Source organism: Corvus moneduloides, chromosome 5, assembly GCF_009650955.1.
Source record: "Corvus moneduloides isolate bCorMon1 chromosome 5, bCorMon1.pri, whole genome shotgun sequence".
NCBI classification, from domain to species: domain Eukaryota; kingdom Metazoa; phylum Chordata; class Aves; order Passeriformes; family Corvidae; genus Corvus; species Corvus moneduloides.
Window position 1 is genome coordinate 58743776 of NC_045480.1, and position 139276 is coordinate 58883051.

The 139276-nt window shown below is 41.7% G+C and overlaps 2 protein-coding genes across 7 annotated transcripts in view; one reads left to right on the plus strand and one right to left on the minus strand.

The window, feature by feature from the left end:
- MMAA (metabolism of cobalamin associated A) overlaps positions 1–2570 on the plus strand; it is a 9359-nt gene extending 6789 nt beyond the window's left edge. For both annotated transcript variants that reach the window (XM_032109776.1, XM_032109775.1), the window contains exon 7: positions 1–2570. This exon is cut by the window's left edge and continues 1007 nt beyond it. The gene's annotated coding sequence lies outside the window, so the exon portion shown is untranslated.
- A 17397-nt stretch (positions 2571–19967) lies between these two features.
- ZNF827 (zinc finger protein 827) lies at positions 19968–120699 on the minus strand. Of its 5 annotated transcripts, XR_004240135.1 has the most exons (15): positions 120448–120699; positions 95581–96591; positions 90788–90960; positions 80609–81080; positions 69619–69852; positions 58270–58518; positions 57515–57572; positions 52933–53036; positions 33587–33724; positions 31879–32050; positions 30235–30401; positions 27148–27339; positions 26876–27053; positions 25435–25580; positions 23997–24083 (listed from the first exon to the last, which is right to left on the minus strand). XR_004240135.1 is itself a non-coding variant. In XM_032108945.1 (14 exons), the coding sequence occupies exons 1-14, from the start codon at positions 120488–120490 to the stop codon at positions 23276–23278; spliced, it is 3993 nt and encodes a 1330-aa protein (XP_031964836.1). In that variant the 5' UTR covers positions 120491–120699; the 3' UTR covers positions 19968–23275. The 5 variants fall into 5 exon arrangements, 4 of the variants coding, with proteins under 4 accessions (XP_031964836.1, XP_031964835.1, XP_031964837.1 ...); XM_032108945.1 differs by lacking the exon at positions 25435–25580 and having other exon boundaries at positions 19968–24083; positions 90788–90954; XM_032108944.1 differs by lacking the exon at positions 25435–25580 and having other exon boundaries at positions 19968–24083.
- Between the last annotated feature and the right edge of the window lie 18577 nt (positions 120700–139276).

The following is a 139276-nucleotide window of genomic DNA, read 5'->3' on the forward strand; positions in this document are numbered from 1 at the left end:
GTCTTTATACTAGAATAATTTATCTCTAAAAATAATGTTTTATGGTTTTCTGATCTGACATGTTTTTTGGATTCAAACAAAACGGCCAGGTGTGTTTGGTATTTTTTCTTTATCTCTTGCAGAAGACAGGACTGCTTCCAACCAAAAGCACTTTTATTTTTTTATTTTCCCTTGAGAAAAATCTGGGCGAAACATTTTCCTGATCTGTGATCTAGAAAGCAGAGCTCATCTGGTACCCACTAAATGTGAAGGATAAAGTGGAAAAGTGCTGATTTTTGGAGACCTGACAGTAAAGCCAGTAACACAGGAGAATTTGGTGAGCCTGTTGGTGCTTAGATGAATTAATTTTTAAAGAAATATAATGGAAGTGATGAGTTTCTCAGTTTTGATTTTCCGGACATGTACATGAAAGGTATGGTGACTTTAGCTCAGTTTCACCTGTTTGGGCTCTGGCAACCCAATTCTAGTATAGCACTGAATTGGGTTACTTAAATCCTCTTTTTACCTTCAGGGTGTTTTCATTCGGACTTTTTTCCCAACAATATATTTTTTTCTCTTCTTTCCCCTTGTCCCAGTTATTATATTTTGTTCCCAACTTTTTCCTGCTAGACACTGTTTGCAGTGAAATACTACAGAAGGACATTGTGGTGTTTTGGGGCTGAGGCATTTCTTAGTTAAGACATTTTGCACTGGGGTAGCTGGTATTAATGGTTTCCACCACATAAATTGTCAGAACTTCTCTGACCACTTATTCTTGTTTCTTAATCAGTACTTTGGGATTGCTGCAATCAATCAACAAAGAAGCAGCTATAGGAATGTATGGAGTGGAATGTATGGAGAAGCACAGTGACTGTTATGACCATGCTGAGTTGTGAGAGAAATGCAGTGCTTACAGTTTCTTTTTTCTTTAAACAGCCTCTGTTGAATGTGACAGAGAGTGCCCCAAACCAAAAGCAATGTCTTGTGTCCTTGTGTCCTTTCATCTTTAAATATTGACTGTATTTTATGGTACCTTGTAGAAGAAATGACAGTCAGCTGGGAAATTAATTAATGAGAGCAGCAGCATTTTAACCAGTGAGTTCTCAACTTTTTGATAGTCCATTTGTTTCAGGTGGCAGTTTTTGAGGTGACCTCATTTGTGTTTATCTGTTAGATCAAACCCTTATTATGGTCATTACTTTGTCTTCTGTCAGGGACCACTGTTCTTGTCTGTTATACACAAGCTGCCAAGCAAGTAAAACTAAAACCTGCAGCTTTGTTTAAATGAGAACTGCTCAAGCAGATTATGTTTTACAGCTTCTTCAGTGTTTGTTTTCTGGGTGCAGATCTGCTGATCCACTCAAGCCATGGGCTATCATTATTTTCTCATTTTGTTGCTTCTTTTACAGTATTGTTAATTTACAAATGAACTCTTAGCAGAAGTGCAATGGCTTAAGCAGGTTCTTTGAACTGCATTTTCCTCTTAAAGCAGAGCATTAAATGAAAATCAGCTTTGCCTTCTTTATGTGTTCAGTTGTGCCTCATGCTTCAGTAGATGGAGAAATCCCTTCTATTCAAAAGGGTCTTTGGAAACGAAATGGTAAATGAGGGTCCCTGCTTAGTTTTTCAGTGATTCCCTACCAAACCGAAAGGCTGTACTGTGCAAACTGTGAACTGAGCCTTCCATGTGAGAATCAGATAGTTTTTTTTATAGCCTGTAAAATTTTGCTGTGATGTGTTTTGGAATCAACTGGTATTCAATTAATTGTGCAGTTTTGTTCATGCTCTCATGGGCTGGCAGATGCATTGTCCTCAGAAAGACTGCAGAGCTTCAGCTGGTAGGCTACAACTCAGTAAACAATCCAGTATGTCCCAAGATAGGGAAGAACATTTCCAGCTTGTCATTTTTAGCTCTGTGGGATTAAGTTGGCTAAAATGCATTAAAATATTGCTATACAAGTAAACAGGCTTCTGAAAAAAGATAGTAAACAAATCTGTTGAGTAGGATGTTGACATATTCTTAGTTTCTGGAGTTGTCAAGCTGCTCTCATGTTAACACAAACCCAGAACTATTGCAGAATAGTACGGGGAAATAATATAACTTCATGAGAATACAATAGCAAGATGAAGTTTGTAGCTGGAGGTATGATAAACTGTTAGACAAATGAGTATGGGAGGTAAAGAATAAACTCTTCAAATACACAAACTTGTTTCCTACAAAGTCTTGCAGTTGTCTGTAAGTGTGAAACTTTTCCCTAGGTCCCTGTGTAATGGATGTTGCTGGTGTTTCACAGCTGGAGAAAACAAGTGTGGTGAGATCAAGTGATTTATCCAGGACTCTGAAACAGGTCAGAGAGTGTAAGGGTTACAGTTCAGTAATCTTTACTCTGAGCCCCACGTATATTTACAGCCACGTTACTTAAGGTTGAAAAAATGCTCTTAGCAAGTTCATGCTCTTAGTGTGACTTATTCCCTTTATATCTAATCTCTCTGTTTTCAGTGACAGGACCCAGTGACCCCTTCTTGACTACTGCTCTGTTGTAATGTCCTGCTTTAAGTAATAAAAAACTTCTCTTTGATATCTAATCTGCCCTCGCCTTCTGTAAATGCATTACTTCCTGTTGTGCATGCTGCTTCAAGCCTTTATGTTCTCCTCACATATATTGCTTTTTTGTGAAATCTGCAATGTGTTGGCTATTTGAGATTTTTGGGAATGGGAGTTGAGTAAAGCTAAAGAATACCAAGGAACTTTTTTTTTTTTTAAACTGTATGCAGTTCCCTTCCTGAAGTTTTCTTTCTTAATATGGCAAGATTCAATTACTGACTTGCTCTGTATTGGTGTAAACACACTTATTTCCCCTTTATTTTCCTTTCTCAGAGCGCTCTATTGCTCCCCCTTGGATGCACAGTCAATAAGTAACATACTCCATGAGTTAAAATGAGAAAAACACTTTCAAGAGCTTAGTGCTTCTGTAACTATTCCTGCTGGACTATTCTAAAACATTTATAATTTGATGAATGATTAAACAGATGTTGATAAGGAGTGTATTTAAGGAAAAATTAGTATGTTCCCCTGAAACTTAAGATTTGGAGAGTCATCAGTGCACAGACTGACTAGCGACAGGATTCCTTTTCCAAAACCAGTTCAGCTACTCCACAGTCATTCTCCACACTCCACACATTCCTTACAGTTTATTTAAAAGTAACCCACCCACCCCATAATGGAACATTAACAGCATTTTAAAATTGAGAATAACAATTTCAAAAGTAAAAACTTATAAGCAATTAGAGTACATACTTAGAATGGAAGGATGACAGGCATACTCTCTTCTCTCCTGTCATACTAAAGCGTGGTTTAGATGGTGAACAAGGAAGGAAAAGAGGAGTTGACATTCATGACAGTATATGGAGAAGGTACTTTATGGAGCAGCAAGAAGAATGCCTATTTTTTTCCTATTCTTTCCTCCCATGGGAGCATAAGAGTTATCTTGGATAATTTACTGTGAAGCCACAGAAACTGTATGACCCACAGTGTTTGCCATGTGAGGCTTACAAAAATTGTAAATTCAATTCCCTTTCCTATCTTTTGGATTTGTATGTTGCATGGGACCATGTGACACTTGTCCTTTTGCACTAGGTAGGTTTGTTTGTAATTGTGCTCTAAATGGGGACTAGTTATAAGTTCTTGTAGTTTAAGTAAATGATTGTTTACTTGTAACAAGTTAAAAGCTTCACCTTTCAGAATGCATGGTAAGATTCCTGTATTTTTCCTTAAAATATTATGGCAAAGTGAGTTCCTGCTCTGTGTTGTTTATTATGTCTCCATTTCCTCTTCCAGCTCTTCCACTGGTGGAGTAGCCTATAAAAGCTTTAGTAATGCACCTTTTAACATGACTCAAATATTCATGAAGTTAATCAGGGACTGACAACACTTTTGCTTTGTTTCTTCAATTGAAAGTGACTAGTACAACCTAAAGATTACAACATATGAGAACCCAAAGGCTATTTTACAGCTTCAGAGGCCTGGGCTGACCTGCCCTGTGCAGGCTGCAATGGCTGGGGATGCGGAATGTATGTCTAATGAGAAGATGCTGCACGGGCTCTGTGGCTCGGAGCAGTACACACTCACACTGCTAAAGGTTTTCTCCTGGCCCTGAATCTGTGATCCTGTTTGTAGTTCTCTAATTGCAACCAGCAGAAGACAAGAGGAATGTTGGTTTTTATGACGTGTTGCTTAGCAGCGTTGATCAACAAAAGTACAGCCTTTTCTTTTCCTGTAACCTCGGTGAACCCGGGCTCAGACAGAGCTCACCAGCGGAGAACAAGGGTTTCTGAAGTCATGTCAAACTCCTGTGCTGTACCTTGTTAGCAGCGTCTGAGGGAAACCGTCTCTTCTTGACCTCTTGGTTACCTTTGCCCTTTACTCCTCTTTCTCTCTCTCATCAAATCTTAGAAGAAAGCAGGCACCATCCTAGGAAGATGTGGAGGATGGGAAATACAGGGACAAGTCAACTATGCTAAGATGTATCCTGCCTCTTTTCAGAAAAAGAGCTGAGCTGGTTCCCGGACTGTGATGTCAGATCCTTCTCTCATGGAAGGAGAAACAGACTTCAGCCATCACAGTAAGGTCTATTCTTATTTAGAGAAGCTTTCCTAGTATTTTGAAGTAGGCAAAATAATCCACAGAGGAAAGGGAAATTGGGGCGCTAAGAATTTCCTGGTTTACATCTTTTAGAAGGGATTTCACAAACTGAACTAGAAGGGGTATTGAATGTGTTTGAAAATGATTAAGGATCTGCACTGAATGTGTGCTTTTATCTGATCAAATCTGGCAAAGCCTGTAAAATAAGTGCAAGGAATAAGTTGATTGTTTCACCTTAACTCTAAACTGTAAATTGTTAGTCTGACTGGACAAAGGCTCTTTAGTGACACCAGAAGCTGCAGCAATTAATGTGCCTTATGACAGCCGAAGCTTAGACTAGGAGCTTTTACTGTTGCTCAGATGCTTGTCTTTTAGTCCTAGATCTGAGTAAGAAACAGCTGACTATTTGTATAGTTCTTCTGCCAGAAATGTTGTTATCCTGAGTCACCTGTACATTTGTGGACATTAGGTGGAAAATAATGCCTTGTCAGTGTGCTGGTTTTCTCCTTTCCCCCGTGTCACCTCCACCACTGACTCCTCCCCTCTATTCATTGGTAGCTTTTCAGAGCACTATAGGTCTCTGTATTGAAAGGTCAGCATGTGTTTCACAAGCCTGTTATGCTCTGGTGTCCCTTCTGTTTTGAAGTTTAAAGAGAAACTCTGCTGTTCAGCTATCCCAATCTTGTAAAATTCATGTAGAGGATTAATATTGCTGTAATTGCTTAATTGTCATCAGATAGATCAGATATTCATTCCAGAACAGGCAGCTGCATAGGAAACTGGCTTCTGCCCTACATGCCATGTCAAAAGCATGGCAAGTGCATGGCATCTGGCAGAGCTCAATCAAGTAAAATAATCAGCAAATGGGAATGTGAATTATTTTGCAAATATTGTTCTTTTTTTTTAGGTTGCATAAATCTTAACGAAATGATCTACCTCGAAATCCTGACTGCTATCTGAGGCTGAGAGGAATGACTTTTTGTGCCCTTGCTTGCTGAATAGAGCAAATTGTGTTCACCCAAACAGATTTCTTTATTTTGAGCTGTGAGTACAATTTGTCTGTCTTCACTGAACAGCAGCTGCTAATACTTGATACCTGTGGGACTCAAAACAAGTGGCTGAAGCCATGTTCTTAACTTGTGATTTACAGGAGAAGTTGAGAACTCGGAACAAGATCAATAAGCTTTCAAAAACAGTTTCAGTAAAAGTAAAAAAACCTTTTTTGTTGAGTGCTATGATACAGCACTTACAACCTGACTGGTTCTTTCTGCATGCAGTGGCAATAGAAACTGATTAGATTTGAAAATTAATGTCTCAGACTTCAATTCAAATATTGTTATCCTTTACTTTTCCTTTTCACTATGCATTGGAATGTGACATTCTTAGAAATGAAAAAGTCTTTAATGTGGGACTCTTTAGTACTGTCATTTCCACACCTGCAACAATGGAGCAGACCACGGCCACTGTACAGTGCCAGTACAACTAAAAGCCACTGAATGCTTTATTTCTGTACTGACATAAAACAGTTATTTTGAATTACGATGTGTTGAAAGTCCCAGTTTCATGTTTTGCATGATGCACATGGCTTTCAGTTTAGCTGGAGACACTGCTCCAGACACTCATTTTCACCACACACAATTCTTTCCATGTTAGAAATGCTGCTGATTCTCCACACCCTGAGGTCAGGAGAAGTCAGCATTGGAACATGTGCCTACACGTGATGGAATAAGGTCCTAGAATAAAGGCTGCCTGAGGTTTGTCCTGCTAGGAGGGTCAGTTTTCCATTTTTGGGGTGGTATACTTCATATGCAATGAGACAGGAAATTTCAGAGGGAAACTGGGATAATTAAAATAATCTTGTTTGGCCCACTGCCAATTCTTTCATCTCAGAAAACATTACTGTGGAGACAGGCACAGATCCTGTAAATTAGTCTAGTCTGAATAGCTCTTATCTAACATTTTTGAACATTGAACCTTAGTGAACATCTAAAATGCAAGGGCATTTCTGTGGGACAGTTCGAATACTTTTGGTTTCCTAATTCATTTTTTTTTCTTTATTGGCTGTTCCTTGAGATTAAGGCTGGACTAAGTGGATCTTCAGGTTAGTGTGGTATTTCCTCATGTAGATTGCATCACAAAACCACTCCAGAAGAAGATATTTTCATAAGCAAGACTTGTGTAAATTAAGAAGAGAAAAAAATGTGCCTGGAAAAGCTGAAATAGAGATTTAAATATTGCACAAGCTGGATCGAATTAAAGCTACTCTTGTTTCTCAGCTAAATCTAGAAGCCGTAAAATTTTCTTCTCCTGTGCTTAATCTAGAGTGTTTGTAATAAACCACCTTGTCTGCATGCCAAGAGATCACCACAGAGAGAAACAAATTGCTGCTGCTAACAGAAGTAGATACTGTTAGTCTGAAAATTATTCCTCAGGCAGCTTCTCGGTAACTTTGTTTTCCAGATGATTCCTGATGAATCAGTGGCATCGACTCCCAGAGGAAACAGTTGCTCAGGGAGTTCTGCTGCGGTGACACTGGTGTAAGGGCAGGGAGTGTGCCTGGGAGCCTGGCAGCTGGCTGGGAGCATCCACAGGCCAGTCCATAGGTCTCCTTCCATACATCCCCTCAGCAGTACTTATGGAGAGCCCTTAGATGGTGCTGTATGGCAGCGCTTGGCCCGTCGGCACCTCCGCTGCCTTAGGGATGCCTGTGCCCCACCTCAGGGCTAAAATTTGGCTATTATCAGTCTAAAGAAAAAGCAGGTTCTGGGCACTGTTAATTAGGATGAGTAAATGAAATCTGTCAGTAGATACATATTAAATATTAAATTCAAACGCAGATTTTAATAGCTGCCGTAATTTAATTCTTAAAAACTTGAATCATGTCATGCTTGAACATCCATGCCAAATGTATTGCTCTGTTTGAAACAAAGGGCTTTTAAATAATAGTTGAGGAGTTTTTGAGGGCATTTGACAATCATCCTGATGGAAGAATAGTGTTCACCCTGGAAAATTCCTCATGTAAATATGGGTGTGGCGGTGTCGCTTTCAGGTTAAGTCTTCCATGCTGTGAAACTCACTTCATTTGTGAAGAATTAGAGATGCAGATTTAGGAATTTGAGCTGTGCTGTCAATTACAAAGGAATTGAAATGGAATTTCCTCTAGCAGGATGAGTTTCAAGCCACAAAGTGAATTTTATTTGGAAACTGTTGGTTAAATTATTAAAGAGAGTTATTGGACAACTCTCAAATACTGATAGTATCTTTTGTAACAACACAGGAGAGAAGTGAGGTGTTGAAAATAAATTGATCGCGGCCCCTTGGAAAAGAGTTATGTGACTGGTTTTTCCCAAGTTGGGAATATAGCCTTCCTATAGTTTTACTGCGTGCTTATGCATGTTCCTGTATTTTTTAAGTGTTTTCCACCTGTTCCTGCAACTTGAGGGGGTTAAGCCTGGGAATATTCTGCCAAAGCAAATGAAATATGCACATGAAATAGTTCATGTTTTCAGAATGACTTCATTTAGTCATGACTTTTATTTATTTATTTAGAGAGAGAGAGAGAAAGAGCTGGTGTTTTTACAGTCTCTGCTTTCTCTGCTCTATTTTTTAATCTCTGAAACTTCCTATAACTCTTTTTTTTTTTTTTTTGACATTTGAAATGTCCCAGGCTGCATAAACTGAGTATCCTCTATGCCTTCCTCTTGTCCCAGTAGTTCTCATCCTGTGGTCCCTGCATGCTGTTATTTTAGGTGTACCCTTTACCATTATGTGTGTTGCTAACATTACCCTGAATTCTGCTGCCACGTAGGTGGGACCAAGAACTGAGATTTTCTTTCTTGTGAATTGAGAAAGAAACTAGCTTGAAAACACTGACAAGTTAAATGTTACTGGGTGGTGATTTGTAGCCTAAAGCTGGTGGCTATAAATTCTCACCTGTGAAAAGAGAATCTTGTAGCTCTGCACAATATGTTCTTCCAGCTGCAGCTGAATTTCTGCTCTGTTAATATCCTTAAGCAGCTGCAGCAATGTGTCACACTGATCTGGCATTTTGCATCCCCACAGCTCTGCTCAAATATTTGAACTTAGTAAGGCACTCCGCTGAGCCGAGAGGGAGGCGAATGTTGCTACGACTTTACAGAAAAAGAAACAGCACCTGGGAGGTTAAAGCAACTTTCCCTCACCATGCAGCAAGTCAATGGTGGAGCTGGAATTACAGCTCAGGAGGTTCCTGGCTCATGCTACACCACGCTGTGGAGAAAGGTCATTTCCCAAAATAGTGCAGAAGGTTTGTTATTGATAATAGGGCAACAAAGGGCTCTAGATGTATTAATAGGTCACTGTGTGCTGTCCTTAGTGATACATAATTCAGCAACCTTGCAAAACGGGCTACATCATATTTTTCTGCAGCAGTATCAATTTCACGGTTTTGTCTGCTATACTCTTGATAGGTATTTTTGTTTTGGCTTTTCTAACACAGTTTTATTTAAGGTAAGTAGGGACATTTACTAAGTAGGCATGAAAAGCCTCCTGGTTAGCGGCCACATTAAACTGCAATATCCAGCTCACCTTTCAGGTCAGCGCAGCTCCTCTGCCACTTGGAAGCCACTGAGCAGAGCTCTGCCTGCCTGAGGAGAACACAGAGGTGACAGAGGATTTTGGTGACAATCATGCCTGGCAGTGCACGAGCTGAGCTGCAAAGATGGGAGCCCACAGAGCTGCCAGGTTTGGTGATGGCCTAAGGCCCCCCAGGGAGGAAGGAAAACTTCATCCCCACCCAGTGGGACTGAGTAGAGGGTGCTGGTACTTGTGAAGGGGTTTTCATTGAGATTTGGTCCCAGCTGTTCCTCAAATCACCTTGGGCAAGGGGTATTTGGTAGCTATTGTTGGAGCTTGCAGATTTTTATTTCAATCTGCCTTTTATAAAATGCTGTTGATCCCCTTCGAACTTTTTTACTTTGGCAATGCACTTACTGAAGGATTTTGTTTCTTCTCAAAATGAATTATTTGACCTGCTAGGTTATTCAGCAAATTCAAAAGTACTGAGTACGAAATAAGTTAATTTTTTCACTAAGCACACAGATCTATGCATCTGCAATTGAAAGAACAAAATGGTGTTTTGCCTTCGCCAGGTCTGAAGAATTGCAGTGAATAATGGTGGGAAGAATGACATTCAAAAGCAAATTTATTCAGTCTCATTATGGTTTGAGTTTGGGTGAAGAGTCTCCAACAGGGAACACCTGGGGAGAAAATGTGGAAGCCAAAATGTGTAAGGAAAGTTACGCAGAGCACATACAGCATACAGAGATGGCAAGGGAGCTGTTCTCTCATCTTCATTTCTGTGCATATATGTATTTGAATTAATGAGGCAATGTGAGCTTTATGTGCTGCATTTGCTTTTTAATGCATGTTGGTTGAAGTAATTGGATCTATTGTTGTGGGCACTGGGAATGCCAGCTTGGCTCTTACGGTCACTGACTTGTGAACATGACCTTCTGGAGGTCAAAACACTGGAGAGCTTGCTCTGTTTCATTCTCAGAGTTACCAGTCGTAACAGTTAGTGCTTTGAAAAAGCAATGTAGATGTTCCCTGCCTTTATCTAGTTTGTTGTTTGTACTGAACTGTGGTGTGTTTTTCCTAGTGTTTTGTTTTGGGTTTGTTTTACTAATTCATCTCTTTAACTATCTTCTAGTGAATTCAGAGTTTTTGAAGTTTGGTTGCCTTTTTTTTCCCCCTTTGTGTGTGTTTTGGTTTGTTTTTTTCCAGCCACAGTTGAGTTTTCACAACTGAAACTGGTTGATAAGAGATTGAATTGTAAATGTTAGTGGTTTTTAGTGATGTTTGGTGATGTTTACTTGACTGGGCATCCTGCTTTCATTCTTCCTGATGATCAAGTCAACCAGATGTAGTCAAACAATCCCACATAGGAAAAACAGGGTACTTTCAGGCAGGGGCAAAAAACCCCTCTTGCGATTGATGCCAAATGATTCATGGCAAATGCTAATGGATACGTAATTTCAGCATTGACTACATCTGCCTTCCCTACTAGGGAACTCAAGAGAGACCTGAATAAAACATCCTATAAAAAAATAGACAAATGGTCTCTCTAAAGAGTGTTTCAGTTCATCCTCCTGGTCTGGGCAGTGCAAAGCTTGAGTCCTTGTGGCAGAAAGGGAGGTTTCAAGGTCTGTGTGGTTTGTATTTTCTGGCATCAGATGGCTTTGTGGTTCTTCATGGTATGAATCCTTTCCAGGAGCTCGGGGAGCTGCTGTCAGTCCTCAACTTTCCTCATACAAACCTGTCCAAATATACAGGATTAAAGCACCAAGCATGGCATGAACCAATAGATTTTGTGCCCATTACTGGATCTGCTGGACTTAGAGCAAAGCAATCATGGTACTGGTGATTAGATTGCCTACCATAAAATTCCTGGATGGCTCACATGGGGATAGTTGTGCTTCCTCAGAATCTCTTTATTTCTCTGTAAAAGCTCACCAGGATATAAATATCATGTTGCCCCTGTCAAAGATTCAGTTTTATCTGATTTGAATATGTTTTTTCCCAGTCTTTAGCCTTCTTGCACCACACTGCTCCTTAAAAATGCTCCCATTACCAGCTGCAATCTGCATCTGCTATAGGGATTCTGTTTGGGGTCTTGGGTAGGCTTACTCTGTCTAGGTAGTGGTATTGTTTTTCCTGGGAGTTAGGAGAGTTTAGACCTCCTTAAAACTGAACTCCTGCTTACAACAGATTTGAGTATTTTTATGTCTTGCTAGAGAGCCTTATTTTTTTTTGTGCTGCTCTGTGGCTTGATCGGGGCAAGCAGCATGTTATATATCTGCCTGCACTTGTTTGGAATTGATGGTGTGCCCTGGGTGTTGTGCTCAGATTTACAGCTGAGGTAAAAAGAACAACCACTTGTTGCCATCTTTTTTTCCCCCTCTTCAATGTGTCAAACTGCTCCATGGTCCTTTGGAAGCATATTGGGCTGCTTAGAACCTGGGAAAATGTGCTAAACAAAGTGGTGAGCAGAGTCCTAAATCAATTGTCTCAGGTCTCATTTCTTTCAGGGTTCTGCATTTCTGACTCTTTGGCAAGGGTTTTTTCACTGCTTTGCAACAGGCAAGAACTACTGAGGATATAAAATGTTTTGTAGCTGGAGAAGAAGCAGGGCTGGGAAAATCAGGAGTCCCAGCTGTTGCGTAAATAGCTTTAAGGGCACAACTTCTTTGAAAAGGCCTGTTTGTGGTTAAGTCATTCAAGGCATTGCTCTTAGTCAGGAAACCTGTTTTCTGTAGCCCAAACAGATTAAAATCCATTTGGATCATCCCCCACACACTTTTTTTTTTTGCCTTGATATCTTTTGTTTATGTGGTATGGCCTTGCTAAAACTAGCCATCCCTCAAAGATTCCTTCTGCTCATACTTTTAGATTCTCATGAAGGTGTATTGTATAATTCACACAGTGAATTGTATTGTGTATTGTTCTCCTTTTCCTTATTTGTAGATTGAAAGCTGCTAGGGCTGGGGTGAAATCCATGCTACCTTTAATTACTGAGGGCAAAGTTCCACTTTTGCAAAGCACGTTTCTTTCATTTCTTTCCAATCTGTGTCTTTGCATCTCTGTCTTCTGACTTGTTTGGCAAAGGCTGACAGACCCCTCTCTAGCCTGAGAGGGCAGTGCTGGCAGAGGCACCTCACAGGTGCAGCCCTCTTCACCAGTGTAAGATAAGGGAAAATGCATTTTTCAGCTGGAGTTAGAAAATTATCCACACTATAGTCCCTTGCCCAAAATCCTGGCTGTTTCTCTTCAAGAGATGCTGAGCTTATATCACGCATCTGACTGGCTGATGCCACAGTATGGAGCCTTTATTTATAGATGTGTATAAATAAAATCAATCTTCCTCTACAAACTTTCAAATTGTATTTCCCAGAAGCTGAGGAATCTGCAGTCCATTAAATCTGGAGGTAATGAATAAGCCCACTCTCTAGAAAGAGCACCTTTTGTTCAGAAAGACTGGTTTGTTTTAATCTGGCTGCTGAGTTGTCTGCAGTTTCTTCCTGCAGCAAAAAATGAAAATATTGGTTTGATGTGTTAAAAAAGTTGCTGCACTGTGGTATTTAGTGTAATTAGGTTAATTTACGTTTTGAGTTAAAGAGATCCTGAATAGTTAAGGGGGTATATTATATGAGCACAGACAAACCAAGATGTGCAGACAGGGGATGAGGAAGGATAATTACTTAAAGAAGGTGTTCTTATTCTGACATTATTTGTGCAGGGGAGAGGGTAGATCATTGGCAGCAGGTGCCCTGAGCACTTGGTATGGCTGGCTGCTGTTCACCTTTTCAGGATGTGGGTTTGAATTACAGTGTTCTGTTTGATCATCATCAGGAAAAAAGAACATTTTGAACTGAAGTAGCTTGAGGTTAACTTCCATGCCTTATAAATTAAGAAAAAAACAGTTGCTTGTCTTCGTGGCCAGCCTATGAGACATGAAGGATGCATTACCCATTTCCAAGTTAAGCTGCATTAGTCTGTTTTCTGACACCTCTCATATCCAAATAACCTCCTGGCTCTGTCAGGGCACAGCCATGTTGAGCTTGCTGATGAGAAAGGGTTGGTTTCAGGACCTTCCTACAGGTCTTTGATTAGAGTCTCAAACTCCTGCCTCTCCATTCCTGGAGAGTTTTTTTGCCAATCTCAGGTCCTTCCTGTAATGAGCCGAAGACTGGATTGGCTTTGTCACATTCTTGATGTTCCATTAGCAAGAGAAACTGTGCTAATTGCCAAGAACCCCACAAGATACATTGGGCTGTGCCCAATCGATGGATGGTGTGAGGACAGGCTGCTGTCTTCTCGTGCCTGTGCCCAGTGTCCCAGATTGCCTGCTGGAGTTGAAGAGGGTGAGACTTTTCCCCTGCACTTAACAGCAGTCTCAGTCTGTGGCTGGAAGGTTTCACTCTGTTCACTCACCTTCCTGGGAGATCTTTCAAAGACCTTTGAAAGAGGTGGGACAGTATCTCTCCTTGAGGGTAGCTTCTTCCTGGCTGTTCTCTTTATAGCCAGGAAGGAAAGGGTAAACAAGGACACCATCAGCATTCGAGTTGAATGGATCCTTGGGATGGTGTAAGATATCCGATTTCACTTGGCTTGACTGACAGTATTGATTGTGTTGGGTGTTGGAAGTGCTTTTTCCTTTTTTGTTTACAGGAAAGAAGTCTTCAGAAAGTCCCTTGCAGAAAGCTTGTGATGAGATGATGTGAGGGACTTGGCAGTCTTACATTGGAAGCAAGATAATTGGTCTGAGTTTTTTATGACCCTGCAACATGTTACTACGAGCAGTCCACCCTCTGCAAGAGTAGAGCAAGAGGAGATCAGGTATGTGCACTTCTGCTGGGGTGGAAGTTCTCTGGCTTTCAGCATTTGCACAGTAAATTCAGTGTCAACAAACCTACAGACAGCAGATCTCAGAGGAGTCAGAGGTAAATAGCCTGGCTTTTTTGAGGTTACTAGAAAGAGCTGCAGAGCTAAGGGATTTCTTCCGAGTTTTTGGCCTGTCATGAGTTGGCAGATGACTGGGGAGGAGGTAGTCCCTGGTCATTTGGCAGTGCCAAGAGCAAGCTTTGAACCATGCAAGCTTCTGGCAGGTTAGGAAACATTCCCACTAGACATTTCAGAGTCCTGGCCTCTTGGCTGCCAGTGACAGTTTTGGGTGATCTTTTTTATTTATATCTGGTCACTACCTCAGTTCCTCTCTTAGAGGAACTTAGACTAGCCCAGGAAACAAAAAAAGTTCAATGGGAAACAGATTTTTCTGAACAGTACAAAACCATACCCCATCCGTTTTCTTCTGGCTCTCTAAATGTGGAGGATTCTTGAAATCTCTACCACCAAATAAGAGCCTGGATCCTTAACAAGCTATTGATTAGGTGGCAGAAAATACTAATGACAACACTCATGTGACTTGGGCTGCCAGTGGCCAATACAAAAGTTGAGGAACTGGCTATTAAAATGACAATCAGAAATCCTGATGGAGAGTGTCTAGTTTCTAAAGAATGCCCAGGAAAAATGCTCTGTGTACAGGATTTTGGGAACCAGATCCAAAGGCAGTCAGTCAGAACATGGCCAGTAGCCAGTTTGTCAGGAACCACAAAATCTGCTCCAGAGCAAATTCCTAGGTCTTTTAAAACTTGTCTGACAGCAAAACATTCCGCTGGAAGAAACCTCTGAGCAATCCCAGTTTATGGACTTTAATTTTTTAATTCTGCTTTCTTCTGAAGTTTAGTCAGTAGCATTTACCTGGAGAGCAGGATACTGGCTGGAAATGAGAAATGGAAGGGCTGATCTAGCAAGGTCAAAACCCCTTTACCACCTGTGGAAGTGAACTGTGAGCAGAATGAGCTTTTCATGAAAGGCCTAGAGGAAGGTAACAGCAATGTTCACAAGTACGAAGTGGTTGTAAAGCAGAGCTGCTCAGCCAAGTAAAAGCAGGTGCTTGGGAGAGCTTTAGATGGTGGTACACACATGCAGATGTGCACAAGAACCTTTTGCAGTGCACATGGCATTGTTTTCCTGTTAAAATTAACTGTGAATAAATATTTAATATGCAGTTGTTACCTTTAATAGACTTGCCACGGAAAAGTAACAATGTGAAAATGGGGAAGAAGACTGGCCTGGCTGAATAGGGAGGTTTTGGTGAACTCAGGGAAGAAAAAGAATTTCTGACCTTTGGAAGAAGGGGCAGGCAACTCGGGAAAAGTACAAGGATGTCATTAGGTCATGAAGACAGAAAATTAGAAAGGTGAAAGCTCAGCTACATCTCAACCTGGTCACCTCTGTGAAAGATAATAAATAAGTGTCTTTACTAATTCATTAATAACAGGGGGGCCTTGGAGGTCTTGTCCAAACAATGATTCTATGATTCTGTAAAGTACATTTATCCATGAAATATGATAGCCCAACTTTTGTGAAGTGCTTAAATTCACCTTAATATTTTCCTGGTTTGAGTTGCTGGCTCTGTCTTAGAGAAATCTGTCACTTTGAGTAGGAATGAAACTTGACTGATGCAATCTTATCACAGTATCACCATATAAATGGATCTTATTTATTTTTAATTGAAATGTCAACTTAAAAGATGCAGTGCATATTTTTAAATCACACTGACATTATATTTAGATCTTTTCATTAAGTTCTGGGTATGCAGTCCCATTAAAAATAGGGAGCTAAGTATAAAAACATGAAGTCTTAATGCTTACTTACTAAATATTCTGAGTGCAAGTGGGCATTGCTCTGGTAACACCTGTGAATAGAGCTATTCTGGTACATTTTAAAAGTGTCATTGGCATGAGTGACAGCCACCAATGTATTAATATTATTTCAGAATCCTGCTGATGGAAGGAGCTTTCCTGCAACTATTTATCTTTACTTGCAATCCCATCCCATTTAAAATGTTTTTCCTGAGTTTCAGGAAAGAAAGAGCCAGTGATTTTTATTGCTAAAACAAGCACTGCTTGTAACTGTGCTGGAATGCAATTGCACACTACGTACTCGAAGTCTAGATACCAGGGAAGTGTTAATCCCTGCAGTCGAGGAATACCAGATGGGGATAGTTCATCTTAATGTATTTTGCTGGTTCTAGCCCTGAGCAGGGCCTAGCCCGGGCTCGTGTGGCAATTTGTGGCAACTCGAGGCAGTGAGAGCAAACTGGGAGAAACCTGCTCCTGTTCACTGATGCATACTTGCACCTATGGCTCCAAAGTCCTACTCACCCATGTGTGAGCACCTTAGTCACAGCTTTGACCCTCCCAACTGGCTTCCTGTTCAATCTCTTAAAAACAAATTCTTCAGCCTGGCATGTGAATGAACATTTCAGGCTTAAATAGCAGGGAAAGAATCAAGAAAGTATTTGTTGCTTTGTTGACCAGCCAGGAAGCAAGGCCTATTTTTGGTTTTGGTCACTTTAGGCAGTGCTGCGAACATTGGCATGAAGGTCTAGGGCTCAGCGAGAGAACATTTTTCTCTTCTTTATTTAAACAGGCACATTGCCAGAAGAGTAACAATCCAAAGTTTACACTTGCAGTGAAATGCTGTCTGAGAAGTGCTGGAAAAAGAAAGGTGTGTGATAGAAAGTAGAGGTCCTAAAAGTAAAGCAGAGCAGAACTAAATGCAAACAGAAGAGGAACTTCTGCTACAGAAACTTGAAGCATTTTTTAATTAACTATAGCCTAAATTGGAAAAAAAAAGGGGGACGGGGAGCAGGTTGACTTTTTTTTTTTTTACAGTTGTGCCATATGTTGGTTTTAATCATGGTTAAGGTGGAGGAAAATGAAATGATTAAAAAAACCCCAAATGAAAACAAAGCAAAACCAAGCATGGAAAGCCCTTCCCCATTTTAAACAGGGAAATAGGCTGCCAGAGGCTGCAAAAATAGTGCCATGCTATCACTTGATGCTCTGCTCTTCTCCTGTACAGTTGTTGGGTTTTTGGGGGGGTTGCTTTCTTTTTCTTTTTTCTTTTTAACTTAATAAAACATTTCCAATCAGTGCATTCCCCTACCCCTGCTACTGCTCAGCTCCAGCTCTAACTTTCCTTTCCTTGTCATATATGTAAATCAAGCCACTGCCAGGTTGGTCAAAGACAGGTGTGGAAGCCCAACAGCTGCATTTCCAGTGTAGTGCCTGGCATCCAGCAACTGGATGGCTTTCTATGGTATGTTCCCAAGAGCTCTGCAAAGAGCCCAGCAGCCAGGTACAATCCTGGTCTTTGGTTCAGATGGAACCTGTGATCTCAGCCAAGGTCTGCCCCCACCCTTTTCCCAAGGGCTCCGGCTGGACACTGAGGCATCGGCTGCCCCATGTTCAAGGTTAGCTGTCACTTCAGGCATTTTTTCATTGCTTCTCTGGGAGTTTCTAAAACTTTGGTGCAAGAGAAGATGCCTTTTTCTTTTGCAGACTCCTTGAGTGCCCTGTGCTGGGCAGATGAGGTACCATTTGCTGCAGCTCCACAGACATCATGGTGGCTGACAGACTCCAGGCAGGAGTGATTGCCCTGGTGTTTTATTAGCTCCCAGAAAATATACAGCAGGGAAAGAGGCCATGCAGGCTCCAGCACCGTCTGTCTGAGCTCTGACCCCTCGGGCAAGAGGCTACATTGCTTTTACAGCCAGCACTTAACCTTGCTGCTGAGACTTGTCAACAAGGAGGCCAATTAGCAGCAGATAAGATGGTGGATGATATAATGCAGATGTCTGTCTGTTAGGAGCATAACTGGTGTATTTTTAACACAACAAGGATCTGAAAACACGACTCTGCATAAATGATGCTGTCCCCTCCACTGTAGAGAAGCACTCGCTACAGTAAAGTGTTACAGAAAATTGTAGGTTTGTTGGTTTGGCTTTTTCCCCCCACCCCAAAATTCTCTCTTAAAGCCTTGTTCTGCTGGGCTCATGATGACTGTGGCATGTGTAGGATAGTAAGAAATAACTGCTTGAAAAAATGCCAATTTTATTTTTTAAAACATATATTAAAAATGTACATAGATTCAGAATGAAAACAGGGCACTTCTTGTTTTGCTGAAAGGGTCAGTACACAACTGGAGCTGTTTTCTATAATCACACATGGAAATTGGAATATTATCAGAAAACACAGACTAGGGAAGGTTGAGTTAATTGATTAAAATCATGCAGGTCTACAAGCATGTTATAGCCACCTGCTGCAAAGGACTGGGGCTCCTTATCACATCTCTCAGCATGTCACACTAATACCCCTAATTTGGATGCACACTGGGGTTTTCTGTCAGACTAAAGCTACAGAGGCTGATTGCAGGCAGTTTATGTTTTGGTTGAGACTGGGCCTGATCTTTTAAACAAAAGCTTATCACATATGGCTCAAGGGCTGAAGCTACTACAAGACTTGCACTTAACTGCTAGGTGACTACTTAGGCAGTCAGGATAATTCAGTAGGATAATTCATCCCCCTCCCAGCTTAGTTTAAGTAATTCTGCAGTCTGGTTTTGGTGATTTAGAACTTACTTAAACAATTAAGCCACTTCTGCAGAGAATCACAGAATGGTTTGCATTGGAAGGGACCTTAAAGTCATCCAGTTCCAACCCTCCAGCCACAAACAGGGACACCTTCCACTAGACCAGATTGCTCAGAGTCCCCTTCAGGCTGGCCTTGAACATTTACAGGGATGGGGCTGCTCTGAGCATGATTTGCATGATTGCCTTTTAATTGCTAGGATAACTATTTATGTCTAGTGCAAAAAACTCCACAGAGAATATCACTGTATATTTTCTATTACAGATACAGTGTGGGAGGGAAGAGAAAGAGAGACACCACCTCCTCTTGAGAGACACCATGACTTACCAACTCTGTCAAAGCTTTTCTTTCAGCTAAGGAGTCAGCAGCAGAAGAGGAGCAGTGAATTCCAACACCCAGCCTGTTAACATCAACATGTACAAGGTACTGTTAAAGACCCTGAAAATTAGTATCCACACCTCAGTAGAAGTAACTGTAAGAAGTTTTTTCAGTTGATTAGACCTTAACACTGCTCTGAGGGAAAAAGGCAGTCCACATGTATTTAATGTTAACATTCATATAGGTGAGGATAATTTTTACCTAATGAACACCCAGATCTTTTCTTTCCTTGGTTAGTGTGTAAGTAGTCTAATTCCTTTTAGGATGTTGAGCATCTTTCCTTGTTCAGTTGAGTCAATAGTACCTTTGCTTCCTGGAAATTTGTCTGCCCTTAGGGTTTCCTTCTTTAGTGCACTCTGTGCATTTTAATCATTCCAATAATTTCTGGTTAAAAACCCAGGTTTTTCAAAAATGCTGATAAAATGAGGACACAATATTTTTACAATTAAAAAAAAATTATTTTCATGACAATGTTTTAGTGCACTGTGTTCTTTTATTCACTGCTTAGCTCATCTTTAAGGAAGTTTCCCTGAGTTCCTTTGGGCTACTTCCAAGCAAGAGCAAGTCCACCAAACTACTGCTTAAGGAGCTGATTTTTTTGAAATGCATGACTGAGCAGAGTGCATGGAAGAGGAATTATCCCCATTGCAGAACTGACCTGGAAGGTTGCTACAAGCACAGAGCCCACCGAGTAAAGTCCTGCAGCTGTCTTAGGGACTATTTGCTGTATTTCTTCATCAGGAGTGAGAGCCAGAGCTTTCCTTTTCAATTTCTAATTGAATTGAAGATTGATTTTTATTAGTAAGAAGAAAAAAGGGAGGCTGTTATCTTCTTGTCTTGTAAGAGAACCCTTTCCCTTCCCCCTCCAAATCAACTCTAGCTATATTTAAGGTGAAAAAAAGAGAGGAAGGAAAACCAAAAAGAAACCAGAATATAGCCAACCTTTTTAATTAGAGTATATTGTACTTCCAAACTGGATACACTAGAAATTGGCAATGCAACATAAGATGCAAAGAAATATACCAGTTACTGTCAAAATGACCCTGTACAGCCTTATAATGCAAAAAGCTTTATACAATACAAATTTTTATTAATGTACACAAACCTTGACAGAATGATATTTGAACATAATACAACAAATAAAATAAAAAAAAAAAAGGAAAGAAAAAAGTGCTGAGAACTTCAACTGAATTACTGAATGGAAAAACACGCTAGTTTCATTAAAGAATGCATAGTGAAAACCAGTATGAAATTACCTTTATGGTGGGGGGGAATTTATCAGAACTGTTGGTCATTAATCAGTAGGGAGAACCTCTGAAGAACATTTCCTGTCTTTAGTCTTGAACTGCAAACCAATCATTTTAATATGCAAGAGCTCTGATAAATAGTGTATTTTTTTTTCTTAAAAAAATAAAAACCTCCTAACACACTTTTCCTTACAGAGAAAACTTCTGTAACTTGCCAGAAAGAATGAATTTATCCTTTCCAAAGTGCTAAACAAATTTCCCAGGTACACTAAACATTGCCAGGTCAGATACTGGTGCAGTGGAACATGGTTGAAACATGTGGCGGTCGCATGCGTGCAGTTCATTCTTGGAAGTTCCAGCCCTATTTAAATTGCCATTTGGTTTAGATACAGTGGCCTACAATAATATTCCTACTTCTTCTTCCTCCTGGACAGCTGTACTTTACCTGTAGTTGGTGTGAAAAATAAGCTTTTTGATTTGGGAGTGTTTGGTTTTCTGTGGTGTGGTCAGAGATGCGTGTGTGGAGTGTTTTACAGAACTGGCAGAGCTGCTGGATACAGATTACAGATTTCATGCTGTCGAGATAGTAACTATTTTATGCTCTGAGTACTTACCAACACAGTATTTTCTATTTTGTCTGTACTCCCAGGGAGGCGTGCCCAGGAGTTCTGATGGAGTAAAGCATGGTGAGCAGGGCCCTGAGTTAGGTAAGTTTACAAAGGTTTACACACAGTTTGGAGCAGATGGGTTTTCTTCACTGCAAAGACAGAACCGCCACGTGCTCGCTAGAACCAAAACTGTCTGCTGGAATGTAAACAAATGGTGACACTTTTCTGTCCTGTAATTAATAATGCCAAATGATAACCTGCTATGATTTTGGATATTTCCCCCTTGTAACTAGCTTCCAGTATGTTAACAGGAGTGCAGAGATTAGGATGTCCTCCCCGAACAGGAAGAATTTGGTCATGACAGTGGAGAATGTTTGGCCATCTCTGTACAAAACAAATGTAGGAATCTTGCAAATAGGTTAAAGTGATGCAAGTTTTGCATCCAAAAAGTCTTTCTACACAAGCTTCATTTAAGAACTAATGAAGACTGAGTTACATTTCTAGTTGTCCATATGGCTAAGAGCCCTTGTGGACAAGAAATGCCTTCCTGAACTCGGTCGTTGCTTTCCTGCTGTCACGAACAAGGGGTGGTTGGATGCCCCCATCCCACAACAACCTGCAGAGGAAGTTCCTTCAGGACAGCACGAGGGTGGGTGGGTAGATAGCATGAAAGATGTGACTCAGGGCACCTTCTACAGTGGCTTGGCCAAGGGACAGGGATGGGACTGTGGCAAAAGCTAGGTCAGACACTTCTAATAGCTGGTGAAAGACAGCCAGATCCAAATCCAAGAGACACCATGGAAAACAATAATTCAGTATGAAGGCATTCCTGTACATCACATGATCATTTGGAAATGCTTCACATTTTATACTTCCAATTGTAGAACAGTGTTTTTAATCCCAATCTTTCTTCCTGCATATTAAGTTGTCTAAGGAACAGAAATCAATTAACAGTCAGTTAGCTTCTCTTACATTAGGATCACTCTTGGCATTTTGAGATTAACAAAGGTTATACAACCAATCTGCATTTGCTTCTTCCTGCAATAAAGTGCTACATATAACATGTCATTTTAATGACCACGAGTAGGAGCATTAAATAAGTACAAAATTAGCTTCCTAGCAGGACACACTCTATCTGCCATCAACAGAAAGGAATAAAGTATTACTGATGACATGGAGGGGAGGGAGAGGACTGTCAAATTTGCAAGTACAGTTGAAATACTGAGGGTATAAAAGAGAACTGGATGGTTCCAAAAGCATTTTTTTATAGCTTTATATTTCAAAGAAGTTACTGGTACCTTTTCAAATAAACAGTCTTAATAACTTCAGCCCACAATTAGTTTTTTTCTTTTTTTTTTTTGCAAGTGAGAAACAAACTAGTGCAAGACTAAAGCACTGTGCAAAACTGCCTTTTTTTTTTTTAGTCTGAGTATTTATACCCAGAATTTATCCATACCCTTTTTTAAATCCCCTTGTTGGATTTTTTTTTCCACCATAGAATTCTAGTTATACAAGTTGTTCCTGCAAACTAAAAGGTAACCACTGCATAATACAGTATATATATAATATTTATATGCCCTTTTAAAACAAAAGATGTATGCTGTGGCCCAGAGGCAGGTGTTTGTCACACCTGTGTAAGAGCTGAGAATTGGGCCTGCTGTATGGGTGTGTGGGCTGCACACACTGCTTGTGTGTGTGGACTGACACACACTTTTCATTGTCATGCTCTCATCCTGCAGTGCTGAAAGCAACTTTTTTCCTCATCAGTTCTACCCCAAATTCTCAAACCTTGACAACTGAGTACAAGGCATCAAACAACTAAAGGAAGCTGCAAACAGCACTGAAATAATACACCAGTTCTCCCCCTGCCCTGCCCCAAACATGGCTCCTTCTACAGCTCCACAGTCCAGGGGGAGGCAGGGGGAAGGCAGGGAGCGAGTGTGTGAAAAGGGGAAAAGAAGAATGATTAAATAAGCCAGTCCAAGGGATGTGCAAAAGCAATGTCATGGCACACTACAGGCAGACTCTCTTCCACACACCCGCACGCACACAAAGCCCAAAAATAAAATGCATCAATATGTCATCTTACAAGTGCTGATTGCCAATAAGGACACTCTTCTTTTTTCAGCTTAACAAGACAAAATAGTTTCTTAGATAAGAGTACTGGGAACATGCCTCTGAAGGTAGAAGTATGCAGTAGATCACCTCTTGGAGATTTAATAAAGCAGCTTTCATGTCAATGCAATAAGTATACACACAGAGCCATTTGCTAAACCTTACTAATGATATAGTACAAGTGTTCGTTACCTCTTGGGGCTACGTTTTGCAGCAATGTGTAACCTGCTGGGTTTGTTGGGGGATTTTTGGTACAGAATGCAACTGCCCTCAGACAGTTTCTGCCCTTTCTGTTAGTCCAAGGTAGGCAAGGAAGGAGTGTTTAGGTGAAGAGGCACCTCCCGGAGCAGTCTGAGGTCTGGGTGGATGGAATGTGAGATCGTAGTGGTTTTTGGGGAAAAACATTGTTAAAGGAATAAGGTGGGCAAACTCTGAGTTCCAGTATTTATCAAAGCACAGGGAAGTGCCGTTGATGGCCAAGGCTTTCACTGCCAGGTTTGGCTCTGCCCCACTGCCGTGTGCGGCTGACATAGCTACTGTTTGCAGAGCCTGGGAGGCAGACATAACTGAGAGGGGTGACAGAAGGTTCCTGGAGCTGTTCACTGGTAGGAGTGGACTGGCTTCCTTGGAGGTTGAATACTGGCCCTTCTTCTCCTCTTCGGAGCAGTCCCCATTCTGGTGCTTCTTCACGTGGCGGCTGAAGACAAAAGGGTGGGTAGTCTTGAACAGGCACTCGTCGCAGCTGAAGGTCTGGCGTGGAGCGTGCTTCAGTTTCTTGTGCAAGTTGAGATTGTCTTTGCGTTTGCAGCTGTAGCTGCACTGGTCACAGTGAAAAGGGCGCTCGCCGGTGTGGACACGCACGTGCTCGATCAGCTTGTTGGCCGTCTTGGACAGGTAGCCACACTGGTCACACTTGTAATGGTTGCCAAGGCGGTGCTCACGGATGTGCATCTCCAGCTCCAGCTGGTTGGCTTTCACTGTCTGGCAGATCCGACACTTGTACTCCATCTTGTAGTGAGTCTTCAGGTGGCACTCCATGGCTGCGGGGCGGTTCGTGGAGTAGATGCAGAACGGGCACCTGGTAACACAGCAAGGAAGGGCAGGGACAAAGAAAAGAGGAGTCACTCAGCTGGCAGACCTGCATTCCTGCTTTAACCCTGTCACTCACCCCTTTCTGACCTACTAAGGAAGAGAAAAAGGCACTCAGTTCTCCCTGTGAAGCCTCTTTCCAATATTTGCTTCACCTTGACACATCTCTGTTTAGAGGAGGTTTGCCCATTTAATGGCATTCCTAGGGAAACACTGATTCACTCTGAAGAAACATCCCTTTAACCTTCTGGCTTACCTTGATGGGGTCTTCCCCCAAAGCAGGCTGGGGAGTGCAGGGTGGGTGACTGATGCACAGGTACCTTGTGTAACGATTCCTAGTGTTTGCATGAAGTCACTTTGGCCATTTTTTCCATTAAGAAGTGGTTTAAAGTGAGTGTTTACAAATGAGTATGAAAGCAGCTGTTTAAGTAAAGATGGAATAAACTTGTAATACCACATGTACAGTGAAGGCTTAGGAAATCCCTTTTATGTGACCTTGAACAACAAGCTCGCTGGGTATCCTGCTACAGGAACAGCTGAAAGCCAGGCTGTTAGGATGATTTGTAGGGACTCCCATTTCTGGGAGATGAGCTAGCCATGCTGAAAGGGACATGTGCTTGGCAGTGTTTGCCTACAGCCGCCTCTGCCATGGCAGGAATGGCTCCTGTGTAGGAACAGGATGTGGGTTCTGCTTACTCACAGCAGCAAGCATCCGGCCCAGGGTGGACATGGCAAAGGGCCTCACCCCAGTTCCTGAGTCAGGAGGGGCTGAGAAGGGTAGAGGAGGGAATCATGGAAGCTTGGAAAGAAGCCTGAGCTGCACGCTGAACAAGCCTGGACACACCCGCTGTTGCTTGGTGCAGCTGAGAGGAAGTTGGTGGGGACAGCTCCCTGCCAGGGATCTCTGCTGTACTGAAGCAAGCATACAGCCTTCCACGTGGAATTGGTGAGCTCAGAGAGCAGGGCTGGATAAAAACTTACAACTAAGGAACCTGGCTACTGTCTTCCAACATCCCAGCTGCCACGCATCTGCATTCACTGTTTAGCAGGTCTGCTAATTGTGTTCTGTCATTTTAGAAAATTTCTAAGCAGAGATCCACTCTATGTGTGTTTTCCTTGCTACATTTGGGTGCACATACAGGTTTAATATTAATCTACAAGCTAATCAAGAGATTTTTTAGGAAAGTGAGTAATAACAGGAGGACAAAGAGATACTAAAACACCTGGACAGTTCTCCTGATGCACATCAAGCACTCTGATCCAGAGAGGGAGCCTGTCACTGAGGTTTCTAATGTGATTATCTCTTGCACCAGAGGACTTGGCTGTCAATGCACACATACCTCTCCTGGGCTGGGTGCTCTCTGGATCAGAATCTCAGATTTTGACCTGGAGCTGGAAGAATCATGTTTTTTTTTCTCTTCCCCCACAGCAAACAGGAGACAGAAAAATACAATTTACTTAGATCTCTTCAGGCTCTTCTGGATGCCTTAAAAAAAAATAAATCAGAGCTTTTTCTTAGATGCAGCTTTCAAGGTACCTAATTATCACTTGAGTTGGGCAGGAATACAGACTGAGAAACCCATTCTGTCAGGAAGACTTGAGTCATAGGTCATGGTTTTTCCTTGGTAAATAGAAGAGATTTTATGCAGCTTAAACCAAATGTGCATTAGACAACTGGTCTGTATGTCCAAGGCAGACATCTCATCGTTCTGGCACACTATTTGTTTCTCAATCTGGTCTTCTTCCCAGATTCAGTCATCTCATCTCAAGTGACCACAGATCCCAGTCTGTGGAACTACTGAGCTGGAGACCAGAGGCTGCCTGGCAAACAGGACCAGTTTTCCAAAGCTGCAGGGCAAACCAAGGGAGCTGTGCGCGGTAACATTGAACGTGGCGCGCTCCTCATGTCCCAGCCGCAGTGCACTGAAAACATCAGCTGCTCAGCAAGAGCAACAGAAGCTGGGAGCCCTGTGCTGAACCCTAGCTGGGCTCCAAGTGGTTCCAGCTTTTTTTCCTGCAGCAGCTAGAACAAACAGAGACCAGGGCCGTGCCTCTTTCATAACGTCACACTGCCTGCCCAGAGAGCAAGCATATGGCCCCAGCAATCCCTCCTTCCCCTCAGGGGTCTGACTTTGACATGAGGGCATTCTCTAGAAACACTGCTCTGCACCAAAAGACCTTAAAGGACACCACCACAGCCAAAACCAAAGGGCTTTTTTTCTTAAAAGACTGTATTACTCATTACATGTTAATTTATACAGTAGTGATTATTGTGGGGCATGCAAACACAGCAGAAAGCATCCAAGTTCTTCATTCTTGGAGAGAAATGACTTTGCATTTGAGTACACAAAGGCTATAACCTTTAAGGTTGTAACTTCATACCTAGTTGCAGAGGCTGTACAGGATTTAGTTTCTTTGAGCCAGATGCAAAACAGAGCCTGTGCTGGGTGCTTCTTTTTGCTTCGATGCTTTGAAAAAAACCCCTTAGTCTGCCTAAAGCTCTTTGTAGTGCTGCCTCATTCTCTGTAGGACCCATCACACACTGTCTCCTCTTTGACTTGAAAACGGGAAGGACCATAGTTTGTTACAGCTCCTCTGCTGCTAGTTTACCAATCTGCTGTAATGATGCAAGCCTGACAGGCCTTGGGTCATCTAAATACAAGGAAACCCCAAATCTGGATTCTTAATTAACCAACCCTTTCTGACTGACTTCCTTTTGTCCTATCCCCACAGTATTAAGGTGCTTAACACAGTAAAAGTTTGTGTACTTGCTTTCCTTACTTGAGCCCACCGGTGGGGACAGTATGGCATTTCTTGTGCTCCAGTAATTGCTCAGGTGTCTTCATGAACTTGTGGCACACATCACACTCAAACATTCGTGTGATCAGGTGGATTTGCAGGTGACGTTCAAACATGTTTTTTGTTTTGCAGACAAAGTTACAGAAAACACATTCAAAGCCTGAAAAATAGAACAGGGAAACTCAGTCCTTACACTGTGGCCAGGTCAACTGCATAGAGAGTGAAAGCTTGTATTTGTTAAAGAGTGTTTTTACCTTTCTCTGACTTCTCTTCAGTGTTCACTGAGGTCTGACTACCAGGCACTACAGAAATGACCAGCAGGTTGTTTGACCCCTTGTTTTTTGGGGTTATATCTGCATCTTCTTTGCTGTTAGCAGAGTCGCTTAGTGTTGACAGCGAAGATGAAGATGGACTGTTAGATTCACTGGGTGTCTTCCTCTCTTCAGCTGTAAAACAAAGAGCAAATAACTAATTCAGCAGATTAGATGGAGTCTCCATGATTCTGTTTTAAATTTCAGGAAGACTTACCTTTGAAGTTAATTCAAAACAGGTCTGAAATTAATTGAAATGATTAAAAAAAACATTGTTGGGCCTCCTTCCTTTTTATTAGTGTTTAACCACAGTACATCTCTCAGTTTATCCTGCAATTGAGTGTTTCTGTGATGGTAGTGGGAAGGGATCATGCAATTCTACCTTATTACTGGACTGAGAAAAACGTCAAGAAAACACTTTGACTACTATAGTTCAAAAACTATGAAAACTTGTCACTTAGGAAACAGAATTTCTGTAGGTTTGGGGTGCAAAAACCTACCAATCCAAGCTAAACTTCCCCCACCTTTCCATTTATGTGGGTCCAGTGGGTAAATCTGGGATGAAGGGTGAAGGAGAATAATCTCAGTCATTGTACTGAAGAGCATCCTCAGTAATCATTGCAGAGGTTACAGCATGGTCTCAAGATTCATGTGTTTTTATTAGGATCTCCTTCTAAAGGTAATTGAAAAGCATGTTATTTAACTGGACCTAGAGATAAAGGTTCATTATGAAAGAAAGCATCAGAGCTTCCTTATGTGTGCAATAAACGTATGAAGTCTAAATCCCAAACCCTATCACACACTAAAACTGAGCAAGAGGGAGAGTTCCCATATGAGAACTGCCATGAGCCAAAGAGGCAATGATGGGCAAATTATTCCCTCCCACCCGTGTCCTGGTTCAATCAGAGCTGTGTTAAAAGGAGACTTCACTAAAACTTCAAATTCTCCATGTGATACAGATCGAGGCCTCTGCAAACACCAGCACCTGTGTACTTAACTTTAAACTGACGAGTGGCACCTTTAAGATAAAAACCTAGGAATGCACTAATGAAATCTGATGACCTGAGCTGCCAATAGGGAGGATGACTGGATATCATACAGAAAGATTCACTGACTTTGGGGACCAGAGTAATAGAAATGGAATGAAATTTAATAGCACAGAGGACAAGGTTATGACCTAAAGGACCAGTAACAAGAACTTTTGCTACAAATGAGAAGTGCTTAAGATGGAAACAGTCCAGGAAAACAAAAGCAGAATTTGAGCAGAACACGGGATGAACATGAACAATCAGTGTTGGGGAGCTTTCAAGGAAGGTAAATGTGATCACAGAAAGTTATTGTGTGACCTATTCTCAGTAGCTGCTGTTGGTTTGCACTGCCACCACTGCTTATTTCATTTCACCATGTACAGCTGTGATTGCATATGTCCAGAGCAGGCATTCCAACGAGAACATATGCAGTGAGGGATTGGTACAGCAGGAAAACTGTGTTCTGTATAGGAAAAGGCTCAGTGTACATTTAGAGGGGAGAGTGGTGCTCTCCAGAAATGTACTAAGGGAATAAATACAGTGGAAGGAAGGATGAAAGGTGGACTGCTGTTTCAGATAAAGGGCAGTTCTGGCGCAAGAACAACGTACGTGTATTCTGATTATCACTAAGACACACACTGGAAATTTTAAAAAGGTCCCTAATCTTTCATGCAAGAAAGTCTACAGCTGCCTGGCTCTAGTTTGTTTAAAACAATGATACTTCTTTGAAGGCATATGTCATATCCTCACAAACAGTCCCTTTATGACCTGGTAACATCACAGGGTAAGGAACTGGAGTCAAGTGACCCAGAAAACCCATTCTATTTTTTACTCTGTATTTGCCATATGTGTGAGCATTTGGCTGAATCACCAGCTGAGTGGCTCAGTTGGGCAGGGTGAAGGAAGAACAAGGGGGTTTTGCCTATCTTCAAAAGACAAGTAGCAGTTTCAATCTTTTTGCCACAACAGGAAAATACAGCAGAGCCCAGCTCACTTTTGAGCTCTGAGGCTTTTTGCATAGCTATGGGTGGTGTTTCTCATTCGCCTTGAACTCCTCTTTATGAAATGAAGTAGTGCTGAGAGCTATACTGGCATAAAATCCCTTGAGAGCTTTCCAGTAGTTCGTATGTCTGTAGTTACATTTAAATTATATATCTGTGAACACAACCAATTGTATTCTTCTTCCCCTTCTTCATCCCTCCTGTTTTCCCAATTTTATTCCTGGTAGGACAGGAAAAGCAATTTAGCGATGGAAAAGTTGTGCTGAATGCAATTCAGGTTCTGTATTGTAAACACAACAGTGAGTAGTTTGTGGCAGAAAAATGCTTCTACCTGGTCTTATAAGAGAAATTAATTAAAAGGATTCCCATTTTCTTCTCCTTTAATTATGCCAGACTTCATTAGTTGGACTAAGCATATGGACCTTGTTTGAAACATCCTTGGCTATTAAGTGAGCAGGACCAGGGAGCGAGCACGACCCGTTCTGCTGTTTAATATACAGTTACATTTATGGTATTGCTGAATCACAGTGTCAACTAAACATCAGCATGAAATTCCAAACTGATGGACTGTGGGGGCAAACACAGCGAAGAGCAACGCTCAAAATAATGTTTATTTCAGACTTACAGCCAGGTATGCACAATTAGGCCCTCAAAGTCACCTTACCATCGCTGAAGTCAAAGCAGGATTTTGATGAAATAGTAAACCAGTCAGAAAAACACATGAAATATGCTGACTCCAACAGGGGAGGAGATTTGGGGGATAAGAAGAATAGGAAGAAGAAGGGCTAAGTAGTCCTTCATTTATTTCACTCAGCTTGAAAATTGATCTGCACTACCAGATTATTTGCCTGGCTGGAGTCCAATTCACTTCAACTTTGAGAGATCAGGCCTTAATTAGCAAGCATTTCAGTGAAAGTAGAGTGGTAATGGGAAGTGTGAAGGTTGCACCTAAAAAGCAAGGAAGAGAGAGATCACTGCAGCTAGGAGAGAGGGATCATCACCTGTGTGCTTGTTGTTGACATGAGCCTTCATATCTGCCTCTTCCATAGTGACAAAATCGCATGCCGTGCAGCAAATGGAGAACATCCACTGCTCCTTATCCACGTGGAGGGACATATGACTGACAAACTGGACATTCATCTCCGTCTCAAACCCACACACATGGCAGCTACAGGCAGAAGAGAATTCAAGAGTCAGAAACATTAAAAAAGAAACCACAAACAGAAGCCTATTGCCTTTCCCCAAATTTGCAAGAGGAAACTCATGACACAGTTTTCTGCTCTTCCTCACTGCTCAATGTTCACTGCAAAATTCTTTTGTCTGCTGAACTGCCTTTGAACTGATAGCCATGCCAATGTGATTAAGGGCAGGCACAATGCAACAATCCTGTACGTGCTATAATGATGCTAAATAATCATAAAGTTAATTAAAAACTACAGATTCCAGATGCTGTGCATCACCTAACCGATTCCTTTGGGCAATAAGAGGCACTGCAGCTTTGCCAAGATGTTTAGTACAGCTGATACACTGACACACAGAGAGCTTGCTGCACACTCCAGGAATGATTTTTGAGCCCTGGAATGGTTCCCATGCCAAACTGGGATCTTGTGCAAAACTGCCTGGCAGTTCCAGTGTAAGCAAGTAAAAATGGGTTCAAACATTTCTTATGCTTGACTGGAAAACAGCAGTCTTCAGCTATGCGAATAATTAGCAGGGATACAGATTTTGCAGCCAGCACATAAACAGAGTGATACTGAGAGGCAGTGGAAAGGACCCTTTAATTTAACTTTCTTTGCAGCGTCCTCCTCTTGCTTTGATTAGGCCATTAACACTTAAAACAAGCCAGAAAGATTGGAAAAGGCATATACTCCAGGGCACTATTTTGCTTTCCCAAGGCGAAGGACTAGATAATCTAATCCAGCAGGTCTCATTTATTTCTTACTTCTATGATTTTGTAATTAAATCTGCTCTTGGCACTTTGACTAAAAGTGAGAGTGATTTGGTAATCTGCTTGGCCACTAGAGTGCACATCACAGTTTGCAGAGCGCACAACAGTGCATACAACAAGAAGAATGTCTGAATATCCATTTTATCTGGGCAGTTCCTTTCAATTTTTCAGGCAAGTTCTCATTAAGGTTTTCTTTCTTTGATCATGTTGTTCACAGAATGTATAAACCTCCAGCAAACAGAGGAAATGTGTAGACTGATTTAACAAGTCTTGATACAGTTTTGGACTATTTGATTTCACAGATTTGGCTGAAGACAAGGGAACTATTGGAGGCAACTGGAAGAACAGGGCTTTAGATTTGCTATGAATCCGTGTACATGACGGGATGTTTCCAAACACAAAACTTAAAGGAACACTGCTTAAAAAGTTAGAGAGGCTTCTAAGAGCACAGCTGCCTCACAAAGCCATTTAAAAAAACCAACCCCACAGCAAACCCCTGAGTCCTTCCCAATGGCCAGCCAAGTCAAACAGCACACGGCAGCCAGCCGGGGTTCACTGCTCAGCCTAAGCCAGATACGGGCAAGACAAATACTTCAATCAAGGCTCCAACCCCGCAGCACCAGAAGCGTGGCCCTGTCACGTCCTCAGCAGGCACATGAGACAGTATGTAGTGCACAGCCCTCGTCTGAGTGCTCACCTGTAGTAATAAGGGTGCTTCTTTCCATCGCTGCCCTCGGCCGTGACGGCGCTGACGATGTCCTCGGTGTCGGTGCTCACCAGCTTCACAGAGTGCACAGTCAGGTGCTGGTTCAGGTTAGCACGGCACTTAGCAGCATAGGGGCACAAGTGGCATTTGTATTTTCTCTCTTCTGAAAAAAGGAGCAGAGAGATGTGAGTGTGTACCTCAGTCTGAAGCCAGCTTCTTTGAAAGCTGCCAGTAACCAAGCGTGCATTCCTTTGGGTTTCTCCAAGCGGCTTTCAGGATGAGGTACTTGGGAAGCTCGACATTTTAGAAGTTTATAGGAGTTCACAGCAATTACTAAAAGAAAAAACCCAAATAAAAATAAAAACCCAAACTATTTGAAGATAGTTTAGGACAAGCTTTTTTAATTTGCTCTACCACTTATAGTCAGATAATATGAAGCCTTTATAAACTGGAAAACTGGGACAACTGCTGTTCTGGGAGCTGCAGCAAAGCCAGTGGAGAAACAGGTCAATAGTCTACAACTACCTCCTTTACCCAGCATCTTCTATTTGATTTTTGGGCTTGTTGAGGTTGCCCATATGACCACTTGCAGAGAGCTGGTAGTTGATGATTTTATATTAAAATCTGAGAGTAGAAGGAAGTGGAACATTGTATGTCGTTAGTCCAGTTCCAAAAATAAACTAATGAAAAAGCTCATTCAAAGAGCAGTTGAAAGAAATAAACTAATTCCTTGTGAGTTTCTGATGCTTTACAATTTTTAATATTCCTCCTTTTTATTTTAAATTAAACATTTTTAGATCCTGGCAGCACAGTTTTGTGTGCATGCCAGGCTGCATTTTGGGAAGGGTTGATTAAAATAACCAAACATTACATCAGCTTTTACAACCTTTTCTTTGAGGACCTGCTGCTCTAAAATTGAAATATAATGCTACAAGCATGAGGGGAAAGGCATTCCATAAAGCAGCTTAGGACTAAGGAAACCCCACTAGACCATGGAGCATCCTGAGCCTTTTCAGGATGGCTCTGCTGGATGGCTCAACATACAGTGGCATTATACCAACAGGATTTCTCAGCACTACATGGGAAATTCTTGCTTCCAAGTGTTATTTTGTGCAGTGCACCTCAGCAGGCTGACAGAGTGCATCTTCCATATAAAAACTCTGTCTCAGCTGATTTGAAGCTGATTTGCTTTAAGAAAGTTGATATGTTGTTGAACAACTCCTGTTCCTCTCAGCACTGTATGATGAGAGCAAAGATGAATGAGTTATTCAATCCTTTCAGTTTCACAAATCTGAAACACCAAGGCCAAATCTTCTGTTGTTCAGTGACATTTAAAAAGTTCATCAGGTGAACAATGTTTTTGTCCAAAAAACCCCTAAATCCATCCAAAAAAAAGGCTGTGCCTTCTCTTCAGAACTCCATTATCAAGCTTGGTTACCAGTTGGTGTCTGCAGTCTGGTGTGCTGGAACCCGGACAAACTTGAATTTGTAAGGAGAAATTTCACGTAGGCTGCGAAGAAATAAAACGTTACCTCCCTGATGCTGCTCTGACATTGTGTCCTGTTCCTGCGCTTGGCTCTGCTCCAGGTGAGCCAGGGATGGCTCACACATTCCTCTCCTTACCATCTTGTTCCTCCCTAAAACAAACCCCACGGAATTCCTGAGTGCTGTAACAACCACCCAGCAAGCCCTGCCTTACCTGTGTGCAGCGAGAGATGCCGGGACAGAGTCTGCTGGCGACCAAACACTTTTCCACACACATCACAGGGAAACAGCTGGTCGTTAAATTTCCAAGGTGGCAATCCATTTCCCACCTCCAGCCCCAGCTTTTCTGTTTCTATGCCAAAAAACACAAAGTCATCTTAAGAACTCGGAAGACTTGCAGATTTCATTCAGTAGAGCCCTGTAGGCGTCACATAAAATGCAGCACTTCGGGTGCACGCTGTGTGATCTGGCACATGAGTCCATTTAAAAAGGAAACTCCCAATGCTGGAAGGAAATGAATCTTTCATACAGCATCTCTCATACACACTCTAAAGCAGAACACTGAGCCAAAGTGTTCTGGACATAGGCACAGCCAAAGGCTTAAACCAGGTCATATACAGAGAGAAAGTCAAGAGTGAGCAGGGCAAGCATTAATCTCCAATTATGGTTTTGTGGAACAACAACTTCTTTGGCTTTTTCAGTCACCCACCTCTGTCTGGTGCATGAAGAAGCCTGGTCTGAGATGGTGGTCTGTCTAACACTGGATTATTATTCAGGGCTGAAGAAAGATTTCCAGATAGTTTCTTTTCTACCGAGGCAGGAATTTTTGTTACATAGAATCATTTAGGTTGGAAAAGACCTCTAAGATCCAGCGCACCCATTAACCTAACACTGCCAGGTCCATCACTAAAGCCATGTTCTAAAGTGCAAATCTACACACACATGAGTAGTCTGACTCTGAACACCAGAAGACTGCTCAGACAAACATTAAAACAAAAGGACACAGCACCCCAGAATGTGGCTGGCATCCAAGGTAAGCTCTACCCAGCACTACTGTCCTCTGGCATCAAAATCCCCAGCAGCTTAGAGGGCCATCCATTGAAAAACTGTGACCCAAAGTGAACTATTATCTTTTAATAAGTGGTTTGAATTGTTTCAGGAACAGAGAATACAGAAATACAGAAAAAAAGAAATCCCACAGAGCATAGAGCACAGATATGAAGGCACTTTGTAAGGAAGTTGAGAGAAAGGGACTGGGAATAAGGAAGAGGAAAAAATGTACACAATGCTTCAAGAAGTTGAAAGCATGGCCGGTTTTGATTTGGACAGAATGGAGCAAAAAGCAGGTACTTTGGGGAGAGCAGTGTACTACTTAAATCAGCAAGAGAAAGAGCATCAGCAAGTCTTGAGTAAAAAAATACTCTGTGCAAGGGTCCTGTTCCCTGAGAAGGGACTGCTTTTGTAAGAGGTGCACAGAACTACCAGGGTACTCTGCAGGTCTCTAAACACAGCAGCCAGCAGTGAGGGGGCTTGCTGTAATTCTTCTAGTTCCACTGGAATGAAAGATGCCACAGGCAGAGCACCCTTTCCCAAACCGCCACCGCCTCTGGGATTGCTGCCCAGAACAAGCTCCACCAGTGCATGTGAACATGCCCTGATGGAGGAAAACCACTTGGCTGGGATTTCCAGGTAAATGGGAGGGGAGGAGCTGGGGACAGGAGTTCAAAAACGTAGTGAGTGTAAGTTAACATTGTGGAGTTTGGCACAAACAGCAAAATCCTCATCCCATGAAGCACTGAGGAATAAACACCTCCCCCTCTTGTACTGGCAGCCCCTCACTGACAGTCACCTACCACTGCAGATGTGACTGCCATGGCTGAGAGAGTCTCTCCTTCAGAGAGAACTTTTCAGACAACTCTGCTGTGGTTTAGGCAAAGAGCTGTCAAATACTGTATTTAATTTAAGCAATAATAAAAACAATGCCTCATTTGAGGCAGAGAATCCACATAGAAATCTCAGCAAATTTAGGGCTGGCCATACTTGCCAGTCCCCTCTCCACTGTACATTCTCCTGTGACCCTGTAATATGTACAATATTCACACCAGAGGAATTCTGAGCCACCTCTGAGTGCTACCATCCAACAACACATTTTTCTTAAAAGAATTTCTAATTAGAAAACAAGGTCTGCCTATTCAAAATAGTCATTTTGTGAAATTAAAAAGGAAGACAACCCCCCCCACCCCCTAAGGGCTGTAAGTGACCCATAACCTCCAAGAACTTCAATAAAGAAGGATTCTTTTTATTGCTATCCTTGAGTTCCAAACAATAGAAAAATCTGACTCTGTGGAAGTGCTACAGATGTTTCAGCAGAGCTTTTTGAGTACATAACCAAAACAGTGCTTCAAATGAGGATAATAGTAATAATTATAAGAGAAGGTCACAAGGGTGTAGGTTGCTTCAGTATGGTCACAACAAAAATGAATTAATTGGGACACATACCAAACAAGCAGGCTCAATTAAGTAAATAAGTTTCTTAACAATTCACTTCAGCATTAGTCATCAGCCCTCTTTTATCTCTGAAGAAAAAGAAATATAGTATCATCTTTCCTATGAAGGACTGTCCTGGGAAGCTCACGGGAAGCTGGAAAAACAGCAGCTTTCTGATTATCTCAAGCTGGTGACAGCCAGTCCCTTGCAAAGGAGCTGCATATTTTCCATTGATGCAAAGGAGAATGCTGAGGTGTTTTGGAAGTATTTCTGTTTACTTTAAGGGTGTCTTTCTGGACTCCTTACTACAGTGCTTCTTTCTTCTCTTTTGACTGAATCTTCTCTCTGCAGCAAAGTGCTTTTTCTGTTCAGCAGCTTCTTAGCTTGCTCATGGCAAACCAGAACTGGTCTCTTGCAACAGAAGCCTCAACACTTTGTGAAAGATTTCTCAGCTCCAAGGAAAACCACCTACGTCCACCCATCTCACCCTCTGGGCAAGTTTTGACTGCATCCTGAAAACTGGAGCTCTGTGTCCATACAAGGGTCCAGAAATCTTCCCAGAACATGCCCAGCACCTGACCTCACCAGTGACCTGAAAAGTCATGTGAATCAACTTCCACACTCAATCCTTGGGCTCTGGCTCTAATTAATGCCAAAGAATGGTGTTTTCTGGGAAGTGAGTACAGGCCCAGCGACTCCAAGGCCAGAACACTGGGCTGCGTACAGCATTCTCTGTGCATCCCTAAGCTCTGATCCAAGGCAGTCAGAACTGTCAGCCTTTAAGAACACCTTACACGCTGGCCAGGAAGAAGATGAACTGAGACCAAGTAAATGTTAAATAATAAATCACTGTTGTGAAAAGTGTCTCACAGAAATCCATCTTTCACCATGACACCCCCTATACTAAAACGAAGAGGAAAACAAAAAGAGAAAAAAAAAATGAAGGACTTAATACAAGATTTCTACTTTAAATGAATAATCCATAGCAAATTCCTGAACTCCTATGTTAGGAAATCATAATGACAAAATTGAAATTATTAAGCAACAGACTGTATTTCTGTGTGGGTTTTGGAGTTTAAAACAAAATATGCTCAATAAAATGAAGGGCCTCCAAGTTCTCCAGTACAACATTAAAAAGAAACAGAAGGATTAAGACTCAGGATATTACAGGCTAGTGATAAAAATATTTTGAAATAATTTTGCATAGAATTCTTAAGTGCTAAGAATCTTATGTAAAGGTAAAACAATTAAATATAGTGAAATACATCTTTCTGGACACCTGTACATCTTTATGGACACCTTTCCTGCCCTCCTGCATAACCTGGTATCACTCCCCTTCTAGCCACAAGTCAACTCCATAATGAGTAGCTGTGTAAAGCTGATCATCTAAGAAGGGGTTAGGAACTGCCACCATCTGTATTTTCTCTGAGGTGAGGACAACTGCGGAAACATTGTTCTGTGCCTCCTCTTCTCGCTCCAAACAGATTTCATTTCTGGCAAACAAAGCACTGCAGCTTGGAAGAGCCACCATTTACCCCTTTCCTGAGGTGCTGGGCATAGTTCTGCACAAGTATGTATTTTCAGTTTTCGCATTTAGGGATTAATCTTTTCCTCTCCAACTGGTGATATCAATACAGAGAGTGTATTAACCTTCTGAAAAGTCTTTACCCTGCCTTTTGTCAGGATACGCTTCGAGAGAGGACACCGTATCTGGTGGAAGCTGTAACTGAAGAAGAGGATGAGGCGTGACCTGAATACATAAGTGACTGTCCAGAGTCACCCAATCAGCCTTGTGACTGCTGGTGTCTGTTGGGCACAGGAACTTCCCAGGGACTGGCTTTGGACTCTGATACTTTGATTACTTATTTTCTTTTACTTTGATGTATTTGTCAATTACTGCTTCACAGTGTTTTATGCTACATTATGTTTTAATATGCTGTCCAGTGCCATGCCCAACTTTAGATCTTTATACAAACAATGGAAAGAATGAAACCACTATTTAAGTGAAAAAGACAAACCTAAGGAAACAAACAAAGTGTGCTGAAGTGTCATTCAAAGAAGATAAATTCATGTTTATAACCTTTGCTGGTTTACTGTCTGCTCTCACATCCTGTAACTCATATCAGCAGCTGCTTCTCTTTTTTATCTTTGCAGCTCCATAGACCTCGGAAGCAAACAAATCCACAAGGGCAGATCCTCATGGTCAGATGGAATCCCATGGATATAAATTAAATAGATTGTTCTTTGCAATAAGTATTCCTTAATGAGATGGAAGTGAGAGGTGCTGGTAAGTCTTAACAAAGAAGGTCAAAATTCATTTTCTCTCCATTCTTCTGGAAGTGTGTGCCATAGTTAGTTATGTTTTGGGTTATTCAGACAGTTTGACACCACAAAAAATGGTCAAGGAGAAACCAGGTAAGTAATTTTGAAAATAAAATGAACAAAAATCCTGTGAAAATAGAGAATGGTGGTTACATTATTTTCAATAAATGCTGCTTGCAAGCTGAATGCCATGAAGGAAACAAGTCAGAGGTCCAGAAGGTCTGGAGACAGAAGAGCCACCCAGGGTGAGGCTGAGAGCTAAGAGGGACAGCCAACCAAACTCTGGACAGGAGGTGACATGGGAAAAGGTAGATGATACAGAAGAAAAGGAAAGAAAGCATGTGGTACCTCCCTCCTCCCACTCCAGGGGATAAAACCTGATGTAAAAAAGACAAGATGCAGAAGGAAGCTCCTATGGAAGAGTGCATCTAAAAAATTCCACCAAACCAGAAAATTAATAAACTGACTAAGAAGCAGTGCTGGACAAGGTAACTAGGGTTCTGTGAGCTCATGGCAAGAGGATGAACACTCCTGTGCAGATGTCCAACAGCAAGGCATCTCACTTTGCTGTGTAAGACTTGGGACATTAAACAGTCATCAGGTAACTTTTGGCTGCTCCCAGCCTGAGGTGAATTGCAGCTTTTTCCTTTGAGATCTGTCAAGTACCCCACCTTCACCCAAGAGGTAAATGCACTGCATGCAGCCCTACAGAAACGTCACAAAAGCTTGCTCCATTTGTAAGGTTATTTCTGTTTGGTTATGTCTAAATAACAAAAACTTCAAGAAATTATTTATTCAGAAACAAGGTATTAAGGTCAGGTAGTCATGCAAACATTGCTTTAAAAACATTTATTCGCTCAAAGAAATTTTCTTTCATTCTTCTGTCTGCATCTATCTTATTATACTGTCTTACTACTTTCTGCAGTGTTTCCATCATCAAAGATGCATTTTATTGCTTTGGAGTCTTCCCCTTAACATGTTCATCTATCACCTCTGGCAGGCACACTGTATTTAAAAATTGAGAACTCCTTTTATGAAATATGTAATTAAGGCTCTGTTGCAAGCTTGTTTGCCAAAAGCCTGTGAAAGGTTCCCAAGCTCAAAAATATATTGACTATACAAAATTGCAGTGCTCCAGACACTATATCTCTTACTCCCTTTCCAACTTGCTTCCACAAAGGTTTTATTTGTAGGACCAGAAATCTTATTTCTAGTAAGTCAGTTAAAATAAACAGTGGGATCCTTCCAGGTACTGTAGCTCCTGAGGAAGGTATGTCTCTCCACGTCGATAAGATATCAGCAATCCTGACTGGTCCTGCAATCTTCATTTGTCACCCCCTGCATCACAGGATCCTGTCTGGTCTTGATTCAGGGTTATCTTTTACTGTGAGCAGACTCATCCACTATTAACTGAGATAAGCAATTGCTTTCTACGCATAGAATTTTCCCATATTCCCCACAAAAATCCAAAGAAGATAGAAAATTCTAGTTCCACTTGTGAGGGGGTCATGTCCTTTTTGTTTCATAAGCCCCAAAAATCTGCACATAATCAATCTGAATGACAGAACAAATGCACAGAGGAAGCAGGAAAAGTCTCCTTTCCAAATAAAAAACTTTACCAATTAATGCTCTTATTTTTTTCCCCTCAAAGGCTTTGCAAATGTTTAACGTTACTATGGAGTGTGGTAAAAAGCAGTAATGTTATGATAATTTAAAATCCTTTAAAATTCCTTTAAAATATGGAAAAGGGTAGAACCCAAGTGGTTTTATGTATCAGTAGCACAGTACTTAAACTGCTCTTTCTGAAAACAACAACAATCAAAGTTGGGAATACTTCAATAAAGTGCTTGCACAGCCCACCAAAAGAAACATCAATATTGTGCACAAAAGTATTCCAAGTGCACAACAATCGACAGCAGCACTTGAAAAGGTCACTGAGAAACAATAAAGATGTCAGGGTTTGGGAAAGATTAAAAAATAGGTAAAAGATGAACTTTAAAGCTGACTCCATAGAAGAACATGGAAAAAAAAGTGAAGCCCCCTTCACTGCTAAGACCAAGCCCATTGCTCAAAAATGGACAAATCAGAAGCAGGGTGAGAAAGTCAGGGCAAAGACAAGGTTGGGACAACACTGACTTTAAAACACAAAGCCACTTCCACCTTTGCATCAAAACTCACACCTATTTTCACTTTGTGATAACCTTCAGCTGCATTATAAAGCTCTGGGATTTGCATTTATTCTCTGCATTAAGATCAAAACTTAAGAAACAACCAAGAAGAGAGAAAAAAATCCAGTAAATTCTGTGCAAGGTGGCTGAAGTCGCAGATTTTTAAGGTACTCTAAAGCTGCAATAATGTTGCAGTCATTTCTTGAAAACTATTTTTACAACATGTACATTATGACCTCAATTTGAGGATAGTGATGGACAACAGCCTCTATTTCCCCCAGCTTGTATTACCACTGTCTTGCTTGCTTTAGCATAAAGCATAAACAGGACTGTCTTGTGGTAACTGCATCCCTTACACAACAAGAAAGAAAAGAACAATGTAAAATTCACAACAGATGCAAAATCAGGCCCTCCCCAAGCTGTGAATTTGGTGGCCAAGAAGCAGCAGTTGTGGAAGAGTCCCTTTATCTCACTGCACCGGCATCAGTTACCACAGGGAAGACCAGCTGGATTTCATGGCTGCAGATGAAGCAATGCAATATGGCCCAGAGGGGAAATGACATACTTTTTCTTTCACTGAGGGTGCTGAGACATTTCAAGAAAGGCAAAGGAAGCACCAACAAATCCCAAAAAGTGTTTTTAAAAGCTTTACCATATCACTGTTGGCCAAGAACAGCTGATCCTTTCAGTAGCAAAGGGCTCTTATCACCATTACTACTTTTTTTTTTTTTCTTGTTTAGAAATAACAGCTAAAGTCTGCATCTATTGTCAGAGAAAAACCTGGTAATGTGCTCTCTCTTATCTTTGCATAATATATTTCACTTCATTTCCTCCTGAAAATATCCTCATGACAACAGTAAAATGTGCCACAATAAACTCACGTAAGTTTCTTCTAACTCACTCCCAAGCAGGTGGCCCTCACATCTACCTCATCTATATTTACACTGCTTGTAACATTTATTTTGGGTGCTACAACACTGAGTTCATATGAACTAGTGAAAGTATAATTTGCTCCTATTGCTATTTTTAAACCAAAATTAATTCATTTCCATAGTGCCAATAGGTTTCTACCTTTTAATTTCTTTCATACAATTCTGCTTAAGACACACTTCCAAGAAACCCTTTGAAAAAATCACTCAAACATTGTGCACATTAGGACCATTATGGGGCACACAAATTTTCCTTTTTCTCTTTGGTTTTTGTCAATGTGACAACTTCTGCTTGCAAGTCCACACGAAACAGGGGTTTTTCTTTCCTTAAGAGAAGGTAGTAAACACACCTAGGGTGCTTTGCAGAGGCTAACACTAGTAGTACCCATCCAGCATTCAGACACAAATAAAGAAATATTTGCCTTTGGATTATATTTTTCTTTTCAGCTTTCTGCCTCTTTTTGGGTGAAGCAAAATCTGTACTTGGAAGAAGCTGGTGACCAGAAACCTCAATGGGGGAATGCAAAACCCAAATGCAGGTTGGGTTCCTGAGCTGACTGAACTAAAACAAAATAATCAACACTGGATGAACAAGTAACTACAAACATTTGGCCAGAGCCACCTTTCCCAAGGTGCTTGTGATTGCTGCTGTACAAGAAAATGTTCTTGCTGCTTTTATTGCAGATTCCCCAAGTGATAAGCACTGAATCTGCCATTTCCTTGAGGCCTTTAACTCGCTCTTTTTAAGATATTCACATCTCTCCCTGCTCTCTCTTCTATCACCAGCACAGGCATCTGCCTGTAAACCATCCCCTCCTTCTGCATAATTCTCCCATCTGCCTTCTGCTCGGACTGCAGTGAGCACCACGACAGCCCCAAACTCAACTAAAACACCCTGCAACAAATTAGGGCAAATTTGTACTCGGATTGAAATCATGCTGTAGAAGTAAAAACCCCAAACTTGTCCTCAGCTTTGCTTAGATTATTTTTAAACAATAGTCTTTATGTCTATCTAGCCATCTGTCCAAACAGCTGATGAATTCTAAATTTAATTTACTCTTAGGCAGACAAATGTTGTAGAAGACAAACTTGTATAAGGTAAGATAGGTGAGGACTGGAGAGTCCCAAGGTAACTAAAAAGAAATGTCAGAAATGATGTGTTCCAATTCCTTTTGCAGAGCTAGAAAACTAATTTTAAAACCTGTCTTTCTATTTCATGTTGAGCTTGTATTTGGAAAAGTTTCATCTTCAGGAAACATTCTGACTCAGTGCTGATGCTTACATTTACAGGAGGTTCTGATATTAGGAAAGACAAAAGAAGATATGAAACTAGAGATAGGTTTGAATGAGATGCAGATTCTAAACTACAGCATGCTGAGTATCTGTAAGACAAATGCCTCATCTATCAAATCTCTTTCAGGAGGTTGTTCAGTCACCACCATGGCTTTGTTACTGAATTTATATCCCAGAATTAGAGCTGGAAGGGGCCCCAGGAGCCAGCTTGTCTCTCCCTCACCCAGAGGCACATCAGCCACTCACCAAACTTATCCATCAGTCCCAACAGATGCTTTTCTTACTTATTTTTTTAAAAAACCCTCCTGTGACAGAGGCTCCAGAGGCTCCTCTGACAGTTGTGCCAGTGCAAAAACACCCCACTGCTAGAAAGTTTTACTTCAGTCTTGGAGTTTAGCTTCAATCTCCTCCGCTGTCATTTAAGCCTGTTATTTCTTATTCTGCTCACATGAACATGGGCAAGGTTTATTATTTTACTCTCAAAGCTGTCATTCTACATATCTGAATGCCATTATCATATCTCCCCTCTTTTCTTCTCCAGACTAAATAAATAGGTAAAATTCTTCAATCTTCATGCACAGCTCATGTGTTCTAAACCTCTGACCACCTCTGTCTCCTCCACATTGTTCTTGGATTACAGAGCTCAAAATTGAATTCAGGGCTCCAGCTGCAGAGCAGAATTACTACATGTGCCTTACAGACAACATTCCCAACACCTCAGCCAGATATTTGTCCTTTCTGCAATGCCAGCTCTACACATAGTGTCTGACCAACCTTAATCCAGATCCCCGCCTTAAGCTGCACTGCCTGGATGTTCATGCCTCCTCTTTCTTCGTGGCACTCACCATTCCCCCAGGCACAGAACTTTGATCTCACTGCACTGGTTGCTAGTTTTCACACAGTTTCTTCAATTCCTCAAGGTAAGACTGAACTCTGTTGTTCTGTCCTCCCAAGTGCTTATGGCACCTCCTTGCAAGGTGTGCCCCAGACATTTAATAAACATCCTTTCTCCTCCATCATTCACAATGTTAATAAAAGGACTGATGAATACCAGAGCAAGCACAGCCTCTTGCAGACCCCACGTGGTCCCTGGGGTTTGACAGCTGCACCTCACCACTTAATTAGAGCTGTACCTACCCTGGGTTTCCCTTCTTACTATGGGTATATTGTGGGAGGACAAATCAGAAGCTTCACTCAAGCCCAGAGGTCATTAACTGTTGTTAGGCTTCTTTCCATATGCATCTCCAAGTTGGTTCCAGTTATCCTTCCTGAAGCCAACAGGGGTTATTTTGCTGTTTTCCCTTCTTCCTTTCCCAAACCCAACATTCTACAACTTTGTGGTCATTCTCCCCCAAGCTGTCTTCTATTACCTGCATCAAAAGCTCCCAGGAACTTGCTGGGCAGCCCTGTGTTGTCCCAAATTCACTTCCCAGAATAATACATGGTAGTATTAGCAAGTAAAAGTCCCACATTTCTCACTAAGTACTTCCAATGATTGTAGCTGCTCAGAAAACCCTTCTCAAATTTGACCTCCACTTGCGTTACCTAGTTAAGAATATTTATGGCAACAGTGATTTTACTTTTTCAAAAATCACTTGCTATTGAGTAACTATTACTCAGCAAACTTATTATGATAAGTTAAATGATAAGAGTTGCCAAAATAATATGAGATGTCAAAACCTGCCCTGCTTGAAAGGGTAAAAAAATCCAAATGCTAAGTTTTATTTTTCCATGCAGGATAAAACTGTTCAATTTGGCCATTTTTGCTCTGGATTTGAAGCTGTTGATATTTCTTAACAGTTTTTGGTTTGCTGGGTTTAATGATTGTGATCTAGTTTGGGTTTATTCTAAATGAAACCAGAAGGTATTTGTTCCGAGTGAAATTACTTTGCTTTTCTGTCCTTTATCATAAGTTGGTTATGCTCTAGAAGGAGCAAACATAAAAGAGAAATGAAATTTAAAAAGTGAATATTTTTGCCTGCAAGAGAACACTGCACTGTATGAGAGGGAAATAAAATTTACCCTGTATAAAGGCAGCCCATAGTAAAACAAGAAACACAAGTTTTCAGATAGATGTCAAATGCCTTCCAAGACAGTCATTAGACATGGACCTGAACTCTTTCTGCTTGTTTTAGTTAACACCTTTCATCTTGAAGGTCCTGTAAACAATTGGCAAAATTATCAGTGCGGTGACTTCACAGGGAAAAGAAGCTAACTCTATGTGCCCACAGCAATTTGTGCCAAGTCCTGCTATTTAGCCTGTAGTGAAAGATTCACCAGGAGTTTCATGGGATGCTCAGAAAGACATGATCACATTTCCTGCCCAATAAATACTGACAGTTAAGAAAAACTAAGTCATGTACAATGATGCACGTGCTGCACATCTCACTTGTCCTGCTTCAGCCAGAGAACACACCGTACCTGCTTGAGCAAGAGGCCAATTTGCTGTTTTGAAATGGTTTGTTCTGCATAATAATGAAATTTTCAGCTCTGAAAGGGACTCTGCTATTTATGAAAACTGTGTGGCTGCTCAGGACACAGCCTCTATTGCTGCACTACAGATCTGCACCACATGTGCAGGAGATGCAAACCTGCTTGGCAGCAGACCCAGAAGATGCTGCAATGAGTTGAAGCCGCCTTGGTTAAGATCCCATGGAATGAACCAGAAATGTGGCAGTCTCTGCTTAATGGCTGTGGTGCAAAGTGGTTGTCAAGGCAGCTGGGTGCACAGGGAGAGAAGGCTGCACGCAGGCAGACGGTCATGGGAATCTGAAGACAGGATGCGATAGATGGAAAACGTGCCAGAGCCACTATCAGGCAGTTTAGCACTGAATTATGTTGAACAAATTCTGCAAAATCTGTCTTGCTTTGGATAACTATGCCAAGCACAGCCCACTTCTACAGCAGTTCAACTATCTCACCTTCCTAGAATCCCTTGCCACAAGTCGCCAGCTATCTGCCTCCTGCTATCAGACTGCAGAGAGCCACCTCGGTGGCTGACAGTCCCTGGCCTTCCAGAGAGCTCATACCAGTCACTTGTACCCACAAGACATTCTTTTTGTGGGAAGAATTAGCATGTTGGAGATAAGGAACTAAAATCAGTTACTAAAAATCAATCTGCCACTCTGTCAAAAAGAAAACTTTCCTACCATCTATGAAGCTGTCACACAGGCTGGATTTGTCAGAGCGACACCACTCCAGTATACTTATTCATGCACCTGTGTTGATTTTTACACAACCATACACATGCACACCCCATGTGTACACACACAAAGAAGAGTATCTGGCTGAATCTTACTCCCAGACAGGTACCAGAAGAAAAAGAAAATTAAAAGGGTGCTTTTGAGGACTGAGAGAAGCAGACTTTGCACAGCTTAGGGAGTACCTACAATTGTGCCCTGCAGGTGGCAATGACTGTGTGGCATCTGCTTCCACTTTTCCCAAGCACATTTCACAGGAATCCTACGACAGAAATGAACAGCAGGACCAAATGCCTGATGGAACATGCCTTGGTAGTGAATTAAGTGCCACTCTCACTTTTCTGCCCTGACAGGAAGCCAATAGGGGTCAGGGACTCTCATCACCAGGAAACTGAAGGGGGTTAGCCAATGTCTTGGATGTGCAGAGCTCATAACTCAGACCAAAACTGAAAGCAGATAAAATGATCATAAGCACTAATAATGGGATAAAGCAAGGGGGGAAAGAAGCACTACATAAGTCAATTCACATGCATGTGCATTCCCCCTCTGCAATTACATTGGCAATAAAAATTGCTGTTCCATCACAGGGACAGAAACAGCTGCCAGGATCTTGAAATATTCTTTTAGACTGTCAAAAAAAGTCTGAAGTCCGGCAAACATGATTAAGGGAATGGAGTATCTGTCACAGAAGGGGAGCCTGAGAGAGCAAGGACTATTCAGCCTGGAAAAAAGGTGACTTGGTGGGATCTTTCCAACCTGGAAAAATACCTGATAGGGGGAAGTAAGAAGATGAAGTCAGGCTCTTCTTAGTGATGCCAGTGGAGAGGAGGTAAGGGCACAAATTAAAACACAGGAAATTCCATTTAAGCATAAGAAAACAGTTTTTCTTATGGTGAGCAAGGTCAAACACTGGCACCTGTTGCTCAGAGATTGCCCAGAGTCTCCATTCCTGGAGATATTCAGAACCTGACTGGACATAGCCTTGAGCAACAAGATGACTCTGCTCTGGGTAAGGGTGTGGAATTAGACTTCATACCTCAACCATCCTGTGATTCTCTTAAAAATAATAATCCACAGGTTCTGCTGTCTTGAATGAATTAAAAATCAATTGCTTGTAATCACACTCTTAAGCCCTGGCTTTCATTTACAAATTCTAACATTTAAACATTTGAAGAAAGCCTTCCTACAGTAAATAGGATTGCCCACAATGTGGAGTTAGAGGCTTTTTGGCAGATGTAAGCAAACAACTGTAAGAAGGTGTGAATCATTCTAATTAACTCCATGGGTACATAGCTGGGAAGCTACACAAGGGCAATTTAAATGCCAACATTTCACTGCTGGTCACTTCAGTGGAAATCCTCAGGGTTTCACAGTCCCCTAAGGCCTAAAGACATTTTCCAGGGTGACACAAGCAGCAATGGTCCCCTACACAGAAATCGAACCCTCAAGGTGTCCCTTCATTTCTGCAGTGTGCTTATAGTGGTCTCAGGAACAATGCAGGGTAAGTTAAAAGGAGAAAGTCTGGCAGCATAAAAGAGACCAAGAAGGGAAACTGTCACCAGCAGCTCTTGAGGAAATGAAAGCCATAGCCAGATTCACTCTAATCTCATATTCAACCTAATAAAGTCATAACTTTCTTAACTAACCTAGTGATGACCCAAAATTCAGAGCTGGTTGCTGTAGATGGTTGCAGAAGTTTAGTTTGCTGCAGAGCACAGGAAACCAGAATGAAGCACAAATACTGCCAGAAAGTAGTGGATATGAATTAGCACCTCTGCAGGTTGGACCAAAAGAGCTCTTGCTATCTACTTTCTAGATGCTTGGAGTCACAGAAAATGACAACACCAAGAGCTATAGTGACCTTAAAGCATGCTTAAAAAGGAATTAGGCAGGAAGACACATGCAAACTCATACAAAAGAATGTGGTATCTGCACAACACCACCAGCTTGATTATTTATCACATTCAAGCTAAAATTCTAAACCCTCAGCAGGTATTTTCCAGCTACAGTAACAGAAGAAAGTGAACAAGATTAAGTGTGCTCATGGGCATGCCAGTCTCACACAAATGCTGAAATTTCACATGGTCGAAGGATACAGCCTCCCTTCACCCTGCTCACATCCCACCATTCCCACAAACTATTGGGAAAAAAAAGGAGATTAGTTCACTACTTCCCCTGATGTGGCCACACAGGTGTTGGTACTGCTGTGTAGCAGAGTATGCAAAGATGAGGCCCTGGGAGCAGGCAGGTTTTCACCTTTTAGTGTATTGAAGTTACAGTGGAATTACTGCTTTAGAGAAAAGGAGGACAGTGTGAGTATGGAGAGTGACAGGAGAAACCTGTACATCTGCAGAATAGTCCTGGAGTTCCAAACATATTGGAATCTGTTACACATATTACCTTACATCAAGAAACATAAACATGGGATGATCCCACTAATTACATTGTCAATAAAAGAACAACTGACACTGCCAAAATATAAAGTTTTTGCACTGTGTTTCCAAATTTCTACTGAACTAAGCTCCATGCAACTGATTCTGGACAATCCTGAAGAGGAGGCACTGCCTGTCTGTCATCTTACAGGTCAGTACAGAGTGTGGACACACATGGCAGAAGAGGCTCTGATGCATTTCAAAAAGGTACTGGAGCACAGAAGCTTTACTGGCTTTATTTCACTGAAACAAACCAACAACCAGTAAATTTAGCTGTGGCAAAATTTAAAAAGACAGGGCTATTCCTGGCCTACAACTCCCTCAGACCTACGTCCTCCAGTTCCAAAAGTTTATTTTAGCCATGTGAAAGTCATTTACCACGATCAGAATTACACTGTTGCAAGTAGTACTAAATTCTCACAAAAAGATACATTTTTAAAAAAAATTTGATCCGCTACAGATGGGATTCTTTCAATATTTGGCAGTGTCAATGCAAATGAAGGAGAATACCACATCCTTGGTGAACAGGAGAGAAAATAATGAAATATTATTATACTACACACAGATATACATGGAGAAAAAAATACTACCAGAAAGCCATGGCTGGTGTTTTCACCAATATCAATGAAACATCCAGAAAAGGAATAGTGAGTATCACTCATCTGGCTTCCATGAAGGCAGGTCTGATTTACAGAAGGAGTCAATGAGATGGTGGAAAACTATTAAAGCACATTAAAGACTAAGGGTCAGGAACAGCAGCATACAATCAAGTTTTTAATTTATCCAGTGATCTGAACTGAACTATATAGTCTGACATAAAACTAAACTATTCTGTCAAAAGAAGAATCTTAAACAGAAGATGAAAATGTCCTCTTTTAAAGTGACTGAAATAAAAACTTTAATTTCTTCTCCCTACCTTTTGCTAGATTAAAAGAGGCTACATTCTCATAGGGGGCAGTTGAAATTATTGAATTTTTTTGGATATGACTTTGTTTTAGATATTACTTTGATACCATGGTAATTTTTGAGCGAAGTGTGTTTGGTTGATGTGGGCATCAAAACTATTTTATTTCCATTTTTGAGTAAAAATGAAGTTATTTGGACAGTAAGACTAATACAGAAAAGTGCAATACAATAATATGGTTATTAACATAAAAAATACCTTAAAAAGTAAGAAAAGCAATTCTCCAAAAATAACCAGTAAATTTGAACTATACACTCTAGGAAACTCCTGTCTTCCCTTCTCAGAGTATTAGGAATTCACCATAGATTATCAGGGAGATACCATGACTTCTGTGGGTCTGATGAGTCCCTTTCTGACAGCTGTCGGAGATTTCATTGTTATTTCCTTGGATACTGAAATTAAAAGTTTCCACATGAGAATCAACTCTCCTGTCTTGATACTGCTGCTGATCAGGAACACTCCACCCTTTTTTCAGACCAAATCCATCACAATATCATTATTTATTTAGGGTTTTTTCCCCCTCCACTGAATGCCCTGATCAGTGCATTGATTTCACACATCTTTTAATATTCTTTCCTAATTATTTCATACTCCTTGGGGATCTTATCTACTCAATGCCCTACAGAGAGTGCTCTTCCACTTATATACCTGATTTTGCAGTTTTCTTATAAACTGGCTATAAAGTGAAGTGGTTTGCACTGAGGGGGCCACTAAGCCTAAGTCTCAAGGACTGAACTTTGGACCCGTTGTACTTAAAAATCCTCTTTAACAGCTTCAACACACACACACACACAAAAGCCCACAAACAAACCAGAATTGCATTAATGAAAGCAATATCAATATGCAGAAATTTCAGAGTACTAAAGAAATTATCTTGAGAGCTAGAATAACAAGTGAAACAATTCAAATTACAAGGTCATATGCCTAAGAGTGTAGGAACAAGAATTTCTGTTGCATGCTGAAATCACCAGCTGAAATTATAAAGGAAAAGAAAAACAAGTTACTATTTGACTAGCAAGAGAGACACCAGCATGTTCTAGTTACAAAGGCTGTGATTAATCAGGAGAGGCATTTCCAATATGCACTCAGAAGATTGCAGGCTGCTGAAAAAGTCAGGGGCAAAGCCTCCTATAAAAGAGCACATATAGTTCTGACTACTCATATTTGCAGAAATTAATGCCCCTAAACAGAGGCAGAAGAAGGCTAGGAAATGGAAACCCTATTGTACTAAAAGAGACTAAAAGACACTGGCTGGCTCACTTTTCCAAAATGAGAGGCAGGATTAGAGGAATGTAAGATGGCACATCAGATGGTGAACATCACAAGGGAGAAGAATTATCAAAGTTGAAGGACTGCACTTGTGAAACAACAAAAGTAGAACTTGCTGTGAATAAATTCAGGCTAGAAAGAGAGTGGTCCCAATTCTTCAATAGGGATGAGCTTCTGAAACGGCATCCTCATACAAATAATGATGATGATGATGATGGGGTTTAAGATAACGAATAAGGTAACGAATAAGATTGCATAATGTTACCTAGTATAGAAAAGAATTGAATTTGACACACGAAATATCTTACTGTCCTATGTTCCTGTCACTTTTCCCAATTCCTCTGCAGCTAGGGTGCCAAAAAGTCTGCAGACAGAAAGTTGGCAGGAGTCTGGGGACGCAGCCACCCGTTTTGGTGCTCACTTGAAAAGAGGCAACTGCATACATGGGGTCCCACCGGGGCCCTGGACTGGGAATTTCCTATCATTTTCTCATGTTTCTCTTTTCTACTTCTTACTGTCCTGTTTCAGGGATAGAGTAACCCAAACCAAATCTCAAGTGAAAGCATTTTTATGTGGGAGACCACATATGCATTTCCACAGCGTTTTCTGTAACACTTTCTGTAGGCCTTCCACAATGGTTTGTTTCTATCCCTTCAAAGAGCAGCATAAAGGAACAAAGTGTTTTCAGAGCTATCCATAGCACTACATAGGATATTTCTTCTTGCAAGGTTGAAACTAGTAAGAAATTTACCTGTGGGCATTCTGCTGGTTTTTACATGAATATAATATCTGTAATTGATTACAAATTTAAATCACATTCTTGGTGCTACTGTGAAGTTGCACTTCAGGCCCAAGAATTTGTTACGAAGCTGAGAAAAAAACCAACATATTTGGAATGATAAGAGTTGTTCCAAAAATAAAAACATAGCAGAAACTGGCATTTTAAAATTTTAGTAGTATACGTGCTACTATTATATATAAGAGTCTTATAACCACAGAGCAATATGTATTATAATACACAGAGCAATCAAGGTTCCACAAAACAGATTACGGAGCAGCACAAACATGCAAAAACCCAGTTCCCTCAGAAGCCATTCTAACCCTACAGGATGACCTAACCCACTAGATCCTTTACATCTTTTAAGCAGAAGATCAAACATGTCACCAAAGCCCACCCACACTTCTAGTGGCCTCACTTAAAGTGAAGTCTTAGAGAGAATTAAAATTCTTATGCATTTATCTTGGTGTGATGTAAGTGTCTTGCTGCTAGAGGCTGTGTCCTCTGAGGTATCGAGCCCTGCCTGAGGAGTCTGTGAATTCCCATCTTTCATCTGGGCATATGAATATTCCATGTTATGCCAAGGTCAAAAGCCAGGATTGAGAGTACTAACCTCGTTTACATTTTAACACTTAAAAGCACCACACCTGATCTGGTTCTCCTCACCCAGAGGTACAGAATCCACTGCTTCCTTGCAGAAGTGTGTCTGTGCCCAGCTGTGGAGACCCTTGTCCTTATGCTACAATTTTTTTCCTTCTTGCTATGCATATTTACCCTTAGACAACATCTAGCTCTTACCCTCATCTGCCACTTCACAAGCTGTCAAATGACTATTCAAGCATTAAAAAAAATGAAGGGTCTGTTAAGTTGTAAATTAAATGACAGTCTATAGCTGAAAATTAGCAGTAACGTGCCCAAAAGTTTATTGATTGCTAAGAAAAGGTGAACAACCCCCCCTACAGCTGACTGTGTAATTACTGACCTTTAGAACCCCAGAGCTATTAATTTAAGAACAGATAGAGTGAACTAGCAAACGAGTTATTTTGCAGCAGGACAGTGAAGGTACATATCAAGTTTTTGCATGTGTTCAGTGCGACCTTGAATAGTGTTATTACATGCCTGTATTTTCCATTTTAATGCAGAATATAACCCAAGCTATATCTGGACATAAAATGCCTGTCAACTAGTTCAGAAAATCAGTGGGAAGGCACCTGCAGCTACTGAGGCCTTTCAGTACATTTGAAGAACTCCACAGCCTTCCAGAAAGGTTCTAAAGTACTGTTAAAGGCAGGAAAATTGTATTGCCAAGCTCAGACAGCCGGTACATGTTCTGCAAACATTTCATCTGTACTCCAGGAGATGGAGATGGACACAGCCAGGAACAGGGCAACAGCAGACAGTAATTCAGCATCAGTACAGTGGCAGGCACACACACACAAAAAGCCCCTCACCTCTCTTCATATTGCTAAATTTCATCTGCTGTAGACTATTGCACAATTCATAGAAATAGCAGCCTAAAGACTATTAACACAAATGCTTCAGCAGTATTTAACTTTTCTCTTTTTCTTCTAAATAATAAGCACTTATTATAATGGAGAAATAGCTGCCTTTTGATGAAGCAAACAATATTTCAAGAGGTCACGTGGTGGAGTTTACAGTAAGAAAAATTTTTTAAATATCTATTAGCTGGAAATAGTGAAAGAAAAAAGGTATCTGACCTGGTGCAGACGTCCTTCCATGAAGAGTAGTTTCATTGGGCAGGAGATCTTTTGAGTTAGAAGTGAATGGTGATTGTCTAAATGTGTCTTCAGAAAAGAAAGGGCTACAGGAAAAAACAAGATGCCTTTTTTAAAGGAAAAGAGCAGTTAACAGAAGAAGTAGTAAATACGAATTTTGACCCCAACATCTGAATATTGTAAGAAATACCATCTTATTAAGAAACCTGTTTCACTTACAGAATTCATGCTGGAAAATAGACAGACCATGAGGCAGCACGCTTTGGTAAAATTGCATTTCAGAGTAAAAACTGAAGACCTCAGAAAAGGCTTTTACCTACATTTCAACATCTTACATTTGCTACATCACAATACAATATGGATCATTAAAATTAACACTTCAAAAATGTATATTCTATGGTCATATCTGGAGAAGGCAATCAGGAAAGGTAAAAAATATTATTATTTAATAATCTGAAGCATACAGTAGTTATCGTTAACTTTTCAAATATTAGGTTAAGATGCTGACTAGTTCTATTCTGACATGGCCTTTCATGAATAAAGTTAACTCCATAAATTTGATTTTTAAAGCAGGAAACAATTCATAAATTGAGCGGGTGCATCCCAAAGAGTATTAAGCACAAAAATTATCAGCTACATGATTCCAAAAAGAATATTTTGCTTTAATTAACAGGCAGAAAAAAGTCAATTTCAATAGTGAAATGGCATCTCTGTCAAAGTATTTGTTTTCTGCTCAGTTAAAGATCATAACAGGAACAAGCATTCCTTGACATACAGACAGACATCAGCAAGAGGTACATAAGAAAATTCAAAATGGAAAACTACAGTCTTGCTTGGAAAAGTGTTTTCTAAGGAAATGTATTCCATCTGCATACAAACTATCAATTTCTTCTAAGCAAAGTGAGAATTACTTTAAATCTGATCTCTCCCAGATTGAGAATCCTTAACAGGCTGGTGTGCAGTAGGTGTTTTAAAGGTCCAGGACAGGAGGCCAGACCATTTCTGCAGCCTGTTCTTAACCAGTAATGAAATCCACAAATCTTTTCAGGATAAAGGACCTGCTATGAGGTCTTACAAGGTGTTGCACAGTGGGTAGTCCAGACTCCAAGTATATATCAGCTGCACCAAGCTGACCTCACCAGTCCAGATACCCAAAGTTTCTGTCCAAAAGACATCACTTGCCTGAGTTTTCCCTCGTGCAGTTTTTCTGCAGAGAGTGAACCAGGTGTCTCCACCAAGTCACTTGTATTCTTAGTCAGATCTCTTCTGCCTCAGGGAAACTTGTTGATAATTAGTTAATGTGATTGTGAAACTCTTTTGGCAACCACATTGTTTTACTTTCCTATTAGACATTATTCATTCTGTGCTGTTCCATATGTGACAGTTAATGGGATATTTTGGTATTTCTACAAAAGTTTGAACACATCCATAAGCAGTCAACATTAGGGTGTGCTGAAGGGGAAGGCGTGAATTTGCCCCAAACCTGAGAAGTTTGGTGAATGCCAATAGCTGAACAATGCAGGATACTCCAGAAAACAAGTGACCAGGATAAACCAAAACAGCTCCAACCCACATGTGTGAAACTTAACTTCTTCCAAGACTCACACTCCCACTCAGGGGTGACATAATACGAAACAGACTGACACTGTATAAAAATACGGCACGATTTATTGCAACATTCCTCTCACTGGTTTAATAATGATTTGAAAGAAAAACGTCAATAAAAAATGTTTTAGTACTATTGTAATTCTTCAAAATCTTGTAATCCACTCGGGTTTCCATGTTGGCCTTCCTGTTTGTGCCTCAGATTCAGTCACTGGGACACTGCTCTTTGCTGGTTCTAAGCAAAACGGATGGTGCAGAGCTTATCTGTTTCAGGTTAGGCCATAGATCACGAGCAGGGTGCTGTTGAGGGCCGCATCATATCATATCCCAAGGATTTCCCTCTCCACCACTGGCCTCTGTGAATTGCAGAACCATCCTTGGATACATCTTTTCTGCCTTCCTCTAGAATGGCAGCTGAGTCTCTTCAGTGGTGGCCCTATTACTTCTATTTCAGCAGGTACGTCCTCCGATTCCCAGTGCAAAATACAGAGGGAGGAGCTCCTGCTTCATAGTAAGAAATGACACACATTGTCCTCAATCACTGTGCAAAGTCCTTTCTGATGAAGATTAAGCTTTAGGATATCTTTTATTTTTCCTCTGGCTGCACTTTTCCAGTTTCATGGCTACACAGTTCTCTAGATGAAAGAAACTTATCTTGGCATCTTACGCTGGTGTACTCACTTCCAGATCACTCGCTTCTCCACTTTCTGTCTTCTTATCACAGATGGCAGGCTCTACCATCTCACTCAGCCAGTGAACTGTGAGGAATCCTTGCCAGTTCCAGCTGCTTAAGCAAAGTCATATGGAAGTATATGCTGGCAAAGTCCAGGAATACTCACAGGAGGAACAGCAACAGAGAGGTGACAGTTAGAAATGTTAATAAGGAATAAGAGAGCAAAAAGTGCTTGTGTACCCCATCTTGCTGGGGTTTGCTGATTTCAGCCTCACCAGTGACACAGCTAAATCTTTGTGCTCCCCAGCTGCTCACAGGTGGACAACACTGACCTCACCTTGGCTCTCTGCAGCTGTCAGCACATTTCACACAGCAATTGTGATTCAAATGCCTTTCTGTCATTACTCCAGATGTGGGCTGGTGAGCCAAACTGCAACACCACATGTTTTCTTAATGCAGTCCAAGTGCCTCTATCCTCCACTGGCTGCTCCATCACATTCTATTTTTGAGAAGGCGTCATACCTTACCAGTAAAGGCTTCCAGCTGTTTATTTAGTTTGGGGTGGGTTAGGTTTTTTTTGGCAAGGTTTTCAAGTGGCTTGAACTCACAGGATTTAGTAGACTGACTCACTTCCCCTCTTAAGAAGCTCTCCTTATTCATGTCTTCTTCTGTTGATAAATAGGCAAGATAAGAAAAGCACCCAGAAAAACTGAACCAGGCACTCAGCATTTCATGCCCGGATGGGTGGCAGCCACTCTAAGGACATCTCAGTAAAGCTCAACACAAGTTTGACAACAGCCAACTGCGCTACCCTCTTAAAAGTTGGCAGTCAGAAAAAGGGCAAGTTATCTTTGAACTGTCCTCAACCTTTCCAATTGGAATTATCTTTGATAGATCCAAAAGTAGCTCTGGATTCTCACACCAGTCCTGCTGGTAACATTATGAGACACTGAAATCTATTTTCAACTATTTGCCAGCCCCTCCCTGCAGTGCACCCTGGATGGTTAATGAGTAGTTGGACAATACGTGCATTGATCTCTGTTTGTATCTCAGGCTTATGTGCTTTAAGTAGCACAGAAAGGCGCGCAGGCTGCATATCCGACAAATTCCCGCACTAGCAAATATGGGAAGCATTCACTGTAACCAGAAGCTAAAAGCTCAATTGAATTATCTTTCAACTTGTAACATTAAAAAGTCCCTAATGTACATTTACTGAGCTGGTCAGTTTATTAAAAACAAGTTATTTATTGCAGCTACCATGAATGAGTAGGACAGGCCTAGAAATTTAAGTACAATATATTTTAGAAATGTTTTCTTTGCAACTGAAATGCTTTTCCATTCTGTCTGGGCAAAGCTGTTTTAATTTAGCACCAAGAACTTCTGTAAAGGGGCTGCAGAGGCAAGAAGCTCTTACTCTATCTTTGAACGAACTCTTCATCACTTCAGTGTGCTCAGTCTCCAACCCACCCACAATAACTTTCAGGTAGGGAATAAATGTATCCTCAACAGTTCCTGCCTACTCCTCCTACCCTCTACCAAGGGCTCCTAAGTCTTTACCAATTACAGCTACCAGCACTTAACTGTCTAAGATCTTTAAATCTTCCCACAGGGACACCTCACCTTGCTGCTCATGGATATGTAAACACCTTGTGGGCTTGCTCCCAACCCCAGAACTGTAAAGTGCACATTTCTTTAACAGCACAGGCTACAATAGGATGACGTTTTTAATTCCTGGCTAATTTAAATTATCATCATAACGTAACTGTAATTTTTAACAAGTGTTTTGTTAGCACTGTCCTACAGTCTGACTTTTAAAAATTCATCTCTAGAATGTATTGAGATGACAGAAATACTAGACTGAATTTTTTTCTAAGGAAATCTAGTTTGACAGAAGACAATAGAAATCACCTCTTCTTACATTGGTCCATGTCTTAAAATCCCGTTGGCAGCCTGGTCTTCCCTCAAGCAAGCACTGCATGTACCATGCAGTTTAAGTTTCATTTTTTGTTGAAAAAAAATAGAATAAGTAATTCTTAAAATGATGTGTGAATACTTGATCAGAGGAGAACAGTCATTTTGGCCCAAAAGGTTTTTGTCTTACAAACCCTAAGCAATCAAATCCATATTTGTAGCTTTTCAGACATGGGCTCCATTACTCATGGAAATATCTTACATTTGTACTATCAGGTCACATTTGCAGGACATAGGCAGGTTTGAGTTCACAAGGCAAGAGGAAGCAATGCTATTTACAGTGCAGTTTTGCAGGTAACCATGGGCTGTACTTACCTGGCTGTAGTTCTGATGGTGTTATCTTTATTGTGGTTGTGCTCTTTGCTCACCTTTTCTGCAGAGGAACACACGCGGGTTTTTGTGATTAGCATATGTCATATGATGTCTATCAGATTTTATTCAGCAAAACTATTTTAATGCTTTCAGGTAACAGCATAAGCCAGGGTAATTTAGGGTAAATGGTTCCAGCATGATTAGAGAATGGGCATGACTTTATTTAAACTGACACCCAACAAGTTTTTTCAGCTCCACACGTCAGTGCTCCATGCAGAGTGTGCAGTGCAAGTGTTCATTGAACAGTGCTGGTTCCAGTGCCTTTGTATGAATGACAGATGAGGTTCACCTCCTTTGCCAAGGGAAGTGGGCAGTGCAACCCCAGGAGTGCTGCATCCTGCAGCCACTGGCCACTTAGGCCAGGAACTGCCATCTGCAGATTCCCCTCTACAGGGATCAAACCAGTCGTCACAAATTATTTAATTAGCTTTCAAAAATACAGGAGCTGAACTCTGGCTTTTCCAACTCAGTTGAAATACTGTGAACCTGACCTGGCTGCCACAGTGCTTTAAAGCATATGCAAACTATGGGAGACATTTGGCAAGGCCTCTGTGTTTCAAGTGTGAGGGTAGGAAGGTTCTAACTCCTATTATTTTTCAGCCCTGGTGATCTCACAGTTTCATAGAACTTTGGGGTTATACAAAAAAATCTCATTTTGTTCTTTAACTCCAGCTATGGAGCAATTGCACTGGATTTACCTGATAGCTGGAAGAGCAGTTCAGACGCCATCTTCACTGATATGTCCTGGCTGAAGAGATTTCTCTCTGGGAGCACACGGCCTTCAGGTGCCTTCTGGATGCGCTCGCTGATGTCTCGCCCCAATAAAGTGCTGTAGCCAACATTTTGGCTGGGCTGGCTGGGTGACACCGAAGCCTGCGAGTCATGGATGTCAACCTCCATCGGTTCTTCCTTTATCTTTACCGTCTGGTTTTCCTTGAAACTCTCAGCTGCAAATATGTATTTAAAAAAAAAATAAACAAGCACCATAATTATTTAATTAGGCTGCAATTTTTCAGAGTGCTCAAAGCAGAAATCACAATTACCAAGTTATAATTTGTGTACCGCATCCCTGCAAATGGGAAGGAAATCAAGCAGCTGACAGCCTCAGTATTCTTCTGGCTGTCATAAATAGAAGCATGCTCTTGAAAATAATTTTTCAAACTAGAGAGCAGAAAACAGTTGCATATTTGCAAATATGAGAGTTACATCACTTTCTATGAATACTGAATGTGTGATAACACACCAGTAAGCGAAGCTTTGTTTCTATTTAGTAAATGGAGTTGAAGCTACACTTCAGCTCTCCTAAGGTGGGCACTGAAGGTCTCTCACAACTCCAAGTTACTCTGCATCAGCAGAAGTACCAGCACCAACAGTCAGAATTATCAGCATGGGGATAGGGGCAGAGGAGGAAACCTCATCTTTTCCTCTTCCACTCTCTTTGGCTTTTGTGGAAAATTCCAGACAACCGTGTGAAGAACCTGTTTGTTACACCTGCACAAGCTTTCAGGATGAGAGGAGTATTCTGGGGCTCATGTTTTTCTCAAGGCTGACAGATATTCCCTCATACATTACAAGGTCCATTAACCTTGATGACCAGTTTTGTCAAGTCCATATCCTCCCCTCCTTGCCTTCCTCTCTAGCATTACAGGTCTAGCAAACAAAACCATAGTCTAGAAGCCAATTTCTAGTTCATTTTCTACACTTGGGATTCCTTGGAAGCTGCTGAATGCTTTGGTTTGGCTGCAAGGTAAGTGATAATTTTTTCCTCAGAAAAAATGCCCTGAAATCTCAAAATCAAGGCTCCAAGGTAATTTGTTTACCACACTCCACATACCTATACAGCCCTTTTGTTTCAGACTTTCTGCTGTGAAAAGAGAAGTTGAAGACCTGTAGAATTTATTCTCAATTTCATTTCAGAGAAAGATGATTTTTTTTCCCCTGATGAATTTTCATTCAGAGCACTCCTGAAAGGGCATTGGTATCATGGCAGAGCTGCCCAATGAGGTGTTGCTCCTGCTGGCTGGATGCTGACCAGAAACTCCAGAAACAGGCAGCCTAAAAAAGGCAATATGCCTGGAGAACCAAGAATATAAATAAATGCATGAACAGAGTTAAATACCAGAAGGGACACCCAGGTAAGGAATTGGTGCAACAAAATGTGTTGCTGCTCTCTCTGTTTTCACCATCCTCTGTAACTCACGTGTGAGTGTGTCGTCTTCACCGATTTTATTCCAAGTGGAAAAGTTTCAGGCCTTCTGTTTTCAATTACCCAATATTACAGTGGATCTCAGAAGCACCAAAACATGGTTTGGTTATCCCCAGAAATGTTTTCAACCTCCTCAGCTGTTCGGTGTCATGCTGTTGTCTCCCGCAAAAGATTAACAGAATCCCTTTATTGTGAAGGCATAAGCATTCTGCCTAAAATTAAACTGGTATGTGTCACCAAGTCCTTTTTCATTACCTTGGGTTTTCCCTCTCTCCACATTCCTGGAGTAGAGAAAAAGTGGCTTTACTTCGTACAGCTCTTAAAAAAAAAAAAATTGAAGCCAGGAGATAAAAGCCACTTGGATATGTTCCAGAAACAATTTACATGAAGTGCTTTCAATCTTTTCTTATGACATTTCTTGACCTTTAAAAGACACATATAAACATTGATAAAAATCTTTACCATCTACTATCCACAGATACATCTCAGACTTCAGAAATTTTTATAGTGAATTCTCAGCTGAAGACCGGTTAGAAATATCATAATGCCTTTCTTTTTTGTCCTGTTAAGAAGATTTTTCTTTCTTTTTTTTTTTTTTGTTTAAAGCTTCCATTACTCTCTTATTATAAAACCACAGAACCTTGCATCTGTGTTTAAAAGTGTAAAAATAGCATGCTGTGCATTGAAAGTGAACACAGAGCAGCAAAGGAACGCATCAGGTAACACTGTCAATCAAAAGCTTGCTCAGGTAATTCCGCAAACAAATGACTTCTTCAGATGTCTGACAGACTGAGCACTGCACCCAGCTGCCAAATTTAGGTGCAGAGTCAGGCTGACCTTTGCTGCTCTCTCTGCTTTTAAAATATTCTTTCTATTTCTGTTCCTGCTCCACACAGTTTAATTCCCTGTCCTGCAAATGCTTTTGTATCAGAGAAACTGATAGGACCCCAACTAACGCAAGAGTCAAGCAATACCAGTGACCTTCTCTCCCTCACCATCAGCAAGCACTCCAATTGCCCTAACTAAATCTACATATTTGATCATTTCCTTTGACCTTTATCTTCCCAGCTGCACCCTTTTGATCTGACAGAATGTCCCTGCCAAATGTGAATTCTGTCATACTCTAAATCCCCAAAGCAAACACACAAAGAGAAGACTGAAGGAGGGTTTCTGATAATTTTACAAGAGCTAATGAAAGGGAAACACAGTCACAGTCTGTCCCACAAGCAGCAATCACAGGCATAAAACCCCGCTGTGCTAGATCTTGTACTGGCAAAACACTGCAATTAAGGTTATGCCCATACCTGTCTCACCACATAGGCAGTCAAACTCCAGCTTCTTGAAGATTATTTTCCCTTCTGTACTGTTCATTGCAGAGCAAGGTGATAGCCCTTATTTCTTTACATAGGTATCTCACACAGTTATAGTGCAGCTAAAGCTTTTCAAGTCAAGTACAGGTACACAAAAAGGTCTCCCGGTTCAAATAATGAAAATCATTTTATCTTTGACTTTTATAGCAGACCCAGTAGATGAGCTGGTTAAATAATCTGCAATGTATCAGAATATGAAGTTAATACGAGAGTCACGTTTTTTTCTTCAGGTCAGATTTTTATAATAGTACAACAAAAATCCGTGGGCTAAAAAGACTCAAGTAGCTCAGAAGTATCCAGACCGTGATCTCCAAAATATGGCCTGCTATTCATTCAAAGCTAACCTGGGTGAGGCTCTGAATAACAGCACAGCAGTGCTGAGACACATGTGGCAAAAGATGAACTAAGTCACCTAATATGTCTTTTTCTGCCATTAACTTTGTGATACAGAAACACCTTAACAAAATAAGAGAAAACAGAGAAAATTATTTTACACATGGATGTACTTTATCAACCAACAGAGATGCTGTTTCTTTACAGAGCAGTGTAACTTTTAATCATCTAATCTATGAAAGCCTTAATTAATGTCATCCCATTCACATAGAGTGAGACGATTTTCCACATCAGATATGAGAAATAGAGTACTGGACAGGCTTGTTCCAGGAGGAAGCAATTTCTTCCAGTTTTCAAGTTCTCTGGCATTCACAAGTGCAAAGAACCACAAAGTAGTGATATGTGCTAAAAAAACCCCCCCAAACCTAGAAGAGCAGAAACATACAACAATACTTGTGCTACCTAAAAGCTCAGGGTACAACATTTACCCCTGAAGGCCTGACAGTGTCACCTCAATAAGATGTAGTAGTAAGAGTACTTCTGAAATTTAGCCTTAGGCAACACCTCTCTCCAGCCTAGGACAGAGGCTGGCAAGTTCTAGAAAGACCATATTCAATCTCTGAAAATTGAGGCTATCACAACCCAGTCCCCACTGAGCACAAGTCAGCAAAATGCCCTTGTGGCATCCCAGGCCAACCATATTTTGGGCCACTTTATCAGATCTGCAGCCATCAGGCAGAGGGAGGAGATTCTTACCCTCTGTTCCGCATTTACGAGGCTGCATTTAGGGTATTGTGCCCTATCTGGGGCTCCCCAGTACAGGACAGACACTGACATCCCAGAGCACGTTCAGAAGGCAACCAAGGCTGTCACAGGGCTGCTACAAGACAGAACAGGAGAACAGCTGCAAAAACTGGATTTGTTCAGCCTCAAGAAAACAACACTAAGGGGACACTTTGTTGCTGTTGACAGCTCTCTAAGGAATAAAGGGAAGGTGTAGAGAAGCTAAAGTCAGACTTCTCTCAGAAATACACAGTGATGAGTCAACAGACAAGTTGGAACATGGGGAATTCTGTTTATACATACAGGAAAAAGTATTCCCATCAGGATGGTGAAATACTGACACACGTTGCTGAGAGAGGTTCGGTTTTCCATCCCTGAATACATTCAAAACTTGGTGAGACCCTCAGCAGCCTGCCCTTATTGGATCTGCTTTGAGCAAAGGTCTGGAATAAATGACCCTGGAGGTTCCCTCCAAACAAAATTATTTCCTGAACCTTCGGCACCAGGCCAGCTGTGGGTTTATCTTGCAGAACTTTCAAAAGGAAGGGAACACTTGTTCTAATGCAGCACTAGAAATTTTTCTTAATGTCTACTCCAAACTTCCCAAGCTGCAGCTGGCACCCCTTCCTTTACCATCTGCCACCAGGGAGAAGAGGCTAACTCCACCACTTTCCCAAGTTTCCTTCAAGTAGGTGCAGGCTGCAATTAGATCGGCCTTCAGTTCCCCTGTGCCAGACTGAACAGGCTCAGTTCCCTTGATGCCTCTCAGCAGAGGGAAGCCATGACCTGATGGACCTGATCAGAAGGTTTGGAACACTCTCCCTGTGGAGACAGGCTGACAGAGCTGGGCTTGTTCAGCCTGGAGAAGGGAATGCTCCAGGGAAACCTTACAGCAACCTTTCATTACTCAAAGCTGATTTGTAAGGTGAGGACAGACTGTTTAGCCTGTTGTGATACGACAAGAGGCAGTGGTTGTAAATTAAAAGAGGGTACATTCAGACTATATATAAGGGAAGACTTTTTTTACAATATGAGTGGTGAAACATGGGAACAGGTTGCCCAGAGAGGTGGTAAATGGCCCATTCCTGGAAATGTTCAAGGTCAGGGGCTCTGAGCAACCTGAGTGTGTTGAAGATGTCCCTGGTCATTGCTGAGGGGTTGGACTGGATGACCTTTAAAAGGTCCCTTCCATCCCAGACCATTTTGTGATTCCAGGCAGCACTCACATGCTCTGGAGGGGACACTGAACATACCCTTCCTAATGCAGCACACTCTGCTTTTCCCCTTATTTGAGATAGAAGTCAAAGGTAAGTGGATATATTTCATAAAAAACACAAGTCATGAAGTAATTATTGCTTTTGCTGATACAACAGCTGTCCAATAACCTTGCATTGCCAAAATCAAATGAACACTTGTTAAATCATTCATGTTTCTTCCCACCATTTTGTTTAAAACTCCACTCTGTGACTAAAATTCTAAGTTGCTCATATTTGCTGAAATGTCCATCAGCTTTACAAATCAACTTTATGAATCAACTTAGAAAAGAAAGCCTTTCCCATATGTCTCATAAATTGGACTGATGTACCAGTCTCCCCAGTGAAGCAGACAGGGGTAACTAGTGGGTCAACTTGTACCAGCTTCAAAAGCTTTCAGCACAGAGAATCAGGCGTTTTGTTATGCTAATTGTTCTGATTTGCTAGAAATAAACATGCCCTAAAACAGCTTAAATAAAACCTCAGAGGTAGGGAACAGTTGGCGAGCCCTGAAGGTTCTGCTACAGAGACACAACAAGGAACATCTGATGTTCCCTAGGGCACTGTGCTTGATGCTTTATTTTGCTAGTACTTTTTACAAACTGCTGTTTTATATAAGACAACGTCAATGAATCAATGTAACAGGATCCTGCATTAAAAAAAAAAATCATGAAATGGCTCATATTTTTAAAAGTGGAACCTCTGAACTCCCATGTTACAGAATTTTGCAACTACAAGCTGCTTCACAGAAATGAGAGCCAAGGAAAAGAAATGGAGCAAATTAAAGCAATAGACTAATTAGAGTTGTGATAGACATCTGCTGCTCCTTCCATTTAAATGGCAGGATGGTGGTGCTTACCTGCAAGACCCTGCTTGAAGAACCTGGTTAAAATAAAAACCCAAAACACCCACTTGGCTAGTAGCAGGGTATAATCTGGCTATGTGACTTGCCGTGGTTTGCCATTTCTCTAGTTCCCACAAAGTCTTATTTCAGATCACACACTTCACCACTTACGTTCTGGGCTCCTACAGAAGCACCAAGGAACAACAGACTTCCCTGTATTTTGCCTCCTCTGCCCGTTATCAAGGCCTTGACAGCTCTCCTGCAATCAGTCCAGGTGCAGGGACTCTCACGAGGTACCAGCAACAGGGATCTCCAAAGAGCAGCCTAACTCCACACAGGCACTACCCAAAGCAGTCCACAATGTTGTGGAAAAGAAATATGCAGCAAGGTTAGTTCTGGCCTTTACCATATGCTAGAATTGTACTATCAGTCTTTTCCCCTCGTTTTACTCTTTTAAAATTGTTGTTCTAACCCATGTGATTTCAATTAAACGTATGATACAGTGTCAAAAAAATTAACTACAAGGCACGATATACAAAATTACCATAAACATTTCTAAGTGGATAAAGGCTTCATCAAAAAATGCCAAAAAACCCATCACACCCCTCCCCTGTAATAACCAGTTGTTCCAAAAGAGGAACTATCATATAATTAGGTGACAATAAATGGAGTTGATCAGGAATGCTTTTGGAACAGAGCAACACCTCACTTTGTGTGCTGAGGTCATGAAGTATGCACTAATTGCATGTGCAGATAACCCAAAATTAAGACACTTTGTTGGTACTGGTGTGTTACAAGAGAACACTGTGTGACCCGAGGATTGAAGAATAAAAAATCCAAAGGAACCAAACAGCACAAAGGTCACACATTTGCTTGGGATAACAAGGAGGTGTGCAGTACATGGGGAACTGACCCACTGAAAAAGAGAGGAGGAAAACACCCTCAGTTACTGCTGACATGCAAAATGAACACATTTCAAGAAGAGGATACATCTGAAATAAAGGTAAATGTGATTCAGACAACATTTCTAAGACATACTAATATCCCTGGGTAAAACATTACTTGAAAAGTGCTAGTAGCTGGTATAGAAATTATACTCCTCCACCTATGCATTCATTTTCAGACAAGAAGCCAGAACACTGTATGCTTCTAAAAGCTAATATGTGCCCCAAACATATCAGCAGCACGACTATTTCAGCAGAAAATGAGTTTTTCAGCTCTAAAATTGGCATGTAAATGCAAATATTTATTTTCAATTTCAATCTTCTCTGAAACCTACCTTTCAATTTATAAGACTGAGTGTATGAAACTGATCAGGAATCATTGAGGGCACCACTTAATTAAGTATTTTGAGAAATAAATTAGCTTTTCCACAAAAGAGAACTTGTAAGAATGTAAAAAACAGTTATTCTAACTGATTTTATGCAATATTGAATGGGAATGTAAAATCTTGCAGGGATGGCACCCTTCCAAACAGAGATGACAGCAATTTGCCCCACTCCACTATCTCCTCAAATCTGTTTGCTCACCACTGGATCTAGTCTCAGTCAAAACTTAGCAATGGACAGAATTCCCACCTCACCTTTGTGCACTCATACATATCATGGCGTGAATTTTATTTTCTTCTGTAAACTGGAGGTTGAAAGTCTGCTTGAACTTTGCCTGGTAACTCCCAAGCACCATTTCTTTCAAATGGGCATTTGATTTATTCTGAAATAGCAGTTTGATTGTTAGGAAGATTTGTCCTCACCATTTGGATGGAAGTGGGTTCTGCCTAGACAGGCCCAAGAGACATGAGCCCTCTTAGCCTGGATAATCCTTTGGAAGAAGAGTGAGTAGGTATCACGCCTATGAACTGAATCCCAGGGGAACATGGGAGAGAGAGAACTGGTGTAAAAGGTCCAGTTCCACCAAAGTCATGTGCGGGCCTGATCTCACACTGGTCTTGTTGCTAGAAGCAAGCGTCCCAGCAGCCTGCCAGCTTGAAAGAGAGAGCCTTGTCTTGTAGAACTAAAGTAGCTGTGTGTGATTTTCTCTTGTTTCTGTCCATCTGCTTCTACAATGGCAACTAACAAATGTTCTGTTAATGTTCTACCACAGCAGAAGATGTTTATTATTCTAACTTTTCCTAGCTCTAGAGCCATTTCTGAGTGGCTGACAAATGGGGCCTGACAAGGGGCTGGTGATTTGGAGTAAATCTACCTTACAGTACGTACCAGACCAAACCAGGCTCCAGAGCTGGAAAGGCCTTCCACTACCCTGTACAGCTAAGAGCTGGCAACATTAGCACCTCGTTTTGGGAAAAGAGGTTTCCCAGTGAAAAATATAAACCAGTTTATCCTTCACATGGAAGGAGATAGCAAGGTCTATGCCCAAATCCCAAGAGGCTCCCACCCAGGAGGCTGAAACAATCAGCAATATTCTTGCTCAGGATAACAGCAGCACGTATGTCAGGAATGCAGGGAGCACAATACTATTATGTTGGAAATCCCTTGCTGAATTTGTATGTGGTGCAGGTTTTGGTGATTAGTATTACGCAGAAGAAAGGGAAAATAACAAAGCAAGAACACAATCCATTCAGTCCTAACCAAGAATATAAAGAGTCTGGAAGGACTTGACTCAAACCCAATAATAAAATATATCAAATCTAACAAGGGCACTTGACTGACGATTTCCCACAAAGAGTAAAACATCAAGATATACTCATTCCATTTTTTTTGTTTCTTTCCAGTAGCATGAAAAAGGAGGAAGTTTGTTCTTGTTTTCCCTTTAATCTGAAGAAGTAGCTCAGGAAGAAATGTGGATGCCCCATCCCTAGAAGTGTTCAAGGCCATATTGAATGAAGCTCTGAGCAATGTGTTCTAGTGGAAGATGTCCCTGCCCATGGCAGAGGGGCTGGAACCAGTTGATTGTAATCTGTAACTCCCTGAAAGGAGGTTGTAGCCAGGGAAGTCTCTTCTCCTAAGCAACCAGCAACAGGACAAGAGGAAATGGCCTCAAGCTGCAGGAGGGGAGGCTCAGGCTGGACATCAGGAAGAATTCCTTCACAGAAAGGGTTGCCAAGCATTGGCATGGGCTGCCCAGGGAGGTGGTGAAGTCACCATCCCTAGAGGTGTTCAAGAAATGACTGGACGTGGCACACAGTGCTGTGGCCCAGGACAAGGTGGTGATCAGTCAATGGTTGGAGCCAATGATCTTGGTGGTCTTTTCCAGCCTAAATGATTCTGTCACCTTTAAGGTCCCTTCTATGATTCTATGAAGAAGTGGCTTAATTGTTTAAGTAAGGTCTAACTCACCAAAACCAGGCTACAGAATTGCTTACACTAGGTTGGGAAGTCCCAGTGATCTGGGAGTATTCTACCAGATAAAGATTAAAAAAAACCCCAAAAACCCACTAAAGAAGCCATTCATCTTAAATCTTCCCCTTGTAGTTGTCCTATATTAAACTGTATCTCAGTTTTCCTCTAGTGTTTTCCTCTACAGTTTCTGCCTTAGATGGTAATTCAGGGAAGTGCAAGTTGAAAACTGTCTGTGACAAACTGGGTGTAACCCCACCCCCTGGCTGATGACAGAATACTGACGGCAGGAACACCGACTTCATAAATCCTAGTCACTCTTCACCTCCTAATCTATGGATTAGCCAAAAAGACCACTGTCAGCAAAAACTGCTCAGTTCCTAAGAGCTTGTAAGAGAAATGTTACACTGGTATATTTCTTACTACAGTCTTTAAAGCCTGGGAGGTCCCAACACAAGCTGAAGACTTGACCAAGATTTTATACATGAAGGATTTCTCTCATATAAACAGGTATTTAAGGCACAAATATTCTAACATAATAGTCAGCAATAAAACAATTTAAAAACATCCTGCTTGTGCTGAACTCCAGACTGACAATCCAGACCACTTGTGTCTCTGAAGTACTTGACAAAACATTAAATTACGGAGCTCTTTCCTTATAGTTACATAAATTTATATGTACCAAGAAAAATAGTCACAGCTTAGCATTCATTAGGCTGCAAACTTTTGCTACCAAAACACCCCACTCAAACCAGTTACCAGCAGTAACAGTGAACTACACCAATAACCAAATATTTAGTATTTGGGAGTCTGGGAAAAATCTGGAAACTGCTGCTCTGATCAGCTTTTGTACTTGGAAAGCACTTTTTACACCACTAACATGGAAGGCTTGCAAATCAATGATTCAAATTCTTCTGCAATTATAGTGTGGAGGCATGAACAGGAGTGAATTAATTACATGTTTTATGGGGGAAATCCTAGTCAACTCAAGTCTTTCAGGTACAAATCTGAGCTCAAATTCAAGGTTGAGAGCATCCAATCGACAAATGATTGCAGGTAGGTTTGACAGGGATCTCAGAAGTTACTAAACTTTAAGTATTCCCACCAGCACTTCTTGCATGACTTTGGCATAATTAAAAAAAAGTCTTGTCCAGTTTTGGAGAAGACTTAAAATCTATCAGATCCAGTTCAGGTACAGAAGTACAAAACCCAGCCTGCCACACTGACTTTCATGTCTTGATCCTAAAATTGGTCTGTTAGAAGTTCAAAGCCTTTTCATCATTTACTTCACCTGATCCCAGTGGGAAGAATTCAACCCTTTTACTTTCTCTTAAACCTCAATTCTGACAGGTAGCCAAATCATAATTAGCAGAATATACATTTTTATTTGACTCCCTTCAGCTTTAACATTACCTGTGTGTGTACACTGTCTCCTTGTCTGGAAGAAGAATCTATCATTGAATCAATGTAGGCAAGTTCAAGTGGCCTTGCTAAATGCAGAAAGCTGGCTGAGTTTAGATAATTTTTTTTACCAGTGTATCTTGAAATTTTGAATACAATATATTGTCAGAAAAAAACAAAAGGCTTTAAAAGTCATATTTTATAAAGCTATGTCAGATGCAGTAAAGTACAGACACTTTCTTATGATGTTAATAAAGTGACACGTGAATAAATTGGTATTAACGTGGTTTTGTACATTTTCAAAATTATGGCACCTCAAAGCTTTAAGGCATCATTTCTTTTGACTTATTCCATAGTTATTGACATGAAAATCAGAGCAGAGATAATTAGATACTGTGGCTACAGGCCAAACGGAGATGTTCCATGTACACGACACTGTGCAGACAGACCTTTTCAGTTGTTCTTTAGCTTACTACTAAAGCTGAACTTACCTTCTGCAAGGCAACCCTGCCAGCATACACAAAAAAATAATTAAGAAATTCAATATTATTAAATATCTACCTGAGAGCTTCATGAGGAGCTCAGATGCTGCCTTGACTGACATGTCCTGCCTCATCACATTTGCCTGTGCTTCTTGTGGCTTGAGTTTCTCTTCGGGGATGTTTGGAGCTGAGGCTTCAGATTCTTGGCTGAACACATAGCTGGACTGAGACACAGCTGAACTTGCAGCTTCTTCATCCTTAGGCTCCTCCTTCACTTTAAAATTAGGAGTCAAGGGCTCTTTTTGATTTGCAGCTGTCAAGAGAAGGAAAGAAGTAAGACTTAGTGTAATATATAATCCTGGAGCAGCTAGTAACAGGAAGAAACCATAACCTGAGAAATGCTAGAGCAGGTACTGGAAGCAGACACATCACACTGTGCTCAAAGGTGCTTCAAGTGGCAAACAAACTTCTGCACCTTTTCTACAAAGGGAGTTTTGAAACATAAAAAATGCATGTACCAAAGCTCAAGAGAAGATCCTCTCACTTTTTTTCCTCTACTCCTCCTAAAAGCACTTCCCTGGTCATTGGTTTGTAGGTCTTCTATAAGCTTGGTGGAAGTTTAAAACACCATTTCATGTAAGGGCAAATTTGGCAAAGCCCATGGATACGACATGTGAAGTTTTTAGAGCATGGTAGAGAGACAAGAGATGAGGAATAGGAAGATAGAAAACCTAAAGGGGAGTAAAAGGGAAAATGTAGCAAATTCTTAGGTCCTAAAAGTTGGTATGTTAAGAATGAGAACTGAGGGATTTTCAGAAAACAGCTCTGCACTGTTCCAAGTGCTATATCCATAGAAAGAAAGAGTTAAGTTTAAAATATTCCTTTCAAATACTCCATCTAAGCAGCTGTACAGCCTCAGAGGAAAGTAAGGAGACTTTGGGGGGCTGCTTAAAATTTACACACTGAGCAGCGCTGTTCTTGAAGGGTCTTTCTGATACCCTTTGACAGTAGTAGATCCTCTGCACTGTGTTTGATTAAAAGGATAAAACCGGAGCAGCTCTTCAACAATACTTCCAAGCCCAGCCAACATAAATTCATGGGCAGATGCATGACAAGCAGAAGGCTAAAGAAGTTGCATTATTTTTCAAGTAAATATTCTTATAACTTTTTTTATGTTTAACCATGAAGAGATACTTCCTTCCCTGCCTCGAGACCTTTTCTTGACTGAAACATCACTTCAAATTCCCAGTAACACACAGCAGATGATTCCTTGAGTGCCTTTAACTTTGGCGAGTTTACATCTTTCCCACCTCCCTAAACTTCTGTCTTTGCAAACACAAAAGACAGAGCATTGTCCCCAACAAAATCTGGCAACATTTACTGCTTAAAGTCTTGGTCTACTTTCTCCTCCATAGCTTCTTACTTCTTACTCTCAAGGCCCCTCACTTTTCTGGCTTTTTTCCTCAGATACTCTCCTTCTCAGCAATTCCCCCAAAATTCCTAGAGAAACCAAATTCCTGATCCCACCATGGAGTGCTCACCATCTCCCAGAGACCCAAACTCTAAAATATGAGGTACAATTGCCATCTTTATCAGAACTAGACACTTAAATTTGCTACTTTGAGCCTTTGTTCATTTCCACACAGTTCAATTTTTGTTTTGTGTTTGTCTTTGGGGGTGTTCTAATAATTTTTCAAGCTACTGTATTACCCTGTACCACAACACATCTTTTCAATTTCTATTTCAGAGTTGTTTGATTTTCCTCCTTGTTGGTTGGCAAGCCATTACCAAAGAACAGGACTAAGGCAAGTGGTATAATGAGTGCACACATAAGCAATGTGCACATACACATTAGTGCTACTCACTTCAGAAATTGCCTTACCTTATATCTAATTTTTAACATGACCTATAGACACTTCCACCAGCACAAGGAATTGCTTTTATTCTTTTTTTCTTAAGAAAAGACAAAGCAGAAATATGAAACATTAAAACTCTCAAGCCAGTCTTAACTTTACCTAGGTACTAACAAAAAAATTCTATCTATCTTTTTTATCCTGGCCTCAGTCTATTCTGGGGTTTGACCTGGGGTGATGAATGGTCACCAAAAAAAAAAAAAAAATCCAAACCTTCTCTGCTGAATTACCTTCTGCTGTCCTTTGCTTTTACAACATGCCACTCCACCTGCTATGCTGATATGAAAAATAACTCCACCAGGATCTGAGTGCAACCGAGAGAGAGCAGTCTGCCTGAACTTTCAGAGAACATTGAGGAAAGAAAAAGTCTTTTAAATTTATTCATTTCAAAAAGGTAATAATTCAAATTTGTCCCAGAAAATAAAGGAAGCATGAGTCTGAGTAAAGAGGTAAAGATGACCCACTGAGAACAACCATTAACCTGTGGACCCAGCCTTGTCTCTGCCATGAACCAGAGCAGAAAACGAGCCAGGTAGAGGAAGCACTACAGGCTGGGTGAGCCTACACACTTTCACCATTTAAAATAGAGGTGATATTTAACTCACATGGATCAGTGTAAGTTTGCAACCATACACCATGGCAAAAGCATCCATAAACAAACAGAATCTCTGTAACAGAATTCATGTAATATCACAGACTTAAACAAGGAACTTACTTCAAGAGTTAGGTGCTATGGTATGCAGTGGCAGATGCTTATTGGATCATCCTACCACAAGAAAAAGGATCAAAAGGAGGGCTTTTGGAAGAAATTAGCATTTTTTTAAAATCCTCTTATCACCAAGCCAAAAGTCAGCAGTCAGTTTGACCAAATCCAAGGGCAGGTGTAAGGTGGTGCCTCTATGCTCTTCATTCCAGGGCATCCTCAAACCCCACTAAGAGAAGACAAGTTCTAATAGCTCAGAGGACCAGAAAATTCGAGGTAGATCATGTCAAAGTTTAAATAGTTTAGTGGTAGTCCAGTTCTTGGCCCCTCAATTCAGGAAGAACACTGAGGGGCTGGAGTGAGTCCAGAGAAGGCAACAGAGCTGCTGAATGGTCTGGAGCACAAGTTTTATGAGAAGTGGCTGAGGGAGCTTGTTGGGGGTGTTCAGCATGGAGAAAAGGAGGCTCAGGGGTCACTATCACTCTCTACAACTCCCTGACAGGAGGCTGTAGCCATGTGGGGGTCAGTCTCCTGTCCCTGGCAGCCAGCGACAGGACAAGAGGAAATACTCCCAAACTACGCCAAGGGAAGTTCAGGTTGGTCATCAAGAAGAATTTCTTCCAGAAAGAGTCATTAGACATTGGAATGGGCTGCCCAGGGAGGTGGTGGAGTCACAATCCCTGAAGGTGTTTAAGGAAGACTGGACGTGGCACTCAGTGCTGTGGCCTGGTTGATAAGGGGGTGTTTGGTCATGGATTGGACTCAATGATCTCAAACATCTTTTCCAACATGACTGAGCCTATGAAGTGACAGATCCAGAACGAATTGAGTTCCCCTCCTTTCTTCTGTCCACCTTTCCCTTTCTCTCCCTACCCCATATGAGCTCACCCTCAGTGACAGCACATGCTGCTAGGAGCCACTGCCTCCTCACCCTTCTGAGCCATCATCCAGGCTAACAGTGATAACCAAAACCATGTTGGTAACAGGTCAACCAGCACAGCATCAGCCATAATCTAAATGAGCTCTTCATGAGATATGCATAATCTGTGTGTTTACAATACCTCACCCATGAGAAATATAAAACATAGTCAGGGTCCCCCAACCCAGAGGAAGGCCTGAAGGTGTGCCTTTGGCAGGATTACACGAAGGAAAAGAATCCCAGACTGTTGTTCTTACCTCAGTCACTGATTCTGCCTACTCTAGCTGCTTTGTTTTGGACAGAAGAGGGAATTAATAAATTAGGACAGAAGTAGAGTCTTATTTCTTTAATTAACTGGCAGCACATTCCTTGACCGATGTTTTCTAAAAAACAAATGTCTAAACTGTAGATAAATCACAAAAATAGAAGAGTTATTTGCCTTACTTTTCTTCCGCAGAAAACAAAAACAAAATCAGACAACTACTGGGTCAGTTTCAAGCCAATTACTCCAATTAATAGGGTTTTTACTCTTTCTTGAAATAAGCAGATTCTAATGTAAATGAAGCCTAAAACAGAAGGACAAATAAAAACGGGGTGGTTGTCTCATCTATCAGATCCATACATTAAAGCTAGAGGGGAAAAAAACCCACAGCATAAAAAAGACCCCCTAAACAACAAAAGTCCCCACCACTCTTGCCTCTGTCCCATCTTGGATCCACAACTATGGACAAAATTGGTAACACATGGGAAATAGCAAGTATAATGCATCCACTAGCCCTTTTAGGGAAAACAATAAACAGATGTAATAAAAAAACATTGCAAATAAGGGAAATAAAAGTTTACTATGACCAGTTTTTAAAAATCCCATGACTGAGGATTCCTAAAAAAATTCAAACTAGACAAGAATTAAAAAGAGTATGTTGAAGATCATTAAAGTATATTTGAACAACAAAATTATTACTCCCCAGAAGGAAGAGTATCTTCCACCTACATACAAAAATAGATACACACACATCTCCTTAATTTGTATTTAATTTACATTCATTCTGAACAGCAGTGAGAACAGAATGAAGGATGTGTTGTCTGCAGACTGAATAAAAAAACCCCCAGCAATTTAATTTTGAAATACACAGCGAGGAAACAAAACAAACCCACATAGCAAATGAAACCAACAGGCAGGAATCTCTCAAGCATGGTGGATAATGCTCCATTTGTTCCATTCCATATCCAGAAAAAACACAGATCAAAGAATATTCCAGACTGCTGATTTTTATCTTCCCGGCAACTGGAATCATTTGAGCCATTTGGCAAAAGTAGATGATGAAAGTTGTAACACTTTCCTGAAACTGCCAAATGCCACAAGAAAAGCTTTGGGTATCTGCCACTAATCTGAAACGCTCTGGTAGAAGCTGCTAACTCCATCAGTCCACTTAAGAGGATTTCTAAATGCCCAAAATGTTTATAACTGAAAGAGGAAAAATGGGCTGATTACTTCCAAGCCAAGCTCAATATTACAAGTCACAATCAGCAAGAAGTTGGTCACAGTTCCATCTGTCTGAAAGAAGATGAGGAAGAAAACAGAATCCACAACAAAAATTCTGCCATGAAAAGGCCATGAGAAAAAGCATCCACGGAGTCTGGGTTGAAGGGAACCGTGATGACAATGACACAGTACATCACTGCACCTTCGTATAATTTTATCAGTGATGCCAGACTACAGCTACAGAGATTAGAGACCAGTCATGGCTGAGGAAAAAGCTAACTATCCTGATCATCTTTAAAGCTGCTCTGTGTTTAGGGAGCTGGAGTCAAGCACAATGAGAGACAGCAAAGGAGAATGACCAGGCCTGCTGCTGTGCCCTCAAAATTTCACCATGTTCTAATCCAGGTGGAATGGAGGAATTAGGCAAATTGCTAAGGCAGGTGTAGAACCACACATCTCTCCCAATGCCCCAAGATGTCTGCTATGCAGCCAAAGTCCCACAGGCTGAAAAAGGCTGTAGCATCAGCCAAGACCATCTCCTCCTTTCCAGGTAAAAACCAAAACAGCAGCAGAACAGGTAAGGTTGTGAGGAAGCTGGAGAAAAGTGAGAGAGGAGTGAAAGGAGCAAGGAGGAATTTGTTGCTGATAAGAAAGAATTACTTGCAGTATGGGAATGTCTTCTCTCTACAAAGGAGCAAAAACAGAGGAGGAGAAACACCACCAGACCGACCTTTGTATTTATTTAAGAAAACAAAAAACAAACCAAACAATCAGAGATGATTGAACTAACAGTGTTTTCAAATCCCATTTTGGATGGATGTGAGAGAAAGGCTCATGAGCTCGGACTTCTGCCCAGAGTAATGGTGTATTCAGGGAAGCAAAAGAGCCATCAGCCTAGTCCAGTCCTATACTCCAAATGTGAGAGCTTGTGTAGACGTTAAACCTAAATTGTAAGCACAAACTTGGTCCAGAATCATATTGCTGGCTTCTTTTAAGTTGTATTGGACTGAGTGCACAAAAAAAGGGAGTTTCTTATTCTGCATTTTTAATTGCTGAATTAAAACAGAGACTACACTGTTTTATCTTGCTAAATTCTATATATTCCTTCAAGCTGTAAAACATGACGGGTGGGATTTTAAGGATGCTGGGAAATTGTGGTTGCAAGACTAGAAATTGCTGAAAAGAGATTAAAAGGGTGATGATACATCAGTAGCAAAAACTAGAACAAGATTTTATTTGCCTAAGTTTTAAGTAGATGTGCTATTGCCCCTTCACAATTTTATTTCAAACAAAAGGTCTATATGGAAACCAGGAAAACGCAAATCTGGAGAGACTTCAAAGAGAGAACATGATGACGTCAGGGGTATTTACACTGACAGCAGCATTATGGGATTCACAGTATTTTTAAATTAAGGACATGGCTCAATAATTGCCAGTCCTGTGCACTTACATATTCTAATTGAAATTTTACATTCTGACATAAACTACAAATCCTAAATATAGACAGTGTGGTCTTTTCTTTGGAACTTGCTACTCAAATACATCAATTATGGCAATTTAATTGGACATGCTTTTATTTTATTAAAAATAGCTGTTCGAAGACTTCAAGCCAGCCAGTTCAGTACTGTCAATGGCAAATGATAAAACATTTCAAATTACTTGTGTTACCTTTAAGGAATGCAGTAATTTTCGCGAGCCAAAAGAACATATAATCTAAGTGATTACTTAGCTTATCTACTAAAACACTGTACATAGCTGTCTGATGATTTACTCTTTCATTATTCCATTAATGGAATCAGCTAATAAAACATGAATGCGGAGCCCAAATATTTTGGACAGTCACCAAAGTCCCATGGCGGCTTTATTTCCCAAAATAAAGACTTGACTCCTTGCACGACAGCAGATATGACTTAAACTGGGAGAAAAGAGTTTCTAATTGATTTAACACGGCCAGCCCCAAACCCTCAGCATTTTTGCTCCTTCCTCCTGTCTTTTTTAAAGTTGTTTCATGCAGGTAACTCGGGGAACATAAAAAGAACAGCAGAAGCAAGGCACACTTGATACCACTCCACAAGATGAAGAGACCTGCTTGCTGGAGCAATGCACTTGTTTAAACACAGAGAGGTGGGGAGAGAGGCCAGCAATGAAGGATGTGTACCAATTATGTTTCCACACAGAATCCCACTGAGAGCAATAGTGCAAGAATCCCATTCATTTTGTTGGGATTCATTTATTTCCGAATGTTAAAAGTTACTGCAGCACATAATGTAGCCACAGTAATAGCATCACTAGGGTCCACTGGCCATTGTAGTTTGGATCATTGTGAAAGACATTTTTTATTACCAAAAAAACCCCCAACAAAACCCAAGCCTCAAAAGTGGGTGGAAGGACACCAGTATTTAAAGAGATGTGCTGTATAATGTCTGCCACTGAAACCCTTGAAACAGGAAAACCAAAAACTCTTCAAATTAAGATATGAATGCTGTTAGAAAGTTTCAAAATGGAATTAATGGACTGGGGGAGGAAAACATTCTGGCAAAGCACTGATACAGCAAAACACTGGGAAAACTTAAAGTGTACAAGCAAGCCTCCTGAAATCAGAGGGGGAAAGATTTGAAGGTAAAGACATGCCCATGCTTAAATACTCCTCTGTTAATGTGTTAAGAGTCATCTGCTAATTGTCTTTACAAATAAATCTGAATGAAATTTCAGAGAACCCTTTTAAATTTCTTGTGAATTTAAAAGCCTCCCCTACCTTATACTAGGGCCTAGAGAATAGAATCTGGAAAGAAAATTTCAAAATTTGTTCTAATTTTTAGATTTACATTTGGTGATTTGTGTTAAGCATTATTTCATAAAACACATAACTGAAGATCTTTCTAGCAAGCAATGGCACAGAATTGGGGATGAAGTGGTCTCCAAAAGGTCCACACCAGTATTTCTCAATCTCTTTAAATCTAAAGCTCCCCTGAGCCTCTCTGAAAAAAACCTGAGTGGCTGTTTTGAGCAGTGTCACCATAACTCACCTCTGGCCCACTCCAAATCAGGTCTGTCTTTGAACATCTTTATTTTTTTCCCCAATTTGCATCTCTACATCTTGCTGCTTGTTTTTGTTTGGATGACATTTTTTGCCACTGCTTATGACATCCCATGGTCCACTGATTGAGATACACAGATTTAGTCCATCTTACTGCCTAATATGTGACCAGCCATAAACAGGCAGCTGTTTTTACATTTCTCCAGTGGCAGAGATGCCACAATCTCTCCAGCCAAACTATCACAGAGGTACAAATACCTCAGCTTGGGAAAGATTTTCCTAATGCTAACTTAAACCTTACAGCAATACGGTCCTGTTACTTTTTGTCCTAATTACAATGATTTTATGATTATTTACTATAATCTCCATTCTCCTGAAAACTGTGCGAAGGCACATGGAAAACAAAGAAGTGATTGGTGAGAGCCAGCGTGGCTTCACCAGGGGCAAATCATGCCTGGCCAATTTTGGTGGCTTTCCCTGGTGGACAGGGGTACCTTGTCTACCTGGACTAGCGCCAAGCATTTGGCACTGTCACATGTGACACCCCTGTCTCTGGAGAGACATGGATATGATGGATGAACTTCAGCAGGTTTCCCATGCAACTGGAAGTATACAAACTGACACCAAGGAAAAAGAGGAGCAATAAACATTGGCAAGCAAAAATAAATGTTCATTTAGAACATCAATATTCAATAAGAATAAATGCCAAATTCTAGAAGTCTTTACATCTATCTACTGCTTCCTTCTTAGCCACAAGGCCTGTCAGAGAAGAAAATTAGATTGTTTTGACATAATTTGGTCTCGAAAAATCTGTGTTAGCTCTTACAACTGGCATATACAATTTGAGATGTCAAAAGATTTATATCATTGGAAAGGTAGGGCAAATAATTGAAGCTCTGATGGGCCTAACAAGACTGCTGTAATAAAGAAATCACTCAAAGGAACTCCGTCCAGCAGAGCAAGCCGTCAAAGCTGCAGCTAATACTCAGCCAACTTGCTAAAAGAGAATTACTTCTACTCCAAATTTATGCACTCGGTATTGAGGAAAGCATGAACTAAATGTATGGAACACAATATAAATCTCAGAAGAAAAGAAATTCCCTTCCTTCCGACGTTGCTCTTTTAGTGTAGCAAATTTGGTGACTGGCAGTACGTTTTAATCCAAATACGCGCACTTCCGAAATTACAGATACATCTCGCTCCCCCAGCGACTTTATAACATGTTGCTAGGTAACAGTGCATACAAGTCAGGTTTCAAGACCTTTAGTAAGTCACCATAAAATAACTGCATAGGCCTTTTGCATGAATAATGTACACTTGTATCTTTTCTCTGATGCCAATAGATCAGACACTGAAAACATGACCGTCCGCCAAACTGGGAACAGTTTCCCATCAACTGCTACATGAAAAGCTGCACACCAAATTGTTGCATGTTCTCTCAGTGTCCAGGCTTTCCCCACTCTCCTGCACTCTGCTCTCATTGCTGCTACACGCAGCCATCATGAGCACCACCCTCCCCAGGCCAGCCCTGATGACGTGCAGAGCCTCTTCGTGCACAGCAACCCAAATTTAAGATCGACATCGGAACAACAACATGTGTGGGACAGCTGTTTGACAGTGCAAGATGGATTTCATATCAAGTCCAAATTTGAAACTCAAGTACAGAAATGTACAAGCAAATCAAAACAGACTCATCCTGCCCGCTTTTTGTCAGTCAGAGCAATAATTTATATTGACAGATTATTTAATTTTTTTTCAGGGGTAAGTCCTGTGGCTTCTTCCAACCAACACAGCAAACCATCTGTGCCAGCCCAATTCACCTCCTGCTTGCCCTCAGCTGTTTTCTCTTTTTCTGGCTGGCTTCATGAAGCCTCAGTCTTGATTTCTTGTATTAACCCATTCTATTCCATTCCTCACTGAACTGTGATCCCAAAGGTAGAAAGATCTGGGAAGATGAGGAGAGAAGGATTTTCCTAAACAAATGGCTGTGTTTTCACCAAGGCTGGGCATTAAGACAGAGCTATTTCCTTAGTTTACCTGACAACAAAATTTGCTCAAATATAACTTACTTTCCATTTAAAGAAGAAAGCTGACATTATTTTCTATTGAAAAGGTTACCTTCTGTCTCCAATGTCTAAAACTTCCCATAAGGATTGAGATCTCCTTGTGAAACAGAAGTTTCTTGAGTGACATTTTTCCTGACTTCTTTCTCTTCAAAAATTCAAGGCCAATTTTGAAAACATTTGGCATAGAACACCTCCCCAGCATATCAACTGTTCTGAACTATTCAGTCAAATCAATAAAAGAGCACATAAAATATAACAGATCCACCCTAAACACATCCTACACTTCAGTCTCACATATGAATACCATTCTTAAAGCAATAATCTAACAGTGAGAAAACACTAAACACATACTTGGCATTAGATATGGAGTTCAATTAAAATAATAATAATAATAATTAAAAAAAGAAAAGCTGTACATGAATCTCTAGGACAACTCTTCTTTTAAAAGTGTTAACAACAAAACCCAAAAGCAGTAACATTCACACTTCACATGTATTTACTACATAGACCTCAAATACTATTTGGAAAGGAAGGTGACCAATACTTTATTGGTCCTTTTTAACAGATGGGTAAAGGCAGAGAACTTAAGAACTGAATTTTTGAACATGCTGGACACCTTGGTGACCCTCAGTGATTTCAGACTAGAACTACAGGTATTCAGCATGCCTGGAAAACACACCACAAGAGATTTGCCAAGGTAAACGCTAATGAACATGAAAGCCTGGATAAACAGTTCTCACTCCTAATCCCAGCAATTAAACAGCAAAACCCCTCTCTTCTCACTGCTTCCCCTCTGCCCTCCACCATACATCTCTTCTATCAAAAGAAACAAGGAATTATAAGTTAAGAAGGTACAATTTTTTCTCCTTGCAATTCCATGACTTAACAAACCCAAGACAAAGTGTCTCTTAGCTCCTAAAGGAGCAGTCAATGCTGCTGCTCAATTACCTGACAGCTTCATAAGAAAATCTGATGCCATCTTGACAGAGATATCTTGGCTGAATAGTGCTGATGCTGTATTGGCCACAAAGTCAGAGGAGTCTTTCAGCTTTGTGTTGTTGGGGGCTCTGTCAACAGTGCTAAGAGCAAAAGGTGCAGCTGAGGCGCCAGTGTCATCTTTGGGCTCTTCTTTCACCAGCAAAGGTGGAACCCCCCCACCAGGCTGCCCAGCCACATCAGGTGTTTTGGATACAGTGAGGTCAGGCCCTGCTCCTTCCCTCTGTGGTCCCGGGCAGGAGTCACTGTTTAGCTGTGGTGACCCCTTCACCTCAGTTTCTGGCATTTCCTCCTTCACTTTAGACTCTGTCCTGAGGAAATGTTGATGGCAACGCATGTGGAGTTTCAGGCTGAAGTGGCGGGAGGACGTAAAAGGGCATAGCTGGCATTGGAAGGTCTCACCCCTGTCTTGGTGCTGATGAACCTGGTTCAGGAGGTGAAAGATAAAAGCATATATTAAGCCAAGCAGATTAACAGCATTGTAGAAATCTCAACTCTGCATTTCTCACACCATTTAAAAAAAAAGAAAATATTAACTAATGAGTGAACTCTTCATTCTGAGCACTTGGAAAGTGGTTGGACACCAAGAACAGTAGGATTCTTTCACACAAGTTAAAGAACATAAACATCAGACTCAAGTGAAAACAAAAAAATCAGGAACATCTGTTTCTGCAGCTTGGAAATCATGAAGTCTGCTTTGGATCAAACAACCCTTACAACCAGATCCTGATGACCTGTCAGTGCATAAAGACTTCCAAGCTATAACTAATAGCTTTCTTGATTAAAAAACAAACATAACTCTGTGCAACCTAACTAATAAAAATTGTTCAGAGCGACCCAGCAAAAAAAAAAAAAAAAACCCAACCAGTACAGCAATGTCCATGATTGATTTATGTATCATTAGAGTAAAAACACAGCACCTGGCAATACTGAGGAGCTATTGAAACAGTTTGCTGCAAATTAATTCTACCAGAAAATAAACAGCTCTTCTATGATAAAATGGAAGCACGAGAGATGGTGTCTGCCATCTCTCTCTGTCTAGTTTATCAGTCAATTAAGGATCACAGTTAATCTTACTGCCCTCATATTTTGACTACAGGCTCTTTGTCACAGAGCCTGCATGCTCCAGTATGAATACAATGCCTGGTATCCTCAGGCTTGATCCCGATTACCTTTTAAAGGGAACTCCATCCATCTGTATGTAATGGCTCACATATTATATGAACAGACACACTCATTAAACTATATAAGCTATATACATATAATTACACAATGTCTTGCTTCATACAGTACTCATTAAAGGGAAGGAACAACTGAGCCCAGCATAATAACAGCAGGGCTGTTGAAAAATCTTTTCGCTATGGCTTTACAAATAAATTTTAAATCCTGACAGCAGCACTCCAGGCTACTCCCTGCAAAAAAGCTGGCAAATGCATACATTTGTTCCTTACTAATAGATGAACATGTGATCAGGGCACACTGGCACCAGCTGAGCTCCACACATTCGCTTTCACTTGTGACTCAAGTTGGTTGGAAACATTTCAGTGAGACAGATTTTTGTTGGAAAATGGCAATTTGTTGAATGCAAAATATTTCACCTGAAACATGGAGAGGTTTGATGAACTCTTGGCAGACAAGGTGTGATTCCCCTACCCTACTGAATGGCACTCTTCCTTCTCCCTGCTACCTGGGCTTGGCTCAGAAGCAGCCAGCTGTGCCAGGGATCCAAGGCTTCCTGCTACAGCCTGGGAGTCCAAAAGCCCTGAGGGCAGCAGATCTACTGAGGGAACTTGGAAAACCTAGCTTTAGCTAAGGCTTTCAGCACCTTCCAGTCTCCTGCAGAGCTGAGATCTAGATCCTGAGGGCCCTGGTGCAGACACTGCAGAGCTCCGGGGTAACGGCAGCATCTCCCAAACAGGGCTCTGGAAGAATTCAGGCTGGACTCTCCCATGGCTGTAGACTTGGCCTGATTCATTTCCTATATAGTAAGAGGAATTCAGTCACAAGCTCAGATCCAGGATTTCCAGCTCTACACAATCCCTCAACTCAGGTCTGCTAAAATGTGAAGCTGGGAGATGTCCCTCTTTTTGTACATTTTGCATTCAGTGAAGACACATTTCACCAGTGCTGTGTAGCTTTTCATTCAGTGGTTCTTTGGGGGCTCTGGAGGTGCTAGACAGATAGCAAGAGAGAATTTCTCTTGACCAGAATGAAATTCTCAATACTGTATAAGCATGACATTTACACACAAAGCAATTCTGGAATCTTATAATTGCACCTGACAATGACCAAAAAAAAAAAAAAAAAAAAAAGGAAGTAGCTAATGCTAACCTAACACAGATTTAAAGTAATCTTGCAGAAGAATAGCAGCACAATAAATTCTAAATATTAGTAGCAGTTTACAATGAAAATGCCAAGCAGATTGCCTTTCTACACTACTGGAAGCAGGATGGTCTGTGAGCACAGCAGTGTGTAAAGCACTCTTCACAGAGAACACCAAGATGTACTCAGGGCAGCGAGCACCTTCACCATGGCAACTTTATCTCTTACACCCACAGATTCTGTGTGCCAGGGTTTCTCTCCAGGATCCCCTTCAATCAACATGTCCCTGCCTATGTATTTAACCACATCTTCCAGAGGCCCCTATCACATCCATCAATACGATGCCTTCAGAAGGCTGTCACTGCTGCAGGCGGGTGACAAAGCCTGTGTGGGAGCCCACCTTCTCTCCCTGGGAGTATGGCATGCCACCCCTGCAATATCTTTTGAGAATGGATGAAAATAGGAGCCACTGATTCATCTGATTTGGATTTTTTTCTCCTGCCCAAAGACAGTAAATTCATCACCAATGGATTTCTCATAAAATAAAGAACGTTTATAACTCATAGCCAAGAAATGACAGAGTTCAAACCCAAACATTTTGAGTATTGAAAGGAAAAATTTTAGATCTAGAAAAAGAAAAAAAACCCATTAAGCCAAATATTTACCCCCAAATGTCCAGAGTCTATTCCCACCAGAAGATTTTAACTTCTATTTTCAAAAATAAATAATAATAATTTAAAAATCTGAACACTAGAGCAATTTCAGCTTTGCTTTAAAGGAAAAGCTGTCCCTTATTTGCCCATTCAACAGCAGCTAAAAAAGCCAAGAATTGCCACTCTTTGCCATTTGGGGGGAAAAGTCAAGGCAGCAACTACTTGCTGCCGAATAAAAAACAAGAAACCCTGTAGAGCTACACAGAAAACCACAGGGGAGATTCAGGCCACGCAGAGTTACAGTCCAAAAAAGCTGCCTGCTCCCTCCAAGAGGCAGAGAATGGCTCTTACACTGTGCTAATGCTACCCAAACCATCAGATGTCTTCTTTAGACTCAAACAGGCTCTTCCTGCAAGAACCACAGGCAGGAGGAGACAAGAGGGCAGCTGGCAGGTTTTCCCCAAAGTGCCAGTCTGAGCCCAGCTGCTGCCAGATTTGGATGTCTCTGAATTACGCTGCAACAAACCACAGTGCACAACCTGCTCATACACAATGCTTCTTTCAAAATCCCATAAAACTACTGTTTGACTTATGCCAGAACCACTTAAGGGCTTCTGGCTTCAGAGTTTATTTCCTTTAACCACGGATGTTCTCCTTGACTTACCAAAGTACTTGTATCGTCTTTATTTTAACCCTACAGCCTGCCCAGTCTCAAATGATATTTTGTGGTTCTGCAGTTTTTTCAGTGTGTGCTTGCTATGACACATGCAGTAATTTTCAACAATTATAGTGTCCTCACGAACTTTATGCCCTGTTTGAGGACTTGGGTACAAGTTATCTATTAGTCAAAAAATTTTAATTTTTGTTTCTCTCAGTTTCTCTTGCTGCCTCCTCATTCTCACGTTACAAGAAAGAAAAAAAGAGGCCGTTCAGTTTATCTTCTCTATCAAACATTATTCTGATCACACATCTCTCACCCTCCTGGCAGTCTCATTCTTTTCAGCTTCTTTCTCCAAAGGGAGTCCTTTCTTGCCATCCCACTAATAATTTTCACTGCCAGCTTTTAAAGCCCCTTCCATTCTCATATCTTTTTTGATGCAGTGACCAGGAGTGGCAGCATACCATATGCTAATAGTAACATTGTTACATTTTCAGTGTTATTTCTGTTGTATTCTCCAGACACTCAAATATCTAATGTGCCAAGAAAAGGTTTTCATTGAACTGTCTACAACAATATCCAGATATTTTTCCTGAGCAGTTACAGTTCATTATATCTGACAGCCAGGTGCATTATTAGACTCTGGTTTCCAAGGTACAGTACCTTCTATTTGTCAACAATAACTTCATTTGCCCCCTTGTTTATCAGCCAGCCAGCCTCCTTTTGTTCCCTTTCAAGATTTGCTTTTCTTAATCTCAATTCATGCACATAAGGTTGTACCATCTATAATTCTCTTACCCGCAGTCATCACTCTGTGTAGATCACATTTGCTAAAATATGCACAATTCCACTTTTAGTAATGGAACACCCCTCTGTTAGCCTTTTGTCATGCTTAAAATTGCTAATTCCTTCCTACCCTTTGTTTTACCATCTCTTGGTGAATTTCTAATTTGCCATAGTACATCACACTGCTTAATTTATTTGGCAGCTTCTCTGTGAGAAGCTTTGCCAAAGGCTTTTTTCTTAGACCACATAAATTTCCACTGATTCTTAAGTCCGTGATTTTCCTGACATGCTCAAAACATCTTAGTAGAGGAACACACAATTTTCTTTTACAGAAACCACATGTCCCTATCCTATCACATCATTTGTATCACTGTGCTGGGTTTTCTGTTACTTTTTTTTTTTGTGGACCTTGTAACTTTCCTGGTATCATAAGCCACTTCTTAAATCATCTTTTCATACTTAAAAGCAACATCCCTGCTGATTTACCAGCCATACAGATGTGGCACAGTTACAAATATATGTGATCCCACCCAAGAGGGTAAAACAGGAGTAGGGGTGAGGAAAAGGGTGACACAGGCACATCCTGCAAGTTTTGTAGTGCTGCTAAAGTTGATCTTTTCCCTTCCCTAAAGCTGGGTAACGCTTTGCACAGACTCTCCTTTCTGGTGATGAGACACAGGCACTCACATTTCATTTGTGGGATTTAACTAGGGTTTTTTGCTATTATTTTAAAAATTGACTACACTTTCCATTTTACATCTATCAGGTGCCCTCTTTTCATTTCATGCTCTTTTCTAACAAATTCCCTCATTTTTAAAATATTGCATTTTCAAAAGTTGAGTGCTACGGTGCTAGTTTTGATATGATCCTTCCCCTCAGGACACATGTTATTAATATAGTATTTTCTTTTTTAAACTATTTCCTTGCTTTGCTTGAGAACAAAGGGGGGAAAAAGCCTCTCTGCAGGGCTGGACTGGACGAGGTGTTAAAAAAATTATTTTTTGAAAATATTTAAGGTAGCAATGCATATCCTGTCTTATCCTTGTCTCATATGCAAAAAGTGCAACTAAAAGGTAGATACTTTAAGTCACTTGTGGTACCTATCTGAGACTCTGGGCACAGATCTCGTGTGTTGAAAAGCTGTGCAAGTTTGCATTACCTCCCCTCAGCTGATGGGGAGGTCATGGAATCACAGGTGCCTCCCAGGGCTCCTAAAGTTTAACTTAAAAATAAACAAAACCCTCTCCCATAAAACACAGCCAGCCTCCCTCTCCCAAGAAGGTGAAGATGCTTTAAAAAGAACCAGTCCCATACTTCACACCAAAGTGGATTAGGAAAGCTTATTCAGTTGTCTGACAGTAGCTGAGGAAGAAAGAGGGAAAAGCAAATCACCAATGGGCACTGAGCACCTGGCCACATTCCTCAGGACCTTTCCTGGTTCCCACTATCACATAATTAATAGCCTCTCCCTAATTGCGAGGCTGATTATAACCGTCTTTGTATTAGACAGGAACATTAATCTGGATCTTACTGAGATAGCTCCTCTTCACAAGCAGGAAAACCCTGTGGTTGAGCATCACGTGACCTGCCTACCACTGCATTGAACTTTCCTGTTAAGCTTCATCTTCTCTTCCCTCATTTTCTATCATACATGTTTCAGTGTGTGTTCACAATGCCAAACTTCTTTTCCACTGCTACAACAGCTAGCTCACCTACTTCTGCCTTGTGTCTATACAGCAGCACAAGGAACATTTATAGATATTGGTTTTGGCCATATGCTCCTCTTCCTCACTCCCCCTTCCAAGGGCTCAGGCTAATATCCTGTTGCTTTCTTGGAACGTATCTGTATGATCTCACAGCCTATCTGTCCACCAATTGCTGAGCAAGATATGTGCATGATCCAAAGGCACCAATTGGCCAAAGTCTGACTGCTGCTTGTGGTATTGCCCTGAGGAAAATGTAATCCCGACCACAAAAAACAGAAAAGCCTGACTACATCTTGCTGAATTACACCACAACTTTCCATTGCTTTCTGCAGAAGGAGTACATAAGATACACCCTCAAGAAGAAAACATATTCCAACTGAATATATATTTTGAGAGAGAAGGACTCAAGCATAATACTTGCTGCCTGCTTGGACAAGACACCGCTCTCAGTTACTCATTCATTTTGTCCAGCTTCATTTTCAGTTCAGTACTCTAAGTATCCCTGGAAACCATGCTATGGTACCAGAACCAGCTGCTGAGATGCTCCCCTCAGATTCCTGGGAATAAGAGCCCAAACTTGTGGTTATGCATGCACTACAATTTGCCTCCAAAAAAGACTAATAAAATTCGGTACTGTGTCTATTTTAGGAGTTCTCTAAGGTGTCTATCGCTGTGGAATCTAAACACAACATAACAATTACAGTCAACATTGAGTGCCTTAAAAGGCAGGCTACTCAGCTCCCCTTGTTTGTTGTGTGTCTGTGTGGAAACTTTCCTTCTGTTTCCCTTCTTGCGCCTTTCACTTCCTCGCCTCCAGTTGTGAGTTGGCCCTGGCAAAGTGCCCCTAGTGGAAGCAAGCTTCATCCATGTGGTGGGTAGCACATGCAACTCTGAATATAGGTCAGGGCTGAAATCATTCCAGCTCTCTATTAAGATTTTCTCCATAGCAGGGGATGAGACACCAAAAATGTTGGCAACGTTGTGTTCTGGGTCAGTCACTTAGACGTGATAATTATCATAAAATTACACAGTATATATATTATATAGTTATTGGTCATTAGCCTAAAGACACACACAGTAAGGAAGGCCCACACGGACACACAGACGACTCATGCAAATTAAATCTCCAAATAACCAGTTTCAACGGAGAATGCCTACAAGAACCTAGGGAAAAAAATAAGGCGGTTCAAGCTCACGGTTAGGTTGCCTAGGAGGAAGCAAAGACAAAACAATCAGAGTTTGAGGACTGCTGGACAAAACACCTCAACACATTTTGCCTGTTATCAATAGAGAGAAAAAACTGAAAACCAAAGAGCAGCATAAAGGAAAAAAGCTTGGTTTGTTACAGCATCCTGGAATAAAAGTTGGCCTGTAGTGAATGACAAACACCAGCCCAGTACCTCAGTTCTGAGTGGTTTTATTTGGTTTTGAAAAATGAGTCTTCACCTGTAGCCACAGCTGACACATAGGGAGAAAGGGGTGGAGAGGTAGAAGCAGCTCTACCTTCATGGGCTGCCTGCCAGGAAGGCAGTAAGGCCAGCTAGCTCCCAAAGGATACTAAGACAGTAAGAAAACCCAAACACCCAACCGGCATAACCAGAACACTGCATCCCAAGTAGCTCCCAGCTGTACTGTACCATTTTTGGTGTGTATTCAGTCCATCTTGAATGCTGTTGGCTTATATACGTGCCAGTTATTACAGTATCATATACACAGATTTAAAGGCAGCACTGTTTTATAATAAGAAATCTGGTATTTTTTATTTTTAATCTTGTTATCGATTTACACTTCCACAAAAAGGAATTCAAATTATGTCTAACACTTTTGGACACAAGACTAACATGCCCCTTCCTCGTTCACCTGTTTCAATTTTGATGTGATAGAAAATATTTTTATTCATGGTCTAGCCAACTGAGGAAAGCCTATGAAACTGATTGAAACAAAACATCTTTCAGACTGTTGTGCTTGTGATTCTTTACATCTATCTGTAAGACCAAAAAACAAATGCAAACGGCCTGGTTTTGTAAGACAATTGCTTTCACCTCAAATAGGGACAGTTTTACCAGCGAAGATGCCCAAGTCCATTGTGACCTGCATGACTGGCCCGCAGCGATTGAGGACACTTCAGATCCGGCCTCCACAGTAAGGCTGAAGGTGGCTGTAATCTCTCACATCGAGTCAAGCAGGCCTGACTCTGACCTCAGTGATTTCTAACTGAGCATTACCTGGCCATAATCACCATATTACCAAACAATTACCACTACACGCTACATGACTGTACAAGGAAGTATGTTTTAAGTAGATGCAGACTCAGATAATGAAAGCATTAATGCTGGGAGGAGAACAGAAAAGAGCACAAGGGCCTCAGACAGCCATCACTTTGAGAACACACAGTGAAAAAGTCCCTGATGTTCTCCAACATCCTACCTGTGCCCACCTGCAGAAATCACCATGCCAAAAAGGAAGGGACAGATCCTCAACCTTCAAGTAACAATTTTTGCCAGTAAGGCAAAAAAATGCAGAGAACAATTATGTCTGCAGGGAATAATAGGGATGTCCTTTACAAAGCAGGGGACAACATCAGGTCTTTGCCAGGGAGAGGTAAGCGTCTAGGTGATGCAGGCTTCTGTGCAGGCTGTCAACAGCTGAAAACAAACAAACTAAAAGCCCCACACTTCCTCTCCATGCTGTGTTCCCATTTTATCTATTCATCCTCTGCTTAGGATGGCCATCTGTGCCCTCTAGTCAACATGGAACACCAAGTCCTAAAAGAGAGAGATAAACACTGAGCTTACTCGATAAGGATTAGAAGGATACACTGAGGATGCCTGGGAAGAGTGCATTGATCTACAGTAGAAGTGTTAAGGAATGAGCCTTCAGAGAGAGATTCTTCTTTAGAGAGATTATTTCAGACTTAGCAACAACTTAAACCATGGCAAGATCTGATGCTGTGACCACAGGAATCTGAATTATTTACACAAAAGGGAACAGTTACTTGACTGTAAGCAAGGCCGTGCTGTTGTCCAGTAAGCTCAGATTCTGTGACAGCATACATGAAACCTGAACAGGCTTTTCTGTCCCCCCTCACACCAGTCTGATACAGTTACACACATTCATCTAAAACAGACAAAATGGGAACTATAATAAAATATTTCACTAGTATTATAAAACTCAACTGCATTAACAAGGGGGATTTTTTCACTTCAGCTTCTTCATCAAAGGGCTAAGAGGACAGGAACCATTTTTACTTCATCAAGAATATTCTACAGCTTGCAAGACATGGCACTTTGTGTTGCAACAACATAGTACTTCAGCTAAGCAGACATTGAGTTTCTTCACACTTATATATTTTCCTGTGTCAACACAGATGTTGCTTCCTTCAAAGGGTCATCTTCAGCTTGAGCCCAAAACTTAGGCTGAGTTAAAAACACACTTTAAACTTAATGGAGACATTATACTGTAATGTTTTGGTTTCAAATGTGTAATTCATTTTGGTGTGGATGATTCACTGCTGAAGTACCCGCAGTTAAAAGCTACAAAAAGAAAAAAGTTAAAACTGCAGGCCTAGCTGTAGAAAGCAATGGAGAGAACCCTGCTAGAGCTGACCAAGTTGGTTTGGCCACCTAATGTGAGACACTGGCATGCAGGGTTATTAGCTGGCATCCTGGAGAGCACCACTGATAGGATTGTGTGGTGTCACAGCCCAACCAACATCCCTGCTTCTTGTGCTTCCGGGTCTGGAACTGAACCAGTCACAGACAGCTTGTGCTGCACCAAATTAACATAACCCAAGGCAGTTTCCACATTGCATAAAATGGAAAGGCAAGCAATGGAATAAAAATTATTTCTTTCTCTTTTTATGGTCTCTTTACTTAAGTACAGGCATCATTCGTAGTACCACTAGGGAGATTTTGTTCTTGCAAATAAAAATGAAATAGCTTTGCTATACTATCAGTTTTTGACTGATGATTTGAGTATTTTGATTGTCAGTAAAGACTGCGCTTACCTTCATGTGTGATTTGAGATTGTCCTTGCGTGCACAGCGGAAAGGACAGAGTGGGCACTGATGGCTCTTCAAGCCTGTGTGAATCACCATGTGCCGTTTCCAGTAACTCTTCCTCTTGATAACCAAACCACAGATGGGACACTGGAAAGGTTTTCCCCCTTCTTCTTCTGAGGCTTAGCAGAAGGGGAAAGAAAAAGAGAAGACCCTTTACAGCCACTTGTCAAATACTCTCCCCTTGTAAACATACTCAAGATATCATTTCTCAATGCTAGAGTTTCATCTGTAAAGAGACACATCAGTTAAACAACAACAGGTACCAGAAGTTTCAGTTCCTCCTCTGTATGTATACCTTTTCCCCTGGATCTAGTTATTATCCCTCTGAGAAAGGTCACCATAATTTTTAAAGGTTAATGCCCCAAACTTCCTTTCACTAATCAGTAGAGGATGCTACTCTCTCTCTCACCTGGTCCTAATGTTCCTTATAATTTAACTGCACTGAGATGAATGCCTCTCATAATCATCACTTTTCAGCTTCATTTCCTATCAAAGGCTGGTTGTAGCAGAGTATGGAAAATATGCTTAACGGTTAAAAAATGATCCATTTCCACATCTGATGGTTAGCCAGCAGGGAAGCAGGATATAAACAGAAGAATCTGCAACTTAACTGAAAAGCATGCTGGTATTGCATACCAGATACATTTAACACCAGAAGTGAAAGACTTCAGAAGCCTGGCTGCTGAAATTGTTTAGTTATGGCTCAAGCAGATATGCTGCAGCATCAGCCATCAAAGGTCTTCAGGTCATAGGTTTCCTTCTGCTCCTCTAATTGCCAGGGCTTTAAATCTGCTGCCTTCCTAAACGCCTGCACCCTGCTTTACTGCCCAATTCACCTAAAAAAAGGATTTGGCGGCTTCGATCTTCCAAGTGCCAAACCATCACAAGGTTGAAGGAAAGAGAAATTCCTTGCTGCTGACTTTGCACAACTAACCATCCGTCCAACCTCTCACAACAATTTTCTCTCATTATTATAAAGAAAGGCCTACTATTACAGTGGAACTGGATGTTCTTTTCCTCACTGTAAAACACAGGACTGTTTTCAAATATCCAGAGCTCAGCAATGTGCATCTTGCTATTCAAAAATTCTCTCAGACTATTTAATCTCACTACTATCACTTATAAGGATATAGCAAACATCAAATTCCCTTGATGAGGAACTAACTGATAAAAACCTCCAGAAAGATTTGTCATGTCCTAAAATACAATTCTTGCTATTAAGTAGGAAACAAAACCACTGTAATTCAACTGATCAGGCAGTCATTATGTAAGTACAGAAAGGGACATAATGCCGAAGCATGTACTACTGCAAGCTCAGAAATTCTCCTTGTAAAATATTCTATCACACTTAAAATATCAAATCTCTGCATCTCTAAAGAGGAAGCCAAAACTAAAGTCGTAACTGCTTATGCTTGTTTTAAAACATTTTTACTTTTTTTCTTCACAAAAGGCAGGGAAAAGACAAACTGCAGAAAAAAATACATGGGTAGCTTTTTTACCTATCACTTCTTTTCCTTTTATCACATCTTTTCTCCAGCCTCTGGTTATCATCCAGAAGAGAAATGTGTAACAAGTTATTACCTATTTTTGATCCCCTTAAAAATAAATCTGCAGTCAAGATGAAGCAATGGAGATTTAGCACATTACAAAATATACAAACAAGTAGGATGAATGCATGTGACTTCACCAGTAACAGTGACAATTAGTGTTACTCAAGAATTGTGCCAGTGTGCTCCAAAGCTGAGCCACATTAGCTCTATACTATACTGCATGAAGCTCAGAATAAAAAGAAAATAATGGGTTTCAGCTTTCCTTCATTCATGTTGATGCCTGTTTTACACCACAATGTTACTCCAGTGAGGAGAGAATCAGCCAGTGCTTCCCCAAAGCACTTTTTGGGAACAAAATTGCAAGCATCACAGGCATTAAGTTACACCAAATAAGTATTTAGTCAGTAAAAGAAAGGTCTGTCATCCACACTCTTTCAAAACTATCAGAACTTAACAGCTATTCCAGGCTTCCTTTTAAACTTAACTCCAAATACGTGAGCAGTTTATAAAATTTGCAATATTAACAGATTGATAGAAAAGTTGGTCTTTGTACCACTTTACTATAAAAAAAAGCAAGTAATGATTAGGTTGACCAAACCTGACATGCCATTTCAGAGGCAACTACACTCTGGATAAGCCATGACTCCAGCTTCTTGCCTGAAATAATTCTGAGCAAATAGCTCAACGTGGTGGACAAAAGAGCAGCAGGCATACTCTTACTATTAACTTACTCCTCTTTAAATAGCCTTCATCTTTGCTGCTCCTTACTTACATCTAATTAATCTCACTGAGTACTGATCTCATAACCAAAGGTACCTGTTGCTGGTGGGGAAGCGAATCAGACTCATGACAGCAAAGCAAACTCATCAGTGCATTAAAAGTTCAAAGTATGAGAGGGGGGGAAAAAGACCTCTCAAGCTATACCTACTGAGAAAAGATGCTTCTCTCTGGGAACAAGACAAAAAAAGTCTCAAGGAGCAACCAGACAGACACAAAAAGATAAATCATTATAAGTTTTGGTTTTTTTTTTTAGTGCCATAAGGTTCTATTCACAAAAGGAATTAGGTATGTGTGACATTTATTTTTATAGCAAATACACATGTTCAGGAGGGTCATGCAGCTTTACTCAACTTTTACAGAAGAGAAGTCTTCGATCAAATGTCACTAAATGCGACCTCTTCTCACAAGCTGTATTTCTCCATAGCTGAAGGCATAAAAGAGTCTGGCTTTCCATAATCAACACACAGATATGCTAACCAACGCTTTGCTTCTTAACTTCAGTTCACTATTCAGAGAGGAAAAACTTCATAGCATATCAGTAAATGTTATGGACATTACACCAAAGTTTGCTTGGATGCCAACTGGTGTCAGCCCAATGTGCATGAAGTGGAAGGAAACACCCTTCTTCTGGGGATACTGGTCCCGTGTAGAATAAAAAATGAAGAGTTGTTCCTTAGTTACCAAGGACTTGAGGCAGTCAGCCCCCATTGTTACCTTTTAGCAGTATAGTGTGCTTGGGCCTTCAGCAAAGAGAATACTTGCTAGGAATTTGCTGCATCAGAGCTAGTTTATAAAGTGCCAGTACTACCAGCACACTGGTACAGAGCACTCCTCTAATACAAACCGCACAGACAAATCCCCCAGTTTCTTGGTCAAACACAGAACCTGGATTTTACTACAACCACATACTTTTCCCCAGTGGTGTGAACAGCTTTTTCCCCAGTAGGAAATAAACCAAGAACTTCAACTAAATTTTAACTCTACTTCCTTTCTATGCATTGCTGCCTTTCTTTCATGAAGGCCAGTCCTCATGGGGAGAGTTAAATTAATGCCCACATTCACACTGGTGTAGCCACTGTGGGTACTCCTATTCCCAAATGAAAGGATCTTTTCCTGGTTTAGTTTATGTTAGTCCAAGAAGGACTTCATCTAAACTAATGAAAACTTTAGGCCAGGCCCATGCCAAGAACAGTTTGCCACTTTAATTGCCTTGGCAAAATACAGCAGTTAAGTGTTGATAGAACACATGTATAACACAGAGCAAAAACTGGTACTGGCTGCAACTCATTGCATCCCTCTCCCTCCTCTTCTAAGGGAGGGATAAGGATTGCTGTCCATCCAATAGCTTCTACCCTATGAGTTTTGACCAGACCTCATAATACCCCTAAACAAAGAGGTTAGGCCAGAAAAAACAGCAGTGCAATTACACAACATCCATGTCAGGCTTCATATCTGTACACTGGCTTGCTACACCTGTGCAGCCAGGCTAGTATTCCTGATAAAACTCAGCCTGATAAAGCTGGAATATACTAAACCACTTTGTGCATCTCGTGAAGATACCTGCCATGCTTCCTTTTCCTTTGCAACAGGACACTGATGACACCTGAAGCCATATGTTCCACCAGAAATATGAATCCATGATGTGAACTTTTTATAGAAAGAGATGAAAGAAATTATTTATCCTTATTTCGAAGATGGATCATTTAAATTCCCCTGCATGGCTTGCCAGTTCTTTAAAGCTTTTGTTACCCAGACAGCTTCTTCTTCTTCCCTGTAACCCTGAATCCTTGATTGTCAACAGCTGGAACTGACAGAGGAAAGTCAGACGTGTAAAATGGTTCTTGCTGAGCAAATTAGAGAAATGCAGTTTAGTTGGATTTTTTTTTTGTTAACAACAAAGGATTGTAAAAAAATTTTAATGAAAAGTGGCAACATAATAATATACTCTGGTAAATTAGGACAGGGTAGTAAGCCATTATACAAAAGTCCATTTGTGACAGAGACAGCAGGAGGGAGAATTCTCCCTTGTCCAATATTTCAAAAGCACTAGTCTTGTACATGCTCACTGATACTGTGAGCTCCCTAACAGGGATTCTTTGATCTTCTCCATTAAATATTTTTGTGGACACATTCTAAACTTGGTAAGAGAGGAAAATACTATTGTATGGAATAAAAGGGAAAAAAAAAGTACCAAACTGTACACTTATACCTTTAAAATAGGGAAACATTTGTGATGGCTTGGTCTCAAAGTGGTACTTCAAAAAGCTTTTCTATTGTTCACCTAAAGTATCTATTTCTTATTTTCATAAGACACAGAATCAAACCAAATCCAGACCCACTGAAGAGATGTTACATAAGCCTGTAGCAAAACAAATACATTGTACTTAGTGGTTCAAATTGTATCCATACCTGTACTAGTGGGTTTGGATGCTCTTCCCTTAGGGACTGGTAGTAGCAGTAATTCCAAAGACTGTGGTGGAGTTGCTTTCTCTTGTTTCATCTCTGAAAGCTGCAGGGGATCCTCAGGAACCAGTGATTTCTTCTTTTCAGCCAGGAGGGTGCCTGCAGCCCTTGCAGCAACCTCCTTGAGAAGGGCAGCTGAGGAGGTCATGGAAGCCAGGGAAAGGAAAGAGCTGGCCGGAGGCGGGTGCTCCTGCCCAGGAGTCATGCTTCTTTCGCTCGCTTTCTTAGATAAAGCTGCTAACGTGGAGCTGGCAGACTGAGAGCTAAAAGGCGAGGAAAAGGATTCAAATCTTATCGTGTCCTCAGTCCTGGAAAAAGATTTGTCCTGCAGAACGGCATTGGCTGCAGCTTTCAGCTTCAGGATAGCTGAATCAGGGGACAAACCACAGGTGGTGGTTGAGTTTGGCAACCACTTACCTTGATTCCATATAAAGTGACTGCCTGCATTGTATTGGTCACTTTGTTCCTGTTTCTCAGCAAGCTTTCTGGCAAGCACACTCAGCTGCTGGGCATGGTGAGCAGGTGGAGAGAAGGAGATGTTTGAGCCAAGATTTACGGGGGACTCAACTCTGCCATTGACTGTAACAGCAGCATCCAACTTGAGGGAGCCAGCCTCTAGGAGCCGCCTAAGGTTACTGCTCAGTGGCTTGTTTGGACCAGGAGGTTCCTCTTCACCCAGAGAGGACACATCTGGAGTAAGGTGCTCCTTGCTCTGCAGCGTGTCTCTTAGTGCCTCATTTTCAATGGATCCCAGCTCCGCTGCGTTGCTGCTCGGTGTTGCGCTTCCCAAAGAGGTATCGGGAGAGGTGGACTGCTCTTGGATTCTGTCCTCAAGAGACAACTTAAAGTTCTCCTGGACTTCTCCATACGATGCTTCCGAAGGAGTTTCTGAAGAATTCCCAAACCAGCGTTCTTCTTCACTGAGTTCACCTTCCACTTCTTCCTGTCTGGTACCATCTGTGTGGAACCATGAACAACAGCATTATTCCCAAATCTGCGTAACGCCGTTTCATAGCATGAAGCATGACTGACCTCTGCACAACCCTCCTGAACAGTCCCCTAACACGCGTCCCCTAAAGTGCATGGGCTTGCAATCAGCCTGGATTCAGTGACCAGAAAAAAAAGAGCTTTTCAAAATGAATAAATCTTTCTTAGAAGACAAAATGATGACAAACCTGTCATCTTTCAGTCTGTGTAACTACAACAGACAGAACTGCAACAATACATATGAATATAATATATATTCATATATTGCAAACAATTCTTTATTGGCATAGTCTGTACATCCTGCAAAATACTATGAACTCTCTGGTAAAAGGCAGGGATTTAACAGACCAGAAATTACTGGATACTTGTGTATTTGTACAGCCAGCACATGTGTGCCTTCACAAAAGCAGATCAGATGTGTAGTTACTCAAATCTCAGACAAATCCTGCAGTGACCCCTATCTAAAATAAAATAAAATAAAATAAAATAAAATTTGCACTGATATTTCACAATTCTTTCCTGAAGAGCAGCAATGACTAATACATGAATGCAGGCTAAAGCTCTCATCTCTCCAACTACTTAGGAAAGGAGTATCATCCACACAGTGTTGTCTTATACAGACACTAGTTGTTCTTATTTATTTGTCACTGTTTAATAAAGTCTTAAAGATCACCCTAAACTGAACTTAGCTTAGCTGAAGAGGAAAAAAAAAAAGAACTGTGTTGGTCTCACTGCAGTTAAGTTACATTTTCTCTTCTCTGGTAACTGCAACACACCGGAGTCTCTCCTGAGACCTAACTGCCAGTGTTTAAAGCACTGTGACCCTGGATTGCTCCTCTTCCTGACAGAGATTCAAAGTCATACAGATGTGACCGAAACTACTTTTTTTTTTTTTTTTTGCAGATCTTCCTGCCCAATCAGAACACAGAAAAGAACAATAGCAATGCTAGAATTAAACTCATTATCTTCTCTTGCCAGACACCTCTCACATTTCTTGCTTTTATACTCAATGTCCCAAGCTGCACAAGTATCTTTGTAATCACACTACAGCAAAACAAAAGTATTTAATATAACCCTCCACTGACATTTGGAAATAAGCCTGCATGATATGCATTGTGTCTATGATCATGTATTATTCCCAGGTTCCCAATTTAATTCCAGCAAATTACAAAACTTGGAGAGAAGTTAATGAATAAAAACTTAGATTTCTATTATTGCTTTGACTGCTTTGCTTCTTTGCAAAGAATTTAAGGAGGAAAACCCCAGACAAATGTATCATGACTACAGAGATATAAACCTACACACTGAAAGCAAGGATTTTTTTTTTCTTTCATGTTATACAGAATATGAGGAATAGTCTCTCACAGGAAGTTTCTTTCATTCAAAACCCTTTGGAAAAAAAGGCACTGGTATTTTAGAAGCCTGCAGTAAACACACTCAGTTACCTTAGATTAGTAATTCAAGCAGAAGAGGTCTAGCATATTCCCTTTTCAAAACAAACAGAAGCCAAACAAGCTCTTAGCTAGAATTATTTTCGTATTGTCCAAGTTAACATCACAGGCTCAGCAACAACGTGCATAAAGGCCACTACCATGCACATTCAAATAAAGGAGAGAGATGCTAATCAGTTGAACCAGCACTTATACAGGTTAAAGGAGAACTGAATGTATTCACTTTTCACCCCGTGAACATTAAAAAAGTAACTTGAGCATGTCTGTACAGCTGGGTGCGCTCAGATGAGTGCTGCATTCACTCATCCCAGATGCAAACAAGTTCTGGAGTGGAAGCCAAAAAAGCATCTTACTGGCACTTTTTCTGAAGTGATACACCAAGTGCAGGGCACATCCTCTGGGACACAGCCTGGAGCTGACACCACTACACAGCTCTGCAGCCTGAGCTAGCCTACTTCCTACCACTTACACTTGTCTGTTTAAACAACCTCTCCCCTGCAAACTCCACTCTCTCTGTCTCTGTACTTCCCATCCATTCATAGGGAGGGAGAATTGCATTTCCCTTCACCCAGAAAGCCATTCAAACATTACAGTCTGAAGCATATTTAAGTGTAAATGGATCCAAGAGGGATTGGATTTTTGTTTTAGAGAAATCTGCAGCTTACTAAACCCCCAAACTTCTCTGTTCCATGCCATGTACCTCAATTTCTTTCTTTTTCCAGACATGCACATTCCACATTGGTCTTGCCGATACGGAAGGGCAGCCACCACCATGTTATTGACAGGGAGCAGCATGAGAGCAGGACTCTTCATTTAAAGGCTTGCTCCCAAGCCCAGGATTTCCCTCCTCTTTAGGTAACACACTGAGAGCTCCCTCTCCTGTTGCTAATCTACCTGTGACCACTCAAGCCCTCTCAAAGCTCCATGCAGCCTCTATAATAAAGGGCAAATTTCCTCTGCAGCCTCACTATCCCAAAAGCCAGCAGGATACCTTTTTTTCCCACCAGTGCAGCTTTTTTCTGTAGCCAGAAATCAGACCTCTAACTGCTGACGGTGTTCTAATTTTCCTCTTCTCAGTAATTCCCAGCTGCTGCAGCACCAAGCCCACTGCATTTGAAGGCTGTGAGGTTAATGCTGAAAAAACCAGCATCAGTGCCTTATCATGAGCTCAGTCAAGCCTCCCTTTAAACACCAGTGAATTGGTTTAGAAGCAGAACAGTGAAGCCTGGCAACTTCATTTCTAAGCAAAGTTGCCTTTCAAGGCCTTCGGGCAGAATTTTAATTCACATTGACTTGTGAGCCTGAGAATTTGAAGAAGCTTGAGAACTCCAGGAGAAATCAACCCAATCCAACAACTTCTTTATAATTTCAAATTATATAAAACCTTCCTTCAGAACCCAGGGGGTTCACAGGTCACTCAGACCAAGTTTGTCTGAAACACGAGCCAACCTCCATGTGTCTGTCAAGATATTTCAGCTGTATTTCACATCTGTGGCAGAAATCTGCATTACATGTTTCTCCCTTCTCTCACAACACAGTTATGGAGCTCTTCTAAGCACAATTCAAGAGTCAAGACCTGTTAATACCGCTTATTCCTGACTTCCAGAGCAATTCTGAAATGAGAACTGCTTCCCAAACCTTTTGCCACTGGCAGAGGCTAATGGAAATTACAGACATCCTGCATGTTTCAGGACTATCACATCACAGCACCCAGGAGCCTCAAAAAAATATTTTCCACTCCTGTCACCAATGACAAAAGGCACCAAAGTACTGCTGGGTGACTGCTGCCACTGATGTAGCCCATGTATCCATCTCTGGCAAAGCCATAAATGTGTGCAGAAAGCACTGTTTGAAGAAGTGCCAGTTTCCCTCGCTCGCCAACTCATCTGCTTGTTTTCAAATACAGAGAAGTTCATTTTCCTCTTCAAGAGATCAGTTTGACAGACAAATCTTATTGATCCCAAAGAGTGTTATTTCACTTTGTGACCATCTGCCCTTTTTTTTTGAGTGCTGATTAGAATCTGACCCTGGTGCCAATAGAAATGTAAATATTAACTTGCTCAAACTACTTATATTTGAAAACTGAAAAAGACAAACATGTTTGTTGATTTATACTCTGAGCCACTTGGTTCAAATGCTGGAAACTTTCACTGTACCCAGTGCAATGTACACATGCCACTCCTGAAAATGGCAAGTGTGAGGTGATCCACAGCTCCACTTTGTAGGACTTGGAGGGGAGAAATATCAATGATATTTCAGTTAGATCTACAGGAAAGGGAAGAGTCTCAAAGTTGTGTTACTGAGCAACAGATATGGGCAACGAGAACATGACAGAAAGAACACCATTTGAAACACTAGAAATTATCTGAGAAGAGGCTACAGCTAAGGAACCCACGCCAGAAACTGATTTTTCATGCTAAGGACAAAATTCCACTTTGATCATTCACTGTAATGAGTAAATTACAGAACTTCCATACAAAACCCCATATGCTACAGTGATATGAAACATATGGAAATTGTAATGATGGGATTACAGAATGAAAATTAAAGCAAACACAAAAGTAGACAGAAGTCAAATAATTTCAAAGAAATGCATACAGGAAATTTGTTGATGAGATAAATTAATCAAAATTGCCCTTTTTTCAGCACTTACATTTCAAGGAAAAACTGGGAACCTACAGAACCAGGATTTAAAGACATAGGAGAGCCAAACCTCATCTTTATAATCTTGCTATCAATTATCCTGATCTATATAAGGATTTCAGATATGATCATTCAAGTTTGTGTCAATCTAAATAAAGTTACAATTGCATTTGTTGTTCATTTGACACCCCGATCATCTTCCTAATTTTCTGCTCCAACAACTCCATCATTTCATCTCTAGCACCTACCATAAACCATCTTTTGGATTATTTTACACTGAGCACTGTGCCTAGGCCTACTGAAAGAGCTGGGATTAAGTGATAGCTTTACACTAGGGAACTGAGGAGCTCTGCAAAGATACCTAAAGAATTTAAAAGAACGCATTAAACTTAAATGAAGCAGGAAGCCATCCAAAAGGAGTTCTGCGGAAACACCGACTGGCTCGGCTGAGCAATCAGTTTAAGGCCAAGTAAATAGGCAGATGCATCAAAAATAAGGCAGAGACAATACCTCAGCAAGCTAGGACTTAGCCTTGGGTGACTTTTATCAGCAATAGCAAGAAAAGTGGAATGAATGAAGAGAAGCAACTATTGACAACCAAGAAGGCAAGGACAGCTGTAAAGGCCTTTAACCAGTCATGGACAAGGAGAGGTGAGACAGATAGCGAACTGGTAGGCTCATATCTAGCCTCCAGGATGGGAGTCTTGTTCTATTCCTTCCTGAATGCTTTCTTAGAACCCTCAAATAAGGACTAAGGAATGAGGCCACAGGCCAGAATTCACTGTCCTGGCAGTCCAGTTCAGGATACCCTCTACTGCTGTAACCCAGGTTCCATCTCGATTGTTACCATCACATCCAAATAAGACACATTTTCCCATTACACGGTGGCTGTTAATTCAAGATCAGCACAGGCTGCCCATGTCTCCACTTTACCTCTGCAGACCAGATAATATAGAGGAGAAAAGAATGAAGGAGCTAAGCACGAAATACAACAGATCCCTTTAGGTTAACTGTGTAAGCGCATCACTTTAGCCACAGTAAAGAACAATTACAATAGACCACTTGCTAATATCACATCACTTTCTAATTCACATTTTCTCTGGGTGTCAGCTGCACATAAGCCCTTGCTGATTTCACAATCAGGTACTATAGAAACCAGAAGGCACAGACCTAAAAATGACAGTCATATCTGGAAAGTCTATTCTATGGTATCCTACATAAATTGCTCAGTCTAGCTGCCTGCCTACAAACTACCCTTTTGACATTCAGGCTGATTTTTAAGCATTTCAAATTTAAAAAAAAAAAAAAAAAAGTGAATGTAATGTCTTTGGACTGATCAACTTTTATGGGTTTCCACACCCACCAAACCATGCAAATGTGTGTGCTGTAAGACTAACTCCAAGAAGCTGGGCACACTGTGCACCAACACCCCATAGTCTCCACCTCTATAAAGCACTTACAGCCCCATCTGATGAGGCTGTATATCCAGAGCAGCAGCTGTGTTGATTTTCCTATAGGCATGCTTGCTAGAAAATCATGATTTTAATAAAAACGCAAAGGCAGAATATATCTACAGCAGCAAATAAGACATAAAAGCCACAGTTACATAAATAGTCGTGCTAGAGTGCCCTTGGTCCCCCATTTTCCCCTCACGATTTCTGTGACCTATAACAGGTAAGCAGCACAGGAAGTCACCATCCTCTTTGAATGGAATTTCTGGCTCACTCCTTATCAACAGGATGATTATTCAACTCTTGACCTCCTCACAAAATGGTTTAGTAGTGTTGCTGGTGCTTGAGCCAAATTTCTCTACTGCAGGCTGACCTAGAGAGAGCAGCACAGCTGCAAGAAGGATTTGCCAAAAAGCCACAGCTCTTCTGTTTGGTCCTTCTCCCCTGTGTTTAGGTTATGTGAAAAAACTCACACAATTAGACAGGGAAAGAAGCTCTAGGTAGGACTCTGTATTTCATCTCCACATCTTCCAAGATAATGATTTTCCTAACTGGAGGGAAGGAGAAGAGGGGAAATGGAAGGCACAGCTTTTAAAGACAGGGCATATATTCCCTACTTTCATCCCTAACTTAAAGTGACTCTGAAAAAATCCACATACAAGAAAAACCCCAGAATATTCACCTAACAATTTCTCTAGTACAGCTTTTTAGAAAAAGGACTCAAAGGAAAAAAAGATTAGAGAATATTAATTATTTTGCAGTAACTAGAACTCTTCAAGATACTTTGCCTATACACACAAACAACAGAATGTGCCCAAGTATTACATATTCAGGTTTGCAAACTGCCAGACAGCCATAGAATATCAAAATGCATGTACAATACCTCAGTTTCCTCTCAAAGGCAGAATCCAGGTGTGATGGACTCTTCCAAGGAAAAACAGAATCAGGACAGATTACTGAAAAAGCTTGTCACAGACAACATAAAATTGCCTTTATTTCCTGTCCCTCAAAGGAGAGGAAAGTTGTGGTAGATGGGAAAGAGAGGCAGTGGCCTTCTACCTTCAGCTGCAAGCCCCAGAATAAATGTGCCAAGAGGGTTTCATTACCTGCCAAAAAGATCCATCTTTTGTCAGCAAGTATCCATGGAAGGGGACAGAAATACATGGTTTCTCCTGAGGAGAGCTGTCACTACTCCTTGAAGGTTCTCAGGGCTGGTTGACAGACCACAAGATAGGACCTTACAAAGACAAGTCTGATCTCCCCCAAAAGCAAGTTCAAAAGAGAACTTGAATGATGGATGTTTGACATCTTGCCTCCAAGAAAGATTAGCTATTCTTCTGTTCTAGGCAGGAGGTTATAGTTAGTGGCTTCGAGATCAGTGTTTGAGGAGTGTTGCTTCTACTAGGAGTCAGATATTTTAAGCAACAAAGGAACAGGCACCACCTTACAATGCAGTGAGGTGACAAAAGCTCAAGACCAACAGAAGTGGCGGTCCTGTGCCCTCCCTTAGATTTGCTCTGTTGTTTGACTGCTTCATGAGCCAATTTCAACTCACTAAGCTGGCAGAAAACTACTCTGTCAAGAAATCAGGAAAAAAATGGATGCAAGGGAGACAGGAATGAGAAAACAGGTGGAGTCAATAATCTGAGCCACTTATCTCCTCTGGTCCTCTAGGGTGCAAAGTATATCACATCTTGCCAGTGAAAAACCAACAGAGGATTTTCTCTCCCATCCCAATCCTCAACAACATCCTACACCCCTCAGGAAGAGCTGGCCTGTGCACTCAGGGTGGCCACAGCAGTCAATATCATGCAGACCGATTTAGAAGCCTAATCTGGGACATCTGGAGCTGGGTTGGCCACCATATACTCTGATCCTAATTAAAAAAAAACCATCTTCTCTAGAACTGGTAGGCAGCATCTTCCCGAGAGAAGAAAAGTTCTAAAGACCCAGAAATAATATCTTAACAGTGAGGCACAGCAATCAGCAACCATGAAAGGAGGAGGGCAGAGCAGTGTGTCTTACAAGGTAATAAATAATGTTACATATAAACAGTACACGTGTATAATAATACATGTATAATATTTTCTTACTATAATTTAGAATTAGTTGATTCTAGCTGGATTTTGCCAGTATTTCAGGCTCAGTGAGCTGAAGTACTTGAGGTGTGCACATGAAACAGAACAGAGCACACATGGCCTTAGAGGAGGGAAATGTTTTTGAAGACCACCTCTCAAGAGGTGTGCCACAAAATTACAGCCTACACAAAAAGCTTCCATCAGCCGACTTGACCCAACTTGATCACCAGGGAGGTGATCCTGGCTTCTCTACTCAGGCCTGGTGATGCACATCTGGAGTGCTGTGTTTGGTTCTGGCCTCCTCGGTACAAGAGAGACGTGGGGCTCCGGCCCAGCAGAGAGCTACGAAGACATTTAAGGGACTGGAGCATCTTTCTTACAAGAACAAGCCAAGAAAGTTGGACCCATTCAGCCTTGAGTAGAGACAACTGAGAAGGGACCATCAATGTATAAAAGTATCTAAAGTAGGGGGTGCCAAGAGGATGGATCCAGGCTGTGCTCAGTGGTGCCAAGCAACAAGACAAGAGGGAATGGGCAGAAACTGATGCCCAGGAAGTTCCACCTGAACACGAGGAAGAACTTCCTTACTGTGCAGTGACCACACACTGGAACAGATTGGCCAGAGAGGAGTCTCCCCTGCTGGAGATATTCAAGAACCATATGGATACAATCCTGTGCCAGGTGCTCTGGGATCACCCTGCTTGAGCAGGGAGGTTGGACCAGATGAACCCCTGTGGTCCCCTCCAACCTGACCCATTCTGTGGTTCTGTGTATACCTGGAGACAAGGTATACAAAGACAGATGATTTTTATGATGGAGGTTTTCAGAAGAAGCAAATATTTCTGAGGCCAGTTTATGCTGCAAAGGCTGCCTAGTAGCCCCAAGACAGGTTCATAAAACACATGAAGTGTCAGTAAAACAATAGAGAATCATGTTCCTTACAAAAGCTATTTTATGTTACCAATGTTCTTGCAACAGTTTTATGGAGACAGAGCAAAATACCAGAGCCAGACTTACTGAAAGTTTCTTCCACGGGCCCTTACAAGAATCCTGTAATAACCTACAGTTGAGGCTGGGCACATGTTTCATAAAGCACAAGATAATGACCAGACTGACCTATACACTATAGGAATGTGGCCAACAGAAAACGTGGAGTCAGTATATCAACATATCAAAGGAATTCACCTCTTCTTCCCAATGTAAACAGAGAAGATGATAAACCATTTTCTATAAAACCAAACAATTTTTTAGGAAGCAATTTCTGAGCCACATTAAAGTCCCTTATCAGGAATTTCAGGCTTCCCTGTGTTTTTTAAAACCAGCTATGATCTCAGTTTATGACTCTGACAGATTATTATAAAGTTGAGGAAAAACTGTATGTGCAGGAGTTCTACTGTTATTGCCACAGCTCTGCTGGAAACGGGAAACAGTGTTAAGAATCTGTGGCTCACGTGCAAGTCTATCCAGAGACATTCCCTGCACCTGGAACGGCTCTGTACCATTGACATCAGTGCACATTTGCCACTTACACGTAAAGTTCAGCACAGCAATTAAAAATTCTACCTTTTGTTAGTTATAAAGAAGTTTAAAAACTCCTTAAAATTGTTTCTAGTTAGCCAAAATTTACTTTGCTTGTTCATTTGTTTTGCTCTAGATAGATGTCTAAGCCAATAAGCTGCTGCAGTGAGAAAATATCAAATACCAAACGATAATAGGGATGCTGGCACCTCCAAAATAAGAAGAGTTAAAGATTATTTTCAAGACTTCTCTTATCCTTAGACCAAAGACAAGGCCTATCATGTCAGCCTACCTCATAAAGGAGGGAAAATATTCTAAAATTTCATAACATGGGAAAGGAAACCTCAAACAATTCTAGCAAACAATTTGGAAAAGCTGGCTACAACTAGAAAAGTCCCTAAAGGAGGAATTTTAGTTTCCACCCTAGATCAAATTATTGTGGGAGAATCACACAAATGCCAAATATTCAATATAGAAATCCATAATATCTTAAAGCCATCCTCCAATAACATCTAACTCCATGAATAAGATTTTATATCCTTTGGCATATAATGAAGCCTTCTTTAAGAAGTTGCTTGTGGAACACAGAACTAGTGTCTCTATTAGGAAATTCTAAGCAGAAACACAAAACTACCTTATCTTAAGCATAGTATAGCTGCAAACCAGAGGCTCAGTTACTCATTTCCAAATGGCTACGTGCGCTGTGGTAGTTCCGTTCTCAGTCACAGAAGCCTCCACACCAAAACTGAAGTAATTATGAATACTACAGTTTCTTAGGTCACATTTTGTATCCTCTAGGTGCCAAAAAAAGAAAACAACCAACCCCACAGGAAAGCTCTGCTTTCTAGTCTTCATTTACCCTGGTAACAAATAAAATTGGTGGTCTGCTCTATTTTGCATACCCATGTACTCTGGTCTTAAGCACATCTACAAACTGCCTACTCTTACTGAGTGCCTTCATCAGCCAATTCATCTCAATTAAGGGCCGCCCCTGACCTGCCACCTCCCCAGAACTGGCTGCAGTGATAGCTGTCTCAACTCTTTACTGCCACAAAATGCATCTTCATTGCCTGAAATGCACTGCAAACCTCAGCAGCCACAACCCCAACAGTTAAAAGGAGGAGGCACAGGAATTCTCAAATATTCCTCTCAATTTACAGCAGCCAAGAACAAGTGATCTGTTTGCGGTACAGATTATTGCACTGCTGATTAACTCTCAATAGGTGTGACTCATTTTAGTGTGGCTTGTCATTTAAAACTGACAGGGTCACCACAGCAACAGTCGCCCTTACAGGTGGAAAGGAAGCAGAAGAGAAGTTGCAAGCATCAATGCAGCTGGCAAAAAAAGTAAGAAAAGAGTTCAAACATATCACTTTGTCACATACAGACAATTTGCAATGAAAATAAACAATTCCCTGATCACAACTGCAATTTGGCATTATGGCCTGGGAATGGCCATAAGTTTACAAAAGTTCTCACATTACCTGAAAGACTAAAATCGATTTAAAAGCTCCATGAAAAAGGTGTAAATCACCTGTGTTCTGAGCTGTGCATAGCAATCCCCAACTTTCCTAAGAGACAAGCCATTGACCAAAGGCCTAATTGAGGCACCAAAACCATGCTGGCTGATTACCTGCTCCTTCACCCATTCATTCCGAGGAGTTGCCCTCATGTGTTGTACACACCATATAGGATCGTGCCCTTAAGCAATCCAGAGTAAATTTACCATAGCCACCACGATGTATCAGAAAAAATTGTCTGCTAAGGTTCATAAATCAGTCAATTACCTGCTTCTTTGACTTTTATTCTTGTGTAAATGTTTTCAACCTGACATTAGCAATACCTGTAAGAAGACAACCTGCACATTGCCAAAACCAACTATTTAAATTACTAGTAAATCCTTAATTACTATAAACAAGATTACAACAGGCTTATTTTAAAAAGGTTTCTAAATACCAAAGTGATAGCTCCAGAAAATAAAGCTCCCTTGCTGTCATTATTTGAGGCTGCTGTTTCCACATTAACTCTGGCTCTGTGTAGGACCTTCAGAGCTCCCTCAGCCCACCTGGACACCACAGCAAGAGCACCCGCTGTCTCTCCATCACTACTCCTTGCCCGGCTGAGTACAAACACAGGAGGTTCCCAGTCTCTTCTCAATTCCTCCTATGAGGTCTAAACCACCTTCCTCCCCAAGCCACGCACTGCGCTCACGTCTATAAAATAGGGAGAAATCATTAACATACAGAGGAAGGTAAAGACAAGCAATTATTACTGAGGCACTGCAGCTACTGATTTCATCTTCAAGGCAGGGCTGCTTCAATGCCCCTGGTGGGAATCTAAAGAACAGTCCAATTCTCACAGGTGGCATAAGAGAGTCAAAAAATCACAGGCCATTATCCTTGCCGGTGAGCTGATTTGGGCTAAAAATGGAATATTAAACCTATGGCAAGGCAGATGCACATGATCTCAGGTAAAATTTCCCTTTCCATACCTCCTTTCTCACTAGTTATAACAAGAGATTCCCAGAACAGGAGAACAGAAAATAGCTAATGCACAGATGCTGAAACCAAAAGAATAATTATATATCTCATCCTTCTTCCTCCACACACGTTAAGTTATTAAATACAATGGACTGTGCAATAGAACTGGTTTCCTGTATCTCTTCAAAGGCACAGCCAAGTTTTGAAATTGAGAGGTGACAAACTCTCACCAGGGTTTGTACAAGGACAGACTGATGTAAGCCTAGCACAGCTCCCATACTTGAGGAAAACTCTGTTAGAAGTTTTCAGCAGCACTGCAGAACATACAGCAGCACCCAGAACACATCTGGTCATTTAAAGGAGAATGCTCTCCAACTTTTTCCCCCACTGACCTCTGAGGGACAACTGCTCTACAGATGCACAACCTCAATGACTTAGCTCAACTTCCCCAAGAAACTACTAAGTGTATCTTTCCTACGTGACTTAAGTAGAATAGAGGCTTTCTTTTAGGCTGAAGCTATTTTTTTTGTTTGGTCATATGTGCCTAGAACAGGAGGTTAACTCCCTGGCTTGTACTCCTATGCACTATACATGGAGGAGGAAACAGTATTTCCTTGTCTCTCATGCACAAGGTAATCTTGGAGAGCACTTTCTGATGTCTTACTGCTACCACAGAAAACAGAAATTCAGGAGACAATCGGCTGAAAGAGCAACCAGAAGTCCTACAGAAGAACATGGTATTTCTGATCTGCCTTCTCCACGGCTACTGTCTCTAATTTCCTAAGCCAGGACAAAAATGTCAGGGATGATACAAATGGCAACTTTTACTTTTCCCTCCAAGGCTTATAGGCATGTTGTATCTTCTCTTGAACCAATTCCAAATAACTTCTCTTTCTATTAACTTCTGAAACCGCCAATGGCATTCAGGGTGTGACACTGATAAAGTACTGCTATTGCCAAAATGAAAAATGGCTATTTCTCTCTCTACTTTCCTACCTTTTCCTGACCAATCTTCTTCAGCTGGCACAGAAAACTTATCATAAATACTGACTGGAAAAGGGTAAAAAAGAGAAGAAGTATCAGTGATAAAAGCAGTGATTATACCACAATTGGTTTTGAAGAAAGAGAAGAAGAAGAAAAATAGATCTCATTGGTGTAGTATTACTATACAAGGATGAAAGCTGAAAAAAGCTGTGTGTGAAGCTCTGCCAATAGGTGTGAAGACTCTAAAGAAAACTTCCTGTTGAGCCACAAGGAAAAAAAAACCCAACCAAAAAAGCACTCAAAAGGAGAGAGATCTAATGTCTGCATACTATCCTGCTGAGCCTCCAAACATCCCCCCAGTCATCATATACCCCAACAGCTCTGTCATTGCAATCTAGAACTCTTGGACCCAAAAACTCTTTAAGGAACACAGTTACAGCTTACAGTACCAAGGGAAAACAGCAAGGGAAAAATTCTTGCTTGCCAAAGGGAGGTTTTCATCTCCCAGGCACAAGGCTGACCCAGGTAGCTTCTGGGGAAGGAAGAACAACATATTCCCTCTGTCTCTCTCTTTATTGCTGCAGGTGTCTGGCTGGCTGCTCTTCATAGAAAGGACATACTGGAGTTTGAAAAATTGTCAAAGAACTGGTTGTGTTTGCCTACCTTGATGAGATGATGTGCTGTTGTACATCCTGACCTATACCTACTTGGACTTTTTCGGTTAGCTCGTTATTTCCTTCTCTGAGCATGAATAAGACACCTCAGCTTCCCAACAAATCCAGTGGCATCCTGGTAAAAGCAGTTCATTCCACTTGAGTCAGAAGAATCGCTACTGCTCCATATTCAATAGTCCCAACTCTTCCATCCGATTTACGCGCAGGGCTGGGTTCTCTCCTGTGAGATACCTGGGTATTTTGCAGAGGAAAAACACAGCAAGAGCTCTGATTGTCCCTTGTGTTCGCTAACCCAGCCTCAGCCTGGAGACCAGCTTATCAGCAGCAGCTGGAAATGGCTCTTAACTAGCAATAAGGAGATTAGAATGCATTCCAGCTGTGGCTCCATCTCTAACCCTTCCCATCTCTGATTCACAGCATATTCCAAGCTGCAGTGATATGAAGATGTATGAAATAACAGAATTATTTCTCTCCTTCAAATATCCCCATGCAATAAGAATCCCCAACTGGGGACCAAGGCAACTTCCATAATATTTGCACCGCCCTAGGGAGGCTCAAAGGAAGGCTGCAAAGATGGCCCATGCCTGATAATAAAGTTCAATTTTAAAAATAATGTTAAGGGAACTCACTGAAGTCAAATTATTCTAAATATTGAAGTCAGAAAGGTAGTGGCAGCAAATACTGTGAACTTTCTTCCCTTTTATTAACATACAGAAGAGAAAAACCCACACTAAGCACTCAAAGCATTGACTCTTAGAGAAGGACTTTTAAAATATATAAAATTGTTGCTTTAGAACATATTTATTAAAGACGTTCCAGGGATCAATAAAGTAAGAGAAACAACAAAGTCAACTAGAAATCCCTGTCATCTTAATATGCAGGTGGCAATAAACAGAACATGGGAAGTCTCAGATCAAGGTGCTACAGTGCCTGTAATTATCCCTACTGTGCTCACAACCCCTATAAAGGGGTCACAAAGCAAAGGGAGGAGCTCACAAACTGTGTGGATGGCAATATTCAACCATAGTAGGTGACAACAACCAGAGTACCTGCTTTAACAAAGACCTCTTTTGGTTTTGACTAGTTTCTGTTTATTTTTGCTATAAGCAACTTTTCTTGCTCTATTTCTGATATATAATGGGCTCCTCACCATTTTCCTCTGCCCCATTACTCATCTGAGGTGTTTTGTTCTCATTAGCTTTCCAACTGGTTCAGAAACCAAAGGTTGAGGTTTCAGATACTGAAATTATTCCCTCCTGTACATGTCACAGGAATCTAGTTGTCTATAATTTAATCTTTTCCTCTCTCCCAATGTGAGATTAAAACATGGCAAATTATATTCCCTGTGTTTCTAATTCCTCCTGCAAGGATGATATTGTGGTAACATATCTAAGAGAAGCTTCAAGAAGTGTTTGTTTTGTCGTGCTGTGCTTGCTACCAAAGACAGCTGCTTTCTCAGTCCCTGAGAGGATTGCTTGGGGTTAACAAGCAAAGCCAAATAAGAGAGGATTAGGAAGCTACTCATAGTGGTAGGAGAGCACACAGCAGCGGACCATGTGGAATAGGCACTGCTCACTCCCAGACACGTGGTTTTAGGCACTACACCTCAGCTTTCACCCTTAAGAAGTCAGACATCACATAATTAATGTGCAAGCACTCAATTAGAAGTGGACATTCCTCAAACCTTATCTTAAAGAAATTTAAGATTCTGTGCCAAGCTCCCAGTACAAGAAACTACTGCTATGGCTACTTAGGACACAGACACAGCAGAAATGACAACAACCTGTTTTGACATTCTGCCTAAAAATCCACCTAAAATTTAGATGCAGAGGAATAGCCAGAAGTGAAGAAGAAGTTTCACGTTCATGTCCAATCCATTCCTGCTGAACAAACAAACAAGTGTGACAATGGTCATGGGATTTGATTTTATTTTTCCGAAGTGCATTTCTCGGCTGAGAATTCCGTGGGCTTTACCAAGAACTTTTATGCAGGCCAGTAAATGCCTTCAAAGACAACAACTCTGATTCTCCTGAGAGTGTGTCCATACTAAATAACACAGTGCTATGTGGTGATATCTGAGGCAGCTGGAGTATACCCACAAGTAGTAGAGCTGAATTAACCTGGGCACACTGCTGTGATAACGGCCTCTTGTACACAAGGCAGCTTATTTAGAGCTTGCTTCGTTATCTCAGCATGGCACAGCACTGTGCAGGAAGACAATATAAACAATTATGATGAAGCCTATTTAGGCCTTATGGGCAATGTTCAAGTACCTCAAGGTGGGCAGAAGAGCCCCCTTCAGAGTTATTCGCTGTGCAAAGAACTCCCTTTGGCAACGCAGAACTGACGAAAGGATTATGTCAGCCTTTCCTTTCCAGAACAAGGAGCAGGGTGAGAGCCTGGGGGCAGCAGAAATTAGAGCAGCTCTAGGCTGTTATGCTTACTCTGGTGCCTTAGAAGGGCTTCTCGTGGGCTTGAAGTGCCAGAAACACAGAGGTGGGTAAGAGGAAGTTCTGCTCCAAACACAGAAAGAAATGGGTCCTCAGTCATTAGTTGCCAGGTCTAGATTTGGCACCGTGGTTTATAAAGGGAGAGACTCTGGCTGTGCTTCAGGAAAGCACGCAAACACAGCTACACCACCAGCTGCTATCTAAATACACTTGTCTGCCACCCTCTCTTAGTTCCTTAGTTTTCACTTCAGATAATGATCAGCTAGTTGGGGAAGATCTGTTCGTATTTTTGAGATGAGCAATTATTTGTCCTACTACACAAATCAAAGTGAAGTCTAGAAGCTTGCAAAGAATTTGTGTTCATTAAAGTCACACATGGGGATTATTCAGTAAGTTAAATACATACTTAGTAAAACCAGCAGTTCTTTTAATCCATTTTTCTAAAAGTTACTTGCCCTGATACAGCATCTTACAAAAGTCTAGCAGGCACCAAGATTCAGAACATGTCCAACACATTCATTCAAAATAAGAAGTTGTAATTTTAAAGCAAGCTTGTGACAAATCTTTTCCCTTTCAGAAACTTTCAGATAAAACTTGAGACCATGAAGGAAAGAATTCTTTGCATATGCATAGAAAGCCCCAGCAACAGAGGAAAACCACATCCAAGCTACAAACCCCAGATGAGGGCCAGCAGAGTTACAAACTATTCCTGAGGACAGAAATTCTCAGAGTAGGGCCATGCAGAATTCAAAGGGATGATGACAGTAGCTTGGCTTTGAGTTGCTTCAAAAATGTTACTTCTACCCTAGTGAGAGCACCCCAAAATAAAAGAAACAAAACAGTGCAGATGTTTGGAACCTAATTTCATCAGCTGAAACTGCTGATTATACCACTCATTACAAAAACGCTACCACTTGGTAACCCTTTAATTTTTAATGGGATTTATTCTAAACAGCAACTAAATCATCAGTCTCGCATGCAACCTCCCCTCTCGGTCTGCTGTGCTATCAGCACTAGTCACTCTTTCTCCTCTGCTTCCAGTCCTGTTATCTAAGTACTGAGAAAAATGAGCGAAAGGACTATTCCTGCAGCCCAGTTTTTCTCTCTCTACTTAATGTTTCTCAGAGAAAAAAAACGTCCAAGCACGAATTTTGTGTCATTCCAAATTACCCAAATTCAGACCCTGTGAATTCTTAACCTGCAAAGTGGAACAGGCTTGTCTTAATGTTAGGCTTAACTTGGAACTCCACTACTCAGTATAATTACACCACAAACAAGGAAATCCCTTGAAAGGCAGGAGAAATTTAAAGAACAGAGCTAACTCCTAAGCTGTCGGGTTTAGACAGGACATTCAAAATATTTGGTGTCTAGACCAAGACGGATACTAGGCAATGGAAAGAGAAACTGTCTTTGGGAGCATAACACTACCATGAAGGTGACTCGAAGTTAGTCTGCAAAAAAGGAAACCTGAAAGACAAGCTTTCATGTGAGCTTATGGGTACAAATTGCTGAATTGTTCGCTACAGTAGCCACAATGCAGTGTGTAACTGCAGCACTGATGCTGTCTGTACCCTAGAGCATGTATCCCTTCAAATGAAGTATGGGTCAAGTCTCAGTGTTATTACTTAACTACATTTAAAAAAGAAAATCCCTGGAGAAAGGGATATTATCCACCTTTTTGAAGGTTTTTTTTTTTTTCCCTTCAGCCCAATTTACTATTCTTCATGCCCATATCAATACTTAGCATGTATTGTTCGGAGAATACATTTAAAGTAGATCAAAAAAAAGTTTTACTTTGGGGGGCAGAGAGAAAGAGGAAGAAAACTGCCCCCATCCCCATGAAAACTGGATTCTATTACACACCACTGGCTACTTTGCAGTCCAGATATTTAGCATATTATTGTTATTTTTGAAAAGCATATGATACTTTAGCCTCCAAACATCCTGGAGGGATTTGCACGCGTAAACCCAAATGATACCAATCATGTACGATGAACAGCAAACTAGGCAACAAAAAATGCTATACTAGGAAACAAAACAAAATGTTATTTAGAAGATATACTCTTAAAGAACTCCAGGATCATGCTTGAAAAACTGCAATAGTAAAAAGATTCCAGACACCGTCCGTATCAGCTCTCCCTAACGATCTGAACTCATGCCCATATTATGATTTCTTTGCAATGTGAAAGGAGAAAAAAAGTCCTCTATACAGTGCTTCATGACAAATCACATGCCTTGTGAAGCTTCATGTTAGAAACCCTTTTAACTTCCAAAAAGTCCTCTTTTGTAGGTCATGCTCTCATTATCTTGCCCTGGGATCTGGTCTGATTAAATTATAGGAAATTACTAATACTTCACTTTGAACAGCCAGCTCCTCCTGGCTCCTCTTCTTCCTTCTTTTTTTTCTAAACTTAATTCCTCCTACTCCTGCCTTCTTACATATGAAAAAGACAACAATCACTCTGCTACAAAGATTAAGTCATACTCATTCTTCATCTTTTTTAAAAGTAAAAATTCTGTCTGCATGCTCTTATATTTCCCATTCCACTGCTCTCCCTGCTGGTTCTCCTGTTTGGCAAACTATGAAGTTTGCAGTTTTGTTCTAAACATTGGGCACCCCTACCCCCTTTAAAATCTCACTCATAAGATTCTAAAGACTTCACTAGCTTAATGAGCACAACACTGACTCTTCAGCAGCCCAATCTATACTCCAGTGTGATTTATCTGTATTTTGTACCATCAGACAACACTAAGACATCACCTACCATTGATGTGCTTTAGACACTTATCACTGAATCATCTTGTAAAAGTGACTTAGTTCACACAACAACAACAAAAAAAATCAGCATACAAATTTAAAGAGAAAGACTTTACATGTCAGAAGGGACCTCCATAAAGGGAGAAGGTATTTTTGAAAAGTCTGTGAGGACTCCACTAGCACAAGAGGGACAAAATGAGAGAAGTGTTTTCGGATAGAGTAATGGGGTTGTTACTCAATCCACCAAAAGGCTGCTGTTCATTTGAGAGGTTCATTACAGTACCACCACGACAACCATAATGAGAGCATTGAAATTATTAACCTAATCATACCAAGAATAATAATTTTCCCTATGTGGATCCTCTTGTGGACTATGTGCTATATCAAGAACCCCACAGTGGTAAGAGGTCAAAAACAGTAAGCATGTTAGAAGAATAAATAAAACATGCTAGAAGAATAAATAAAAGCTTCCCCTTATACACACCATGTTTGCTAGCAAAGTAATAAACTCATTTGAAAGAGAAAGATTCCTATTCCTGGCAAAAGTGTTTTGTCTTGGAGGCAACTCTTAAATACTAAATGACAGTAAAGGTGCTCCTGACATTGGGAAGTCTTTTGAAAAACCTATCCAATGCATCCTTTCTTGCTATCAGAAAGTATCAGATGAAGCGAGCTGCAGAAATAAAAAATGAAGGAAGCTCTAAATCACTGTTAATTTACTTGCTTGACAGCATTTTTTTGTCCTCTGATGATATAATTGAGCAATAAAAACACAATATAATAAAAAGCTTCACAGAGTTCAAGTGGTTTTTTAGTGTATAGAAATAGCTGAACACGTCAACAAAGTCTGGAACATCCAACACTGTACCTGACCATGAAAGCCAGAAGAGTTACACGCCCTCATAATAGGATATCTAGCTTTTGATATTGAAACTAATATTGTATCAATGCCGCATCTCCTCCTTTAACAAAACAAAACTAACAGAAACTGCCACTACCGTTTGTCCTGCACTGAAAACATTCCTCAGAAGCTAGCAGCAGTTCAGACTTCTCAATGTAACATTTAATTCTGCCTGAGACTCTGTAATAAATGCAAGCTTTGAAAAAATGGAATTGTGACATTCATTCGCAAATTGCATTACTGACAATCCTCTGAGACAGAATCAAACCCCAAGGAGTATTGATTGCTGCACTTAAGGCAATGTAGTGCTCTAGATCTTAAACATTTACTCGAGTGCCTAAAGACTTCCCAAAACTTTTACTTTTCAGGCTGAGCTCTTCCAAGTTGTATCGAGCAATTCAGAGGTAGCAGACTTTCAAGAAACCTTAGTAAAGAAAATAATAGCCTGAGGTAGGATGGAAAGCGAGGCAACAAGGAGAAGAAAGACAGAGTTGTGTTTATACATATCTTTTTAAAGATTCTTATGCTGAGTAAATGAGAAACAAATATCTAACTGCTAAAGTAGCTGAAAGGGAAAACAAACCCTAACGCACATACACACAGGAATGAGCAAAATTCCTTAAAACATTCCAGTGAAAATGAATTGACTTGTCCAAGTTAGCCACATCCAAATGTAATCATAAGACACGCATGTACTGGGCAAAATTTTAGTTATAGACTTAATTCTGCCATTGTAAACCGAGTCTACACTGCCACAGTATTTAGTTTGGGTATGAATGAGCCATTGTCTATCCAGGAACTCCAAAAGCCCTTTCCTCATTCATTTGTATCTTAAATTGAAGGATGCACTTTCTTTTGTGTTTCACAGAGTATCACCGAAGACATTCTGCTGGCATCTGTGACTAACCAGTTCTCCAAACCTGACTTCCTTGGACACAAAAACTCCACTTTACAATACATGTAAATACTGGAGTCTCAAAGGGCCCATCCATCTGACTGAACCCTGAGGTTCATCCTGCTTTGAGCAGGGGGCTAGGCCAGATGACCTCCAAAGGACCCTTCCAAACTAAATTACGTTGTAAACAACTCCAGTGACTGAAAGCTCGACCTTAACTCTGCCCTTTTAAGCAGATGCCACCAAAACACACTATTATTGCATCTAATAATATCAATCCTTCTCTTCCTTCAAACACTGAGGCGTCAGTAGCTCGCAACTCCCTTGGAACTGAATTAAACTCTTGCAGCAGCCTTGTACATGTCGAGCAAACTCTTGTACAGAGAACTTCTTCACCATGGCATGATTTTTTGGCAGTGCAGCCTTCTCAAGCGAAACTACCTCTAAATGTAGGTGAGGGCTGTCCAGTGGAGTCAGTGGGCAGAAGTATAAAATCAGAGTGCTAGTCAGCAGTGACAGCAATCCTCAGGTGCACTGCAGGATACATAACAACTTATAAGGAATTAATTAAGGCCTAGAAACCCTGAGAACACAGCTTCCTACCCAAACTGTACTACATTCGACAAGCATTTGCCAGACTAAGTTACATCTGCTCAGTTACAATGTAACACCCAAATTATTCTGTGTATCAACATCTGACTATTTATTTCCCAAACAATTGCAACAGAATCCAAAATATCCCAGGGAGGTTCAGTAAGATGCTAGATCACTTTGGTGTCCTGGAGAGCATTCACGCACCAGCAGCAACCTGTAACATGACTTGGGAGCAAATCACAGCGTGATGCCTTCAGTGGGGCAGAGTCAAGGTTGAGCACAGCAGCTGACAGCTTCTTTTGGGATGAACGTGGGGCACTTTACATTCTTCTACCACCACTAACATCTCAAAACGAAATACACCCTCTGTCCCGCTAAGAAATGTGTTGCTAAAACCAGTGAGAATCAGAGAATAAAAATGTCTTTTACACTGAGTACCCATTAAAGCAACATGTTGCTTACAAATCACAAACCAAAAAAGCCACCCAAACCAAATCACTATTTACAGCATCTGCACACTGAATTCCAAGGTATTTTCTGAATCTAGAACAGTACTATTCTGAGTTATCTAAAGTATTATTGCTATTGTCAGTAATAGCTTTTGATCCATTGCAATATAGTTGCAAAATAAACTAAAATAAATAAATCCCACTGAATAGTAGCATTCGTGTGGGACATATGGCGGGTGTGCCTTTTGCACATCAGGAGAAAAAAAACTCCTCCCATGAACTGAACTAAAAAATTAATCCGAAAGAAGTACAAATTAGGCCGTGTATTTTAAAACAAACAAACAAAAAAAATCTAAAAATATCAAAATAATAACACATGCCGAACTCTATCCGCACAATGAAGGCAATTGTTCCCCGGCCCAGAAAAAGCCGTGACTTCCCCCGGCGCGGCGGTCAGGAGGTCGGGGCCGCGGGCGGCCTCAGCCGCAACCCAGAGGCGGGGGCAGCGCAGGGCCGGGCCCGGCGGAGCCGCGCCGAGCCGAGCCCCTGCGGCCGCGCTCGGCAGCGCCCGGCCGAGCTAAGATGGAGCCCAGGTTTGATGTCAGCCCCAGGGGCGGGCGGAGGGCAGCGCGCCGGGGCGGGGGCGAGGGCAAGGTCAGCCGCCAGCCCGGCGCGGCCCCGCCGCCTCCGCCCGCCCCGGGAGCCCCGCGGGGCTTCTGCCGAGCCGGGCCCCCCGCGGCCGCCCCCGGAACGCCCCTGCGCGCCCGGACTTGGCCCCTGCTCCCGCCCGCCGCGCCGGGGCCGGGGCGCTGCAGAGGCGGGCGCCGCGCTCCCGCCGGCCCCCCGAGCCGAGCCCGGCCAAACCGAGCCAAGCCGTGCCAGCTGCGCTTGCAGGAGAAACCGGGGCTGCCGGCTCGGCTCCTCCGGCGGGCGGACCGCCAAAGGGCTACGCGGGGGCAAACGGCAAGAGGAGGGGAAGGGGGGGGGGGGGGGGGAAAAACCCAAAACCAATCTCAAGCATCAAACCCCCCCCCCTCCCCCCAAAGCAAAGCCCACCACAACTCAAGCCCTTGCCTTGAGTCGGCAGGAAAAGAAAAGGGAGACAAATCTTTGCGGGGCTGCAAGTGCCGCCCCCTCGCCCCCAGCGCCCACATCCCCCATCCCGACCCGTGTGTCGGTACGGGAAGGGCGCGGGGAGTGCTCCCCAGCCCCTCTGCCCGCAGAGCGGAACGGGGGCCGGGCCGCGCTCCGCCCGCAGCGGCGCCCCGCGGGCAGGGGCAGGAGCCGCCCCGGTGAACTCCCGGTGACCGAGCCCGGCTCCGGCATCGGCGGCTCAGCTCTCGCCCTGCCCTGAGCTCGGCGTGCAGGGGCTGCAGGCACACTCCGAGCAGATGTGTCGGGGACAGATAAATGACCCCTCCATCCACCCCGCTCTCTCCTAAAACCAGCCCTGGGGCCATGCAGGGGCACGGTATTTTTCGGTCCCTTCCCCTCCTCTCCGCCTCCCTCTCAATAGCTGCCGAGCGCTGAATACAAGGAGAGGGGGAGAGGGAGCGGGAGAAAAGTTAACTGTTTTGCAAAGAGGGGAGAAAACAGGCAGCGAGGGGGGAGGGAGCGATCAGGAGCAGGGCAGGGTGAGCCGTGTCAGGGGATATGTGTGTGTGTATGTGTGTGCGTGTGTGCGTGTGTGAGCGCAAGGGGTGCCCGCGGGCGGAGGATCGGATGCACTTTAGCCCTGTGCTCTGCTGCTCTCGTCTGGGGCAGCGCCGCCGAAGCCTGAGTCTCGCCTGGCTCGCCTGACCCTTCATTTCACTGCGGCCAGGAGGAGCCCGGAGCCCGCCGCCGCCTCCTCTCCCTGCTCTGCAGGGACCTCGCCTGCCACGGTCTGCCTCCCCGCCGCCCCCTCCCACGCCGCCGCCGGCGGCCACAGCCCCCTCCGGGGTGGCCCTGGGGTCGGTGTGGGGTGCCCCGCCGGCCCCCGCCGCGGCCGCTGCCCGCCTACCCCCCGCTCCCGGGCCGCCCAGCCCCGCCGCAACCTTTAGCCGGGGACGGACCTCTCGGCTGGTTCCGCACAAGACGCCAGCAGCCGCTTCCCCTCTCGCCGCCCTCCCCTCCCGTGCTTAGCCCCCCTCCCCACCCGAATAAAACAGACCCCCCTCCCTCCGGCCCCAAAGAGAAACCCACACCGCCCCCCCCCTCCACCCCCCCTTAGCACAAATGCACAATCACGGGCGAGGGGAGGGAGAGGGAGGAAAGGGCGAGAGACGCGAAGAAAGAAGGGGGGAAAGGAGAGAGAGGAAAAATTAAAAGGGCACAAGGCTGTTCATCACCAACATGGCTGCCTTAGCTCAGACCTAAAAGAGGAATAACCCAGGCTGTGTCTTTGTCAGTTTCACCTCTGTAACCCTAAACTAATGCACGAAACGACGGAGGCGGCTGCAGAGGGGAAGGAGACGGGGAGAGGAGGAAGGAGAAAATGGCAAAAAGAGGGGGCACTTACGTGAAGAGAGGCGCTTGGGCTGCTCCTGCTTCCTCCTGGGCATTTTCCCCCTTTTTTCACATTCTCCTCCTTGGTTTAACGGGAGATCAAATAAGACCGGGAGGGGGGGGCACGGACAGGCACAAAGCCGGGGCCCCCGGGGGAGCTGCTAACCGGGGCGGGTTTTCCCTCTTCGCCGGGGGAAAGGGGGCTTGAAGCCGGTTTTCTCGGAGCCACCGCGAAGGGCTCCCTCTCCCCTCTCTCTTTCTTTTCCTCTCCCCCCCACCCCCCACCCCCCCACCCCCCCCGCAACCCGGTCGTGCACCTGGCTTGTCCCCGGTCGCAGTATCCCTCAGCGGCCGGGGATGTGTTCCCGGCGGGCGGGCGGGCGCCGGGCGCCGTGCCGGGGCGAGGGCTGGCGCGGCGGTGCCGAGGGCTGCGCCCCGCGCTCCTCCCGGCCCCTAACTAACACTAACGCCGGGATCAAAGGGCAGCGGCGGCGGCGGCGCTCCCGGCGCGCCCGCGGGCGGGCAGGGACACCGCACACACCCCCGCACAGCCCCGGCGGGCGGGCACACGCACAGACACACGCACAGACACGCGCGCCCCGCCGGAGCACAGGGGACGGTGCCCCCGCTCCCCGCGGGCTCCGGGCGCGGCGCTGCGCGGCGGCGGAGGATGCGCTGCCCCGGTCCTGCACCCGCTGCTAATCTGCTCTTAAAAAAAAAAAAAAATAAATATATATATATGTATATATACACACACACACACACACATATATATATATATAGAAATTTTAAAAATTTTAAAAAAACAAAACAAAAAAAAGGTGTGTGTTTGAATTTGTGGGTCTCGACCATTCGCACTGTAATCCCCTCGTTTGTGGTGGGAAGGAAAATAATAATATCAACCCTTTTTTTTGTTGTTTCTTTTAAATTAAGGCGTTTTGTCTTCCTGTGTTAGAAAATAAAAATTAATTGTGGTGGTGCAAAGCTGACCCCATAGAATTTCTTGGATGGGGTCAGCTATCCCTTCACAAAGCACAGGGGCCGAAGGGGCTTTCTACAGCCGAACTTCAGTGTGGGAGGGAGAGGCTGCTTTATACACAGCTCTCTCCAGGCCAAAACAAGCACCCAAAATAAGCCAGAAAGAAAGGTGGGCAAGTTGGTATTCTGACAATTTCTAGTGCAAGTTTTAAAATGTGGAAAGAATACAGGCAGCATGAAAATCACAACTCCCTGAGTGTGTGTGTGTGTGTGTGTGTGTGGAGGGGGGAGGAAATCAAGATTAGGTCACCCCTAATGGTTGATTTAACTGCTACATGATACTTCTACAATGCATAGAGCAATCTGGACTTCTGAAATTTACTTTTTTTTTTTTTTCCCCTGCTGTAATGCAGGTATATGAAGCTTTATCCTGAAGTAATTCCAGTGTGCATTATGAAGCCAGGATAGCAGCTTTCATTAACTGATACATACTCTCATTACTTCACAAATCACACATCTTTCTTCAAAGACAGACATGAAGGTGGGGAAAAAAAAATAGAAGAGCGATTGGGTCTCACTAAAGCACAAAAGGTACTCCGTGAAAGAGAAGTGCTCTCTTTGTGACTTACAGTCATTTGGATAAAAGTTCACACAGAGGTTGTTAATGATTTAAACTCCAAAACCTGTTACTACAATTGAAGTAAAATTATTTGAAGCATGGTTGTTTCATATAGCTCTCTTTGTGTAAGAAAACTTTGAACTTAGCAGAATACATAATCAAAATCGTGAGTCAGATGTTGCAAAAATAAAAATATGCATTATTCTAGCAGGTATACCTGTTAGAATTTTTTGGCTTTTGACAACCTGACTCATCATCTTATCACATTATTTTTTATCCTAACTTCAATTTTTTAAAAATAAACAGCTGCCTAGGAAAATACAAAACACCAAATCTGCAACCTAAATATTTTAAAACAGTCAGCTTTAACTCTTAATCACCTCAATTTAGAATGGTTTCACATAATCTTATACCCATTTTACAGCCACAATGAGCCTTTCAGAAGGAAAAGAATCTAAATAGGATTTAAAAGATTACATATATGACAATCCCAGGTTCACTAACATGCCTATGTAATTCTGAGTTTTGAAACCACATGTACAGGGTACACATCTACTGAGACAAAACGGATTCCTCCTTACTTCAGCTGGTTTATCATTTCATACAATACAGTTAAAATACTTCATTTTCATTGAGAGGTTTATTTATTTTTAATCCAGAGGTAAAAACAAAGTGTATAACTGTCAGTACTGGAGATTTCTGGAGGTAGGGATGAGTCCAAACTGCTGCCTTACACTTACTCATGACCAAGAGTACCAGAGCCAGAATTCCCTCAGAATATTTAGGTCCTGTCTTTTCCCTCAGTTCTCCAGTTTATGTTGGTTTTGAAGATTTCTACAGCGTTAGTACTTCTAACCAAAAATATCAGAAGCATTCTTCGCTATTGCTCACAAACCTCAATTTCAACACGCCTGGGACTAGCAACAGAACTTCGTTCACTGTAGGAGTTGCAGTGCTAGACCAGATTACTTAGTTTTTCAATACATTCTAATGGCAACTGTGCTGAACTAAGCCAGCTTTGTGAGCAGCAACCAAATGATCTGATGACCGAATGTCTGTGCAGGAGGCCACAAAGTGGCCATTTCAGAGAGGGAAAGAGTACTGGCTCTGTGCTATGATCCACCACTGCTGTGGCAGCCCTTCCCTAGGTGCTCTAGGAGAACAGGACACATGAAATACCGTGTTCTTCACTATCACTCTTTCCACCCTCTATTCCTCATGCATTTCTGGCATAAATTAATGTTGACATTGTCAGCATTAATTTACAATGTGCTGTGCGGGTTTTTTTCCCCTCCATCATTTGAAACCCCCTTTAGCGGAGTTGAGGTGGCTGCAGCAAAGAGGCACCATGGGAACACAGCTCTCTGAAAGGGCCATGGGGACTGGCACACAGCAGAGCAGCCTTAAATCTCTCTGAGGGTGACCTTGGCTTCCACAGACATCCTAACAGTTTTCCTAGGAGTTTAGTGGGCCAAGCCTTAAGCGTGTTCTGCAGTGAAAGAAATCCCAATGCTCGAATGAATTATCAGGGAGAAACTTCATATACTTTAGCTTTGAACAGTTTCTAACCCCACACCTGGAAATACTCTTTGGGAATAACTTGGTTCTTCAGCTCTATCCTGGCTAAGTGCATTACTTCAGATATTGTCCTTGTCAATAGATAGTATCCAGCCTTCCCACTGAAACCATAGGCACAGCAGTCCTCACTTCCACTATTTTACACATTGATTTAAGAGAGGTTACTAAGGGCATAACACCATCTAAAAAATAATCTTCCATGTTGTGTTTGGTGGTATAGCACAAAAAAAAAGAATTAAGTCAGCTGACCACACTTTTGAACATTTTTTTGTCCAAACACAAGAAAATAGTTTCAAGTCTTCCACAGATAACATAATATAAATAATGCATTGCTTCTGCAGGTCCTGCTATTAATAAGTAATGATTGTATGGCACCTTCCAAACATCAAACCTAGTTACACATATGAATTAAGTTCAGCTCCAGAAACCACTTTCGAACAAAGTAAATATTTTGTTCGCTTACACATGAGAAAAATGAAACGAATTGAGTAAATAAGGTTTTAAACAGTAATAAATGATGTAACATTCCTAAAACCTTTGCAGGGTATCTAGCATCCAAACTGTCTTTATGCAATGTACCAAATACTTGAAAAGGTTGCTAAACAGAAATTTAAAAATTACCTGGCATCCTTGCTTTATTCTTTGAAACTTTAAAGAGTCCTGTTCCCAGGGTCAGATTTTTTTAAAGAAGTGTACTGAGTGGAAAAATAAGACCATTTTAACCAGTTCCTGGGCCCTCTCAAACCAAACTATGGCCACTTCTGCTTTAAGTACAGCCTACCAAAATGGTGGCCAGGTCAGTTGTGTGTGTCCCTGAGCATGCAGAGGAGAGTTATTCAGGCTGCATAGGCTCTTTTTAAAGTTACTCCTATCTTTGGATTAATCTTCTGTTGACCATAGGCAAATACCTTCTATAGCCTCTGTATCTTCAATATGTAAGATGAGGCCCACCAATTTTAAATTGAAATTAACATCTCTCTCACATGTGTTGGCCATTACCTGTAACAGCATAAACTCCTCTAGTTTTAATTTATGCCAATATTTCCATGCTCAGCAGTAACTACGAATCAGTCCTTCAAACAACACTTGATTACAAACTTCTCTTTGCTCCTAAGCATTTGAAAGGCAAACACAATGGGATGAACAAGTCCATAGGACAACAGCTCATAGATACCATCATCCATGTTTGCGATTGCTCCATAAACAAATGACATCAAGTAATAGGTTTGTAAGAATAATTAATAATGACAAGTTAGTGACTGGCAAGGCCACCAACCAACCCCACAAAGGTCAATGAGCAATAATCAGAAGCCATTGCTGTCTGATGAGTATCATCCTGGGACAGATAACAATTACCAAGTGGGAGATGCAGTTGCATAACCAGCAGATCCTAAATGACACATAGGCTTTAGCTTTTTTAAAAGACAACCAAATTCTTCTGCAAAGTTTTTAACCTTTCTTAAAATGAAAGGAAAATGAAAGGCCCACAGCCACTTCTAGGCAAGAACTCTTGCAGAGAGCATATTGAATCACAAATGTACTTTAAGACCAAGAATTCCTCTACAGTCACAAAGCCTCCAAATGGAGAGGCATCAAGGAGGAAGAGTGCAATATGACCTATGCCTCTTTGCTAAAACACAACCGGTTTTTTCAGAATCTTGTCTAAATCCTGGCAAACTAACTAGCCATCATCACTTCATAACAAACTTTAGCACAAGATGCTTCTAGTTGAGGCGCAAATTTAACACATTAATACTTCTTCAGAAAAACCATGGTGTTTATATTTTTCAGCTGTTAGAATAGCACACTACCAAGGAAAGATGATATAGCTTCTAATTTCAATTCAAAAAAAACCCCAACACTGTAAGGCTGGTAGCCTTAAACCCATGTGGATACATAATCCTAGATTTCACAGGCCAGAAATACATTGTCTGTAGGTCTGAAGAGGGACCACACATTAATGTCCATATAATTTTGTTGCTACTTAAATACTATAGGATGCTTCTTCAGAGCTACCAAAGAGTTTCACGATTCTTATTTTACCATAACTGCAGTTGGCTTTTCAATTTCATAATTATGTAATATAATGATATTTTTATATAATTACATATAATCTATTATATATCACCCTTTCACGTCCCTTTAGTGTAAGTCTATTTTTCAAAAAACAAACCCCCCCAAACCAACCAAAAAACAACAACCAACCACTCACTTGACCCTAGGACTATTTGAGTTAGGCCTACAGATACCTGAAATGCAGTATTTCTCCCTCAAGTCTGAGTGAGCAACATCTTACCCAGTACAGATTAAATATAGAAAAAATAAATTAATATTTTACAACATAAAACACTAAGCAATTTCTGAGCTGATGAAAAGAATTTGTTTAGTCAATTGAGGACTGGAACACTTAGCTCAGGGCTACTGCAGTTACAAATGTGGAAATAAAGAAGGATAATTATCTGCTCCAATCCTGATCTTTTTGCATAATTTTATATTGTACATTTAAGTACATTGAAATCTATAACCTTACCCCACCCTAAGAATGGTCTAAGGTAAATCAGAGTGAGACCCAGACAATTCCCTCTCTCATTTTGCTTCTGCTTAATAGTTTGCTGGTGGCTGGTTAACTGAAGATTTAGGCACAGCCTTATTATCAAACACCTGCCATGGTTTTAAGGCCTTACCCCCTCCTGGAAAAACCACCCCCCAAACTGGCAAAACAGAATGTATTTGGCCTCCTGTCTACTTCAGAGAAGTCTTGCAGCTTCGTTAAGTAGCAAGGCAACAGCATTTTAAGCCACAGCTGTTTGCTAAATGGAAGTGTGTCCAAGTTTTTAAACACCTTGTTACATTTACATTGAAAGGCAGAGTCTCTGCCGCACCAGCAAGGTGGCGAATTCCTCAGGGAAATCAATTCTGGTTTCTCAATCAACTAGCTAGTTTTCTATTGTTAAATCACTATAGAGTAATACTGAGACTGCACTGGACCATGAGAGCTGACAAGACCCCAAGGAGCTCCGCTACCATCTAGGACCGTGCATTCACCAAACTCATCTTTCACACACAGCACCTTATCAGAGACACAGCAGGAGGAAAGCAGGCACAGAGGGGCATGCCAGTGGTACTGATGCCAACCAGGCCCTCTTTGGAATATCTGAACAGCTTAAAGAAGGGTGAGATAGAAGGGCATTTGGGAGACAAGAAAATATGGTGGTGCTAAGATTTTACATTCCCAAGGAAAAGAAATCCATTAGGATAAGGGAGGGAAGGACCATGTGGAGGATCAAGCTTGTAGTAGAATTCATCCGCCTGGTGTGATGAATTCCACAGAGAATTCAGCTATGCTTGACCATACTGCACATTCTCAGTAATCAGCCCTCACCTACTGGCAGGCAGAAGGGTTTGGGCTGCAAGTCAGCCTGCTGAGCATGAAGTCATGCAGCCTGTAGGAAATTTCTCCTTGCATTGGCACTTCCCCATCGGGCTGTACAACACACAGGAAAAGGTAATTTGTCTTTTGAGATATTAGGAATAAAGACTAGCTTCCTCAACCCCTGCAAACACTGATGGAAATACTGTTTCTAGTGCCTACTTTTCAGCAACTCTAAGGCCACCCACTGTTTTCAAGTCTGTAGTTTACAGTAAGATGCAAATTATTTGTCCAAAAGAAATAGAGTAATAATAGTGAAAAATCCCACAGAGTGGCACTAAACTTCATGAATAGGAAAAAAGGAGAAGTGGTAATACCTGGAGGGAAGCAGCTTTCATTTCCACATAAAAAAGACAGGGATTGCATCCTCAACAAGTTTGCAAATGATATAAAACTGGAAGGAGCGGCTGATAACACCAGATGGTTGCCACCTTTCAGAAGTACTACCTCTACAGAAGTGGGCAGAGGAATGTCCTGAAGTTCAAAAAAGGAAATGCAGTGTAACAAGGAATAGCCCTGGGCACCAGCATATCCTAGGCGTCAACCAGCTGGAAAGCAGCTTTTCCAAGAAGGACCTTGGGATCCTGGTAAACAAGAAGGTGGCCACAAGCCAGCAATGCACCCTTGTAGCCAAGAAGGGCACCAGGAGGAAGACAGTTGCCAGCAGGCTGAGGGAAGTGATCCTGCACCTCTACTCGGTGCTGGTGAGGCTGCACCTGGAATGCTGCATCTCATTCAGGGCTCTCTGGCACAAGAAAGATCTGGACTTACTGGAGCGAGTCCAGTACAGGGCCACAAAGATGATTAAGGGACCGGAGCATCTACTGTATGAGGAGAGGCTGAAAAGCTGAGACTCTCTGGCCTGGAGAAGGGAAGGTTTGGAGGGATCTCATCCATTTGTACAAATGTCTGATGGACGGGAAAGAGGTTGAAGGAGTCAGACTCTTATCAGCAGTGTCCATCACCAGGATAAGAGGAAAGGGGCACAAAATGAAAAAAAAAAAGCAAAAGCAAAACCAAAGCAACATCCCCAAACCAATCAAACAACACAACACCAATATTCCATCTGAACACAACAACATGATTTTTATTGTTTTTTTACCATTAGGAGAGTCAAACACTTGGCACAGGTTGACCAGAGAGGTTGCCTGAACAACTTAGCTTACCCTGTTTGAGCACTGAGGCTGGATTAGATGATCTTAAGAGGACTCTCCCAATATAAGTGAAAGTGTTGTAATGTGAGCATTTACTGTTCCCTAAACATGGTATTCACATCTGGTTTTATGGAAGCAGTTTACAGAACACAAATATTCCACTAGGCTTTTTTAGCTACCAGGACTCTTCATGAAAACCACTCTTACGATATCCAGAACTCTTTAATGTCCAAATACTTATTCTTAGAATTGTTACTGGTTTATGAGCTACTTAATGGAAAACATTAATTAATCATTCCAAAACCATGGTTGGTGTTCTACTCCCTCACTCTTCTTCCCTCAGTATGGCTCCTACCCTGAAGATTATATAAAACATTACATAAATGAACTTATAACTACAGAGCAGGTAGAAGAGTGACTGTATTTTTAATCCCTCTAAAATGCAAGCACCGAAAGTTGGCTGCCTTTTTCTTAGACATTTGCAAAGCATCATTACCTCCACGTTTCAGTTGGGGACATGCACTCTGCCTGTGGTAGTTCACCAACAAAGCTAGATGTAGAATTTTAAGGCTGCGGTTCCCAGCAAACCATTATCATCAACACATCCCTGACATGTAGGTGCTGTGGCCACAGGATTTAATTGCTTTTCTCGCTAACCTGCGGCCATACTTCCTTAGTGCTATGCTCTCTTTCACCAGTAAGCACACAAATTTACCCATATAATCCCTCATATGTGTTGGCTGCTTGCTCTAAAGGTGCCCAGGTCATGGAAGTAAAATTCATGAGGTACCCATATAATTTGACTATTTATTACTCTTATTCTCATTGAGCTTTTGGGAGGGATAGACACTGCTGCGCACTGAGAAACACCGGGGGATTTCAGCAGTGTCACTCAAGACCTAAGGGGCTCAACGCTGCAAGGAGGTCGTGGTGGCTCTTGGCAGCGAGTGGCGTGCTCCTGCCTGCAGATGGAGTCACGGTCCCAGGGAACACGCTCTCACGCACTTCTTTTCCCCCAGCTGGAGCAACAAACAAATGAAGGAGTTGTGGGGCACGGGGGTTGCCCCTCTGTGTGTTTCCCTCCTCAAAAAGCAACTGTACGAATGAAGAATCGAGGGTCTGAAAATGGAAGAATACACGGATTTACTCAAATACTTTCTAGTCTATCTCTTTGTGTATCTCTTTGTCCCCCTCCCAACAAAAAATTTCCACATTTTTTGTATTAAAGAAGAAAGAGGGGAAGAGAGAAGATGAAATGTTCTTAAAGGGAGGAGTACTTTTTCCATATTTCCTACATGGAGGATGTTGCACAAGCCAGAATCAATAGAAGCAGGTAGGAGCCTGAACAGGAAATATCCCCTGCCTAGCCAGAGAAGGTACAGATCTCCCACTTAGTCTTGTGAAGGTCATCAAGCAGAGGATAAAAGGGAAAAATCAAGGTGAATGACTTTTAGAGAAGAGGTCCAGCAAGGCCATAGACTTGTGCAAGATTCAAGATGTTATTGTTGGGTTTTCTTGGAAATCTTAATTAAAGTTTGGAGGGTTTAGTCATTCTAATATGTTGAATGGCAGCTTATAAAACAATGAGTAAGCCTTCTTGGTCTCAATAACCATTAAGCTAGGTGGACTCTCCCCCAACATGCCAGGAACAGTGTCCATCAGAAACAAAATATTTTGGTTGCCTTGTGAACCCTACAAGAGCTGGATCATGTCAACTCAGAAGGGAAACACTGTGATGCTTTCATTTACATGGGGGAAAAAAGCAAAATCGAGGGCTTTAAAATCATCTTCTGAGTAGCAAAACAATTAGGAAGCGGGCCAAAAAGATACTCAAGAGCAGCTTTCCAAGAGAAAACAGCATTGGAGAGGGTACCACAATGGAGCTGAGATTAGGAAGAAAGTGTGGAACACCTTTCTGGTCTTCTAGTGTAAAAAAAGAAAACATCTGCACAGTGGAGTAGAGAAACTCTCCTGTCCAGGGTTTACCAGGCTTATATGAGTCATACAACCCTCCAGTCCCCACAGCTGTGATACTATGTCAGACTTCTCTCCCTTCCATAGCTCTTAACCAACTTATTAAAAATGTTGAGAACTCATAACACTCTTCACTGGAGAATATAAAAGTACGAAGACTGTCCCCCTCCACTGCTGACATTGTTGGAGAACTTCACAACACGTGGGCTTTTACCAAAGGTCCTGCTCTATGCACTCAGTGCCTCTGAGTTACCATAAAATAACTAAGTCCAAAAAGTTACTGGGAGCTAGATACTCCAGGGTTCAAAAATAAGAAACAACAAAAAAAACTAAACTAAAACATCACCCAAACCCCACCCAAATGAAGCTAAAAAGATGAAGATATTTTAGGTTGCAAGGAAAGTCTGAAGACTTCTGGCTTGACAGCTCAAATGTTTTATCTGGCTGAAATCGTCACACCACCATCTAATAAGAGAGAATACCTAATTTATGCACATTTTAAGCTTAGGGTCCCTCTCTCTTCCCCAAGTTACCTCTGAACTACTGCCTCACCCAGTTCTTTACATCTCCCTGTTTCTCCCATTTTATCTTTACAACTGAGGCACATCCCTCCCCTTCACCCTAGCCCAGAACATTGTTCTAATCTCCCTGAACATCTAAGCTTTATATTCTTCTTCTGATTGACCATCCTATCCAATTCAAAACTCCTAGTTTAATTTGTTACTAAAAGTCAATCAAAATCTTTCCCACCTCCAAACTGCCATGCCTTCAGCAACTTCCTGTATTATAAAGATGTCCTGGGGTGACATTATGAAGCTGCTTTATTCCTTAACCATCCTCTCAATGCCCAAGGACGCTGTGCATGTAAGATGGACCCGGGGGCTGGAGCCACAGCCCGAGGGGGCAGTTGAATGGTTCAGCCCAAGGGCTCCAGGGGCTCCGGAGGGAGTGCGCCGGGAGCGCTGTGCTGCTTTTCTGGGTTTTCTTTGTGTTCCAGCTAGCTGGGAAAAGGTTCTGTTGGGTCTTTTTCTTGCTCTTTTTTCCCTTCCCCTTGCCTCACTGCCTCCCTTCCCTCCTCACTGGTCCAGAGAGCCTGTGGGGGCAGCCCTGGCAGGCCCGCAGGGTGGCCCCAAGCTGATCCAAGCCCACGTGTCTGTTCCCTCTCCAGGAATTTGTTGTATTTTGAGGGGTTTTTTTCCCCTGTTCTACCCTGTTTTGTTTGTGTGCTAATAAACAGTTTGGTTTCTTTTTCCCACTTTCACTTGCTGTGACCCACTTGTCTTATTGGTGGAGGAAAAGGGGAGGCCCTTTTCCCTTTGGAGGAGACACTCCAGAGTGTTTCCTCCTGAAGTTTTGTCTCCAAAACCAAGACACAAATTTTTTTTGACTTTCAGTGTCTTTCAAACCGGTTGACCATACTTTTCAAGCTGACCTTCTCTGACAAATTGCTCCTTTCCAGGCCCTGTTAAAGTCTCCCATTATCTCAGTGACACTGTCTCCAGCAAGGCTTCCCATACTGTGACAGAGTGTCATTCTTTTTAGCTGCTCGCTGTACAGCCGAGCTTCAGGTTTTTACTGGCACAGTAAAGCCATCTTATAGACAAAGTGGGAACACATGATTTTGCCATAGGGTTAGGAAAGAAAAAAAAAATTAAAGAAACCTCAAAGGCCTTTAGAAGCCTGTCTTAAGGGATTGTACCTGCTCAGACCCCAGGCTGAGGCACCTATGCTAGCAGGCACTTGAAAGGGAAGTACTTCTTTCATGGCTCATAGCTCAAAACCAGGCACCTTTTCAGGCCTTGCTCACTAGCACTTTAAGACAGGACCTCTACCCAAAATCCTGTTCCCAAAAGGCAGAAAGTCTGCTGAGGAAAAAGGCCGTGCTGATACACAGAGGATGGCAAAGTCACCAATGCAGAAAGGTTAGGTTACAGGCCAATACTTGTTTCCTAGTGATAAGGTTAACAATACTGAAGATAAGAGTGACTTATTTATGGGTGCAGGAATAAAAAAAATCCTTCACGAATTAAGTAATTTTTGCATCTCTCTAAGCAAGGACAAGCTCGCCATTCCATCAGCCGGCTGCCTGCTGAGACCACCCCCTCCCCCCCCCGTCGGCGATGAGCCTGAGCGGAAGGAGACTGGCACCAGGCAAGCAGAGACAGGGCACCCAGAGCAGTGCCACTCCCTTGGCTCTGCGGGTGCCTTTCCCGAGGTTTGGGGGGAGCGTGTGTCTTTGCCGTTCAGAGCGGAGGGCGGCAGCGGGCTCCCGTCTCTCCCCGCTCCGCGCCCCGCGGGCTGCAGGGAGCGGCCGGCGCGGGGGGAGCCGCGCTCCAGCTGTTCCCGGAGCGCATCCCCGCCCGGCGGTACGAGCCGCCCTGCATCGGGACGGGACGCGGATGCACGAAGGGGCCGAAACCACCTCGCTGTCATACACCAACAGGCAGCGAGTTTAAGGATGCGTTTGCCCCACTCTGTTGCGATATTGGAGCCTACTGAGACTATTCCGGCCCTAACTTAAGCTTTCCGCGCTTCTGTCCTTATCTCCGGTTCCTACAGAGTGACTCTTAACATGCTTTGGATGGAACCACGCTCAGCACAAAGGAAATGCTTTGTTTCCTTTGTATTTAAAAGAAGTGCCGTTAAAAAAAAACCCCAAGCCGACCAAGTCCCCCGGAAACACGTGCAACAGTCTGTGGCACTACTGTTTCTGCTCCTCGAAGGTAAATATGCTAAATCACTGAAAATTAGATGATTAAAGCAAAATCTCAGGCAGGCCTTTTGCTACCACACAGTAATGTCAGCTTTTGAATAAAACTAACATAAGAATTAGGGGGTAAAACCACCCAAAAACTCAACAACAAACCAGAAGATTTCATCAATGCCACCTTAGAGCTAACCAAGCTGGTTGGCTGTGTATTTGCATGGCTCAATTTGTGCCTGAGCACGAGCCCAAAGATATTATGTTTAGCAGCCAACTTTTCCCTTTTGCTTAATTAAAACTACATCATAGATAGCAATGTTTTAAAGAAAATGACATAGTGGAATAGCATATCTATCTGCACTTTTAAAGTCTCTCCACATACTCTGATTGTTGGTGAGCCAAAGCTGCTGTCTGTCCTTTGACACCTGCCCATTTCAGAAGCTTTCCCAGTTCAATATCCTACAAGATCTGCTACTTGAGCAGTAGCTTTCACCTGGGCCATTTTTATGTGGGTGTAGCTGTGGAATGGCTCGTTATTAATGCAGAGGATGTGAATACGACTCTGGAGGAGTTATGAATTTCACCCATTAATCTCAAAACAGTCAAATGTGTAAATGCTAACGCTCTTAACCATTCAGCTTCCAAATCAAGCTTTCTGATACTGCAATTTCTATCCCAGACCTTCTTCACAAGGCATTCATGAATGTTCCTACCCACCAGCAACAACTGCTGCAAAAATGCACACACTCTATAGCAGTGTCAGAGAAAGAGGTAAACACAAAAGTTAGGATAAAGATGACTCCAGGTGGTATGCAGTTGTGGCTTAATAAGTTGCTGCTCATCAGCTTCCTTAACTGTTCTTGCACACCCTCTTCAACTGTTGTAATGGCAAATACAATGTGTTACACTAAAATACCTTTCTTTCACTTCAAATATGCCAGAGAGGAGAAAAACATGCAGTCAGCTACCTCATTATGCCATTGTAACTCAACAGCCTGTGATAGTCTACACAATCCTAAACCAGTGGGTTTTCAAAGTTCTGAATTGGAGAACATATACTGGAAATAAAGGAGTCGCTCTGCCAATTCATTCTAGATTTAGAAGCCAAGTTTTCAGTTGTTGATACTCACTTGTTTTAGTTCTACCATTTTTGTTATATTTTTTGATGACCGTGTACTGAGCATCTAGAAAATTGGTACTTTTACCACTGACCTCAGGTCTGCCCTTTCTACTTGTTCATTTGATTTTAAGTTGGTCATAGCAGTAGCATTGCTGATGCAGTCACATTTAGATGTGAAAGAAAGTATCACATAAGGCACAAACCCAGAAGAAATTGGTTTAAAAAATGGAACTTTTTGTAGTCTTGCCTCTAGGGCAGAATCCAGAATTGTGTTAAGCCACTGAAGTCCCCACATAGCTCATGACTGCAGGTGGCTCAAAACCATAGCTGTGACCCAACCACACACTAAGAAGTTGCCTAGGGCTGGCAGAAAATGGGTATTACTTTTATTAGTTGTTTATGCATTTTCCTCAATAAGCTTCCCTATCCGACAGAGCCAAATATCAGGTAATACATGCACATTTTCCTTCAAGAAAGAAACTGAGCTTAGCTTACCTGTATCCTGGGGCTCACTAAGCAGATGTCTGCAGTATGAAGGTCTGTGTGTCATCAACCTTTCTTTTAGCTTCTTCCCTTCTCATCTGCTCCTTTGCTCTGGAAGAAAAGAGTAGCAACACTCACTGGTCAAACTGTGTGCTATGTGGTTCAGTCTCAGTTGGAATTCAGAGAACTTTTAACAACGAAAGTTAAGTGTAGGTGCTTCCAGGGCCAAAAAGCAGCTGAGGCTTTTTCCCCTTAATTGCAGTCATAGATGTAGGTAAGGTTTAGGCTGGGGGGAAGGAGGCCAGGTAGGTTTGGGTTTTGGCTTTTTTTTTTTTTTTTTTCTTTAAAACTGTTAGACACTAGTCCCTGAACACAGTTTGGGCAAGCAGAAGAGTGTGGGCATCCTCCCCACCACCACATTCAACAGCTCAGTTTATTTTTGTAGAAGAGACATAGTAATAAGACTCCCTGGGTATTTGATGGAAATGGGCTGTAAAGGTATAGGAAAAGTGTTAAGGAACTAAAATAACTGAATTTTGCTGTTAGCCTTCAGCTACCTTCCTGTCAGTCTGTCTTAGTCTGCATCTTCTTTCAGGGGAATTCTCCTGGCCACCAGACTCTCTGCCTCTCCACACAAGAGTTTCCTTCTGAGGGAAGCCAGGATTCATTCCATCACATTCAGGTGGCAGCCAGGCTGCTAATCCACTGACCAAGACTTGCAGGTGTAGCTGATCAAAGTATTATTTTTCCTCCCTTTGTTGGAACACCCCAGCTATTTTTATTTCTTTACTCCCCCCTCCAGGAGTGGGTGCTAGGGAAAACAGAGGATCAAACCCTGATGTTGAAATCCTACCAAGTACCTTTCTGTTCTACAGTATTTTTTCAAATGAAAACCAGCTTTTCCCCAGACTTCTTAATAGGCATAAATTTAAAATTTGAGTTTCTTTTCAATGGTCCTGATAAAGCCACCAGCTCTGTCAGCTTGTTTTCTAGGCTCATACATCTTTCACTGAAGATCACTGCTCTCTAGAAACCAGCTAGACTGGGGACAGAAGAGATCTATTCTGAAAAAAAGGAAAAAAAAAATCTCCTCAAGAAGTATCTATAAACAGAAATGGCTGTCACATCAACATGAGATGAGAATGCATGTATTTACCACTGACATAACGCCAGCATTTTACAGAAAAATCCTTTGCTACTATAAGTTCTTTTTATAATCAGCTTTTTCTACCATACCTGAGTACACACCCACAAATATTTTATTCAGTTATTTAGTACACTTAGGTCAGCAAGCAGTGTCTGAGAGCCTTAAGAAGAAAGAACTCACCCTTCATTCATTTGACCAGTCCTTCCATGCCTCCATTGTCATCAGCCAAATCCTACTTTTTAAGTCACACCTTTTAAATGTAAATAATACAAGGATTTATGAGCCCTGCTTCCCATGCTGAAACACCAAAAAAAACCCCAACCCAGAAGTAAACAGTTCAGCTCTAAGCAGCAGCACAACTGTTGCACATTTGCTATAATTAGTAATTACTTACTGTGATTACCAATTAGTCGTGAATTAGTGAAATCCTGGTCCCAATTCAATCAGTGACAAAATCCTCACTGATCTACTCATAGTTAAGGTCTTGCTCATAGAGGCCGATGATTCCAGCTCTCGTGCACGAAAACAAATTGTTCCAAGGTTTGAGCCACTTTACTGCCCCAGCTGCTCTTTCCACCCCTTTGCCAGAAATCAATTTGCCCATAACAGAGTCAGCAGAATTAAGCATATAACTTCACCTCAGCCACTTAAGCCACCTTAGCAGTCCAGGTGTTAAGACACTGCCAGGCAAACTCAGCTTCTCCTGATCCACATGAAAGGGCTGCTGGCCCATTTCTGATGCCCAGGCCGGCCCCCCTCCCCCCCTTCCCTACTGTTTTCACTTTCTGCATTACTGTTTTCCAGTTCAGATTTGAAATCTTATTGTTTTAAGGTTGGATTTTTTTCTAATTCAAGAACACAAAACTTAGGGTGATACACTAAGCTTCTGCTGGGGACCATGCCAGAGGAACACAAGTAACCTGCCAGAGGTTGAGTGTCACTTCACAGTTCTCTCCTCATAAACCAATTCCACTTCATCGAGCCACTTTGCCATTGACAGAGTTTCAGACATGCAGTAGTGTCAGGTTTTGTTCCAAAACTTTTTGAAATTAGTGGAAGATACAAGGCTTGGGGAGTTTTAAGCAGTAGATAACAAATGCAAATTCTGCTAATCTTCAGTATGATAGAGAGACAGTCACTCAATGTAGCCTAGATTTCTAGGTTACCTGCTGTCGAAAGAGAGAGTTAAGCAATTGTTCCCCATGCTGTGGAAGTTAGGATGAATTCCTCTGGGGAAGCCTTGCTCTCTCCATGGACTGCAGAGGGAACTGAAAGACTGGGTCAGCTCAAAACAAATTTGTAGGTTCCTAAACCTAGCTTAAAGGCAAACTCCAGCTTTTAAAAATCAATTATTTATTTAACTAAAAGGAATGCCATTTGGATAAAAGGGATGACATTTAACTAACAGGAATGCTGTGTCCTAAGCCACCATACACAGTGTGACACAGTCCAGTAACATGGTGTGGTTTGATATTCAGTGCCAGTACAGAGTGAGCAAATCAAAGCAATTGCCACCCACCTTGTCCATCATTCCTCCTTTTCTGCACTACACTAGCAAAAGCATTTGTGTAGCACACAGTGAACAAGACTGGAAAACAGATGTTGCTAAAATTAACTCGGGAAAACAAAAACTTGGAGTCACTCACCATTCAGATGGGTTCCCAAAGACCCTACAAACTGCGCCTCCAAAGGGGAAAACAAGGGCTGCCTATGACTGAATGGCCATTAGAGCCATGCTGGCTGAGACCACACACTTTGCCTGCAGTTCCCTAGGCTGTTGTACACTATTAAGCATTTCACTCTATTCTCCTTCTCCATGCAGATGCCCATCTCTCAAGAAAAGACTAACACACCCCCTACCTTACTGACTGTTGTGACCCTAAAAACGCATCATGTCATGAGCTGTCAATGTGTATGGTATCTCAGAAGCTCGGTAAGGATGCACACAAGCAGAGCAACAGTGTCAGAAGGCCACCTGCTAAGTCTCTCTCTCCCCATCCCAAATCTGTCCCTTCCAATTGCTTAGCACACAAGGCAAGTTACACAAAGGTCTATTTGCTCACCCGCAGTTTATCAGAATTAGCTGCTGCTGTGTTTGCTAATCACCCTCTGGAAGGCTTTTGTCACAGATCAGACTTCCACAAGAAGCACACTAGGCCCACCACGATCAGGCCCACCACTACAGATTTTCAGGATTGATAAATCCTACTAAAGACTCATTGAAACAACCAGTTTCCTCTGAGAAGTGCAGGGAAGTTTGCAAACATCCTCCTACAGTGACTTGAGCAATTATACTTTCAGGTAAAATATTGAATAGCCTGGCCCTGGAGGTCGGTCCTACTGGGGTTTATGGTTTTTCAGGCCAGATAAAGAGGATGCCTTTTCCCCTCCACCCTGCCAAGACACAATTGGGCAACTTGCAGGTTTCCTGATCTGAATAAATCTGTCACAGATTCTTGCTGAAGGAACTTCTCTTCACTGCAGCTATACTTCCTGGATTGCCCTCCCAGCAGGCTGCTTCCACCTCCGACAGAGATCAGATAGCACAGCCCCACCCATGAGCTCCTAGATTATACCATCCTCCCGTGGGGCAGGAGAAAGATCTGGGTCAGCAGTTTCTAAACTGGAAGGTCACATGTCATCTGAGTGACCTTGGAGGATTAGGAATGTAGCAAGTAGGATGTACTGCATCCATCACACTATATCCCCATTACGGCTTCTGTGAATTCAGTTTGCCACCAGATTAAGTACATTCCTGAAAGTTGCTTTAGCAACCCTCGCTGCAAATTAAAATGATACTTGTCACTAGCAGTGAAGCTGAAGATAACAGAAGAGAAAGTGAAGAGGAAAGAAGAATCCCAGTATTTAAATTCTATAAATACTATACCTGTTCTTTTCTACCTCATTTGTGTTACTGATTGTTTAGTGCTGGACTATTTGGCAAAAATTCTAGAGTTACCTACATACCTTTCCCTGCTCTGATGAACTGAAACAAGTTGAAGGCCTTAATTTTCTCCTCTGCAACATTCTTTATACTTTGGTGTAAAGCATATTTAGAGGAAATGTAAATAAGCTAATCAATACGTTATACCTCAGTTAAATTACCACAAGCAAAATGTGATTCTGATTGTCTTTCTCTTTGGAAACCCAATTAGTGAGGAAGCTTGGACCCAATTAGTGAGGGAGTTAAGGCAGAGGGGAAAAAGATCTGAGTTTTGAGTGTTTTTTATATTATTGGCTCACATTTTTTCCCCTTCTTTACAGTAAAAGTTTAAAAAATAGAATCTAGAACTTGGGGGTTTTTTGCCACAATCTCTGGATGATGCTTTGAAATGTTTAATTAACATGCTACACAAAACCCTGTAAATGAGACTGACTTCGCCTGTTTTTCAGTGGCTAAAGTAATGAAAAAAATGTAACGGTAAAGAAAATGAAGGTTGATATTAAAGAGGCCTACAGTTAATGACAGGCTGAAGTAATTCAACTGTCATGTAATCGAAAATATTTGAGAATGGACAATAATTAAAGTCAGGCAAAGGATGAAGCCCAGATTATTATAATGAGATATAGTGTGTTCTTCAGGCTATTTGGAGGTTAATGTTACTTGGTTTCATGTGGTTACGGGTAAGTAAGTACTGTACTACCATACAGTAAA

Bases quoted from the DNA above. Each gene is read 5' to 3' on its own strand.
- ZNF827 (XM_032108944.1), bottom strand. From the start codon at position 120,490: ATGCCCAGGAGGAAGCAGGAGCAGCCCAAGCGCCTCTCTTCAC. The intron at 58,519-69,618 runs GTAGATATTTAA...ACATATTTGCAG, and splicing joins GCTCCTCATGAAGCTCTCAG to CTGAGAGTTTCAAGGAAAAC. The intron at 53,037-57,514 runs GTAAGTACAGCC...TTTTTCCTGTAG, and splicing joins ACCATCAGAACTACAGCCAG to CCCTTTCTTTTCTGAAGACA.